The 102,191-nt window shown below is 45.6% G+C and overlaps 1 protein-coding gene and 1 long non-coding RNA gene across 2 annotated transcripts; one reads left to right on the top strand and one right to left on the bottom strand.

The window, feature by feature from the left end:
* Window positions 1-24,610: 24,610 nt before the first annotated feature.
* Window positions 24,611-47,989, bottom strand: LOC115473513. Its single transcript, XR_003942676.1, has 3 exons — window positions 47,978-47,989; window positions 34,228-34,230; window positions 24,611-24,707 (listed from the first exon to the last, which is right to left on the bottom strand). It is a non-coding gene; the product is annotated as an uncharacterized LOC115473513 (long non-coding RNA).
* Window positions 43,975-77,892, top strand: PRDX6 (peroxiredoxin 6). The gene is made up of 5 exons (XM_030208538.1): window positions 43,975-44,110; window positions 59,128-59,284; window positions 64,156-64,302; window positions 67,361-67,507; window positions 77,522-77,892. The coding sequence occupies exons 1-5, from the start codon at window positions 44,019-44,021 to the stop codon at window positions 77,657-77,659; spliced, it is 681 nt and encodes a 226-aa protein (XP_030064398.1). The 5' UTR covers window positions 43,975-44,018; the 3' UTR covers window positions 77,660-77,892.
* Window positions 77,893-102,191: the final 24,299 nt, after the last annotated feature.

The raw sequence follows: 102,191 nt of genomic DNA, 5'->3' as shown, positions 1-102,191 counted from the left end.
CTTATATTTTCAAATATACGGATGTACAGAGGAAGTATAATAACGGAATAACTTTTGGTAGGTACAGTAGTAATCTGTTATAAATCATAACCAGTGTGTGGAGAGACTGGTTACGGGGACACCCTCCTAGCATATGTTATATTCATGCAGAGATTTATTTATTTTTCCTCCAGGTAAAGAGCCACTGAAACATACATCATGTTATTAGAATCAGACGCTTAACATTCAGAGTTTCTATATTTATTTATTTATTTACTTATTTATGGCAGTTATATCCCACATTAAACGGAACATTTAAAATATTTTTTCCTGTGTCTAGATCAAAATAGAAAGATGGTTTATGGGAACTTGCTCCTTTTGTTTTGTGGAATGCAGTGGGTATATTATAAAAATGCACTTAATATTTTTATTACTACTATTTAAAAAAATATATATTAAATAATGAGGGACAGAACTACCTACATGCAGAAGTCCAGTCAGTCTAATGTGCCAACATTTTCTAGTTCTGTGATATATATTTATTCTTCATGTCAGTTTTCAACAGCATTTTCTCAGTTATTACCCAATGCGAGCACAATTGTAATGCTAATCAATAAGTTTTGGATGTTACCGAATTCTGTTATTCTGTCTCGTATTTCCAGTTTCCAACTGATGATTGGATGATGAATGAAAGGAGCAATTCAAACCCTGAACAATCTCCATGTAAAGTTAGAAGCTATTTCACATCTGATGGTGTTTGAGATCAAGATAACAGCGGAACATCTGTTTCTTCATTTTTTGCACATCGATTTTGTCATTTTTGAATGTTGTGTTTTTCATCTTTTGAACTTTTACTGACTGGACAGTGGATTATGTACCTGGGATACAAGTAAGGAGTGACCGTTGTACGGCACTTATAGTTGACCATCTGGGACTAATTATATCCTGGGATAATTTTATGTAATTGAGTTTAGATGATTTGTTGTTTAAGATTTGAATGAATAGATATGTGAGATTTGATGTGTTTGAACGAGGATATGATATTCAATAAATATTAAAATAATAATATAATGTGATATGTTTAGAGTACATATAATTAGTTGGTTTAATGTGTAGATGATACAGTGTGACTAATTAAAGCCAATTATAACCCTTGTATTAATAATAAATAATGTATTTCCAGTTTTGGCGCAGTATAAGTCATCACAAGGACAAAATATAAGAAAACCAACGGACTGCATTAGGGGCTTATAGGCCATTTAGTTATGTTTAAACAAATGAGAGATCTGAATGAAAGAAAATATTTATTTTTATTATTTCACTTATGAAAACCACAAGTCCCTGAAACATGCTCAGAACAGAATAATCCATTTCTACAAAAGAGATGAGGTGAAGATGTGATTCCATGTGCCCCAATGAAAGGATAGTTTAATTTTACTTCCAATCTTGATAACACCAGGCTTCCTAAGTCAGATTACAATAGTAAGATGAACCCATCAGTAAACAGGATATCCTCACTGAAATTTGGCTATGTATTACTGTGTTGTATAGAACAGTGTAGAAAAATGAGGAAAAAATGCAGCCTTTATTAGTGCTGTTTCTACCAGCTACAATAATTTTTGAAGCTGTTTTAGTGATATTCAGTTTTTATTTCATGGTATTTATATCTACATATGGGAAACTTTCAAATAAATTAAAAAGCTGTCAAATAAGTACAAAAAAAATCTTTTGTCCTCCTTTTAAGGCAAACAGCTTTTGACATTTTACAGATGGACCAGGCGTAGGCAGTCCATTATTTCTAATAATTTTTACTATTCCTTGGGTGAACCAGTGACTCCGCCTACTGCCAGCAAACTCTGCATATTGGCTTCAACCCATATAATGGGCTAGATCGCCTCGTACCATCTCCTGTTCGCAATCTAACCTCCTTTGTTGTAAGCGTGAAAGCTTCATCTTTCTGTTTCTATGGTAACATGTAAACTACACTATCATGGAGGTGGCCAGTGTCAGTTGTTCTGAAAATCTGTTGTTAACCCGTTTTGTATGTTTTGCGTGTGCTTTTTTTTATTTTAACATTTTCAAAACTTTTTTTAATTTTTTTTCATTATATTTTGATTTTAAAATAAGACAGCCCTTTAACTAAGCGGTGGTAAATACTAACACGTGCTTACTGCACACTAACCCCCCCCCCCCCCCCCCCATTTACAAAGCCATGCTTGCAGCTGCCAAAGTGAATGGGCTGTGTCAGCATTACCACATGGCAGCCGTAAGCACGGCTTTGTAAAAGGGAGGGTAAAAGACCCTACTGTGGGACACGCTCAGGTGTCCCAGGTAGTTCTGGGATCAATGTGCACCAATTCTGTGCTAAAAAATATATAATATTTTTAACAGTGGGTATGATTGAAGGCAGAGTGTATGCATGCCCTGCGTTAATTGGCAAATCACCGCATACTGCCAATTAGGCTAGGTTTAGCATGGGAGCACTTACCAACTAGTAAATAGGTGGTGTTAAAGGCTCCCACACTAATAGCTGTGCACTAATTGGGAAATTAGCATGTAGCATTAATGGAAAAAATGAAATTGCGGCCATTTTACTGCTGCGCTAAATGTGGCCTCAGTGCATGGGAAATCCACATGCTTTGTAGCATGGCTTAAAGGGCCCCCAATATTTTTTATTTGCTGGCCACTGTTCCAGACATACCAAGTCACACGCATCTGGTGTGTGACACACGTATCAAGCCCCATTCTCCAGCTCACATGCTAAAGCCCCCTCCTCTCACACATTGGGGGAAAGCCCCGAGTCCCCAGACCTACCCGATCAGGTAGGTCCAGGGATGGGGCTTTCCCCAATTCATGAGGTGGGAGTTTTGGTGTGTGGTCGGGCTGCAGCAATCCCCCAATTGCTGCTTTCTGTACCAGCTCCACAGTTCTAAATGGTGGCCATGAACTCGTGAGACTACCGCGAAAGGGCACAGCTGCCATTTTGAGCCTCGGAGCCAGCACGAGCAGTAAAGACTGGGGATCGCTAGTCTTGTACACTAGATCATCAGGACTTCATGAGGAGGGGGTAGCGAAGGTGGAGAGAGGTGCTGCATTGGGGGGGGGGCAAGAGGGAGAGAGGTGCTACAGCAGGTGGTAAGGAGGGAGAGAGGTGCTGCATCGGAGGGGCAAGGAGGGAGAGAGGTGCTGGACAGGTAGAGAAGAGAGACCAATGATGGGAGTGAGGCAGAAGAGAGTGCAGAGAGGGAAAGAGGTGCTGTACTTGGGGGGGGGGGGGAAGAGAAGGACAAGGAAAGAGAGAGGTGCCAGGACCTGCAGGGAAAGAAGGAAGATCGAGAGGTGCTGGTCCTGCAAAGGGTAGACAGGAGTGAGGGAAGAGAAAGGAATACTTGCTTGACCACTGGGGGACAGAGCAAGGGAAAAGAGAGGAGAGAGACAGAAAAGCAGAAAGAGAGAGAGAGAGGAATAGGGACACAGAGATGGGAGATGGCAGGAAGACAGGGGCAATACTGGGTCAGATAGATAAGGACGCAGAGGGAAGATGGATGGTGGACATCAAGGAGTTTAGACTGAGAACAAGAGATGACATGAGCCTATCTAGCCCATTATGGGAGCTGAAGCCAGTAAGGCAAAGCTTGCCACCATTCTAGTTCACCCAAATCAATGGCAAACGCTATTGAAAACAATAGCAAAAGCTTATTAAAACATAACAGACTGCTAATGCGTCTGTAAAAAGTCTAAAGCTGTTCCAGTTAGATAGGCAGTGCCTTAAAAAGTGTAGGATAAGGGATTTTATTTTTTTTTTTTTATTTGACAGCTTTTTTATTTATTTGAAAGCTTCCCATATCTAGATTATAAATATGAAATAAAATTAAATATCACTAAAACAGCTTTATTACTGCTGCTTCTACCAGCTACAATAATTTTTTAACAGCTTAAAAAAATATTGTAGCTGGTAGAAGCAGCATTAATAAACTGTATGTTGTGCTCATTTTTCTACACTGTTCCATATATACAGTAAGCAATGATAGCAGGAGATAAATATTCAATTGTCCATTGAAAGAAGGAAAAGCCTCAAGGCACTCAAGACCCGCAGGTCTGATGAGCCAAAGCTATCAAAACTGACCTAAATATTGGTCAAATGATCTGTTCCTCATCATTGGCAAAAACCTTCTATTTTAAGGACACATTACTAATCGGTGCATGCTACACACTTTAAATGCCCCTCTTCAGTTCAGATTAACATTCACATATAGCCAGTGAGTCATAGAATCATACAATCCAATTCTTAATGTACTTAGCTGAATCTGGTCATATCAACCGCTCTTTTCTTTCAGAACTGCGTAATTCCAAATCTCTGCAGTCGAATGCTCCTCCCCGAAATAAACCAACAGTGATCAGCATTTCGCTAAAGCTGACTTTAAGCCAAGCTGCTTCAGGGTTCTCTCGATCGGGGTCGTCGTCGGAGTGAAGCGGGGAGTTTAAGTGTTGCCAGACCCCTGATCAAAAGAACTCTGAAGCAGCTTGGCTTAAAGTCAGCTTTAGCTGCACCAGGGAACAGGTGTAAGAGATTTGAGTTTATTAATGGACCTGTTTACAAATTAATTACCAAGTGTAGTTGTGTCTCCAGATTACCCAGGGCTGACTGACCTCTCACCTACCCTTGGAAAGGACGTGTGGTGACAGCATGTAAGCTCTGGACAAATGAATTAAAACAACCAAAGTTTAAAGCAAATGCCCATAATATGTAATACTTTGTAGCAATAATGAAACAGTGATGGAATATTCACATAGCAGGCAGCAAACAGATTTATTTTCTACTGAACATAATTAACTTTGTATGACCTTAGTGGCTAATAGTGTGCTGCTTGCTACTGTATTTTGGTGGTGTATTGTTTATCATCATAATAAAATCACACTCATCTACACAACACACAGCCGGGAGACAAAGATTTTTTTTAATGCCTTTTATAACCATACAGACTTGAAAAAGAAGTAAATATATACAACAGAATTGGACAATGTTGGCACATTTAGGGCTATGTTTACTAATCCGCGCAAACTTTTTAGCGTGCACTAAAAAGTTTGTGTGCCTACAGCGTGGCCCTTAGACTGACTCTGGACAGAACTTCTACATGAAGGATGGTCTTCCCTCATTATTCAATACCTGTCTTTGAAATAGTAGTAACTAAAAAAAAAAAAATAAGTGCATTTTTATAATATATCACTGCATTCCACGAAACAAAAGGAATAAGTTCCCACATACCATCTTTCTCTTTTGATGTACGCACAGGGAAAAAAATATGTTAAATGCTCCCAGGTTTCAACCTAATTAAGGTTTAAAAAAAACCTTTGTATTTATAAATAGAAACTCGAATGTTGAGCACCTGATTTTCATAACAATGTCTGTTTTGGTGGCCCTTTACTAGGTGAAAACATTTCTAGTACTTTATCCAATGAAACTGATACTTCCTCTGTGAACATCCATATACTGCATAAGCCAGCATGTTTGAAAATATAAGTGAGATCAAATAAAAATTCTACCAACAATAAAGAATGACAACATGGATGCAGCAGCAGATAGGTTTGTTTGCTTTGTTTTGGGTGTATGGGTATGACTGCTGAGCAGAGGAGGCAGGGTTGGATATGGTGCCCATGTTCTGTAGAGTGACAGTTCTTGGAGGAGTTTAGGAGGAAATAACAAGGCTGCCTGTAAACCCCTGCCTAGTGACCTCAAATGGAGGAAATGGGATCCTGAAGTGCCATTTAAAGCTAGGGCTGGAATTAAGGAGCAGTTATTGTTCAATTTGCAGTAACTGGTGAGGGGAGCTTTAGGTGGATTGAAGAGTCTGTCCTGTAAGTAATGGTTTTGGGTAGGAGAAGGTCTGCCCAAGGCCGGGGTGTAGCCTAGTGAGGTGCATTCATGGAAGGAGGACAGCCATAAGGGGCTGTATCTGGTGGAATTGGAATGACTTGGTGGAGGAAAACAGCCTTGAGGGTTACAACTGGCTAGCAGGATAGGCATGGACAGGAGTGCTTGTGCATATGTAAATAGTCCTAACAAGAAAAATTCCCCTGTAAATACACCTGGGAGGAAAGCAGTGAAGGTTCCCCCCCCCCCCCCCCCCCCACATATACCCCCCCCCCCCCCCCCCCCCCCCCCCCACAGAGCAACAAAAGTCATAGGTCAATGTAAATAAAGAAGTATTGAAGATACAGTCTGCCTGTTGTGGAAGTTAAAATAAAGTTGAGTTTGTTATTAAATATGTTGAGGTGTCGCATGGTTCCTGGACTGAAGAACAGAGTGGAACCTAGACATGGAAATAGTGTCTCCCAAACCCCAGGATCACTATTCTGGACCATTGACCCACCCCGGCTCGACTGCAAGTGGACTAGAAGTGAGGTGTAGGGTAAGAGCTGCCTGATAGTGAGTTTGTTTTGTGCGGCCCAGGACCGGAGCTGGCGCACAGGTGAGACCCGGGTGACATTTGTATTGCATTTAGCAACCGCAATTATTTTGAAAAGTTCAATCCCATGAGTGCTACCATGTGTGTTCACCAATAATAAGTAGTTCCTGTTCCTTGGCATTTACAGTCTAGTTAAAACAAATGACATATAGAGAAAAAAAAAGAAAAAAACAAACAAGCAAGAAGCTTAGAGTTAAAGGAAACTTGTTTAGTTTTCTGCCCAAATCAGTGCAGAGATGCCAAGCCTCGGTTATCAGGAGTGTGTCACGCTTATTTGAAGACTTTCTTGCTCTCACATGCTTCAAGCTCCTCTTTCACTCAGAGTTCCAATGCCAGTGCACTGATCCCGAGAGGGCTGGTGTTAAATATTCAGAAGCCCAGGGCAGCAACTAGAAGACTGATTGCAGGCTATACTTCCTTCAGCTAGAGGCAAGTTAGGGCTCTGTCCGGCATGGGGACCCAAGGCAATTGCCCTGTTTGCTACCCCCTAAAGCTGACCCTGTACCCTGATCACTACTTTCTTTAGAGGCAAACTTAAGAGAAGAAAAGCCAAGTAGCCTAACCAGTAGGAAGAAATCTGAGCACACTCCTGGCCATTCCTTTTTTTTTTTTTTTTTTTTTTTAACAGGAGGGCCACAAAACAGAAAACCAGCCAATGTAAATGCCGGTTTTCTGTCAAACAATCTAGAGCTGGTTCTGTCAATGAACCTTGTCGCTGTTGCTGTTTTCATTTCAAATTACCTTCCCCCACTCAAGTCCAGCAGCTGCCTTCTGAGACCACACCTGGGTCCAGACCTTGTAGTAACCATTGTAAAATGGGAAATTGACCTTAAACTCCAGGGCCAGCAGGAGGGGAACTGAACTTCAGGTGACCTCAACATGTGTCTTATCAATGTAAAGAGTAGAATGAGAAAATTATTGTAGCCTGTCCAAGAATGAGAAGAATGGTAAAAAAAGAACTTAGAGGAGTGAAGGATAGGGTAAAAAAAACCTACAACAGGCGTGGATGCTATTCAAAAACACCATCCTGGAGGCCCAGGCCAAATATATTCCATGTATCAGTAAAGGAGGGCAGAAGACCAAACGACAACCGGTGTGGTTAAAAAGAGAGGTGAAGGAGGCTATTGGAACAAAAAGAGAATCCTTTAGAAAATGGAAGAAAGAACCGACTGAAGATAATAAAAAGTGGCATAAGGAATGTCAAATCAGATGCAAAGTGCTGATAAGAAAGATAGCGGTAGAGGCAAAAACACATAGCAAAAAATTTTTCAGGTATATTAAAAGCAGGAAACTGGCAAAAGAATCGGTTGGGCCACTGGATGACCAGGGAGTAAAAGGGGCACTCAGGGGAAGATAAAGAAATAGTGGAAAGATTAAATGAGTTCTTTGGTTAGGATACCGGTGCCAGACAGGGTATTCGAGGCTGACGAGTCGGAGAAACTTAATGAAATCTCTGTAAACCTGGAGGATGTAATGGGGCAGTTCTGCAAACTAATGAGTAGCAAATCTCCTGGGCCAGATGGCATTCATCCCAGGGTACTGATGGAACTAAAAAATTAGCTTGCGGAGCTACTGTTGTTGATATGTAATTTATCCTTAAAATCGAGCCTGGTACTGGAAGATTGGAGGGTCGCTAATTTAACGCCAATTTTTAATAAAGGTTCCAGGGGAGATCCGGGGAATTATAGACCGGTGAGTCTGACATCAGTGCCGGGCAAAATGGTAGAGACTATCATTAAGAACAAAATAACAGAGCACATTTTAAAGCTTGGACTGATGAGACAAAGTCAGTATGGATTTAGTGAAGGGAAGTCTTGCCTCACCAATCTACTGCATTTCTTTGAAGGAGTAAATAAACATGTCGACAAAGGTGAGCCAGTGGATATTGTGTATCTGGATTTTCAGAAAACGTTTGACAAAGTCCCTCATGAAAGGCTCCAGAGGAAATTAGAGAGTCATGGGATCGGAGGTAATGTATTGTTATGGATTAAAAACTGGTTGAAAGATAGGAAACAGAGAGTAGGGTTAAATGGTCACTATTCGCAATGGAGAAGGGTAGTTAGTGGGGTCCCTCAGGGATCTGTGCTGGGACCGTTGCTTTTTAACATTTTCATAAATGACCAGGAGGTGGGGGTAACTAGCGAGGTTATCAAATTTGCTGATGACACAAAGTTGTTCAAGGTCATCAAATCACGGGAAGATTGTGAAAAATTGCAGGAAGATCTTGCAAGACTAGGAGATTGGGTGTCTAAATGGCAGATGACATTTAATGTGAGCAAGTGCAAAGTGATGCATGTGGGAAAGAGCAGGGCCGGTCCTAGGGTCTCTAGCGCCCCCTGCAGACTATGAGTTGGCGCCCGCGCACCCCCCCTCCGGCATCCGCGCCCCCCTGCCCCCCCCCCAGCATCTCCTTTCTCTCTTCTCCCACCCTGCCCCTGTCCAGCGATTCTCCTTTGCCCCATCCCCCGCCACCCTTGGTGCTTTAAATCTTTAATTTAACTCCCTTCGTGAGTTCGTTCTGCAGTCCCGCCCTTGAGGAAATGACGTCAGAAGGCGGGACTGCGGAATGAACTCACGAAGGGAGAGAAGGCTAGAGATGGGGCAGGGCTTTCAAATGATGTGGCTGCTGGAACGGAGGTAAATTAAAGATTTAAAGCACCAAGGGCGGCGCGGTATGGCGCAGCAGCGGCGCCCTTGAAGGCAGGCACCCCCCTGCGGCACTTACCCCACTTACTGGGTTTGACCGGCCCTGGGAAAGAGGAACCCAAACTATAGCTACGTCATGAAAGGTTCAGCGTTAGGAGTCACGGAACGAGAAAGGGACCTGGGAGTCATCATTGATGATAAGTTGAAATCTTCTGCTCAGTGTGCTGCTGCGGCTAAGAAAGCAAATAGAATGTTAGGTATTATTAGGAAAGGGATGAAAAACAAAAATGAGGATATTATAATGCCACTGTATCGGTCCATGTTGCGACCGCACCTAGAGTATTGTGTTCAATTCTGGTCATCGCACCTCAAAAAAGATATAGTGGAATTAGAAAAGGTGCAGAGAAGGGCGACAAAGATGATTAAGGGGATGGGACGACTTTCCTATGAGGAAAGGCTAAAGCAGCTGGGGCTCTTCAGCTTGGAGAAAAGGCGGCTGAGGGGTGATATGATAGAGGTATATAAAATAATGAGTGGAGTGGAACAGATAGATGTGGAGTGTCTGTTTACGCTTTCCAAAAATACTAGGACAAGGGGGCATGCGATGAAGCTGGAGTGCAGCAAGTTTAAAACAAATAAGAGAAAATTTTTCTTTACTCAGCGCGTAATTCGACTCTGGAATTCGCTGCCGGAGAATGTGGTTAAGGCGGTTAGCTTAGCAGAGTTTAAGAAAGGTTTGGACGGCTTTCTGAAGGAAAAGGCAACAGAATGTTATTAAATGAACGTAGGGAAAAATCCACTATTCCTGGGACAAGCAGTACAAAATGCTTTGCTCCATGGATCTTGTCAGGTGATTGTGACCTGGATGGGCCACTGTCGGAGACAGAGTGCAGGGCTAGATGGACCTTTGGTCTGTCCCAGTGTGGCGATGCTTATGTCTTATGACATATACTTAACTACAAACGGTATTGTTAGAAAGATTATGTAAACCAAATCACCAAGGGGCCCTTTTACTAAGCAATGCTAAAAAGTGGCCTGTGCTATCCCCAGTGCAGCCACCACGGGCAGACTGACAGTGATCTGGCCCCCTCCCACCCACCCACTCTTTCATGACTACTACTGCTATTTTGCCCGGCGCCAACATGTTTTCAGAATGGATGCCAAGACTTCCCACAGTAGTTTCATGGATCTCAACAGTCTCGCAAAGCTGCCGCAGGGAGTCTTGCCAGCCATTTTTAAAACATGGTGGCTCTGGGCAAAATAGCAGCAGTGGGCAGGAAAGAGTGTTGTTCTTACCTGTCACTGCAAAAGCCACTAGACCATCAAGGCCCTCCAAGGTGGGTCCAGGGAGGGCCCACTGAGGCTCGGGGGGGCTGTAGTGTGCAGCAGCAGCAGGGAGGACAGCCTCTGGGCCCCCAGGCACTGCCCGTTTGCCTGAATGGTCAGTCCGCCCCTGAGGGTCAATTTTAGCACTGCCGGGAAAGGGCCTAATTTTTGTATGTCAGCAATAATGGCCACACATTAATTTTCCCATTACTGCATGGCCACTAGCATGTGAGCACTTACCGACACCTATTTTGTAGGCAATACGGGCTCATGTGGTTATATGCTAATCAGCATGCAGCGATGTAGCCGCACTAACCAATTAGCACAGAATACGCCTACTCTCTGTCCCCAGAACTAAAAAATAGAAACTATATTTTAGTACATGGGTAGCACGTGCACATGCAAAAACTATCATGGCACACTTGATAGGGTTACCATATGGCTCCAGAAAAAGGAGGACGGATTGAGCCAGCCGGGTTTTACTTCCATTGCTTTCCAAGCAATGGAAGTAAAACCCGGCTGGCTCAATTACTTCCATTGAAAGCAATGGAAGTAAAACCCGGCTGGCTCAATCCGTCCTCCTTTTTCTGGAGCCATATGGTAACCCTAACACTTGAGCGCACCCCACGGTAGTGCATTTTAACCTGCAGTAAGCACGTGTTAGTGCACACTGCAGCTTAGTAAAAGGACCCCTGAGACTGAAAGAGACCAAATTGTTGCTTCTAACTTCAAACAGAGAAAGTGTATAAAAATACCAGCTTCAGCTTGCCTAGCAGCACATTTTAGAAAAACCTCCTGAAGTGCCTCACTTTGTTAAGATCTGTGATTTTAACCTGTGTTTCTTCATCGTGATAAACTAAAAGGAACTAAGGATCCCGCTTCTAACACATGCCCATCAAGGTGAAAGTGTGGACTGCAAGAAAGCCTTGGCCTTCTATCTGGAGTGGACTAAAGCCCATAGAGAGTCCACCCAGCCTTTTGTCTCTTTTGACCCCAACAAGATAGGGACTGCCATCAGTAAATGCACTCTAATGAGCTTGCAAACTATCTTTCCTTTACTTATGCCCAGGCTGAGCTGACTTTGGAGGGTCATGACGTGGCTCATAATGTCAGAGAAATGGCTGCGTCGGTAGCCCACTTGAGGTCAGCTTCATAGAAGAATTTGCAGAGATGCCAACTGGATCCAGATTTCAGGACAGGGTTGATCCAGTCTTGGGTTTACCCCAGTGCATGCTGGGATGTGTAGTCTTGCATTTCTTAGGTAATGCAATGGGGAAATCAGAGCTACAAGTCCCTGCATACAGTGGGGTAAACCCAGGCCTGGATCAACCCTGTCCTGCAAATTTGGATCCAGTAAGCAGCTTTTGGCTTCAGTCCACACATTCACCTCTCACTATAGTCTAGGAAAGAGGTTCCCAAACCTGTCCTGGGAGAACTCCAGCCAGTCAAGTTTTGAGGATCTCCACAATAAATATGTATGAGATGGATTTGCATACCAAGGAGACAGTGTATGCAACTCAAGCTCATGAATATTCATTGTGAATATTCTGAAAACCTGACGTCCCCCAGCACAGGTTTGGGAATAATGATCTAGTACAAGATTCCCAAAGCAACAGCTGGTTTAGTCAGACAGTCCTTCAGAATTTATTTGGGATCTAGAATCCAAATCCACCCCCCCACACACACACACCACCCAGGCCCATTTGTTTCTGTTCTAGGCTCTTCAAAAATAAAAGAAAAAACAAGATAAAGTTAATTGTTTAGTTGTTGCAGGCCTATTCTTTTCCCCTTTTATTTAGAACAGCCTGGTAGGGGTTTCCATCAGTGTGGAGATATCATCCTGCTTGTCTTTGGAGAAAGTGAAGTAACTCATCTGTAGTAGATGTTCTCCAAGGACAGCAAGATGAATATCTACACTGTCCTGCTTAACTCACCTTGGAGTTGTATTCTATCAGCTATTACACTAGATTGAGCTGATCTCACACAGCGACAGTGGGCAAAAAGACACACACATGCACAGTGGGCTGCTGCTAAAAGCTTCCAGTCTGATAATCAGATATAAACTGCAACTATTCATGAAGGTGCAGAAGGAGAAGTAGATACTGGATGTCTGCGGGAAGAAAAACAGGCTGGATCTGAATATCGATGTACAAATTTTGGTACTGGTGGCCAGCGTTTAAAAAAGTGCTGACCGTTGCTAGCTGATTATTGACCTGTAAACTATTAGATACTGGATGTATTAGTGGACACTGTTAACTGATATAGTGCCCAGCTGTACCCAACACTCTAATAATATTATATGGTTCAGAGAAAGGATATCTGCAAAGACTTGGCTGGCCAAGACAACCAGGATTGTCATCCAGCGGGAACACTGAAGCAGAAGTGCTGTGCCAGGGCAGGCTTGGAGGAGGAAACAAGGAACTGAGCTGAAGAGCTGGGTGTAGATCAGCAGGAAGGCCTGAGGAACAGTGGTTCCAGTAGGTGTACCCTAGGTACACCCACTGGAACCAGCCTCAAGGTACACTCTGTGCTGGGCCAATGAGGTCTTCCAGAGGCATGTCTCTGACCTTGACAATTAGAAACTAAGCAATCCCTAATTTTTCCTCAGGTCTTAACACTTCTGCAATATCATATATGAAAATATTGAACAGAACTGATCCCAGGTCTGATCCTTAAGGTACTCCACTGATAACCTCTCTTTCCTCAGAGTGAATTGTATTTACCACTATCCATACAATCAGTTGATATTGCCTTTCATCTTAAAATATAAATAACTTATGATAGTATTCAAGGCAGTGATTTCTTTTAATACAGTCTTGACTTGTGCTTTGCATTCTTCACATCATCAGGGTCTATTGAAGGTTCGTTCTTTCAAAGGTATGACGAAAAGACATTTGTCCTTTCTCACATCTTTTCTGTTTTTGGACCAAGTAGCTGGAATACCTTTCCTAGAGATTTATAATTTAATGATGATGATATTCCAAAAGAAATTAAAGACGCTCAAGGGGAGGGGTGAAGTTGGTTTCAGAATTGATAAGTGGGCGCTGATGAGATGTTATGTTGTTATGAGATATGCTGTTACTTAAAAGTTGAATAGAAATTTAAATTAGAAAGAGAGACATTTCAGACATTAGGAGTTGTTTTCCTTTGCAGTTGGTTTCAGAGGATTATTGAAACCCGTGATAAGAGCCAGCTGAAGGGGAAGACCATCTCTGTAGGCGACCCAGGCTTTTGAAGTTTCCTTTATTTAAACATTTATGTTATATATGATGTTCTGGGTTAAAGTAATAGTTTAAAGCAATTTGCTTTTTGATAGGCTTCATGTTATTTTTGCTCTTCAGCATATAGTTTTTGATTTATAAATAAATGCCATAAAGTAAATGTATAGGCCTCCTATGTAGGACAAAATGTTAAAAACTTTGCTAAAATCCATGTATACTGCATCCAGTGTTTTAGCCTGACAGATGCATCACTAACTATGAATACAAAAGTCCCATGCCCCAAATCTACTCACCAGTTCCCCAGATCTCAAGCCTAGCACCCCTGTAACTTCTGCCTTTGGCCTGGCATGACTTCCACTCCTTCACTGAACAGAAAAGAAGCACATGATGTGACATATCTTGGCTTTTCTCTGTACACCCCAAGTTGCTCTGTCCCATCTTCCTTGTTAATCTCTGACCCCCCCCCCCCCACCCACCACCACCACCACCACCACCACCACCACCACCAGCAGCAGCAGCAGAGGAAGCTGTATTTAATGGTACATCAGCTTCCTCTGCTGTGTGGGGGCAAGCTGTGAGCTCACACATTTAATAGCTCACACCCAAGACTGGCCCTGCATGACAAAGGACGCTGATACTCTTAAGTGTGGTTTCTCTAGCTGTGTGGTGTGCCTGCCCTGAACCATTGTGCACACATGGGTTTTTGGCTCAATGAGAAAGTTGAAAGTGGAAAAGGGATGTCTGATAAAGAGGGATGGCGTCTTGCATGGAAAAGAGGGTAGTACTAGTAGAGGGAAAGGAAGTGCATGATTGGGAAGGAGGCTCCTGATGTGAGAAGGGGTGGGGGCTCTGAATGGTGGAAAGGAGGCCTAATGGGGGCACTGGTGCAGCAGCCTTTTTGGTAGGAGGGGCCAAACAAACCAGGCTCTTGTTCTGCCCTCCAGCTCTCTAACTGCTGATCCTATGTTGGGCAAAATATTGGTAGGGACATGGCCCCAGTGGCCCACTGCTTTCTAATGCCTTTAGGAGGAGGGTTTGATGTGCAGAGGAAGGAAAGAGGAAAAAGGGGTGCATGGTGTAGACCTGATGGAGAAGAGAAGAGGAGCAGGTGCCCTGATAGAAAAGGAGAGGTGCCTTGTGAGAAGTGGGTATCGTAATATGAAGGGGTGAGGAATCTTTAGCCATTCAGCTTCTAGTAATTGAATTCAGCACCAGGATAAGGACAGGGCATGAACCTGCCTCTTACAAACCCCAGGAGCAGATTAGAAGCACCAGCACCCCAAATCTTTTAAGTAACCAGCAACACCTCTGCCCTAAGCCTAAGAAAGAGATTAAGGATAATGAAGAAAGAGAGAGAGAAAGAATAATATTACAAAGGGGAACTTGACAGGACCTGTATATGTTTGCAATACTTCTTACACAATCATTCTCCTTTGCTTCTTTTCTAAACTGGCAGTTTTGAAATTGGCAGGAGAATCTGAAAATTAAAGGCATACGTACTACATAAGCACCAATCCCTGAGGTGCTCGTAAGTTTGGTCCTGCAAAATTTTGGATGGCTTAAATTTTCAGACTAGAAGCCCTGTTTACTAAGGTGCACTAGCATTTTTAGCACACGCTAAATGCTAGAGACACCCATATATTCCTATGGGTGTCTCTAGCATTACCACGTGCTAAGTTTTAGCACACGCTAAAAACGCTAGTGTGCCTAAAGCACGGTTTAGTAAACAGGGCCATAGTTTTGCACATTTTTTTAGGGTCCTGTAGATGCCCATAATAGTCCTGTGGGTATCTACATGGTTAGCGTGCACTAATTCTTTGCACACGTTAAAAACGCTAGCGCACCTTAGTAAACAGGGTCCTAAGTGTTCTAGGAGGACTTATACTAAACTGTTGTATTTTTTAAAGACTAGAGTATTTATTCAGAGAAAACATTTCCATGTTATCTGAGTATTGAAGAAAAAAAATCCCAGATGTATCATTCCTGGAGCTTTAACCTAGTTCAGTATTGTATATCTCAACATATGTGCTACCCCTAAAAAAGGCAATATGTCACATACATGACAATTTTCTTGGTTCAGACACCACTGGGCATGTGATGACTTTCTTAGACCCAATCCTATCAATGCTGATAGTTCTTTCAGTTTCTGTAGCCATCAGGACCTACTGGTTTACTTGTAGCTGCTCTTGCCACTTCCCCCCCCCCCCCTCCCCTGCAAAGAAGCTTCTGTCCTAAGTGACCACCTAGTCTGCGTAATGATTAAACCATTCCTGCCTTCTCCACTCTCTGTTCAGATACAGAAAATCTTGGAGAGATTCAGGGGCAATTAAGCAACCCTCAATCCCCAGGGTTTTACTGGTAGAGGGGATGGTAAAATCATACTATACATAACTTTGAGTTTATTCCAAAAATGAAAGTTCATTGAAGTACTTGATACAGATGAATAATTTAAATAGTAAATATTTCATCTGATGCAATTCATAAAGAAAAATCAAGTCAACACTGTTCAAAAATATACACAAGAACTCACTTGAAAATTTGAATGCTTACAGCTTTTCTTCACCAGCTATTCTCTAGCAGAGGCACTCTTTGGAGAACAGAAGAAAGTGCCAGGGCAGCTGCAGGCATAGCCGCTGAGAGGGGGCAGGGGGGACAAAATTCCCCGGGCTCGGGCCTCCAAGGGGGGCCCGGCACTGCAGTCCCACCCACCCTCCGTCGCCGACCATCTGCCACCGGGCCAGGCCCCCTGCATTGAAATCACAGCGCCTCTCACCTCCGTGTGAAAGCGCTGCAGGCAGCAGGACAGCAGATTGCCTCCCTTCGGGCCTCCTTACCTCCCTGTGTCCCGCCCTCGTCTGACGTAACTTCCGCGAGGGCGGGACACAAGGAGGGAAGGAGGGCCGAAGGGAGGCGATCTGCTGCCCTGCTGCCTGCAGCGCTTTCACATGGAGTTAAGAGGTGCTGTAATTTCAATGCAGGGGGCTCGGCCCGGTGGCAGACGGAGGGGGGCGGGTGGGGGGAGCAGCGGTGACATCGGGGGGGGGGTGGAGGGGGAGCGGGGAGCGACCTTGGAGGGGGGCTAGGGTCGGCCCAGTCTCTTGACGGCCCTGGCTGCAGGCAGCATATCAGAATCACTGCCATACCAGTGACCCGCTGTGAATAGAAATGTTGTGCCCGGGAACAGAGGGGAGGGAAAGAAAGAGATGGTGGACAATGGAATGGAGGGAAGGAAGAGAGGGAGAGATGTTGGACCAAGGCATGGTGGGAAGAGTAAGAGAGATGCTTCATGGGCAGGCAGTCACCAAGAATGAGAGATATGTTGGACTCGGGGATGGAAGGGAGGGAGGGAGGGAGAAAGGTACTGAGCAATGGGAGGTAGGTAGAGAGATTCTATCCCATTGCACATGAGGCAGCAACAGCAGGGAAGAGAGGGAGTAATGTTGGACCATGGTGGAGAGAGAGAGAGGAGGGCAGATTATGAACCATGGGGGGTGGGGCAGGAGGGAAGAGAGATGGGACAGGAAGATGAAGTAGAATAGAGGAAAAAGGACAAGGAGGTATCAGGCCATGAGGGAGAGGGAGAGGAGATACTGGGCTACAAGAGTACAGGGGAAATACTGGTACCATGTGGGAGAGGCCAAGAGGGGGTAGCAAAATGAAGAGTGAAAGGAAGACAGTGAACATAGATGTAGAAAGGTGGTAATGGAAAGTAGATGAAAGATGGAAGGGAATAGCAGGCTGGGGAAAGAGTGAGATAGGAAATGGGACAGCTAGGGCATGAGAGAAGACTGAAAATTGATAGGAAGTTGAAAAGTTAAAAGAAGGAGAAGGGTGAGAAAGAAGGTAAAATTTTAGTGGACTAAGAGGCAGAAAATAAAGGGAAGAAAGTGCTGAAAGGGAAATATCAATGTGGCAGAGATAGGTGTAGTGTGGGAATAGGACAAAACAGGAGAAAGGAGAAAAGACAAATGGACAGCAACCACTGGAGAGTGAATTAGCAGAAGACAAGAAAGCGGAGAAGAGAAACTGGGACACACATGACAGAAAAATAAAATGTCTAGACAACCAAGGTTAAAAAAAAGTGTTTTATTATGAATTTATTACTGGAATATATTAACCTTTGGATATACACATCACAGATGTCTTTGTATTGTGTTCAGTGGCATAGCCAGTTGGTTGATTTGAAGGGGGAGGGGCAGAGCTGAACTCAAAAGTGGGTGGGCAACCAAATCTTCTCCCTGCCCCCCATCCGAATGCAAAATATAAATACCTGAGTTGGCAGGGATCTCCAGATCCCTGCAAGTGAAGACTTCCTCATCCTTTGCCTCTCCAGCAGCCAAGCTCTCCACTCTCCAAGCTCTGTAGCTGGCAGCAGTGTGCCCGAGCTGCTGCTGCCACTGCCAGCCCATGTGCATGCTTTGGTTTTGCACATGTGTGAAAACTGAGCATGCATGGGAGGCAGGGCAACAGTAGCGGCAACAGCTTGAGGACACAGTTGGCAGCTCCAGAGCTTGGATAGCTCTGGCTACTGGATGAGACTAGTGCAGCTTGGGGGACCCCTGTCAGCCACAATAAGGGTGATGGCTAATTTTGGAGGGCCTGAGCCCAAAGTGGGGGGGGCAGGCCCCCTCCTCCCCCTCCACTCCGCCGATTGTTTTCAGTACAAAAGAAAGTGCATTTCTGTTTTTATTTCTTAAGTGTAGCAGTACTTGCCAAGTTTATTTCTAATTTCTGATCCCTTGTTCTATATTTGGTAAAGGTTTGTCTGTGTTTTCTATATGAAGAAGTAATTTACAGTTGTTTTATTTGTGGTATTAATAGTGAATGGGGAGATTGGGGGGGGGAGGAGACACGGAAGAGAGGGGATTTGGAGGGCCCCTCCTTAATTTCTGCCCTGGGCCCCATCATGTCTAAAACTGGCCCTGCCTTCTGGCACTTATCCAGGAACATACACATGCACATGTTAGTCCTATTACTAGGCAGTTTATAAATCCCAATAAAAAATGCCTTGCATCAACTGGATTTTCCTACTGCTACTGAATGGCTATATCGCTAGAAAAACCATATGCTTGTCATTCTGGAGAAAATATAAGGATCTGTCTCTAGAGGTTATTTATAAAACAAAAGAGACAACAGTGAATTGCAGAGCTGCCATGTTACCCATTCCAGGAGGGAGACGTTTTGGTTGGTCCTGGTTTTAAATGTACATCCCAAAGCAGTGTAGTAGTTGTCCATGATCCTATTCACACTATATAGAATTAGGGGGTAAGTGCCCAAAAATAGTACCTAGATTCATGCTATGGGGTTTTGAAGGCTTGTGAAGGATGAGCAAGGCATGTGAGAGGGTGGGGGTGGGGTGAACTAGTGCAGCATGGGCATGTACATCGAAAGGAAGGAGACAAGTTGGGTGTGACTAACAGTCCAGTGAAGAACTTGCCCACATTCACTAAAGCTATGGAGATGTCAATGACAAAGGGTTTAGAAAGAAGACATCACTCTGGCCCAGATGCACTAAGATCCCCATTAAGAATCCATTCCTGTTTTCAAATCGGTACAAATTACCGATTTTGAAATACAGATGGATTCACAAAGAGAAACACATGCAAATGAGCTGCTTGTTGCTTTTGCAGTTCATTTGCATGCGATATGGGGGAAGCTAGTCAGCCAGCTGAGCATGTGCAGAGCAGCCCATCGCTAAACGTGGCTGCTCTGCACATGCTACAGACGGCTCTGAAACACGCAGACAAGCTGCGTGTATGAGAGCCGGCGTAGTTTTCTTTTTTTTTTTCTTCAAACATTACACGAAAAACATGGATGTCTCCAGTATCACTGTGCCAAAATGCTGTTCAAATGGATGTATGACACACCCTGGGATCAATACTGATTTCTGTTTCTATATCAGCTCCATAGAACAAAATCATGTGTCACCAGTAGAGGGACAGCGCAAACCTACAATTAGCCTTTTAGTAAGTGGTCTCATCTTCCACTGTTCTGTTACATGGAAACAAAAGTATGGCCAATATGCAGTTCAGATATGCGCATGCTACAGACGGCTCTCATACACGGAGCCAGCATAGCTTTTTTTTCTTCTTCTTCTTCAAAATCAAAAATTAAACTAAGGTAGAAAAACATGGATGCCTCTGATGTCACTGGCAAGGGTGCAAGACAGCAGGCAGCTGCCATTGCAGGAGGAGCTGCAACAGCATCCCCCCTACCAAAAAACCCAGAATAAAACTGCCCGTTTCTCCATTCACTGGCAGAGGTATTTACTGGATATAAGCAGATGTATCTGTTTAACCCCACACAAAGCAACGTGACCCACAGCTCAACTGCCAATACTGCCCACGGAGGTACCTCTCTGGAGCACAGATCCTTGCCTTTAATGGATTCCTGTGCATATTGCGTTGTAAGCAGAAAGCATTGGATGAAACAAGAAGCTGAGCGGAGCTTCTTAACATCAGGGAGGGAATTTGACATGGTCGCATTAATGTCACTGCACCTGTTCCTTCTTTATACTGAAATGATAATGTCCATGGCTCCTGATGGTTGCAGTGTTGGAATTAAAATTTAAGGCTGCAGATGATGGTGTTGTCTTTATCTAATTTAACAGGAGGTATGGAGCTGTCAGGACCGACAGCTCCAGACCTCCCGTTAACTCTTCCATGGTAAAGCTGGGGATTGCTTCTATGCATCGGGTCAGAAAATGGCTATGCATTGCCTTGCATGCACATTATAATACTAATTAGCTCATAATACGTTTGCATTCTGTTTTCGTTATCTGCTACCATGACAGGAAAATGGCTCGGAGAACCATTTTGTGTATGTGTCACGGTTGTGGCCATGCCCTTACGTTAAGACCTACTGTTTCTCTGTATCTAGCTCTTTGACCTCTCCAGTCTGCCTTTTCCCTATTGTTATTCTTCCTGTAAGCCAAGCCTCGCTTTGGTCTCCCTGCTTCTGCTTCATTATCTGTTGCTCTTCCTGTAAGCCAAGCCTCGCTTTGGTTTCTCTGCTTCTGCTTCATTTCCTGTTGTTGTTCTTCCTGTAAGCTAAGCCTCGCTTTGGTCTCCCTGCTTCTGCTTCATTTCCTGTTGCTCTTCCTGTAAGCCAAGCCTCGCTTTGGTCTCCCTGCTTCTGCTTCATTTCCTACTTGTGACATCATCAGCCTACTCCTTTATAAGGACCCAGGGAGCTTTCCTACGTGGCCTTTGCAAGAGGTCTCTTAATCTTGTGTTACCTGTTTAGATTATTTCCCTACTTGGCTTTGTTCCGGAAGGTCTGTTCTGTGTTTCTTTGAGTCTTGTGTTTCAATGCTTTGCTTTATTTCTGTGTGTTTGCTTTTGTACCTTGATCCTGAAAGCCTGGCTGTAGAGCCACACCCTGCCCTTGGTGTCTGTATCTGTTTGACTTCCCTTGGCATCTGCTTTTAGTCTAGCCCTGCTTTTGACTCTTGCTACAGTTAAGCTCTGTGTTAAAGCCAATCTCTGTGTTTAGCCAAGCTCTGTTTCTGTATTCCCTGTTCTGTTTCCTGTGTGTGTGGTTCTTGTCTGTTTAGTCTAAGTCTGTAGAAGCCAGCATCATACCTGATTATTTCACTGCTATCCAGCTGTGGATGCTGGTAAGCACATTGCTTCTTTGTTTGTTTGTTTGTTTGTTTGTTTGTTTGTCTTTCTTCACTTAGTCTGCTTAATCCTTTGTCTGCTATGTTTGCTTCCTAGCTCTTGAGCTCTGTTTCTGCTAAGTTCTGTTCCTGTTGTGTGTTGAAGCCAGGTTCTGCTCCCGCTCTATGTTTGAGCTAGTTCTGTCCCAGTTCCCTGCTAAGCCAAGTCCCTTTCAGTATCCAGTTCCAGTCAAGCCAAGCCAAGTCCCTTCCAGAATACAGTTCCAGTCAAGCTAAGTCAAGTCCGTTCCAGAAACTGGTTCCAGCCAAGCCAAGCCCATTCCAGAATCCTGTTTGAGAATCCTGAATCCTGCTCCAGCCAAGCCTGTTTGAGAATCCTGAATCCTGTTTGAGAATCCTGAATCCTGTTCCTGCCTTGTTTATTGTCTTGCTTCTGTTATTCTTGTTGCCTAGCTCCTACCCTGTCTTGCCTGTCTATGTGTGCTTTGTCTTGTCTCTTTCAGTCTAGTCCTGTCTGGATCCAGTCCTTGCCTTGTCCTTGTCTTGCCCTTTTCTGGACCAAGTTTTAATCTACTACCGTGTTTTGCCTTGTCTTGCATTTCTGGGTCCCAGTCCATTTTAATTCAGTTCCGAGTCTTGCCTTGTCCTGTCTGGGTTCCAGTTCTGGCCCTTGCCTTCTTTCCCTTGCCTCGTCTGGATCCGGTTCTTGTGTTGTCCATTGTGTTTAGTTACCTCTGTCCTGCCTTGTTGAGTCTGTTAGTTAATCCTAGTCCAGTCTGTTCTGATTCCTGCCTGTGCCAGCCCAGGTGATTTGTCTGCCAAAACTCCGGCTTTGGTCTAAGGGCTCACTATTCTTGACAGTTGTGACAGAATGTCTCATTTTACTGCTTGCTCGCTAAACTGGCTAGAACTAGTTTAAAAAACACTTTGCTATCTCATTGGGTTTAGTGCATCTGGGTCTCAGGCAGTTATCAGTGCCAGAGGGACCAGGGAAGTACTCAGTGGTGTGCTGGAACGGGCTCTCACGGGCTCGCGAGAGCCGTTTGTTAAGTTTTTAAGAATTTTGGGAGCCGGTTGTTAAAGTAGGCTTCCCCATGGCTACTTTAACAACTGATTCCCAAAATGTGGGCTTGGGCCCCCTCCTGAATTCTCTTTTACTTTGCTGGCAGTGATGCTGGCCCCACCAGCCAAGTAAATAGACTGCTGCTGCTGCTCCCTGCTCCTTGTTTCTGACTCTGAGCATCAGGCTGGAACTTTTCATGCAAGCGCAAGAAGGTTCCATCATGCTGCTCAGAGCCAGAAACAAGCAGCAGAGAATGGTGGCAGTCCATTTATTGGCTGGTGGGGCTTGGCAAAGGTATGCCTAGCGTGCCTGCACAAGGGAGAGAGGCGTGTATCCCTCCCCAAATTTCAGGGCCGGTTATGCCCGGAGAGAGAGCCCGTTGTTAAAATTTTACCAGCACACCCCTGGAAGTACTGCTCTTCTTTCCCCTGATTTTGAGCATCTCAAATGTCTCTAGATTTAATGTAAGCTTCTGTTCCAACAACCAATTAGTAATTGCATCCAAATCAATATCCATAGATGTAACCAGCTGAAGGCTGCAGAAAAATAGAAGACTGATGTCGTAACATTGAATAATGGTTGTCAAAGCAAAGGGGATAAAACAAAGCCCTGTGGGACCCAACCACCAATGGGATGCTAGGTAATTTTGTAATCTCTGCTCCCCTTCCTTATTACCCCACCTTTCCTTTCTTTTCTCCTTTCTTTCTGCTCCTTACTGTTAATAGTTGTTTTATAAACAACTTTGTTTGTATTAAGAAGAAAGGTGGCATAACAAGAATTCAAAATAAAAATCCTATTGTTTAGAAAGGATCAGTGTACAAATGGCCCAGAAAGTTCAGGACAGGGACAAACTGTTCACTCAAATCACTGGGTGCAGCAGTGGTGCTCTGAGGCAAACTGTACCCAGCTGACTACTCCAATTAACAATTAAAACAAGTGGCTAACTGCGTGTGATAGGGGTAGATTTCACCATGTGGTTTTCATTTTTGATTAACACAGTGGTTCCCAAACCTGGTCCTAGAGGCACACCAGCAAGTCTGGTTTTCAGGATACTCACAATGAATATTCATGAGAGATATTTGCGTGCGCTGCCTCCACTGCATGCAAATCTCTCTCATGAATATTCATTGTGGATATACTGAAAACCTGCCTGGTTGGGGGGGGGGGGGGGGGGAACCACTGTACTAACATGTTCTTTCCAGTTTATATCTATGAAAAAATCTGTTGTGCATATGGCCCCAAAATGTCTGCAGGTTGAAAAGCTTTGTTCACAAAGGGCTAGATGCACTAAACTTAACGAGCCAGCAACGTGGGTTTTAAACTGTTCTAGCCAGTTTAACACGCAAGTAGTAAACCAGGACATGCACAAAAGGGCATTGTCCTGTCACGGTAGCAGCTAACGAAAACGGAATGCAGATGAGCAAATTAGTATTATAATGTGAATGCGATGCACTATCGTTTTCCGATCCCCTTACCGTGGAAAACCTAACGGGAGGTCTGCACCTCTTGTTGGGGCTGCTGTGAGGGAATAGGAAGGAAAACAAAAACGTACATACCTTACAGCTGTCTTTTTTTTTTTTGGCTATTTTCCTGCTCAAACCTCCCCAGAAAATTCTTGCAGAGCTGAAGAACACCTATAGCGAGCTCCAAAAACATCTGAGAAGGACAACAATCTGGGGAAAAAAATGTCTCGTCAGGGTCATCCTTCTAAACTGCCTAACATGGACGACCTTCACTCACAAAAGCAAAAAAGGATGTCCCTGACGAGCACTTGGACGTTTGCAGCTTTCTCCAAGTGAAGAGCTACTACTTATTTTAATCATTGCTTTAAAAGTTGAACGAAGGAGCTTAGATTTGTCCCCCTTCCTCATCGCCAGGTGAAGCTCCTTGAGAGGGCTAATGGACGATTGTGAGGGCCCCCCCCCCCCCCCCCACAGCCTCTCAGTCGATCACAGCACGTTTAGCTGAGTGACAGCTAAATGCACTGTGATTGGCTGAGAGAGACCTGGAGGCGGGGCATAATCGAAAGGGACATCCAAATAGTCCTCACACATCCCGATTCTCTCCGGCGGTGGTCATAAGAAAAACACGTCCAAGAAGGACGCCTATCAAAAAATCTGTAGGGGAAAAAAAAGTCCCGTCAGGGACGACCTTTTTTTTTTTTTACGTGAAGCCGTCTTTGGCATGCGCAGAGCAGCCAGTATAACGATTGGCTGCTCTGTGCATGTCCAGCTGGCCGACTGGCTTCCAAGGAAATTGCGTGCAAATGAGCTAACAGCGAGCAGCTGATTTGCATGCGATTTCCTTCATGCATGCCCTTTCCTTACCGATTCGCTAAGGGATCGGTAAGGAAAGGGCTCTTTACGTGGGGTTAGTGCATCTAGCTCAAAGTGCCATGTGAATAAACAATAAAAATAATAGAGTCTACATAGGATATCATGGATGTTATGGACATGTGTGCATTGATAAAGATATTCTGTCCATGGTCATGTTGCAGCCTCCGTGGCTCTACTTTCTCTTTTATGGGCCTCAGTGAAAGGGAAGATAATAACTCTGAGGGCCAGATGCACTAAACAAAACGAGCCTTTAACGGCCCTTTAACGAACACATTTTTAACCGTGGCATGCATTAAAGGCCATTGACGACGCTAGCAGCTAACGAAAACGGAATGCAGATGAGCAAATTGTGCAGAAACCCTATTGTAATGAGATGCACTAACCTTTTCCGTTTGCCTTAATGGTGGAAATCGCCGGAAATTTTAACGAGAGGTTATACCTCTCATTGGGGCTGCCCGGCTAAAAGGTTAAATGTCTGCAGCGTCCTTTATTGACGCCCGAGGTCGCCGCTGCTCCCCACTCCCCCTGCATTAAAATGAAAGGAAAAAAAAGGATTGGGAGGGGGCAAAGGCGCTCGTCAGGAGCGTCCTGTATAGACGGCCTTGCCCCCCCTGCCCCGCCAGAAGTTGCCGCTGCTCCCCGCTTCCCAAAAATCAAAACTTTAAGCTGCCCCGGCCCCCCTCCCTTCCTCTCTTCTCCCCAGCTCCGCCTCCCGCCATCCTCCACCCCCGTGCCCCGCCCCCGCCGCCCCCCCTGAGGTCATCACCGCCACTTCCCCCCCTCCACTGGGCCCCCCTCCCTCTTACCGGGCCCGTACAGCGCCTCTCAGCTCTGTGTGAAGGCACTGCATGGGCAAGAACAGCTGATGCCTCTTTGCAGAGTCTTCGGGCGTCCCTCCTTTCCTCCTGGGCCCGCCCCCTCTTACGTAAACTACTTATGTCAGACGGGGCAGGCCCAGGAGGAAAGGAGGGCGCCCGAAGACTCCGCGAAGAGGCATCGGCTGTTCTTCTTGCCCGTGCAGCGCCTTCACACAGAGGTGAAAGGCGTTGTGCGGGCCCGGTAAAAGGGAGGGGGGCCCGGTGGAGGGGGGGAGCGACGGCGACGACCTCAGGGGGGCGGAGGATGGCGGGAAGGGGAGCTGGGGAGAAGAGAGGAAGGGAGGGGGGCCGGGGCAGCTTAAAGTTTTGATTTTTGGGAAGCGGGGAGCAGTGGCAACCTCGAGCAGGGCGGGGGGGGGGGGGCAAGGCCGTCCATAAAGGACGCTCCTGATAAGCACCTTTGCCTCCTCCCAATCCTTTTTTTTTTACATTGTGGATTAATGCCGATAGCGTGTGCTTTCTGTGCGCATGCGTTTCCTACTCCGCTATGGGGGATTGCACCAGATTAGCGAAACTTTCATGCATCCGACTTTCGAATACTGTACCGAACATTTCTGAGGTGTGTTTTTAGTGCATTCTTCGTTTTTTCAAATTCGGTAAGCACTTTTACATTTTAGATTCTTTTATGTTTGGTTGATACATCTTGCCCTGAAAGTTACTAGAGTTCTGGACACCGGCTCCCACTAACTCAGGCCCTGATGCACAAAGCTTATTGTGCTGAGAATATTTGTTTTAGACTGGTTCTAGCCAGTCTAAAGCAAATGTTATTCAGCTTGTAATGCACAAAGGGGTTTTCTTTAGCTCTAACATATGCCATTAGCAGCTACCGAAAACCCCATGCAAATGTATTACAATGAGCTCATTAATATTCTAATTAGCATTCAGGACAATGCACAGCTCCAGGGCCCTTAGCTCTAACGAGCTAATTTTACAGCTGCTCTGGAGCTGTTGAAAGAGGAAGAAAACACAAACAGGCAGCCTGCTTGTGCTCCCTACCTATCCCCTCCCGACCTTCCCCCCCCGAATCATTAAAATTCCCTGGTGGTCTAGCGGACAGTGACCTGACACCCCAGCTGGCATGGCTTGAGCATCCCTGCCAGGGGGGGGGGGGGAGTTTGTGGTGACAGCAGCAGCACAGGGGAGGACTAAGAGGAAAAGCTTCCCTCCCCCCCCCCCCCCCATCCACCTCTAGGCCCCCTCAAAAAAATCTAGTTCTGGCTACACCTATGGTCTACTATAAAGGTTATCACACTCTTGGCTGGATTAGGATTATTAACACATGAAACCACCACTTTGGGACGCTATCTCTAAAGCTAGTCATCTAGAAAATTAAGCAGTAATATAGTATAGTAATAGTATAGTAATATACAATATTATACAATATTACAATAGTAATATACAAGTGGACACATACCTGACATCAAAATCCCTTTTAGGAAGTATGAACTCCCCCTCAAATCACAAGTCAGGAACCTTGGAATACAGTTAGATTCAACACATACTCTGATTTCCCAAATCCAAGCAACCTTCCAGAGCTGCTTCTACTATTAGCGACAGCTACGCTGCCTCTCTCCTTACATCGAGAAGGTAAATCTTTTCCCAGTTGTGCATGCCATGGTAACATCAAGACTGGATTACTGCAATGCACTATACAATGGTCTGATTACAAAGGGCCTGCACCAGCTCCAGTTGATTCAGAATGCAGCAGCAAGATTCATAGAAGGTTGCAAGCAATGTGACCCATTTTTGCAAAAACTTCATTGGCTACCAGTACAATACAGGGCTAAATTTAAAACTCTATGTCTGATCTTCAAGGCCCTGAAAGGAAATGGCCCCGAGTATCTGAAGAATAGGATGATCCTCCACACACCGCCAAGGACACTAAGGTCCTCCCAAGGACTTTCACTAACTACACCCTCTCCAAAAGACATTACATGATGTGATACCCGCAAGTGAGCCTTCTCCGGAGTAGCCCCCAAACTCTGGAATGCATTGCCTGAAAGGCTCCGCTTAACACAAGACTACCTCTACTTCAGGAAGCAGGTGAAAGCTTGGTTCTTCAACCAAGCCTTTAACGGAAGAAGTAACTAACTTGTTAGTCTCACTCACACACACAAGGATTGACTCAGGCTGCACATACTGCAGCGGGACATGTTTATCCACTCCTACCGTAGCTGAGATAATATTTAACCATCTCTCTGACCTCACGTGCAACTTTCTTCAAATCAATCACCTTACTTTTTAATTCTTCTTACTTTCTTACTCATCTATATGTTACAACTTTGCCTTACCCTTTACTACCAATTATAATGTTCTAGTACATTTAGAGGGGCATAATCGAACGCAAACGCCTATCTCCATGGGCATCTATGTCCGAAAACGGGTACGTGAAGAGGCGGGACAGACTGTATTTTCGAAAAAATGGACGTTTTTCAGCTGGGCGTTTGTTTTTTTTTAGCGATAATGGAAACTAAAAACGCCCAGCTCAAAAACGTCCTAATCCATTGGTCATCTGGTCAGTTGGGGCACTTTTTTGGGACCTGTTCGTGAAAAAAAAAGGGTCCAAAATCGCGGTAAAAACGCCTTTTTTCGATTATCAGCTAAAGACGCCCATCTCTCCTCGGCCGATAACCACACCCCAGTTCCGCCTTCACCACGCCTCCAACACGCCCCCGTCAACTTTACCCATTTCCGCGATGGATTGCAGTTGGAAACGCCCAAAACTGGCTTTCGATTATACCGATTTGGGCGCCCACGGGAGAAAGACGCCCATCTCCCGATTTGGGTCGCAATATAGGCATTTTTCTCTTTCGATTATAAGCTGGTTAGTCTGTATTTGACATTTGTGTTCTCTGTGTGTGACTTAGGTATTCTGTTAGCATGAGGTTTCTATGTAGTATTCTGTAGTAATTTGGCTTATTTTGGCTTATTCAGCTTTCCTGATAAATGTATTTGTATTTTAGGGCCCCACTATAATATTTAAGGCACTTCCTTTTCATAGGTAGAGAGGTGTGGTAGCCGTGTTAGTCCACTTTTAAAGGTAATCAATAGAAATAAAACATGGAAAAGAAAATAAGATGATACCTTTTTTTATTGGATATAACTTAATACATTTCTTGATTAGCTTTCGAAGGTGATCTGACGAAGAAGGGCAACCTTCGAAAGCTAATCAAGAAATGTATTAAGTTATATCCAATAAAAAAGGTATCATCTTATTTTCTTTTCCATGTTTTATTTTGTTTTATTTCTATTGATTTTCATAGGTAGAATCCTTGTTTTTGGAAGTTAGTGTTGGCATGGTAGATTTACTGTGGGTTCTGAGTGACTTTTGTTTTATAGATTTTTTTAATTGATTTATAATATGTCTGTTATTGAGATTACACTAGAAACCAAAATTTCTTTGTATGATGAGTTTTATGGGGAAACTAGTAAAAGAGGCCCATTTCAGAGCAAATGAAACGGGCGCTAGCAAGGTTTTCGTCGCCAACACCCCCCCTCCCTCCCTCCCTAGCCAACCCCTTCGTTGTTCTGCCATTGCTCCGCCCCCAACGTCATGACATTTGATGCGAGGGCGGGGCCCGGAGCGATTTCCCCCCCCCCCCCGCCTCCCTGCCTCCCTCCCTGCCAACCCCTTTGTTGTTCTGCAATTGCTCCACCCTCGAAGGCGGGGCTCGGAGCGATTTTGGTGGCTTCACCACCACGAACCTTCGAACCTTTTTGAAGGAAGTCAGGGCTTGGCTTCACTGACGTCAGTGTCCTCAGAACGTTGAGGATGAGTTTTATTATAGTAGATGTCCTTGCTGTGCTCTGTATCCATTGTTGGTGGAGGGCCAGGAGGTTCTCTGGATGCAGAATGTGTTTGGCTTCAATACCATATGTGTGTTGGAGGACCATGGCTCAATGGGGCTGTCATGCAGTCTATTGTACTTCCCTTAGTTCTCAATTGGGCAACCACTGAAGCCTGCACTGCAACCCTCATTGAAGTTTTGGGGAGTGAGGTAGAAGTCGAGCATGAAGTAGGGTAGGGACAGAGCATCGGTGCATCAGGTTGCTGTTTTTTTTCTCTTTCAAAAAACGTTGTAGTGCACACCCATCCAACCTGTTGGCCCACCCAAAAATTGCCTTCTGAGGTGGCGATAAGGGCTCCCGTGCTAACCCAGTAGTAACTGCGCAGCAGGCGGCGATGCCTTATTACTGCTGGGTTACCACTGTGCAAATAATTTCCAGGGGTTTTCTTTTTCCCCTGGAAATGGTGTGCGCTTAGGGCAGGACTATTGCCAGCGGCTGTGTTGGGCCGGCAGTAGTCTTGGAAGAGCAAGCAGTAAGCTGAGCTTTCCGCCACTCTTTAAAAGGGACCCTTAGTGACTCCTAAATAGGAGTAAAAGTTAGCCCTTGGTGTCTAGCATTTTACGTAAAACTCAACTTCAAGTAGAGCTTTTAAAGATTTTTTTAGCAAACAGAAAGTTCATGTTAGGTTCACTTAAGACAAATGCCATAAATATGAATCATTGATTCCAAAAACAACACCTTGTGACCTATCTCAAACAGATGCTATAACCATCTATCAGAACTGGTGTTTTGAGTCATGTCAAAGCTAAAGATATTTTTGCAATCTCTGTTGACTTTAAATTCACATGATGTCTTGATCTCACGATATCCAAAAAGACTACAAACACATCAAATTATAGGACTGCTATTTTCAAAATTGTCTTAAAGTTTGCAGAAATTAAAAGTTAATCTTCAGTACATTGTTGCAAGCAATCTTAAAGAAAACACATATAAAATGCTCAAATACAAACACTCCTCTCCACCATTTAAATAAGCATTAAAATTAAAGTAAACCTTATCACCCTTTAATAAATAAGATTTGCAATATTACTGATGAATTTTCAATATTTTGTTTAACTTTGGGGCCTGTTTATTAAAATGTGATAAGCAGTTAATGCAGGTATTAGCATGTGGTAGCAGTTAGCAAGATCTTGTGCTACACTGTCAGGCTTATTTTCGAAAGAGAAGGGCGCCCATCTTTTGACACAAATTGGGAGATGGGCATCTTTCTCTCAGGGTCCCCAACTGCTTCCCGTCATGGGGATGACCAAAGTTCCCATGGGCATGTCAGAGGCGTAGCGAAGGCGGGACGGGCGTGCCTAACAGATAGGCGTCCTCGAGCGATAATGGAAAAAAGAAGGGCGTCCCTGATGAGCACTTGGCTGACTTTGCTTGGTCCATTTTTTGTTACGACCAAGCCTCAAAAAGGTGCCCGAACTGACCAGATGACCACCGGAGGGAATCGGGGATGATCTCCCCTGACTCCCCCAGTGGTCACTAACCCCCTCCCACCCTGAAAAAAACAACTTTAAAAACTTTTTTTCCCAGCCTCAAATATCATACTCAGGTCCATCGCAGCAGGATGCAGGTCCCTGGGGGGGGAGGTGTGTGTGTGTCAGCGGAGGCATAGTGAAGGCGTGGACATCTTTCTTTCAAACATTTTTGACAGCCTGAACTGTCTCCCCCCCCCCCCCCCAGGGACGGCCAAATTTCAAGGGAGTGGAGTGGAGGAGTGGCCTAGTGGTTAGAGCACTAGCCTTGCAATCCAGAGATGGCCAGTTCAAATCCCACTGCTGCTACTTGTGATCCAAAATCCAAATAAATAAATAAAGGGGGTGTCAGAGGCATAGCAAAAGCATTGACATCCTTTTCACAGAAACATTCACATTTTGGAAGGCATAGCCAAGGTGCCTAACACTTGGACGTCCTTCACCCATACTAAAAAAAAAAAAAAAAAGACATCCCTGACGACCACTTGGACATTTTCACCTGGACTTGTGTTTTTTTTTTAAGTTTGTAGATGGCTATTATACACAGAGCTTGTCTGCATGTATGAAGCCGTCTTTGGCATGCACAGAGCAGCCACGCATAACGTTTGGCTGCTCTGCACTGGCTTCCCCTCCTTAGGAAGGAAATCGTGTGCAAATGAGCTAACAGCGAGCAGCTCATTTGCATGCGATTTCCTTCATGCATGCCCGTTCCTTTCCAAATCGCTAAGGGAAGGGCTTTTTCCATTCAGTTAGTGCATCAGTTAGTCCACTGCAGTGCCCCCTAGGGTGCCCGGTTGATGTCCTGGCATGTCAGGGGGACCAGTGCACTATGAATACTGGCTCCTCCCATGACCAAATGAGTTGGATTTGGTCGTTTTTGAGATGGGCGTCCTCGGTTTCCATTATCGCCAAAAACCATGGATGACCATCTCTAAGTCGACCTAAATGTTAAGATTTGGGTGTCCTCGACTGTATTATCGAAACGAAAGATGGACGCCCATCTTGTTTCTATAATACGAGTCTCCCCGCCCCTTTGCGGGGATGTCCTGCGAGGACGACCTCAGGAAAACTTGGTGCCCCGTTCGATTATACCCCTCTATGTCACACTTACACCAGCCAGTGTGCAGGTACAGGCGGGATCAGAATGGGTTATGGGCAGAAATGGGACATGGACAGCATACTGTCATGCCTCGGGGTCAGCCAGTGGCGTAGGAAGGGGGGGAGTGGGGGCGGTCCGCCCCGGGTGCACGCCACTAGGGGGTGTTGTCTCCGCTGGTTCCCTGCTCCCTCTGCCCCGGAACAGGTTACTTCCTGTTCCGGGGCAGAGAGAGCAGGGAACCAGCGGAGCCGACGCAGCTCCCAGCGACATGCACTCGGGGGGGGGGTTCGGCCCTCCCGCCCATCCCTCGCCGCTTTCCCTCGTAAGTACGTGCTCCAGGGGTGCACTCTGGAGCGGGGTGCGCAGCGGCGACCCGCCCCGGGTGTCAGCTGCCCTCGCTACGGCACTGGGGTCAGCCCTTAGGTCGCAGACAAGTTGACGCTACTTAGCCAACTCAAGGGCTGGCTAGGTCCCGAATGGCAAAAGGCGAGACACCTGGGCAAGACTGGACTGAAGACAAGGCTGAAGCAGGGCAGGAACAAGACTGGAACACAGCAGGCGCAGGGCTAGAACAAGACACATGTAGGAACAGCAGACAAACTGGAACAAGGCTGCAACACACACTAAACAACTCTAGGAAACCTGTTGCAAAGGCACTGGGTGGGAGTCAGGAACTTCCTTAAATACTTCCAAACAGGAAGTGATGATATCAGCCAGTGCCCTCTCTTGCAGAGCTATAAAGGAAGTGCTGGGTTTCCAGGAAGTAAACAGATCCTTCTTGGCATGGAATGCTGATGGAAACCACAGAGAACTGGTGAGGAGCATGACCAGGGCTTAATTTGTGCTGGAATGGGGTAGAATGGCATTCTGGCACTTTTTTGTAGCTGGAAGTGATGTCACCACCCAATTCTCTATGCCCACCCCATGGTCTGATTTTTCTCCTGCCTGTCCTTTCCCCAGCTGGCAACCCAGCATCTTTCTTTGCCTCTTAACACCCCGGGTATACCTTTTTAAAAAGTAGGTTTTGTTGCTGGAAGCAGCCTGTAGTGAACAGCAATTCAGATGCGCTGCTCATGCCAACCTCAGAGCTTTCTCTGATGCACTTAGAGTAGGCTCTGTGGTGAACAAGAACAGCGCATCTGAATCGCTGTTCACAGCTGGCTGCCTCCAGCAGCGAAGACCACCTTTTACAAGGTATGCAGGGGAGGGCTGAGAGGCAAGACGAAATGCTGGATCGTGCCGGCAGGCAAGGGGGAAAGAAAAATTGCTGGTCCATGTAGGAGGAGGGATGAGAAAAAAATTCTGATCCACAGAGGAGAGGGACGGAAAAAATGCAGGTCAGAGGGGGAGAGAGAAAAAAATAAATGTTGGTCCATGGCGGGCGGAGGAAGAAAAAATGCTGTCCATGGAGGGAAGGGGGAGGGAAGAAAAAAATGCTGGTCCATGGAGGGAGGAAGGGGGAGAGAAGAAAACAAATGCTAGTCCATGGAGGGGGTGAGGAGGTAAGAAAGAAATGCTGGTCCATGGAGGGAGGAAGAGGGAGAGAAGAAAACAAATACTAGTCCATGGAGGGGTGGGGAGGGAACAAAAAGATGCTGGTCCATGGAGCTGGGGGGGGGGGGGAGGGAAGAAAGAAATGCTGGACCATTTGGGGGAGAGAGGAGAAAGAAATCCTAGGCCATGTGGGGGAAACAAGGAGAAATGCTGGACATGGAGAAGAGGGAAAATGGGAGACATGTGAAGGGAAGAGACAGTGGGATTCTAGATATGAAGTGAGAAAGAGTGAGGAGTTGCTGAATATAGTGGGAAAGAGAATTATGGGAGAGGGGTGAGTGTGACTGGGAGGGGAGGAGAAAGGGACAGAGGATGATTATGGGGATGAAAGGGGAGAAGCTGCACTGTTGGGAAGGGAGGGCACTGGAAATGCTAGGCTACAAATGTGGTGGCAGAGAGGGAAGGTATTTGGCTACAAGAGTGGAGAGAAAGGGACAATGTTAGGCTATAAGGGTGGGGTAGAGATAGGGAGACAAGATGCTGGGCAAAGAAGAGATGCTGAGCTACTAAAGTGGAAGAAAGGGAGATGCCAACCATGATGGAACTGTGGTTGAAGCCATAGGCGGTTGTCAAGGAGATTAGGATGGGAGAGCTAGAGACTGAGAAATGGAGATGGAAAGTTGATAAGTAGGTGACAAGTAAAAAGGAAGTGGTGAACTGGAGGGTGAGAGGGTGAAATTTGAGTGGACAAAGGGCCAGATGCACTAAACCTTAATGACCCTCTAACAACCCTTTAACGAAGGAAATTCCTAACCGTTGCATGCATTAAAGGCCTTTTTCCAACGAAGCAAGCAGCTAACGAAAACGGAATACAAAAGAGTAACTAGCATTGTAATGTGGGCGATTCGGGATGCACTAACACTACCGACGATCACACTGAATCATTTACCGCGACATATTAAACGTATGGTCAGAGTAGTCGTAAAGGCCTGAGCTGTCATCTCCCTGCTGCCCCCTGCACCATAAAAATCAAAGCTGGCATGTTTAAACAGAAAAGTGAGATAAAAAAAACAAAAACACCACAAACACTGGCTCCCCGCTTTCCCCTGCATAAAATATAAAAGCTTTACAAACATCAAAAAAGGATCGGGAGGGGGCAAAAGCGCTCATCAGGAGCATCCTGTATGGACGGCCTTGCCCCCCCCCCCCCCCCCCGAGATTGCCGCTGTTCCCCGCTTCTGCCCTTTACTAAATTAAAAACTGAAAATAAAAATCTAAACTTTTGCAGCGCCGGGCCCCCCTCCCTTCCTGTCTCAATCTTCTTTTCCCAACACTGCTCCACCTCCCGCCATCCTCCGCCCCTTGCCCCGCCCCCTGAGTTCGTCGCCGCCGTTCTCCCCCTCCAACGGACCCCCCTCCGCTTTACCGGCCGTGCAGCGCCTCTCACCTGTGTGTGAAGGCGCTGCATGGGATGAAACAACGGATCGTCGATCGCTTCTGCCTCCACCGACATCTATCTCCTTCTTTCTGTGCCCGCCCTCCTCTGACGTAAGTTTCCTACATAGGTAACTTACGTCAGAGGAGGGCGGGCCCAGGAAGAACGGAGGGACGGAGGAGGCATCACTGATCGCCGATCAGCTGTTCTTGCCCGTGCAGCGCCTTCACACACAGGTGAGAGGCGCTGCACGGCCGGGAAGGAACGGTGGCGACGAGCTCAGGGGGCGGTGCAAGGGGCGGAGGATGGTGGGAGGCGGAGCAGTGTTGGGAAAAGAAGATCGAGACAGGAAGGGAGGGGGGGCCCGGTGCTGCAAAAGTTTAGATTTTTATTTTCAGTTTTTAATTTAGTAAAGGGCAGAAGCGGGGAACAGCGGCGATCTCGGGGGGGGAGGGCAAGGCCATCCATAAAGGACGCTTGACAAGCGCCTTTGCCCCCTCCCAATCCTTTTTTGAGGTATGTTTACTTTTGTAGTGATGCAGGGGGAAGCGGGGAGCCACGTGTTTGTGGGGGGGGGGTTGTTGTTGTTGTTCTGATGTTTGTGGCATGCGCAGAGCAGCCAGCATAACGCTTGGCTGCTCTGCGCATGATTTAGGGGCCGATTACCGACAGGGATTACGAATCTTTTGATACATTGTACTTTTCAATACCGCACCGAACATGTGCGACTTGTTTTTTTGGTGCATTCTTCGTTTTTTCAAATTCGTTAGGGAGTTTAACGTTTTAGAATTTTTTACGTTTGGTTGATGCATCTAGCCCAAAGTCTGAAAAGGAAGGGAGGAAAGAGCTATTTGGGGAAAAGATCAATATGTTAGATACAGATGTGAGGGAATAGAAGAAGACAGACAGGAAAGTGGAAGAGAGAAACTCACTGGGACCAACATGATTAGAAAAAATAAAATGCCCAGACAACAACAAGGTAGGGAAAAAAGTTTTTATTCTGAATTTATGAACTGGAATATGTTTGTTTTGGGAAATGTGCATTGTGCATGTCTTTTTTTTTTTTTTGTATTGCATTAAAAACGAGAGTAAATGAATTTGTTTGTCTTTCTCCAGTATTGTGGTGCATGCCGAGTTTGACTTATTGGGGTTACTGATTAAATTTTTGTTTTCATATTCCTATTTCTGCTTTGTATTCTGTATTTGGTGAGGGTCTATCTGTGCAGAAGTGCTGGTGTTTCAAACCGATTGGGGGTGCCAGCCAAATAGTCCCTCCCTGGACAAAATGAAGGAGCTTCCTCAGTACTGGGGGTGCTCAGCACCCACTGGATCCTCAGAGCTGGCTCCTACCATCCAGTGTAACTATGTTTTCGCTGTGACCAAGATGTGATATTCTGTTTGCATGTAACTTGTGTAGCAGTCCCACTTGTTTTGTTTGACCGGTAGTAAGCGTATTGGTGTTCTAGGGTAGAGTAATGCTGCCTATTCATTGGTAAGGTTCTTGCTGTTTGAATCTTAGTAATTAGTGCTACTGTTGTATGACAGGTTTTTTTGTTACATATTATTGGGAATTTTTTTTTTTTTTTTTTGCATGTTTTGTATTTCCTAGTATGCCTGGTAGTGGAGAGATTTATATTGTGATTGCTCAGATGACACAAGAGTCAGAATATTTTTTGTATGGTAACTTTCAAGGAGAATTCTTGTTGCTTTAGGGGGGGTTGATTTTTGAGAATGATGAGAATGTTTACCTTTGCTCATAAGAACTGCTATACTGTGTCAGACCAAAGTGAAGTGGAGCTACTGTAGCAGCATTAATTTTTGACAGAGCAACTACAATAAAACAAAGAAAATGGTTAAAAAGAAGCTATAAGGATCAGCCACAAAGGTTAGGAAGGTGTTTAAAAATACCATCACAAAAGCCCAGACCAGATGTATTCCACGTATTAACAAAGGTGGAAAGAAGAAAAAACAACAGCCAGCATGGTTAAAAGTTGAAGTGAAAGAGGTTATTAGAGTCAAAAGAACATGCTTCAAAGAATGGTAAAAGGATCCAAATGAAGAAAATAAGAAGTAACATAAGCACTGACAACCTAGATGCAAAGCATTGATAAAGAAGGCTAAAAGAAAATATGAAAAAATAACTTGCTGCAGAGACAAAAACTCACAATAGCAACTTTTTCGGATACATCAGAAGCAGAAAGACTGTGAAGGAATCCATGGGCCCGTTAGATCATGAAGAAGCAAAAGGGACACTCAGGGAAGATAAGGCCATAGTGCAGAGATTGAATTAATTCTTTGCTTCGGTCGTTACGGAAGAAGAGATCTACCTGTACCAGAAATGTTTTTCAAAGGTGATGATGTGAAGGAACGGAAAGGAATCTCGGTGAGCTTGGAAGACGTGGAGGGGCATAATCGAACGGAAACACCTATCTCCATGGGCGTTTATCTCCAAGAACGGGCGGGGCGAACCGTATTTTCGAAAAAATGGACGTTTTTGAGCTGGGCATTTGTTTTTTTTAGCGATAATGGAAACTAAAAACGCCCAGCTCAAAAAGTCCTAATCCGAGCCATTTGGTCGTGGGAGGGCCCACGATTCGTAGTACACTCGCCCCCCTGATATGCCAGGACACCAACTGGGCACCCTAAGTCAGTGCGGTGGACTTCAGAAAAAGCTCCCACATGCATAGCTCCCTTACCACGGGTGCTGAGCTCCCAACCCCCCTCCCCCAAAACCCACTACCCACAAATGTACATTACCATAGCTCTTAGGGGTGAAGGGGGCACCTACATGTGGGTACAGTGGGTTTTGGAGGCCTCCCATTTACCAGCACAAGTGTTACAGGTGGGGGGGATGGGCCTGGGGCCATCTGGCTGAAGTGCACTGCGGTACCCACTAAAAGTGCTCCAGGGACCTGCATACACGCCTCTAGGACTTGTTGCTGCTGTATAACATTGGCACACCAGTTGACACCTGAAGACTAATCTCTCTGAAAACGTCCTTTATTGGAATAACTGCGTTTACTCACAGTTAACTGCAGATCAGAGGTTGTGCCCCACTGGCAACGAGTCTCCCTGATACTGAGATGAGCAGTAGGTCAGAGCTGGCAAAATGCTGTACAATGCCCTCTTTCAGCCACATTCAAGGTAAGAACTAAGTTCTCTAACGTGGCTAACACAGGAAAGGGAACTAAAACTGGCTTACAAAAATGGCCACTACCACATGGACTACAACAGGAAACACAACAGGACACACTCTGACCCAATAGGCAGGGGGAAAAGCACCATGGGAGAAGAGCCTACCAACTACCAACATCGTGAGACTGTAACACAAGCTAATGAAATCACGGAGCCCAATACCCTACACCCACCACAATGCAATGCTGATGTGACCCTGTACTGCACCCGAGAGCCACATCTGACCCAGGAAAAGGCTGTGACAGGATCGAACACATTCTGCTGTCATGGAGGTGGGTACGGCATTTGAGGCTGGCATACAGGCTGGGAAAAAAGTTTTTAAAGTGGGTTTTTTTTGGTGGGAGGGGGTTAGTGACCACTGGGGGAGTCCGGGGAGGTCATCCCCGATTCCCTCCAGTGGTCATCTGGGCAGTTGGGGCACTTTTTTGGGACTTGTTCTTGAAAAAAAAGGGTCCAAAAAAAGTCACCCAAAATTGCAGTAAAAACGCCTTTTTTTTTTTTTCGATTATCAGCTAAAGACGCCCATCTCTCCTCGGCTGATAACCACGCCCCAGTTCCGCCTCCACCACGCCTCTGACACGCCCCGTCAACTTTATTCATTTCCGCGACGGAGTGCAGTTGGAAACGCCCAAAATCGGCTTTCGATTATACCGATTTGGGCACCTTTGCGAGATAAACGTCTATCTCCCGATTTAGGTTGCACTATAGGCGTTTTTCTCTTTCAAAAATAAGCAGGATACTGAGCCAAATCATCAAGTTAAAGAGTGATAAATCACCTGGACTGCATGGCATACATTCAAGGGTACTAAAAGAACTCAAATATGAAATTGCTGATCTGCTGTTAGTGATTTGTACCCTATCATTAAAATCGTCTGTAGTATCTAAAGATTGGAGGGTAGCCAATTTTTAAAAAGGATTTCAGGGGTGATCCAGGAAATTACAGACCAGTATGCATGACTTCAGTGCTGGGCAAAATAGTGGAAACTATTATAAAGAATAAAATTACAGAACATGTACACAAAAATGGCTTAATAGGACAGAATCAGTATGGGTTCAGCCAAGGGAAGTCTTGCCTCATAAATTAGCTTCATTTCTTTGAAGGCGTGAATAAACATGTGGATAAGGTGAGAAGGTTGATGTAGTGTATCTAGATTTTCAGAAAGCTTTTGACAAAGTCTCTCAAGAGAGAGACCTGAGAAAATTAAAGTCATGGGATAGAAGACAATTTCCATTTGTGCATTAGGAATTGGTTATTGGATAGAAAACAGAAGGTTGAGTTAAATGGCCAATTCTCTCAGGCCCACACTCTTTCCACTGCCATGCCCCCTTTTTGGCTATGCGAATTGGAATTTACACGCGCTTCTTTTTAAAGTACGCCTAAAAAGATGTACATGTAAATTCTAATTATTGCCAATTAGTGGCAATTATCAGTCAATTATCAACACTAATAGGCTTGTTAACGAAGGGCCCCTCTTACAAAGTGGTGGTAAACACAACGCGTACTCGCTAAAAGGGAAGTACTGTTGGGCTACCACAGCAGCCATCGGTAGTTCCCATCCCCAGCACGCGCCATTTCCGGTGCTACAAATATATTTGTATTTTTGTAGCACCAGTGTGTACTTGGCGGTAATTGGGCTGTGCTGTGTGCTGCCCAGTTACCACCAGCACTGGGGTAGCGCAGGAGCCCTTACCGCCTTTTCAATGGGTGGTGGTAAATGGTCCCACCCGAAAAAAACCCCTGCCTTTTACCCACTGCAGTAAAAGGGGGCCTCGGCGCATGTCAAAAACATGCAACGATGCCAGCACAGGGCCCTCTTGTGCCGCAGCTTCATAAAAGGACCCCTAATTGAGTAGCATGCGTAAACTGGCCATGCACAAAATTTAATGCGCACTATATGGTGTGCCTTATATAGAATCTGGGGGGTAATGTGTACAACAATGCATACATCTAGTACAGCGGTTCTCAACCTTTTCTCAGTCGGGACACACCTGATGGACGATGCTCACATATGTGAGACACTGCTTCCATATCCCTCACAGACATTTGATCCAATACAGTTTCGTATGAATTAAATGCAAACATGTTCTTCAGCCACAAATATCCTATCTCCCCCCAACAACAGATGCAAATCAAAACTAGCATATTTTCTCCATGGACGTTACCATACAGAAAAAAACAAAATTCTGTATCTCATGCCATTTGAGTAAACTGCTACAGAAACTACATGCAAACAGAATACCACACCTCAGTCACATGCAAACACAGACAAACCCTCACCAAATACAGAACAATGGAAATTAGAAATAGAAATGTAAAGACAAAAATTGAGCTGGGGACCCTGAGATGGTATACTAGGCTTGTACCACAACATAGGAGAAAAAAACCCCAAAAATGCATTTCCTCTTGTACTGAACAAAATACAAAGACATCTGTGATGCACATTTCCCAAAGCTAACATATTCCATCTACTAAATTCTCCCTGGGAATTCCTTGAAATCTATATAAATAATTCTCACCTCCAACGTTCAGTGAAGCACTAAATCTACTATTCCTAGGGTAGTCTGTCAGGACCACTCACCCTCCTAGGCTGTCACCACCACTCACCCTCAATCATAGACCCACCCTCAGCCACGCCCTTCCGCACATAATTCTCAACCCCAACGTTCTAATGAAGCAACATCTCAAAACTTCAACTTCCGTCATGGTGTAGATTGGAGCTGCACCATGACTCTGTGCCCCGCCGTTGCGTAAAACATCATCACGTCGAGGGCTGAGCCTCGGAGAACCAATCTAACACCACTAACAATGCTAACCAACCGCACGACACGGACCACGAATGACCAATCTTCTCTTGCTGTCTAGCTGTCCCCTGGCACTTGCTAACTCCTCCGGTATCACTGCCAGCCGCCTCTCACGCTGCAGGTGCAGGGGTGAGTATGAGACACGGCTAAGGTGCTGGGTCCGGCGTCCTGACCTCACTGCGCTACCATCACCCTTTCCCCTGCTTTGGCCAATCCGCGAGCCTTTTTTACTTCCTCCTACCTCAGCTGCACATCTCTGTTTCTAACACTAAGCCGCCACCTCCCAGAACACGCCTGCGCTGCCAGCCTCTTACCGGATTTATCCGCTTACACGAAAGTCACTGTGAAGGCCCCCATGCAGCCCCGGAGTCTCCTGTTCACTGCCCCAGTGCTCCTTAATGGTGCAAATCTTCGCCGGTAAGCCTGAGGCTCCCAGCTCACCCCAAAGCTGCCACCAAACCTCCTACTGTTCCTCTAGCCCAAAACCTTTGGCAGCAGTTCCACCGCTTGAAGGGGAGGCCGGCGACACCCCCCCCCCCCAACATCGCTCAAACAACAAAACCTTGCTAGCGCCCGTTTCATTGCTCTCAGAAACGGGCCTCTTTTACTAGTATTAATATAAAATACCTTATTCAAAGGAGGAATAATTTCAGAGGAAAATTGTACAGCTTCCATAAGGTACTTCTTAAACATATCCAAAGGAAAAATCCCTGCCTATTAAAGTTCTCCATTTGCTCAGTTTTTCTATGTATAAGCAAATTGTCCTTAACAACATTTTTAAACTCTTGGAGAGATTTAATGTCACCTTGAATCTGCTGGAACTGGCCAGAGCAATCATCCCCCATTTTAGCCAAACTATCAACTTTCAATATCACCAAGTTTACCTCCTCTGAAGACTTCTTCACGGTGGCCGTCAAATCTTGTAAAGGTTTCCAAATAGAATCCAAAGTTACTGCCATGGAGGAGACAGCAGTGCCTGTATCTCCAACATTCTTAATCCTTTGGCAGTTCCCTAACGGCATGTCACCCCCCCCCCCCCCCCGCCTTGAACCTCCTGCGCTGATCCCATTGATACTTGCAACTTAGTAAAAATCACCGTTGTAGGACATGGCAGGGGACTAGATTCCGGAGGAGAAAGAGTGACATAATGCCCCAAAGAAGCAGATGCTCTTCCACTCTGACTCAACGCAGAGCTCTGAACCCTAGATTTTGCTGCTGCAGTCCTGGTGACGTTGTGATCCATTTTCTGCTGTACTGGGGATGGTCTAAGCCAGTGAGGGAGCAGATCTCACCACCCCTTTCCTCTTTGTGTGGGGCACAGTATTAAGAATAAACTCATGCAGCAGAAAACTTGAGGAGCAGAAGATAAGGACCACTAAACTCTCACCAAGTATGATTCGCCATCTTGGTCACTATATAGCGTGACTTAAGTTGAATGTGCAAATCTGGTGATATTCTGGATTTGTGTGTGCAACGTAATTAGCTAACAAGCCAATTAATACTGATAGTTGCCAATTAACAAGCAATTAATTAGATGTGCACAGCTAAGCATATTCTGTAAAATGATACGCATAAATTCTAAGACACATAGCTGAAAGGGGGGCGTGGAATGAGTGGGTGGTGGGTGGTTATAAAATCTATGCGCTTTGTTATAGAATAAACCCGGTCTATATCTAATTTAAGCGTCAGCATTTATACCAAGTTTTACAGTGCTGCGTACGTCTAGTAGCACTATAGAAATTATAAGTAGTAGTAGTAGTTATTGCCCGTAACTAAATTTAGTCGCGCAGAGGGGCACTCAATGTATTCTATAAAGTATGCCTAAATTTAGGAATATGCCTAGGACTATTTGTTTTTGTGTGCCAAATTTATATAGAATAGAATCTAGCCCTAAAGGGTTTATAAAAAGTCTATGACTTTCCCTTGGGTAACTGAGGCTTCAATTTTTGATAAAACTTAAGTATATGTTTTAATAATAACATGACATTTTCCCAAATGGTTTGAAGCAAAAATCATTATTGATTTTGGATATTAGATGTTTTGCTTTCCAATAAGAAGTATCATATATACATATGTGTGTGTGTATAGTAGATCTGTGTTGTTTGTGAGTTGGCTGTGGATGGTATGTCAGTGTATACATATATGTGTGAGGGGGTATGTCAGTGTGTACACATATTTGTTATCTATATTTCCTCTATGTATGTGTCTGACTTGGAAAAAATGAAACCAAGTGTGGTAATATATCTAGCAATTAGTTGTCAATGTGAACAGATGAATAAAGAGGGGTATTATGTAGTTCAAGTACAGAGAGTACCACTGTCCAATAGCAACAGGTACTGGTAGTACACATATAGCAACCAGAGCAGGAGTGGGCAACCTTTATGTTGAAATATATTTTATTATCAGCACCACATAAGACAGAAAGCCACAAACAATACAACTGGTAAATATTCATCAACTAAAAGTATACACTACAACAGTGACAATAATTTTTTTTTCTGTACCCATCCTTATCCTGCCCGTAATTCCAAACAAACCCCCCTCCTGGCACCTACCCCATCCTGAGGGAACCTTTATTTTTTTGTTACATTTGTACCCTGTGCTTTCCCACTCATGGCAGGCTCAATGTGGCTTACATGGGGCAATGGAGGGTTAAGTGACTTGCCCAGAGGCACAAGGAGCTGCCTGTGCCTGGAGTGGGAATCGAACTCACCCAGAACGAAAGTCCACCACCCTAACCACTAGGCCACTTTACTTCTCTGTAATTCGAGTTCAAACTCGCTCATTTTTTAGTTCAATTTGTTTTTTCACCTCTTCCCCCTTCCACCAAATTTGATCATGTTTCGTTAAGTCTTCGGAGAATTAATTTTTGCCTCTACACAGTCCTGAAGAACCTCCTCAACCCCTAATGTACAGTTTGTTTGTTTGTTTGTTTTTTTACCTACACCCATTTGATTCGAAACAACTTCAAAAAAAGGAAAGAAAAAAAAACCGTGGGGCCACGTCAGACGTCACCTTCTCCAACACCACCCCATATGCCGTGAGGCTCCGCCCCTACAGCTCCGTCGGGTTTTTAAGGCGTAGGGCACCGCGCCCCCCGCACCGTCTTCTTCTCTTCGTGTTGCTGCTGCTGTCGCCATGCCGGGCCTTCTGCTGGGAGACATTGCCCCCAACTTCGAGGCGGAGACCACCTGTGGCCGGATTAAGTTCCACGAATTTCTGGGTGACTCGTACGTAGCGCTGGAGACTGGAGTGAGGGCGGCGGGGGATGCTGCTGGGTCCTAAAATCTTGCGCCTGCGTAGTCTTGCGCCCCACTTTCTGTTCGGGCTTGAGGGTCGCGTGAGTTCTATGCAGGCTGCGGCTGTGCTCGCGGTCTGTCAGCGCCGCCAGTTCTTGACTTCTTTTAAGTCGCAGTTGCTCAGTGGAGGATTGTGAAATGGGCGAGCGTGGGCAGAAGGCAAACGATAGTCCTAAACTAGCTATGGGTAGTGTAAGCAGCGGGTGTCTTAACAAACTCCATGCTTTTGCGCAGACACCTGTCTCCTTTTTTTAATGATTATTAGCATTTGTATAGCGCTACCAGACGCACACAGCGCTGAACACCTGACATAAAGAGACAGTCCCTACTCGAAAGAGTTTACAATCTAAATAATACAGACAAGACTGTTACGGTGAGGGAAGTACTACTACTACTACTACTAACAAACATTTCTAAAGCGCTACTAGGGTTACGCAGCGCTGTACAATTCAAACATAGGACAGTCCCTGCTCAGAGAGCTTACAGTCTAAAAGACAAGAGAACAATCTAAAGACAAGTGAACAATCTAGAGGACGAGTGAACAGTTAATCTGATAGGGTGGATGGATTGGGGCATTTTATATCTCTCGAGCGGTTAGGCACCGAAGGCAGCATTGAAGAGGTGAGTTTTAAGCAGAGATTTGAAGATGGGTAGGGAGGGGGCATGGTGTATGGGTAAAGGAAGATTGTTCCAGGCATAGGGTGAGGCAAGGCAGAATGCGTGGAGCCTGGAGTTGGCAGTGGTGGAGAAGGGTACTGAGAGAAGGGCTTTGTCCTGTGAGCGGAGGTTGCGGGCGGGAACATAGGGGGAGATGAGGGTGGAGAGGTAGTGAGGAGCCGCAGACTGAGTGCATTTGTAGGCAAGGAGGAGGAGCTTGAATTGTATGCAATATCTGATCGGAAGCCAATGAAGTGATTTAAGGAGAGGGGTGATATGAGTATATCGGTTTTGGTGGAATATAAGACGTGCAGCAGCGTTCTGAACGGATTGAAGGGGGGATAGATGGCCGAGTGGGAGGCCGGTGAGGAGTAAGTTGCAGTAATCAAGGCGAGAGGTAATGAGAGCATGGACGAGAGTTCTGGTGGTATGTTCAGAGAGGAAAGGGCGAATTTTGCTGATGTTGAAGAGGAAGAAGCGACAGGTCTTGGCAGTCTGTTGGATATGCGCAGAGAAGGAAAGGGAGGAGTTGAAGATGACTCCGAGGTTGCGGGCAGATGGGACGGGGAGGATGAGGGTGTTATCAACAGAGATAGAGAGTGGAGGAAGAGAAGTGGGTTCAGGAGGAAAGACAAGGAGCTCGGTCTTGGACATGTTCAGCTTCAGGTGGCGGTTGGACATCTATGCCGCAATGTCGGATAAACAGGCCGATACCTTGGCCTGAGTCTCCGCGGTGATGTCAGGTGTGGAGAGGTATAGCTGGGTGTCATTAGCATAAAGATGATACTGAAAACCATGAGACGAGATCAGCGAGCCCAGGGAAGAGGTGTAGATTAAGAAGAGAAGGGGTCCAAGGACAGATCCCTGGGGAACTCCAACAGATAGTGGGATGGGAGTGGAGGAAGATCCATGGGAGTGTACCCTGAAGGTGCGGTGGGAGAGATAAGAGGAGAACTAGGAGAGGACAGGGCCTTGGAACCCAAAAGAGGACAGCGTGGCAAGAAGTAAATCATGATTAACAGTGTCAAACGCGGCGGAAAGATCGAGGAGGATGAGGCTGGAGTAGTGACCTCTGGATTTGGCCAGGAGCAGGTCATTGCAAACTTTAGAGAGTGCCATTTCAGTCGAGTGCAGAGGGCGAAAACCGGATTGAAGTGGATCGAGGATGGCATGAGAGGAGAGAAAATCAAGGCAGCGGCTATGAACAGCACGCTCAAGTATTTTGGAAAGGAAGGGTAAAAGAGAGATGGGGCGGTAGTTGGAGGGGCAGGTAGGGTCAAGTGAAGGTTTTTTGAGGAGAGGTGTGACAACGGCGTGCTTGAAGGTGTCAGGGACAGTTGCAGTGGAGAGAGAGAGGTTGAGGATGCGACAGATGGCGGGGGTGACAGTATGGGAGATGGTGTTGAGTAGGTTGGTGGGGATGGGATCAGAGGAACAGGTGGTGCATTTCGAGGAGGAAAGAAGGCGGGAAGTTTCATCCTCGGTGATCTCAGGAAAAGAGGAGAAAGAGACCTGGGTAGGTTGGATGAGGGAGAGGGTTAAAGGGTGAAGAGGAGGTGGTGGCTTGGTCGTGAACTCAAGGTTGATCTTTTGCACTTTGTCGCGGAAATAGTCGGCTAGTGATTGAGGAGAGAGAGAAGGGGGAGTAGGAGCGGGGGGGGGCACTTTTAGGAGGGAGTTAAGGGTGGTGAAGAGACGACGAGGGTTGGAGCTGAGAGAATTGGTCAATTGGGTGTAATAGTCCTGTTTTGCACGGAATAGGGAGGAGTGGAGGGAGGATAGCATGAATTTGTAGTGGAGGAAGTCTGAAAGGGTACGAGATTTCCTCCAGAGGCGCTCAGCGGATCGGGTGCAGGAGCGAAGGTAACGGATGCAAGGAGTCAGCCAGGGCTGGGGATTGGTGCGTTTTGTGGGACGGGAGATTGATGGTGCGAGGGTATCCAAAGCAGAGGAGAGAGCGGTATTGTAAGCGGAGACCGCTTTGTCGACAGTTGCGGAGGACGTGATGGAGGGGAGGAGATTAGAGATAGTAGATGATAAGGTGGAGGGGTCAATAGCCTGGAGGTTCCTGGAGGTGGTGGTTAAAGTTGGACGGGGTGGAGGGGGGGTGAAGAAGTGTGAATGTGATCAGGTGATGGTCGGAGAGAGGAAGAGCTGAGACGTGGAAATTGGAGGGTGAGCCGGAGGAGGAGAGGACGAGGTCAAGACAATTGCCGTCACGGCGAGTAGGGGTGGTGGAGCACAGCTGGAGGTTGAAGGAGGATGTTAGGGTGAGGAACTTAGAAGCATGGGGGTCGGATAGGTCATCAGCATGTACGTTAAAGTCTCCGAGAATGAGGGACGGAGATGATGGGTCAAGAAAGACAGAGAGCCAAGCATCAAAGTCTGTAAGGAAGGAAGGGAAGGATTTATCAGGGGGGCGTTAAATGACTGCCACTCTGAGTGGTAGTGGGTAGAATAGCCGGATGGAATGGGCTTCAAAGGATGAGAAGAAGTGAGACTGCGGAAGGTGGAGGGGTTGGAAACTACAGGAGGGTGAGAGTAGTAGCCCAATGCCTCCGCCGCGGCCAATTGGGCGGGGCGTGTGGGAGAAGAGAGAGCCTCCATGGCAGAGGGCTGCAACTGAGGCAGAGTCTTCCGGGGAGATCCAAGTAATAGGTGAGAAGGAAGGAAGAGACAAGGGGATGGGAAATTGAGTAGTGGCTAGGAGCTAAAAGCAGTAGTGAAAAGGTGGGTTTTCAGCATTGATTTGAAAACAGGTAGAGATGGAGCTAGATGTATAGGTCCAGGAAGTCTATTCCAGGCATAAGGTGCCGTGAGAGAAAAGGAACGAAGCCTGGAGTTAGCAATGGAGGAGAAGGGGGACGACCGTACTGATCACAAGACCTAAGATGACAGGAAAAATTTGGCACGTTCTTGCATGGCCTGCTTTCCTATCTTTCCTGTTGCTGCTGCTTCTTACACCTATATCTACTTTCTTGGATACCGAGTTCACAGGTTTGTAGCGGATGCATGCAGATAGATTTACCATGCTTCATCTAGAAGTGGAGGAGTAGCCTAAAGATCAAAGCAGCAGGTTAGGAACCACAAAAGTGGGTCAGGGTAGAACGCTGATCCTCTAGATCGGGCAAGTCCCTTAACTCTGTTGCCTCAGGGAAAAACTTACTTTTGAGTCTTCCGGAAACAGAGAAATACTTGCTGTAACGGAATATAATTCACTTGAGTAACAAGGTTTGGACAAGTTCCTGGAGGAAAAGTCCATAGTCTGCTATTTAAGACAAACTTGGGAAAGCAACTGCTTGCCCTGGTATTTGTAGCATGAAGTGTTGCCACGGTTTGGGTTTCTGCCAGGTACTTGTGACCTGCCTTGGCCACTGTTGGAAATAGGATACTGGGCTAGATGGTCAATTGGTGTGACCCATTATGTCTAGCCTAAGTAACTGAAAAAGGTGTAAGCTAAATCCAAAATATCTTATTCTTCTGTAGTTCTGGCCAGGAAGGTTGTTTGAGTCAAATCAATTATTGCATACCTCTAATATCCCCTTTCCAGGTTTAAGTGCGGTTTATATTCTAGTTGAGACAAAAAAGTGTTCTTAAGGAAAGAAAGAGACAGAAATGGACACCAAGGTTCAGATCTTCTGCCATCAACACCAGCCTGTTGATGGCTGCCAGAGGCAGTATTCGTATTTGGCGTCTAGCATTCCTCACCCACCCATGGTCTCCAGTATCCCTCCTCCTTCCTTACCCTCTTAAGATATTCAGCTGCTTACTTCCCTTCTGCTAGGGAGGCAGCATGGTCAGCATCTATAGAAGATACATTGTGGCCAGCCCAGGGCTGCCTCAGATTTGAAATAAAAAGCTAAATAGCTGGAACTGTTGTCACAACAAAGACTTAAAGCTGTGCAGTTTAGATCTGTGAGATCCATGGGGACTATAGGCTCAATATTTTACCTGAGCCCCCTTTGAAACAGGAAGTTGAAAAGGGGCAGGAGCCTGTAGAGGCCCTGAGGATGTATGAATGCTCAAGGACCTGCAGTGGCCATAATACATCTTCTATAAATATTGATTGTGGTGGCACCACCCCAGAAAAATGGAGGTGGTATGAGCAACTCATGAGGCAGGTGGGGAGGTGGAGGGAGAGAGGGAAGGAAGGTAGGAACAAGAGATACTGGACACCATCGTGGGGGGGGGGGGGGGAGGAGGAGAGAAATGTTAGACCAAGAGGGAGATGAGAAACAGATGAAGGATTACTGTGGGAGGAGGCCTTGAACTGTGAACCACCCTTGGGTGTGGAGATACCCTAGATCAGGGGTAGGCAACTCTGGTCCTCCTGAGCCGCAGGCAGGTCAGGTTTTCAGAATATCCACAATGAATATGCAGGAGATAGATTTGCAAGCACTGCCTCCATGGTATGCAAATCTATCTCCTGCATATTCATTGTGGATATTCTGAAAACCTGACCTGCCTGCGGCTCTCGAGGACCGGAGTTGCCTACCCTTGCCCTAGGTGAACTTTCAACTGTGGATCAGATACCCTTTGCCAGCACGGTCTGCCTTTGACACACCTTTTGACCTTGGGCTGGTAACATTCCTTGTTACCAATTTAAATTGTATGATCTTTAGAGCAGGGACTTGTGTGATTATCATCACTGTGTATATTGTAGTAATATTGAGGAGTTGGCATGAAGGAGCTTTGCTGTGGTATGGTGCCCTTTGATTGTATTAATCATATTAAAACTCTTCTGCCTTTGAGAGGAGCTGATGTTTGGGACTAGAAAGGCCTGCATTGCTTCCCTTGCCCAGTGGGATGGTATCAATAAAAAGCAGGATGGACTGTTAGAGAACTAAACTGCTAAAGAATGAAAGTGTAGGTGGATTGACATTTGGTCTGTAAACTGCAACCTGAGGGAGTTACATGTCCAGTATATTTGCTGCTAAACTCTAGTAATCTGAAGAAATCTGAATTTACTGCAAATTTGATAGTTTGTTGGGCCAATTTATGCTCACACATCTGCATAATTCATAAGGTCCTCTTCTTTTAGGTGTTTATATGTATTCTCAGACATGTAAGTGTTTGTGATGGGTACTAAGTTGACAGCATTGAAAATGGAGGTTCTTCAGTTATCCACAGGCAGTGTGACATTGCAAATTTCTCCATGCCCTGCCAGTTGCCCTCTGGTGTACACTATGGGACAATCTCTGGAGGGGAGAGGCTAAATTGATTTCTATGCTTTTAGCAATTGTAATCCTAACTGCTGAGCCTGCCAACAATCTGCACTTGAATGGGCTGGAATTAGCTCTCAACAGTAAGTAAACTTAAATTGAGGTGGAGACAGGCCTGCTTATCAGAAGTAAGGAGGTTCTAGTTGATAATGGGTGGGAGGAAGCAGTTGTCTGATGGTGATATGGTTTATAAAGTAGACTAATATAGGGCTGGCCCAACCCAAGTATTAGGCAAGACTCCCTGGTTGTCAGGGGCAGCACACAGCAGTTGAAGTGAAAGCAAAAAGATCCTGACAGCCACACAAATTCATAGAACCATCAATGACCCCCCCCCCCCCCCCCAAAGCATGCTCTTGTGTGGGAAAGGGGGCAGGTTGGTGTGGGTTTGGAGTTTTAAGGACCGAGATTCTAGACGGAATGGTTTCTGGTTAATATGGACCACCTATTGTACTGTTTACTGGCGGGGGGGGGGGGGGGGGGACTGGGAAGGGGAATTGTTGGGGTTTGTTTTATGCTTACTGTTGTATTGTTAAAACTCAATAAACAGCTTTGAAAATAAATACCTCTGTGGCATAAATGCAGGGGAAGCAAGTCTTTTTAATAATTAAAAAAAAAAAAAAAAAGCTTTGGAATAAGAGTAAGGTGAATGTGAAAGGGAACACACTCAGGAGTATTTTAAGAAAATATTTAATTCTGGGTAAAGGTTCTCTGGTTGATGGCCTCCTTTTGTTAGGTGTCCATACCTGGGTTGATCTGGGGACCCCCCCCCCCCCCTTCACCCTTCTCTGAGGCCCAGTGGACCAGTAGGGATTTTTGTGGGGTGAGCTGAGGGGGTGGAGTCATGGAATGTTGGTGGGCTTATTTTTTTAGCGCTCCTTGGTGAATGAGCCAAGTCACTGACAGACAGTGTAGCAAACTATATTAGATTACTGTGGTGTGCACTGTTCTTAGTGCTTTAGTAATTTGCATACCATAGGAGAGTTAACTCATTTAATTTAAGACAGCAGTCAGGTAGTAACTTTTCATGACTGTGGAGTTAGTAAAAAAAATACCGATTCCAGCTTCAAAATTTAAAAAAATATCTAATATAATAATTTGCTCCTTCAACGTTCGAATGTATCTCACTGAGATTGTAATCATCTCCTGATGTCACTGGCCCGCACTAGAACCCTGCTTGCCTGACGACAGGAGATGTTACTACAGAGACGCTGTCGAGGAGCCGCTTCAGATGTTTAATGCCAGAGACAGGGTCCCCCCTCCCTCCAGTTCCACGGTCGTCGTCCCTCCCTCCCTTCCAGTTCCAGGCCCCCTTCCTCTGATTTTTTAAAACTCATCTTCACTCACCACGTCGGTGTTACGGCAGCAGCGGTAAAATGCACCCAGGCTTGGCCCGTCTCTCTGTCTTAGCTCTGGTCCTGCCCTCGGAAACAGGAAATGAGGGCGGGACCAGAGCTAAGACAGAGAGACAGGCCGAGCCTGCGTGCATTGTACCGCTGCTGCCATAACACCGACATGGTGAGTGAAGAAGAGTTAAAAATCGGAGGGAGGGGGCCTGGAACTGGAAGGGACGGAGGGAGGAAGGGAGGGACTACAACCATGGAACTGGAAGGGAGGGACCCTGGAACTCGGAGGGGGGAGGGAGAGGGAGGGAGGGGGGCCTGGAACTGGGAGAGAATGGAAATGGGAGGGAGGGGGGCCTGGAACTTGGAGTGGGGCGGTGTGATGCACATGTGGGGGGGGGGGGAGGGCAAGGGACAGAGGAGAATTGCTGCACCACGATGAATGGAGGTGGCAGGGGAGAGATCCTGCATATGGATGAATGCAGGGGAGAGAGCATAATTGGTGCACACGGGACACACTACACTCTCTCTCACTCACACAGACACACACATTCTGTCTCTCAATCACACACTCTTTGTCTGACACATACTCATTCATTCTCTCACACACATACTGTCTCCTAACAGTTCCCTTAAAAACATAATTGCCATTAGAGGACAACCTTGCTAGCGCCCATTTCATTTCTTTCAGAAACGGGCCTTTTTTACTAGTATATATATATAACGACAAACTTACTATATATTACTACTACTAATCATTTCTGTAGCACTACTAGATGTACGCAGCGCTGTACACTTGAACATGAAGAGACAGTCCCTGCTTGACAGAGCTTACAATCTAATTAGGACAGACAAACGAGATAAGGGAATATTAAAGTGAGGGTGATAAAATAAGGGTTCTAAACAAGTGACTAAAGCAGCATCATAAAGGAGTGGCCTAGTGGTTAGGGTGGTGGACTTTGGTCCTGTGGAACTGAGTTCAATTCCCACTTCAGGCACAGGCAGCTCCTTGTGACTCTGGGCAAGTCACTTAACCCTCCATTGCCCCATGTAAGCCGCATTGAGCCTGCCATGAGTGGGAAAGTGCGGGGTACAAAAATAAAAAAAAAATAAAGGTGGGCTTTTAGCTTAGATTTGAAGACGGCCAGAGATGGCGCTTGACTTACCGGCTCAGGAAGTCTATCCCAGGCATATGGTGCAACAAGATAAAAGGAACGGAGTCTGGAGTTAGCAGTGGAGGAGAAGGGTGCAAATAAGAGATTTACCCAGTGAACGGAGTTCCCGGGGAGGAATGTAGGGAGAGAAGAGTGGAGAGGTACTGAGGAGCTGCAGAGTGAATGCACTTATAGGTCAATAAGAGGAGTTAGAACTGTATGCGGAAACGGATAGGAAGCCAGTGAAGTGACTTGAGGAGAGGGTTAATATGAGCATAACGACACTGGCGGAATATTAGTCATACAGCAGAATTTTGAACAGACTGAAGAGGAGAGAGATGGCTAAGTGGGAGACCTGTGAGAAGCAAGTTGCAATAGTCTAAGTGAGAGGTGATGAGTGTGAATGAGGGTTCTGATAGTGTGCTCAGAAAGGGTGAATTTTGGTGATATTATAGAGAAAGAAATGACAGGTTTTAGCAGTCTGCTGAATATGTGCAGAGAAGGAGAGGAAGGAGTCGAAGGTGACCCCCAAGGTTATGAGCTGATGAGACAGGAAGGATGAGTGTTATCCACAGAAATAGAGAATGGATATAAAGTATTGGTCAATAAGTTATATTTACCCAGTGGCGTAACAAGGGTGGGGGCGGTCCGCCCTGGGTGCACGCTGCTGGAGGGTGCAGAGAGCAGCCGCGCGCCTGTTGGCTCCGTTGGTTCCCTGCTCCCTCTGTCCTGGGACAGGTTACTTCCTGTTCCGGGGCAGAGGGAGCCAGTGGAGCCAACAGGTGCACGGCTGCTCTCTGCACCCTCCAGCAGTCAAGAATGTCTCCGGGGGAGGGGGTGTCATGCTGCACCCTGGGGGGATGGATGCCACTGCACCCGGCGGGGGGGGGGGGGGGTGCGCACAGCGGTGATCTGCCCTGGGTGGCAGCTGACCTAGGATTGCCACTGTATTTACCAGTACTTTAGATCGAGAACAAAAAATGTAGGAGTCCTTTTTACTAAGCGGTGGTAAGCTCTAACGTGTGCTTACTGTGTGGGGAAAATTCACTACCGCAGGGCATGCTCAGGTGTCAAACAGCTAAAAAAAAATACTTTGCATTTTTTTATCACTGGGGATGGAAAGTAGGCGTGCCCAGCACTAATCGGTTAATGAAGCTACATTTCCATACACCAACCGATTGGAGCATGGTTAGTGTGGGTCGGGAGCTCTTACTAACTAGTAAATAGTTGTCTGCATGGGCTTCCATGCTAATGGCCGTGTGCTAATTGGGAAATTAGCACATGGCCATTGAAGAGATGAAAAATCATCCATTTTACAGACACGCTAAAAGTGGCCTCAGTGTGTGCTAGTCATAGCACAGGCCACCTTTTAGTGCAGCTTTGTAAAAGGGCCCCTTAAAACCTAAAATCAGTCAGAGTTGGAGGTTTAGTGTGCTGACTCCACAGCCCTGATAACTTCTGGTGAGCGCTGATCTGAACCATTCACCTGAGATGTATATTGTAAACATGTGCCATTTCTTTGTCTATCTTATGATGAAAGAAACAGTATGGGCTGTTGATCCTAATCAGGTAATCTAATACTCCAGAGAACTGAAAAACAGCCAAACACAATCCAGAGGGTTGTGTAAAATGAATGTAAAGAGATGAGTAAAGTGGGAAATACCCTCAGAAACCAAGGCTCCCGCCAAGGTCTGGTCAACGAAACACTATTATCTATAAAAGACTTTGTGCCCGTGATCTAGTTTCTTTCATGGGGTAAATATTCCCTGCTTCACTCCTTCGTAAGAAAAGTTTAGTTAGCTTGAGACCAATACCCCTGACAGTATGATCCAACTGAGTGGTTCCTGATGAAGCCCTGTTATGGTGAAACAAATTGGGTCCCGTTGAAAATCAGCAGTTGAAATGTGGGGTTGTCAAGCCAGCATTTATTAAGCTAAGTTGATGCATGCTATGCTGTAGCTTGAGCAGTTTTTGTTACTCGGTTACTCTTCAAATTTGTGCTCTTATGGGCAATTTTGTATGATGCTCCTATATGGGCAATTTTGAATGATTGAAGCAGGGAATATTTACCCCATGAAAGAAACTAGATCACAGGCACAAAGTCTTTTATAGATAATAGTGTTTCGTTGACCAGACCTTGGTGGGAGCCTTCGTTGACCAGACCTTGGCGGGAGCCTTGGTTTCTGAGGGTATTTCCCACTTTACTCATCTCTTTACATTCATTTTACACAACCCTCTGGATTGTGTTTGGTGTTTTCCATTTCTTTGTCTGCCAGTTCCCCCTCATTATTGGTAATTTAGTCTGTTGACAGAACAATTTACAAAGAACCGTCTTCATCCATTGCCAGTTTATAATATTTAGATTTCCTGTAGTTAAATATGGGAGTTGTTGTAGCTTAATGTGAACAAGTGCAAAGTGATGCATGTGGGAAAGGAACCCAAATTATAGCTGTCATGCAAGGTTCCACGTTAGGAGTCACAGTACAAGAAAGGGATCTATCTAGGTGTCGTCGTTGATACGTTGAAACCTTCTGCTCAGTGTGCTGCTGCGGCTAAGAAAGCAAATAGAATATTAGGTATTAGGAAAGGAATGGAAAACAAAAATGAGGATGTTAAAATGCCTTTGTATCGCTCCATGGTTCGACCGCACCTTGAATATTGTGTTCAATTCTGGTCACTGCATCTCAAAAGATATAGTGGAATTAGAGAAGGGCGACAAATGATAAAGGGGATGGGACGACTTCCATATGAGGAAAGGCTAAAGCGGCTAGGGCTCTTCAGCTTGGAGAAAAGGCGGCTGAGAGGAGATATAGAGGTCTATAAAATGAGTGGAGTTGAAAGGGTAGATGTGAAGCATCTGTTTTACGCTTTCCAAAAATACTAGGACTGGGGGGCATGCAATGAAGCTACAATGTAGTAAATTTTAAAACTAATCAGAAAATGTCTTCACTCAACGTGTAATTAAACTCTGGAATTTGTTGCCAGAGAATGTGGTAAAGGCGGTTAGCTTAGTGGAGTTTAAAAAAGGTTTGGATGGCTTCCTAAAGGAAAAGTCCATAGACCATTATTAAATGGACTTGGGGAAAATACACTATTTCTGGGATAAGCAGTATAAAATGTTTTGTACTTTTCTGGGATCTTGGCAGGTATTTGTGACCTGGATTGGCCACTGTTGGAAACAGGATGCTGGGCTTGATGGACCTTTGGTCTTTCCTAGTATGGCAGTACTTATGTACTATTGGACACAAGCAGCACTGCATACATAAGAAATGGCTCCTGCTTTGTGGAGCTTAGTTTATGCAAGACAAAACTTTAAGCCAGAACAAGTTCATACCAGTAAAACACATGGTAAGATAGAATACAACTTCTTAAAGTATCTGAAAAACCAGTCAGGCTCTCCTGTCATACTTGAATTTGAAAGTGACTAGGTTTAAAGCAGCATCCTGTATTTAACATAATGTGACACATAGAAGCTCAGTTAGGGTCTTAGCTGGGGCATAAGAACTGAAAATGTCTTTAAATCTATCCCAGTAAATTTCTAAAAGCAAGATAAGATTTGGCTAGAACACAGATCTCTGCTATGTGCAGAAAGGATCTTAAACATAACAACAAGTGTTATTGGCAAACAGTGGAACTTGAGTAGCAGAGTGAAGCACATTCCCTACTGGGAATTTGACTTTTTACCTTGGCTGTATTTGTTCTTGGTCAGTCCAATGGAGGCGGGCCATTTTAAATAATTTCTGCTTGTACCACTGATTTAAAGTGTGAAGGAGAGGGAGAAAAGGGTTCATCTAATCACAGTTTCCAAAGTGTTCTCTGGGCCACCGATGACATGCGAGCCTACTGCTGTATGGCATGATAACTTGGTCAGGCACTTGTCACTAACACTATGCTGTAGAGCAGTAGCTCTCAGACCAGTTTCTAGGATTCACCCAGACAGTCTGGGTGAGTGTTTAAATACTTGCATGACTAGTCTTACAGCTCCTTTTTCTGAAATAGTTGTGGCCTATGACCTAAAATCTCACATCTGCTGTTCTCACCTTGCATAAGCTTTCCACCTAGGGGAGGGAGGGAAGAGGTTTAGGACTTAGCTCCTGTCTTATTTATTTAGATTTTGCTCACACCTTTTTTTAAATTAGGAGCTTACAGTGAGTTACATTCAGGTGCACTGGATATTTTGCTGTCCCTGGAGGGCTCACAATCTTAATTTTGTACCTGAGGCAATGAAGGGTTAAATGACTTGCCCAAGATCACGAGAAGCAGCATGGGGATATGAACCGGGCACTTCTGGATGTCAAGGCTGGTGCTCTAACCACTAGGCTACTCCTTCACTGGTTGTAGCTCAAGGTACATTATATTCAGGTATAATAGGTATCTTCCTGTCCCTTGAGGACTCCCAATCTAATGGGCCGATGATCAGAAGCAAATGCAGGCGCTAGAGGCTATTAGCACCATACTAGCGCCTGCATTTGCTACCACCCCATGATGAGAGCCCCCGATCGTGTGAAGCATGCTCACAGGCTCTTACGCAAGTACCATGCAAATGCATGCTAAACCTATTCATCCCCAATGATCAGCGAGCAGCGCACCAAAGATTGGCGCGCTGGCTGCGGCAAACCCTACACCATAGGGTTTGCAGACCATTGGGGAGGAATGGTGAGCCCTGTCCAGCATGCATTTGCATGCTAGCAGGCCCCCATTCCCCCCTAATGCCTCAGCCCCCCACAGGAACCTCAACCTGATCAACTACCCCAACCCCTCTCAGCATTCCTGAGATGTCCCTGGTGGCTCAGTGGGCCGTGGTCAATCCCCCACCCCACCTTAGGTTGGAGGAGGGAGGTGGCCTCCCTCTTTCATCAGCGCCGCCTGCAAAATGGTGGCACCCAGCCCTGCCCACTGTATCCATATAAGGTGTGAAGACCTGCCCAGCGCATCCCAGGATACACTGGGCAGGGCTGGGCGCCACCAGTTTGCAGGCGATGCTGAAGGAAGTGGGGAGATTTACCACGGCCCACTGGGCCACCAGGGACTTCTTACGAATGGTGGTGGAGGTTAGTGGGGGCTGGAGACCCACTGGATCTCCAGCCCTGTCTGAACCTGTGTCCAGCCCCCGTTCAGCCTTTTTCAGAGCAGGGGTAGTTGGGGTCTCATGGATCTCCAGCCCCTGTGTTTGACAGCCCAGACTTGTCACCAAGTGCATGCTGAGGCGCACTTCTACCGCATGGTCAGAGAGAATTGCATGCAGTTATCTCTGATCATAGGTGCGGTAAAGCCCTGTGGTGTTCCAGCACTGTTTTTTAGAGTGCTGTTTGGAACAGCATGGGGCTTTTGATCTGCCCTTAAGTTTGTAACTGAGGCAGTGGAGGGTTAAAGTGAGTTCCCTGAGATCACAAGAACTTAAATACTTTGTTCTTGCTTAGGTTACAATAGCCAGAGCTCGCACTTGGGCCACAAGACATTCTGGCTACCTTGGTCAAAACTAGTTCTTTGTTCCTAGTACACGTCTCTGTTCTGATATTAACCTTTCCCAGTTTTCCCCATGCAAACCATTTCGGACATCAGGTCCTTGGATTTTTTTTTTTTCCAGCCCTGTTCAGCATGCTACAGAGCTGGTGCTTCATGCTGGCTCTGGACATATCTGATCCTGCCTAAAAATACAGCTTTTTGAGCAGTGATTCCCAAACCTTCCCTGGGCAAACCCCAGCCCAGTCAGGTTTTCAGGATGTCTACAATGACTATTCATGAGATCAATTTGCATACACTGCCTCCTTGGTTTGCAGATCTTTCATATGCATATTCATTGTGGATAGCTTGAAAACCTGACTGGAGTTCCACCAGGACAGGTTTGGGAACCCTGTTTTTGAGGCTGCTTTTACATTTTTAAGCCCTGGTTTTACTTTGGTTGCTCTATATATTTTATTCATCATATCTGTGCCTTGTCTAAACTGGAAGCTCCATGCAGTAGTTCTCGCTTGTTTCTGTGTACCATGACTAGCAGTAGGAAAGTTGTGTGCGTTACACTAAGTAATAGCAATGTTTCTGAAGTTTTCTGCTGACAACTATATTTGATTTTGGGGTTGTTGGGGTTTTTTTTTTCCTGACCTAGCAATTTCTTCCTCTTTTATAGTTCATAACCTAGTTTGTAGAACCTTTTTACAACTAAGATTTTTTTTCTACTCTCTACTCAGTGTAATTATATTGCAGGGCTGTTTCTGGAGCCCTGCAATGATTCATGTAGCACTTTGTTTTGTTAGTCTACTCTTGACTAGATTAAGACAAAAAAATGAGGCTCTTGAGTATGTATACAGCACTGCCACTGAGCCAATCCAGCTACTCTTGTTTTTCCAGTTTAGGTTGGGGCAATGGGTGTGAATGGGTTACAAATAAGCCTCTGTTCATACCTAGTAATATCCCTTCTCTAGAGGTTGTAGGAAAGGTAAGTTGAGTGAATACATGGCCCTGAACAATCCCTTATTTAACAGACAGAATATTTGGTTACTTCATGTATCCACCTTCTTGCAGATGGTGTCAGGTGAGCTTGGCCTTCTCTTACATGAGTTTTCTTGTCTCTTCAGATGGGGAATCCTCTTTTCCCATCCTAGGGACTACACCCCAGTGTGTACGACGGAGCTTGGCCGAGCAGCACAGCTGTACCCAGAATTTGAGAAGCGTGGTGTTCGGATGATTGCCCTTTCAATTGATAGTGTCAGGGATCATCACGGATGGAACAAGGTACTGTCAAGGAAGCAAAAGTGGGGTAGGCCTCGTACTTTGCAGCCTGGAGTTGTGCAGTGTGTCTGCTTGAGATGGGTCTCCAGAGCCTGAACAAACGTGTGTAACTGGCTATAGCGATAACTAGGAAACTGAGATACTTATCCCCTGTGCCTAAGACTAGAAATACTGTAAATATAATTGGAAATCTTGTGGAAATGTAAGATGGTGTATGCAAGTTTTGTTTCTAAATTGGCTTCTCACTGACTGCCCTTGTTGAGTTGCTTATGTGGAGGCGGGGTTCATGCTCGTGGTTTTTTTTTTTCCTCTTTGATTTGTAGAGGTTTCTTTACAGACGCAAGCAGTGAACAGCGAAACAATTCACAAATATGAAATGTGAGAATTTTCTAGTATATGTAAACCAAATTGTATAATACACAACTATTTGTTAGCTCAGTCTCTCAATGAGATAAACATAAACAGTCTCATCTTCCAATCAGTACCCATTAATCACCCCCCCCCCCCCCCCCCACAAGCTCCCATATGTATTCTGGTAAGCTTGTGCTTCGGAGCCCCAATGCCCAGAAGCAAATGTGGGCGCTAAAGGCCATTAGTTCTGGACTAGCGCCCGCATTTGCAAGTGCACCATGCTTGGAGGCAAAACGCTGGAAACACACACTGAGGAACAACACAAATTAAATTTATATGCAGTTGAGAGAATTTCCTATTTTTTCCCATGCACAGCTAGTAAGGGTGCCGATACTGCTGCAGAACCTACGCCAGCTCTGAGCTGTTGGGTGTTTATACAGGCTCACATAAGTTATTGTTAAATCGTGAATTTTCCCCGTGGAACCTCCTGGTATCATTTTTCGGTTCCTTTGATAAAGTGTATGTAATCACCCTTTCTCAGCCAGATACCTGGAAAAGCCCCTTTAAAAATACCTTATGACACCTTTGTATTGAACTATCATGAAAGTTCTTTGTTGGTACTAAAACCTTTAATTACAGCAGAAAATTCTAAGACTCTATATTCTCGGTGGTAAATCTGGGTCACTAGAAAGTACCATGCATCCGGTACTAAAGTTTTAATTATTGGAAAATTCCAAGCCTCGATATACTTATAGTGGTAAATCTGGGTCACTAGAAAATACCATGCAGAAGGCTGACCCAACCGGCAGCTCTTTCTCCTCCTTCCTTCCCTCCTCTTCCTCTGGCATTATGGGCATGCACTTAAGAGCTGTGCTTGACACACATGCACCAGGCACCATCCTCACTTTACTTCCTAATGCTAGAAGCTAATAACATGCATATCATTTGCATACTATTGGGGAGCATTAGGAAGTAATTTTTTGAAAGGAACAGCACCAGAGTTTTTAGTGTCAGGGCCCAGGTTAGTAATTCTGAAAAAGGGGCTGAAGTAGAATCTATTACTTCTAGCCTCCACTTTATTGTTTGTTTATTTGCTAGTAAAAAAGGCCCGTTTCTTAACGCAATGAAACTGGCGCTAGCAATTTAATGAGTTCCTGCCATTAATGTTTCCACGGTTGTATTCTGAATATTTGTTTACATGTGTAAGATTTCTTTATATACAATGTTTTTTGTGTAAACTGTTACAATGTGGTAAAAGTTTTCCTTGTTCAGGCCCTTCAATCAGTTTAACAATCGCATCAGAAGAGCTCCTTACTCGTGAGAATGCAGCATACAGTTGCCCATGTGAGAGACTGAGAGTGACAGTGTGTTTTACAGACAGTGTAAGAGAGAGATACACAGAGTGATTGAGTGTGTGTATGTGTTTCAGTGACAAGTGATTAAATGTTTGTCTTCCCTTCTGTTCTGTGCACTTGCCTCCACTGATGTTCATACCTCCCTGTATATGATTGTTAGAGATTCAATCCACTCCACTTCCCTCCTCCAAGTTCCGTTCTGTCTGGTGAGGACGGGGACAGTGAGAGCCAATGAAATGCTGAACTACAGGCTTACGAACACTACAGTGCCACAGAGTCAGTTTCATCAAATAAGGTAATTTTTAAAGAAGAGTTTCACTAAGCCCACATTAAGGGGATCCAAGATGTTCAAAAGGGAGTTGGTATCTCAAGAAATAATTGTGTCCACAATATATAGGCTTACTCATTTACTTTAATCCCTCTAATGGCTTTGGTCTTGCCCTTTATCCTTCCCGGTCTTAAGGAAATCACTCAATTGTTTATCATAAAAAAACATATTTCTTATCTTTAAGTATTACTAAGCATTTACATGGGAACCGTAGTTGAAAACGAGCCTGTAAAGAGAGTACTTGTTTCATTTCTAAAAAATTGTTCCTCCACTGTTGTCCATTTAGATAATATCTGGAAAAATAGAAATGTTTCCTCCCAAAAAGTCCACCTTGGCTTTTTGAAAATAAACTTTCAACAGCGCATCTTTATCTTGAAGGAAGACAAAAGTCACAAGAAGTGTTGATCTATTTTTAATTTCTTCTCTAGATTGCTCTAGGAAAGCTGATAAGTCCAAACCTTCTAGAGCTTCTCTTGTTAGAATCTGGTCTTCCTGATCCTGTTGAGTGTTACTTTTTACGGGTAAATAAAACAGTTTCTGAACAGGTGGAAGCATTTTTTCTGAGTATTTAAATTGTTCCTTCAAAAATCTGAAGAACATCTCTCTTGGCGAAATCAAATCACTCAGGGAAATTTAGAATTCTAAGGTTTAGATTTCTCATATTATTTTCTAACTTTTCAATTTCTCTACTAATTAACAGTTTATCACCTGCCATTTGAGCTTGAACTTCCTGTAATTTTTGTAGTTCCATTTCTGTTTTCACTTGTTTAGCTGATAAAGTTTCCATGTCGCTTTTCATATCTGTTTGAGTAGAATTATTCAAAGATACAGTAATAAATGATACACAGACCTTGTGAAGGTTCTCTAGGGCAGTCCATATAGCCTCCAGCGATATTTTGGCCGGTCTCAACAGCAGTTGAGTCGCCACAGCACACAAAGTGTCTGCTTGAATCACATTCGGGGTAATATTCTTCTATTCCACATCAACCGCCGGGGCTCAAGATAGCTGGTCTCCTTCCATTTTCTCCCCCACAATCGCTTTCTTCAGGAGCCTGCCTCCCCTTCGGAGATAAGTCCACTATGCTCTCCGGAACTGCCGGGCTAAGCGAATAATCGCTCTCCCTCGCACTGGAAGCGGATACGCCCATTGGAGTAGAAGCCAAGAAAGCTGAAATCGATGTTTGCCGAGGTCCAGGGGTATCTACTGTAAGGAGAGGAGGTCCCTTAGGTTTCCCCTTTCTTTTTGGCATGCTCTTCTAAGAATTCAAGGCAAAAGGTACTCGGTAATTCAACAATGCAAGCTTTCCCTAGAGAGCAAGCGTCTCTCCTTACTATACGTCCGCCATCTTGGATCTGCCTCCCCTTTATTGTTAACCACAAAAAGTGATGAATGCCAAATTCTTTCCCATTTGCTAATCAAACCTTTGTGCTGAGTGCTCAGCCTCTCCCATTTCTCTCCCATATTTTGTGATTCGGTTAAAATGGCTAAAGTGGAGATCTAGGTAATGGTGCTGACATGTCTCTTACCCCACTGTTCTGTTGCAATGGACACCTCAGCCAGTAACTGTAAATGTCAGTACAGAGGTGTGTTTACAGCTATTTCTTTGAGTACCATATAGATTCTCATTATTAATTTTCTATAACTCAGAATTCAGTCAAAACATGATTAATAATTAAGGAGCAGATAGTTGGTTTACCCCAGAGAGACTTCACTGATTAGACAAATTTTGAACAGGGAATGTGGCTTGGGCAAAGGTTTGGCACTATAGCATTTTCACCTTCCAGTTCAGGCCAGCAACTGCATATTGGGGAAAACTTAGGAGACTTTGGCATAGCTGGTGGACCTTGACCTTGGTTTAAAAAAAATAAAAGCCTAAGCTGTTTGCATGAAATTATCGTTTGAATCCTCAGGTGACTCTAGACCTCTGCCAAACCCTCAATCTTGTATAATCTTCTGAACCATGTACTTTGTGCATCAGTATTGTGCAATGTATGCCAGGCAAGCCAAGATGAGCATCTGTGATTGGCCTCATTTCACTAGGGAATTTTCCCCAGATAATCCACCTCTTTGTTGTCTTAATCCCCACTGTGTGGGAGTTGTAAGGTGAAAGGGAGGGGAAGAGAGAAATTATAATAGTTTGTGTCGGAATATTTTGGGGGAAAATTGCTTACTCAGGTCTCCATTCTTTCATAGATGGAGACTTGCAGTTCAGACTGTCAGTACAGCTCTTATCCACCTTTTCACACCGCATGCTAACTTTTGCTCGTACTTCAGACATAGTAATATAAACTGGGTTTATGCCAGGTACTTGTGACCTAGATTGGCCACTGCTGGAAGCAGGACACTAGGTTTTTTATTCCTTGCACTTAAGTGGATCAGTTTAAGTTTACCTTGGTTGAATTACAGTGAAGTTGGCTCACAATATATTCTGTTCTGGTCTCTTATCTCAAATTGGATCTACATACATATGGGAATAATTTAAATTTTATGGCCTCTGGTTTCATCTGAAGTCTTAAAACTTGAACAGGTTTTTAAAATGTTTCCACATTCTTTTTTTGTTTCAATAAACCAGTTACACTGAATACTGTATACCAAAGGGACAGGCTTTATTTAACTTTGCGTGAGTACAAGGCTTCAAAATATTTGAGACTTCTGGAGTGTGCAACATGGTACAAGAATTTCAGTAGAAAAGTGCTCTTGTTCTAAGACATTTTACAGTAGGAGATAAGTGACTTGTTTGAGTCTACTTGGAGACATGAAGAGGGATCACACTACAGTTCTTGTGCTCAAATCAATAGTCCATTTTCAGTAATCCTGAACCTGTGTGTGTTCTGTGCAGGACATCAATGCATATAATGGAGATGAGCCTGTTGACACGCTCCCTTTTCCAATGATCGCAGATGACAAGCGTGATCTGGCTATTGCACTGGGTATGCTGGATCCCGATGAGAGAGACAGCTCTGGCATGCCCCTGACTGCTCGTGCTGTAAGTTTATCTGGAAATTTTCATGTAACATGTTAAAGGATATTTAGTGGTGTGCCTGGAGTAAATCCAGTTCAAATATAGGATTCTTCACGCTGGTTATTTTTATAAGACCTATTTGTTCTCGGGCAGTGTGTTCTGCAGTTTTTTGCCCAGTCCTTGGAACACACCTAACTAGTCGTGTTTTTGTTTTGTTTGTTTTTTTTTTTTTTTATATCCACAATGAATATGCATCAGAGATGTGCATGCAGTGTCTCCATTTATGGAAGTCTCTCATATGCATATTCATTGTGGAATCCTGAAAATCTGACATGCTGGGTTTACCTGAACCATTGGTCCACAGTATAGGGGAGGGGTGTGGGGGGGGGGGTGGAAATCAGACTAGTAGCAGGGAGGGTAAACTTCTACTTCCCTTATAGATTAGCATGGCTTACCTTTTTTTTTTTGTTTGTTTTTTTTGTTACATTTGTACCCCGCGCTTTCCCACTCATAGCAGGCTCAATGTGGCTTACACGGGGCAATGGAGGGTTAAGTGACTTGCCCAGAGTCACAAGGAGCTGCCTGTGCCTGAAGTGGGAATCGAACTCAGTTCCCCAGGACCAAGTCCACCACCCTAACCACTAGGCCACTCCTCCACTCCACTTTCTATCCCCTCCCCCTTAAGATGTAGCTGCAGCAGCATGATGCAACGAAAAATTTTGAAACCTATTTTCTTGATCATCTGTTGACATTTTGTTTCCTGGCTTTTCATTCTTTATTCATTTTCCTTTTTTCCATTTTTTCCTCTCCTGATTTCTCCTTGTTACCCATTTTATATTCTCAGCATTTCTTCTTTCACCTTCTTCTTTTTGTTTGCGTTGTCCATCCTAGGTTCCATTTTTTTTAAATCTTCATAGCTATACTCTTAACATGCTCTTCTCCTCTCCACCCCTCCTGCAAAAGCAATTCCTCAAATTGCTTTGCAAAAAAAGTATTTCCAAAGTTATGTAATACTACTTAAACATCCAAAAGCAGGGGAGTGCATTAGCCTTTGTGTGTTAAACGCACGGTCAAAGATTACATGCTTTGTGGGGCTGTCCCCTGATACAGCGGCTTTGGGGTGAGCTGGTGGCCTGTTTTTCATCAGTATTAGGCCTGGGTGTCAAGGTTCTGTTGAACAGCTGCTCTTACGGGGATCTTTTTGAGGCTGTTCTGGGATGGCCACTCAGCTTCTTAGGAAATTGTGCCTGGTGGTAATATTGGACTTCCTATGAACCGCCCAATTTCTGGCACTGGAAAAATCAAGTTTACCTTCTGGCTGTGTGGGAAGCATAGAACACTAGAGGATTGCACTTATTGAGGGTTGTACTGGAACGCGATGGTGGTGGAAGTGAAGGATTTGAGAATAAACCCGAAGGTATCATTACCAGTAACAGAACCTAAAAAGAAAATGGGCTTAGTAGCAGCAAGATGTGAAATTGGGCACTGGGCAAGGGTAGAGGCCCCCCTCTGCCCTGGAACAGTGGTGAGGTGGATTGGGGTAAACAGGAAAGTAGTAAAAACTCAATGCCTGATGTGGAATGAAAAAATTATAGAAGCTGAGAAATGGGAAAGACTGACAGCTTATCTTGGGTGGCAAAAGTGATCTAGGAAGAGAGGCCTAGCTAAGAAGTTGGTGGTAGGCTGTGGGTATTAGGTGTTAAGATTAAGGGGCAGTGCAAGGAAGGGACATAGAAGGGGCTGGAGGAAAGATAGGTGGGGTACTGGGTAAGTGGTTCAAAAGGATATAAATATTTTGTGGAAACACTTTTCTTGTGGAGAACTGGAAAGAGGAAAAGCAAGTTAAACATGAATGCTTTAGAGCTATGTTTTCTGAAGCTGGTCTTGAATCCACCCCTCCCTAAGCTAATCTGGTTTTCGGGATTTCCACAATTTTTCATGTAGCCATTCATATATGACCATTTTGAGTCAAACTTACCTTGTGTTCAGTAATAAGGCCAGTTCTTGGTGGCAATGTTTTTTTTTTTTTTCATTCAGTCTTCTCCCAAAACTTTTAGTTCTTATTCAGTTAAGGCATTTCACAACAAATTTTAGCTGTAGCTTTTTTTCATTGAGAGCAGAACAGACTAATCAAACAGCCTTCAAAATATCACATGAACATAAAGCTGTTTGAATTTAGTATTTAGTTTCAGAAGCACTCATTTCCAGGAACCTTAAAACCTATACATGCAATCTGTAGCCTTAACCAATAGCACATGGCTTAGAGCTTTTTCAGTAAGAAGCAAAACTGCACAAATGGAGAAAAGCGTATTGACATCCATTATATAACTGTTTTGAGTTTAGCAAGCAAGACGGCAGATTGGGTGAGCCAGCAGGAGCTCCATTTGCAACTACACACATGCTCGGTTAAGTGTCGTTGCAGGTCAGGGAGAGACAGAAGACTACAGAACAAAAAGAGCAGTGTGTTTGTTTGTTTGGCGTTAGCAGCAGTCACACAGACCTGGCTTGGGTAGGAGGACCTCATAACGAGGGGAAGGCACTATGAGCAGCATTATGCACTGATTTTTGTTCTATTGTAAAGAATTTTCATTAAGGGGAATTAATAATTTTTTTAGTTTTCTACTTGGGTCTCTAAATTTTATATTATCTAGTTTTTGTTCTTAAAAAAATGATTTTTGTTCAAGTTCTCCAGAACTAATGACCTAAAAGTTTCATTGTTCTTACTGTCATTAACAAAAAAATATCCCTGAAGAAGGCATATGTTCTGGCTCCACTGCATATCGCTCCTCCATGTTCATTGTGAATATCCTAAAAATCAGGTTGGTTAAAAAGAGTTAAAGATGTGATTTGCAGATGTTAGAACCTTATCTTGTTAACTCATATATTGAGACTTCCATTCCATTAGTTTTTTTGTATTAATGTTTTAATTTTTGTATTATAAAAGTGAGCTAAAAAATGCAAGTGCCTTAATACCAGCTTTAAAACCATCTGAATTTGTAATGGTGTTTCTCAAGTATACGTTTGAATAGAGAAGTCTGTTGCCTCCCCCTTCCTCATAAAGTAATGCTTCTTGAATTTGCAGGTATTCATCTTTGGCCCAGACAAGAGGCTGAAGTTATCTATACTGTACCCAGCCACTACAGGCAGGAACTTTGATGAGATCCTGAGAGTGGTGGATTCCCTCCAGTTGACTTCAAAACATAAGGTTGCGACTCCGGTGGACTGGCAGGTAAGGAGCTTGTTCAGGAGGTAGCCAGAACAAGATTGTTGTAGATTCTCAGTTGATTTATTTGATTCTAATTTGTCTGCTGTGTTTTGTTTTTAATAAAACATACTTTTCATCTTAAACTTGATTGCTCAGTAGGAATAACTTAAGCACAAATCTGCTTGTTATTAAAAACATTTAAATAACTAGTCTGATTGCAGTAGGGACCTCAAAGACATTTTCTATCTTGATTTTTGTTTTACCTCTGGGTCATGCTTTTGTCAAAGGACTTAGTGTACAGTTCTGTAAAGGGGTCTTTTACTAAGCCGCAGTAGCATCTTTAGCAAAAATCAGCTAGCAGTAAATATCAAGGCGCCCAGAATATAATGGGCGTCTTGGCGGTTACAGTCAACTGATTTCTACTGCCAGCTAAAAACACTACCATGGCTTAGTAGAAGATACCCTAAGCTATGCATAAGTCCCCAGTACACTGGCATAGTATGCAGCATTTGGACAGGTGTGGACATCACTGGCAAAATGACATTGGTTATGTATTTTATGTAATCTGTCCTAAAGTCCAGGGTGGCCTTCAAATCAATGCTAAAAATATTTCATAGCATTTAATAAAGCATTAAAGCACACCGAATCACCAAAGCACATTTTTCTCCACAATTAGATCCCTCCCTCAACCATTTCCCCACTGTTAGCATCCCTCATATCAAGACGATAAGTCCTCACCAGTTCTGCATACTAGAATGAGATCAATATATAACTTCTTCCACAAGGTTGAGAAATCCTTTACCAGCTGCACTTTCTGTGGCATTTTCCAAAAAATGAACAGTGCGCACATCTGCTGCCATGCTGATAGATTCAGCACTGCAGCTTCAAAAGGTTTTCCCATTGTGAACTCGGTGACCTTGAAGAACAGTACATTGCCAGTGATATCCTCACATAATCAAGAGCAAGGTTATATAAGGCCTTAACATGTCAGGGACCATCTTAAGTTTTAATGTAATGTCAATGGCTTATATGCCTCCATTTCTTGTTTAGTACAGTTCAAGGTGGGTTACAATACATGATAGCCAGACATTCCTGAGAAAATACAATTAAGCAATTTTCCAAAATAAAATTAATTCTTCAATGATCACATACAAGTTTCATGATATGTATAATTAGCATATGATCTTAAAGGTAAACATTCCATTCATGAACAGCAACTGTGAATGATTTTTCTAAAATTCTAGTAAAATGTGTTTTTCCTTCTTGGAAAAAATAGTAATAGTCTTATGATTTGGTTTTCTGCTTTCCATCAGTAATAGGAACATACAACCTGGAGCAAATCTATTTTTTTTTAACAATATAAACAAGGCTTTCTAAATGTTTCCTGGTCATCAAGCAGATGCAGCCCTTTCCCTGCCTTTCCCACTCACCTTTCTCCAGGACTCTGCTGCAGTATCTGCGAGTTACTCTTTCAGGACCTCTGATCATCTGTTTGTTTTGCTATCAGGTCCTCGCAGAGAGTCTCCAGCGTCTAAAGCCACTATTGCCCGCTGGGTTAATCTATCTTTTCAGCTTATTTGTTTGCCGGCCGGCCTCCGCCTGATGCCTTTAAGGCGCATTCCACTAGAGGAATTTCCTCTTTGTGGGCTGAAACTGGAGCACTCTCTCTCTTCAAGAGATTTGTAGTGCAGCAACATGGGCTTCTAAGCTCTCTTTTGCCCGACATTACAGGCTGGATGTGGCTGCCAGGAGGGATGCACATTTTGGAGTGCAAGTGCTGGCGTGTGGTGTGGCTTGTTCCCACCCTATGTAGGGATTGCTTTGATACATCCCATCTGTAATGGCTGCATCTGCTTGATGAGAAGGAAGGGAAAATTAGGTTCTTACCGTGATAATTTTAGCAGATGCAGCCATGATCCCTCCCTGTCTGATGCTATCTGCTGTAAATCTATTTCAGGTTCTGTTCGTGTTTCCTGGAGATTCCATCCTTGGGAGAAAGTCGGAAAATAGTCTTCAGGATTCTTGTTCAATTAAAGGAGGATGACTTAATTCCCTCCAGTTTCATGTTTTGGAGGATGTTTATTCCCTCCAGTTATGTCTCAGTGGAGGATGAGTTTATGCCCTCCGGGAGGATGTTTCATTCCCTCCATTCTGAGTTAATGCCCTTTGTTGTAGGGCCATCGTTCGCTGTGAGGAAAGCTTATATTATTCCCATTGCGGTTTGCCATACTGCTTTGGAAGCTTCAAATACTGAAGAGAGGCAGTGGAGCAAGCTGGTATGAGGCACTGAAAAAAGTGTGCTCTCTATCTCCCTCTGCTGGTTGATGGACACAACCCATCTGTAATGGCTGCATCTGCTATGACTAAAGGAAAGAAAATTATCACGGTAAGAACCTAATTTTCCCTTAAATCCAGTGCTGAACCAATAACCTGAAAATGTTCTTTATAAAGATATGACGGTGAAACTGAGAAGTTCACCAAAACAATTAAACTGGTCCAAGTTGGCACTGTAATATCCCACAGCTAACCCTGAACATCCACCTTGGTTGTCACATTCTATACCCTCTAATACTTCACACACAAGGTCTGTATCAGGGTTTCTTAACAGTGGTGCTCGCACCTCCAAGGGGTTTGAAGAGGTGAAGCGGGGTGAGAGGGGTCTTGAAGTCTTAGACAACTTAGTGGAAACTTTCTAGACCGAGTGAAGGCAGTTAGTAGTTGTATAACCTTGCACTACTGTAATTTTAGTGACATACATGAAAAATGAGTAGACTTGAGTAAGGCACAGATAACATGCTCTTATTAACCCTGGCAGATGTTCAGATTACCAAGTTGGAATTTCAATCTGTCCCCAAACTTTTTCACAGGGTCATCAATTAACTTTCCCATGAGATTCCAGTGGCGTGTTGCTATAGTATTCCAGTAGTAGGCGTGCTTAGCTTAAGCAAAGTCCTGGCAAAACCTCAGTACTAACTGATTTTTTTTTTTTTTTTTTAATTATGTAAGTTGGAAGGAAGAGGGACACCCTTGACTTTCTTACATGGTTAGATTAAGCCTCCAGTGAATGCTACTTTCTCCGAGGACAAGCAGGCTGCTTGTTCTCACTGATGGGGGTGACGTCCACGGCAGCCCCTCCAATCGGAATCTTCACTAGCAAAGTCCTTTGCTAGCCCTCGCGCGCCCGCGCGCACCGCGCATGCGCGGCCGTCTTCCCGCCCGAAACCGGCTCAAGCCGGCCAGTCTTCTTTTGTCCGCACTCGGTACGGTCGTATTTTTCGCCGTGTCGAGCCCCGGAGAGTCGACCTCGCGCGTCCATATTGTTGAACGTGTTTTTTCTTCGGAAAAGCTTTTCTTCTACCCGGGAAGTGCTCCGGAACCCCTCCACCGGGTTCCGTTTCAATCCTCCCCGTATTTCCAGCTTTTGGCCCCGATAAGTTTTCTTTCGTCGTCGGGGTAGGCCTCTTTTCGGCCTCGGTCGAGATTTTCTCCCTCTAAAGTTTTTGGTGCTCTTTTTCCGTCATTTCGGACTTTGATTTCGCCGGCGTGATTTTTCCGCCCATGACATCGAAGCCTTCCAGCGGCTTCAAGAAGTGCACCCAGTGCGCCCGGGTTATCTCGGTCACTGATCGACACTCTTCGTGTCTTCAGTGTCTGGGGGCCGAGCACCGCCCTCAGAACTGTAGTCTGTGTTCCCTGCTTCAAAGGCGGACTCAGGTAGCGAGACTAGCCCAGTGGAACGTTTTGTTCTCGGGCTCTTCGTCGGCATCGGCAACCGGGATCTTCGAGTGCATCGACGTCGTCAGCGTCCAGACCATCTTCCTCGGCCGCCCTTGCATCGAGTGCATCGAGGCATCGGCGCCGAGACATCGGATAGCTGCATCGACGCCGGTGGTACCGGGACCTCGTCTGCTGATGTCGTCGGACGGTGGTGCATCGTCAGGAGTGCAGGTGAGGGCTGTCCATTCCCCTGCTGGTGGCGGTGAGCCTTCGGGTGGGTCTCCTCCCACCCTGAGGGCTCCTGCGGTACAGCCCCCCCGAGACCGACCTTCTTCGGCCTCGGCCCCGAGGAAGCGACGGATGGATTCTACGTCCTCCTCGTCGGTGCCGGGGAGCTCCGGTGACATGCTTCGGAAGAAGTCGAAGAAGCATCGACACCGGTCTCCTCCCCGCGTCGGCACCGAGAGCTCTGGGTCGCCGAGGGATTCGGCACCCAGCAGGCATCGGCACCGAGAGGACCGCTCACCCTCTGTCCAAGAGGTGTCGATGCGCTCCACTCTGGACAGCCCGGAACAGCCTCCTCGCCCGGAACAGGTCCTGACGTCGACGCCTGCATCGACCTCACAGCCTTTCTCTGCAGCCGCTCTAAACGAGAGCCTCCGGGCCGTTCTCCCAGAGATTCTGGGAGAGCTGTTGCGCCCTACCCCTCCGGTACCGGCGGTGCTTGCGCCTCCGGTACCGTCGAGCGTGGCGCCGGCTGGCCCATCGCCCAGGTTGAGGTCCCCGACGTCGGTACCGCGTGCGGTGCCGGCAGCGGCCACCTCCCAGGAAGGCTCCCCGACTACGTCGGCGGAGGGAGCTTCGCCGATGCGGGCGAGGGAGTCTACCTCTCGACGCCCCCATCGTGGACGTGGCTCCACTGAGTCGAGCAGGGCGAGGTTGCAGACACAGGTTCGTGAACTTGTGTCTGACACCGAGGGTGAGGCCTCGTGGGAGGAAGAGGAAGATCCTAGATATTTCTCTGACGAGGAGTCTGAGGGTCTTCCTTCTGATCCCACTCCCTCTCCTGAAAGACAGCTTTCTCCTCCCGAGAGTCTGTCTTTTGCTTCCTTTGTCCGGGAGATGTCTACGGCCATCCCCTTCCCGGTGGTTGTGGAGGACGAGCCCAGGGCTGAAATGTTTGAGCTCCTGGACTATCCTTCTCCACCTAAGGAAGCGTCCACCGTTCCCTTGCACCATGTCCTAAAAAAGACATTGCTTGCGAACTGGACGAAACCCTTAACTAATCCCCACATTCCCAAGAAGATCGAGTCCCAGTACCGGATCCATGGGGACCCAGAGCTGATGCGCACTCAGTTGCCTCACGACTCTGGAGTTGTGGATTTGGCCCTAAAGAAGGCTAAGAGTTCTAGGGAACATGCTTCGGCGCCCCCGGGCAAAGACGCTAGAACCTTAGACTCCTTTGGGAGGAAGGCCTACCATTCCTCTATGCTCGTGTCCAAGATCCAGTCTTACCAGCTCTACACGAGCATACACATGCGGAACAATGTGCGGCAGTTGGCGGGCTTGGTTGATGCTCTTCCCCCTGAGCAAGCCAAGCCTTTTCAGGAGGTGGTCAGGCAGCTGAAGGCGTGCAGAAAATTCCTGGCCAGAGGAGTTTATGACACTTTTGATGTTGCGTCCAGGGCCGCTGCTCAAGGTGTGGTGATGCGCAGGCTCTCATGGCTGCGTGCCGCCGACCTGGAGAATAGAATCCAGCAGCGGATTGCGGACTCGCCTTGCCGTGCGGACAACATTTTTGGCGAAAAAGTCGAACAGGTGGTAGAGTCTCTCCACCAGCGGGACACCGCATTCGACAAATTCGCTCGCCGGCAGCCTTCAGCTTCTACCTCTACAGGTAGACGATTTTTCGGGGGAAGGAAGACTGTTCCCTACTCTTCTGGCAAGCGTAGGTACAATCCTCCTTCCCGACAGCCTGCGGCCCAGGCTAAGCCCCAGCGCGCTCGCTCTCGTCAGCAGCGTGCGACTCAGCAAGGCCCCGCGGCTCCCCAGCAAAAGCAAGGGGCGAGCTTTTGACTGGCTCCAGCAGAGCATAGCCGACATCCAAGTGTCCGTGCCGGGCGACCTGCCAGTCGGGGGAGGTTGAAAGCTTTTCACCAAAGGTGGCCTCTCATAACCTCCGATCAGTGGGTTCTGCAAATAGTCCGGCAGGGATACACCCTCAATTTGACATCAAAACCTCCAAATTGTCCACCGGGAGCTCAGTCTTACAGCTTCCAACACAAGAAGGTACTTGCAGAGGAACTCTCCGCCCTTCTCAGCGCCAATGCGGTCGAGCCCGTGCCATCCGGGCAAGAAGGGCTGGGATTCTATTCCAGGTACTTCCTTGTGGAAAAGAAAACAGGGGGGATGCGTCCCATCCTAGACCTAAGGGCCCTGAACAAATATCTCGTAAAAGAAAAGTTCAGGATGCTTTCCCTGGGCACCCTTCTCCCCATGATTCAGCAAAACGATTGGCTATGCTCTCTGGACTTGAAGGATGCCTACACACATATCCCGATACTGCCAGCTCACAGACAGTATCTGCGATTTCAGTTGGGCACACGCCACTTCCAGTACTGTGTGCTACCCTTTGGGCTCGCCTCTGCGCCCAGGGTGTTCACAAAGTGCCTAGCTGTGGTAGCAGCGGCACTTCGCAGGCTGGGAGTACACGTGTTCCCATATCTCGACGATTGGCTGGTAAAGAGCACGTCCGAGGCAGGAGCCCTGCAGTCCATGCAGATGACTATTCGCCTTCTGGAGCTACTGGGGTTTGTGATAAATTACCCAAAGTCCCATCTTCTTCCAGTGCAGAACCTCGAATTCATAGGAGCTCTGCTGGATTCTCGGACGGCTCGCGCCTATCTCCCAGAGACGAGAGCCAACAACTTGTTGTCCCTCGTCTCCCGGGTGCGAGCGTCCCAGCAGATCACAGCTCGGCAGATGTTGAGATTGCTGGGCCACATGGCCTCCACAGTTCATGTGACTCCCATGGCCCGCCTTCACATGAGATCTGCTCAATGGACCCTAGCCTCCCAGTGGTATCAGGCCGCTGGGGGTCTAGAGGACGTGATCCACCTGTCCACGAGTTTTCTCGAATCCCTGTATTGGTGGACGATTTGGACCAATTTGACTCTGGGACGTCCCTTCCAAATTCCTCAGCCACAAAAAGTGCTGACCACGGATGCGTCTCTCCTGGGATGGGGAGCTCATGTCGATGGGCTCCACACTCAAGGAAGCTGGTCCCTCCAGGAACGCGATCTACAGATCAATCTTCTGGAGTTACGAGCGATCTGGAACGCTCTGAAGGCTTTCAGAGATCGGCTGTCCCACCAAATTATTCAAATTCAGACAGACAACCAGGTTGCCATGTATTATGTAAACAAGCAGGGGGGCACCGGATCTCGCCCCCTGTGTCAGGAAGCCGTCAGCATGTGGACCTGGGCTCGCCGGAACGGCATGGTGCTCCAAGCCACATATCTGGCAGGCGTAAACAACAGTCTGGCCGACAGGTTGAGCAGGATTATGCAACCTCACGAGTGGTCGCTCAACTCCCGAGTGGTGCGCCAGATCTTCCAAGCGTGGGGCACCCCCTTGGTGGATCTCTTCGCATCTCGAGCAAACCACAAAGTCCCTCAGTTCTGTTCCAGGCTTCAGGCCACCGGCAGACTGGCATCGGATGCCTTCCTCCTCGATTGGGGGGAGGGCCTGCTGTATGCTTATCCTCCCATTCCTCTGGTGGGGAAGACTTTGTTGAAACTCAAGCAAGACCGAGGCACCATGATCCTGATTGCTTCTTTTTGGCCGCGTCAGATCTGGTTCCCTCTTCTTCTGGAGTTATCCTCCGAAGAACCGTGGAGATTGGAGTGTTTTCCGACCCTCATCACGCAGGACGAAGGGGCTCTTCTGCATCCCAACCTCCGGTCCCTGGCTCTCACGGCCTGGATGTTGAGGGCGTAGACTTTGCCTCTTTGGGTCTGCCAGAGGGTGTCTCCCGCATCTTGCTTGCTTCCAGGAAAGACTCCACTAAGAGAAGTTACTTCTTTCATTGGAGGAGGTTTGCCGTCTGGTGTGACAGCAAGGCCCTAGATCCTCGCTCTTGTCCTACACAGACCCTGCTTGAATACCTTCTGCACTTGTCTGAGTCTGGTCTCAAGACCAACTCTGTAAGAGTTCACCTTAGTGCAATCAGTGCATACCATTACCATGTGGAAGGTAAGCCGATCTCAGGACAGCCTTTAGTTGTTCGCTTCATGAGAGGTTTGCTTTTGTCAAAGCCCCCTGTCAAGCCTCCTACAGTGTCATGGGATCTCAATGTCGTTCTCACCCAGCTGATGAAACCTCCTTTTGAGCCACTGAATTCCTGCCATCTGAAGTACTTGACCTGGAAGGTCATTTTCTTGGTGGCAGTTACTTCAGCTCGTAGTCAGTGAGCTTCAGGCCCTGGTAGCCCAGGCCCCTTACACCAAATTTCATCACAACAGAGTAGTCCTCCGTACTCACCCTAAGTTTCTGCCAAAGGTCGTGTCGGAGTTCCATCTGAACCAGTCAATTGTCTTGCCAACATTCTTTCCCCGTCCTCATTCCTGCCCTGCTGAACGTCAGCTGCACACTTTGGACTGCAAGAGAGCATTGGCCTTCTACTTGGAGCGGACACAGCCCCACAGACAGTCCGCCCAATTGTTTGTTTCTTTTGACCCCAATAGGAGGGGAGTGGCTGTAGGGAAACGCACCATATCCAATTGGCTAGCAGATTGCATTTCCTTCACTTACGCCCAGGCGGGGCTGGCTCTTGAGGGTCATGTCACGGCTCATAATGTTAGAGCCATGGCTGCGTCGGTAGCCCACTTGAAGTCAGCCTCCATTGAAGAAATTTGCAAAGCTGCGACGTGGGCTTCTGTCCACACATTCACATCCCATTACTGCCTGCAGCAGGATACCCGACGCGACAGTCGGTTCGGGCAGTCAGTTCTTCAGAACCTGTTTGGGCTTTAGGATCCAACTCCACCCCCCGAGGGCCCTGTTTGTTCTGTTCCAGGCTGCACTCTCAGTTAGTTGGTAAATTTTTTAGGTCAATCTCAGTTATGTCCTCGCCGTTGCGAGGCCCATTGACCTTGGTTGTTGTTTTGAGTGAGCCTGGGGGCTAGGGATACCCCATCAGTGAGAACAAGCAGCCTGCTTGTCCTCGGAGAAAGCGAATGCTACATACCTGTAGAAGGTATTCTCCGAGGACAGCAGGCTGATTGTTCTCACAAACCCGCCCGCCTCCCCTTTGGAGTTGTGTCTTCCCTTCAGAGTTTTGTCTTGCTACATACTGGACTGGCCGGCTCGAGCCGGTTTCGGGCGGGAAGATGGCCGCGCATGCGCGGTGCGCGCGGGCGCGCGAGGGCTAGCAAAGGACTTTGCTAGTGAAGATTCCGATTGGAGGGGCTGCCGTGGACGTCACCCCCATCAGTGAGAACAATCAGCCTGCTGTCCTCGGAGAATACCTTCTACAGGTATGTAGCATTCGCTTTATCGGTTCTTGGCTAATGAGGGAAACTAGAGTTTGGCTGAAAATGCTGGTGCATTTTCAGCTGAAACCAAAACTGTTGTGCAGCCCCAACCTACAATATTGTTGCTGGTTTAGTGGCTAGTCTGGGCAGAAGTGATCCCTAGTTGCTTTCTGCCCTTGCCGGAAGCCATTTGTCAGCACAACCAGCATGGGCAGGAGTGATTTGGGCTAGCTCCTGCCCTGACTAGTCACTAGATCACCAGAAATATGATAGGTCTGAGGGGAGGGGCTCCTGTTCGAGGTAGGGAGGAGAGAATGGGGGCTGGTCCTGTTTGGGTTTTGGCTGCACAGCAAATTTTGCCCAGACCGTTTCAGGCAAAACTGGATTTGGTTGCCCTCTAGAGCAGGAGTTCTCAACCCAGTCTTCGGGATACACCTAGCCAGTCAGGATTTCAAGATACCCACAATGAATATGCATGAGTTAAATTTGCATACACTACCTCCATTGTATATAAATCTATCTCATACATAGTCATTGTGGGTGTCTTGAAAACCTGACTGGCTAGGTGTGTTTTGAGGACTGGGTTGAGAACTTTGGAGGGACAAAATATCAGGAGTGTAGCATATGAAGGATCAGGGAGGGAGGGGCTATTAGACAAAATATGAGCAATACTTAGTAAAAGAGGTCCTAAAGAAGAAATCTGAAGTAAAAAAAAAAATGGTACTGCTGAGCTGTATTGCTCATCTGTTTTTATGCTGAACTGCTGACCTGTCTTTTCTCTTCACAGCAAGGAGATAGGGTGATGGTCCTCCCTAATATTCCCGAAGAAGAGGCCAGTAAGCTGTTTCCTCGTGGAGTTTACACCAAAAGCCTGCCTTCTGGCAAGAGCTACCTTCGATACACTCCTCAGCCTAAGGATTGCTAGGATGGATAGGGGAGGCTGGATTCCAGCATTATCTTCCTGATCTGTTATACCAAAAAGTTGTCTTATGTATGAACTGATTTGATGCTTGATTCAGTAGGGCAGGAGAGAATGTATACTTTCTTTCATTTCTGGAAGTGTGTGTACAAACTGACTGTGCTACAGATGAGGCATGGAACTTCCATTTCTACCATAGTATAAATAGCAAATTATAAAGTTGAATTTTATAATGCAGACCTTGTATTTGTTTTTGTTTTAGCAGGCACATGGACTGAAAAATCTCTGTCCATAATTGCAATCACAAATACCGCCTCTGATCTCTTTATTCTTCCTTAGGTGGGTTTTAGCAGATTAATATGTATGAAAGTTGAAGATGGTGGATGAAAACTGGAATTTTCCTAACAGCCCCTAGCTCCCTCCCCCCCCCCCCCCCCCCCAAAAAAAAAAAAAAAAAATTCATGGTGTGGCTTTGGGAAAAAAAAAGCCTCAGATTATGAGCAATATTTGTTGGGGGAGGGTTTTCCTTTTTTCTGAGAAGAGCTTTTTCATCCATTTATATTTTTGTAGGATATAAAATTTACCATTTTGGGGGATACATGCATCTTATGTGATGTGGATGATGATTGTCCCCATTCTTGTCACAGCAGCTTTTGGTGACCATGGTCCATAATACCAGCAGACTCTTGTGAAATATTACTCCTGGAAATGCATGCAACCTAATTTTTAAACAAGATTAAATCTTCCTGAAAAACATAAGTGTAAAATGGTTGACTAGGCAGTGTCTGTAAATGGGTTATTTTCCATACCATGATAGTAGTGAACCTTATTCCTAAACCAGGGTAAATGGTGCTTTGTGCCTTCAGTGGTGTCTGTATAATTGCAGCAAGGACCACCACAGGAACAAATTCTTTGCAACAAGCACTTGGCATAGCAAATCATAGGTGAGAGGGAACAGCTCTGGGTTAGTAATAGCTTTCTGCATTAAGGGAAGAAAGTCTGGTTGTGGCATCTTTCAGTGCTTTACCAAAACTTCCAATGCTGAAAATCTGTGTAAACATATTTTAAATATAAAAACTATATAAAATGTCTAAAATTTTGCAGCTGCTTTATCATAGGAGACAACGCCCTTATTTGTGCTTCTGTTAAATCTCTTAAAAGCTGGGAGTTGAATAAATTCAGCATCATTTAGACATTTTGTATTTTTTCTGTGCTGCTTTCTTGTGAAAGTCTACAAATGCAGAAACTTTCATGAATGAATTTTGTTTCATTTGTGCTGTTAAGCTATGAAGGAGTGTAATTCACACTAAGCTTACTACAGGCAGGGAGTACTTAAGAGTTTTATAGCAATAATTCCATCCATCATTTTGAGCCTGTATGGGGTTTGTTTGGGTTTTTTATTTATTTTTTTTTTTTTTGGGGGGGGGGGGGGGGGGGGGGGGGGAGTGTGTATCTTGCATGGCAAAGTGGCCCTGCCTGTAGTAGCCCAGGATCCAGAGCACTGCATTTTTTTCCAAGATGTTGGTGCTGGAGCCAGAAGTGAGTAGCACTAGCCTACCCATTCTTGGCTCAGGCTCATCCTGTCTAAGCCCCCCCCCCCCCCCCCCCCCCCCCAAGACAACTGCAGTTGCCTCACTTCCCTCCCTCCCTTCTGCAGCAGGCAATTCCCCCCCCCCCTCGGTCTAGCAACTCCATGTGTCTCTAAATCCTTCCCCCCCCCCCCCCCCCCCAAGACAACTGCAGTTGCCTCACTTCCCTCCCTTCTGGATCAGGCAATTCCCCCCCCCCCCCCCTCTCGGTCTAGCAACTCCACGTGTCTCTAAATTCTCCTCCCCCCCCCCCCCCTCCCTAGTGTACAGCAATGCACACCCAGAGTGTGTGTGGGTAATCTCTCCAGAATTTTAAAATGACACTAATACATTTCATCTTGTAATACCAGAGGATTATAAATGCACTATGCCTGGTACATTCCAGGTAAGCAACAGCTGGTGGGGGGAGATCTAGGTGATGAGATCATTAAGTGATCTATACAGAATATGATAGAACATAAGATGCAACTGCTGACACCAAGTAACTAGGTATTCCCTCATGGAACACCTTCAAAGCTAATATAAGAATCTTAAATTGAAAATAGAATGAAAGAGGAAGCCAATGCAAATTTGATGGAATTTTGACTGCTAAAGTTTTAGTAAACACATAGTTACTCCCAGCTTTACATGAATCGGAGGAGGCACAATAAACCTCTCAACAGCCCTACTTTCAGATGTTCCACATCTAAATAAGTCTCCTACATGTGTGCTACCTACCTGAGTTTTCAGCCTTGTCAAGTTCTGGAGGAAATTGTATCTCCTGGAATATCTGTGGTAATGGCACTCCTGTCCAGAGATATGTAATAATACCCCAAGCTCCTAAAAGAAAAGTTGATCAGCACATTCAGAAATTTGTTAGTGTGTAATCAGGTTCCCTAAATTTTGTCCTGTACATCTTCAATCACTATGTAGCTACTGCATGGTTTAGGTTAATAGGAAATGCTAGTCTCCCATTACCCAAGATGAGGGACTTCTACGCAATTCCACCCAGCTTCCAGGTGCAGTAGTGTTATTTATCCAAAACAGTTAAGACTACTCACTTCTACAGATGCTCCTTAGCAGGTCAAGAGAACCTGAGACTTCTTCCAGCTACTTGCTCCATTGAGGATGTATTGGCCTGAGGGGTTACAGAAACAATTTTAGCCTCTTGCACAGATTTGAGAATTGTAGGCACATCATGGTGAAGTAATTACAGGGTTGCTAGGAACTGGGTGTGTAAATCCAAATTTTTTTAGTTTAAAATCTACTGCAAATGCTGGAAAATTCTTTGGCAGCCATCTTCACCAATTAATCATGGACCAAGTTCAGTTTGTCTGCATAGAGATTGATTATTGACAGTTCCAAGATGGCCAGTAGAAGAAGAGCTCTGATTATGCCAGCATAGAACAATTATTGTTCATGTTCCAATCTAGTGACTTTCTTTGGTTTGTGGACCCTTTCCTCTGAAGCAGCTGATACAGTGAAACAGGGACCCCCTGTTGAGATTTTGGTTTAACTTTAAAGATAAGTACTGTTTTGATTACACAGACTGGGATATTCACGTTTGTCTTTTCTTCTATAATATTTATATTCTGTATCGTTTGGACATTGGTTGAACAATTATGAATGTGGGGACTTTGACCATATTATGTATATTTGGAGTTTTTTTAATGACTGATTGTTAGATCTTTTTTATTATTAAAGACATATAGAAGCAATACAAAACATCACAAATCAGAATTGTTTAACATTACCAATACCCAACTCCTCCCCCCCCCCCCCCTCAAACTCTGCCATGTCCATAGCACAGGCTCAAATCCACCTATTCATCTTCTTTGATTGTGCTCTCACACCCTGCCCAGAGCAGGGAGCTCAAGCTCCCCTTCTAGCGAGCCTGTACGGCCTGGGTTCTTATGACCTCCCAGAGCCACCAGAGGAGAAATGACACTAAAGTACTTCCCTACCCTCTTCCCACCCATGTACCTCTTGTGAAACAAATATTCAGTTACACAAGTCATTGCTTGAAAAATCAAGCCAAGAAGATAGTGCAATCATAACACATTAAGAACCAGACTTCTATCCCTAGGGGGACAAAGAGGACAGGTATGGGTCCCAGAGCTTCAAAAAAATTGGGTTTTGCATTTGTAAGATCCCCTTGCCTCCCATGTTAACAACACATGCACCTGATTTTGCCAGTACCAATATGCTGGCGGGGTATCTGAAATATAGGACTGTAAGATACATTTTCATGCCAATAGGCATGCCTTCTGAAACAACAAGGTTACCTCTGCTATGGCTCTTCCACAGGCCCAGGACAGTCCAATACCACTTGGGTCGGGATGCCTTCTATCCAACAGTGAAGGAGTGAGGCCAGGTAAACAGTAAGCTGATCCCAAAAGTGTTGGACAGCCTCACAGGCCAAAAAGTATGATGGAAAGTATTACCTGACAATTTATATTTAGGACAAAGGGATGAGATCAGGCCTCCTGCCTAGACTACCTGAACTTGGCTTAGCTATGCTTTAAGCAAGACATGAAAGTAACACTCCCTAGAGGCTGCATTACTTGTAAGCCACAGTATGCCCTGAATAGAAGATAGCAAGATACATGATTCCAAGTTCAGCATCATATCCTGCTTCCATCTATGCTGAATCTCCAGTACCCCATTGAATACTTTCCTGATCCTTCGCCGAGTCCAAAACAGCTCCCAATGCATAAAAGTCTTATTGTCTAAACCGGGTTGGAAAGAAGGGTTACTTCGCAAAGAAAGTAAATCAGTGACTTGTGGATCCCCTCCTAGACCCATCACCAATAGTCAGCCTTCCGTAAAGGACTCAAGAGTATATTAGCCCTAAGTTGAGTAGGAAGCAACTGCCGATCAACATGTAATAGTGAAAGTAAATTATAAGGGGCAAAATAAACTCAAGACTCAAGGGGGTAAAACAGCTTTGAGAGTAGAGCTGATCCCTTACATGTTGCAGTAAGCAAGCGATATAATACAACTCTAAATTAGGTAGGCCCAAACCCCCCCCCCCCCCCCCCCATGCCCAGTTAACCAACGGAAGCTGATAGCGCAGTTAGGTTTCTTGGCCCAACAAACCGCTGTATGTCCTTTAACAATTGTAAAGGTAGAGTTTATAAGTAATGCCACACTGGGAAAAGACCAAGGGTCCATTGAGCCTAGCATCCTGTCCACGACAGCAGCCAATCCAGGCCAAGGGCACCTGGCGAGCCTCCCAAACGTACAAACATTCTATACATGTTATTCCTGGAATTGTGGATTTTTCCCAAGTCCATTTAGTACTGGTTTATGGACTTGTCCTTTAGGAAACCGTCTAACCCCTTTTTAAACTCTGCTAAGCTAACCGCCTTCACCACGTTCTCCGGCAACGAATTCCAGAGTTTAATTATGTGTTGGGTGAAGAAAAATTTTCTCTGATTTGTTTTAAATTTACTACACTGTAGTTTCATTGCATGCCCCCTAGTCCTAGTATCTTTGGAAAGCGTGAACACCTGTTCCACTCCACTCATTATTTTATATACCTCTATCATGTCTCCCCTCAGCCGTCTCTTCTCCAAGCTGAAAAGCCCTAGCCTCCTTAGTCTTTCTTCATAGGGCAGTCGTCCCATCCCTGCTATCATTTTAGTCGCCCTTCGCTGCACCTTTTCCATGTATAACCATCTAGGCAGGATCACCATACGCATAAGACTTATTCTCCATTAGAGGTAGAGATAACCTGCCAGCTAGCTAACTGCTGTTCTGTTTTACATATCATCCAGTTCACATTAAGATTGTAAAGTTCTTTCACATGTGGAGAGAGAAGAATACCTAAATACTAAAGGACTTGTTTGCACTAAGAGATCATCAGCAAAGGCCACCAATTTAAAATTATCTGCACCAAGAACAATTAATATTGAGATTAGAATGGATATCTTGTATAAGCGGATCCAAAGATAAGGTGAAGAGAAGAGGTGATAGTGGGCTGCCCTGCTGAGTCCCACAGCGATTCACAAAATCACTAGTTATCTGCCTATTCAGGCAAGGATCTCGCTTCTACTTAGGCATTGAATAGTCAGGGGTGGGACAATGGTATCACCCAATAATTTGTAAAATTCAGCTCGAAGGCCGACCGGATTGGGAGCCTTTCCTAATACATTAATAGAAATCGCCCAGTGGACTTCATCCAAGTGAATTGGTGATTTAAAAGTTTGCGGTTCAACTGTGAAAGAGGAGGCAAAGTTAATCCTTCCAAGTAAAGATGTCCCGGTAACCCGTCAGTTGCAGACAGAGTATATAAAGTTTGATAAAAGGTTTAAAAGTATTACAAATGTCTTTATCAGTATGGAATCCACGAACGTGGAGAACTCAACGAAATCCCACGGATAGTCACAATATAACAAAACAGTGGGTAAAAAACCAGGAGTTCCAGAGTGAAGATGAACCAAACTTTATTAATCAGTATATTGACTCGACACAACGTTGTGTTTCGGCCAAAGGGCCTACATCAGGAGTCTAAATACTTGAGAACGATAATGATGATCCAGAATTAGCAATGTTGTAAAATACAGTCTGTATTGTAGTGGTCTTAAAAAAGACCTTTGTTCTGAAGCATGAGCCAGATCTCTGGCATGAGCGTCTGGGCTGTGCAGCCTAAGAAACAGCTGTTTTGTTATATTTTATCAGTATGGGCCAATAATTCCGAGGTATTTTGTATAGTAACAATGGACCTGGTGGCCTGTTTTTTTTGGCAATCAATTTAGCTAATAGTTTCCCACACTTATTGCTATGCTTCTACAACTGGAATTTGTAAAAGGTTTGTGTTTTAGCTGAGTGCTCTTGGATTAACGTGTTTAGAGCCGTCTGCACCGATAATAGTTCCTGTTTAAGAGCAGCTGGTAATCTTTTTTTTTTTTTTTCACATGCTCTCACAAAGTTCCTGTTTCAGAGGATATTTAACTACATCTGCATTGAGTTGGGAAGTTAGATGTGACAGCGAAAGTAGCATTTTGTATTTAGGGGCCTTTACTAAGCAGTGCTAAAAAATGACCTGTGCTATCCCCAGGGCGGGTCCTTCCTGTGCTCTGAGGCCTCTTTTAGCGTGGCAGTAAAATGGCCCCATTTTCCATTTTTCCTATTTTCTTTCTGCTGTGGCGCCTTTCCACATCGTAACTGACGTCTGTAGCTGTTTTTGACCAGACTGGTGCTAAATTGTCATATACATATATAGAGATATAAAATGGCTGATTTAAACTAAGATAACTGGTATTAAAGTTGAGGAACTGGGATTGGTTTTCCTTTCAGCAGATGGATATTTTTGGATTGTATAGCCTATTGGCTTCTTTATTTTTGTACTTGTTATTTTCATTGGGAACTTTATTAACTTGCTTTAAATACATAATTCTTTTTAAAGAAGATTAAAACAACAACAAAAGCGATTGAAGCATATTTTTTCAGGGAGTCTAATGATGTATAGAGCATTTAAGTGAGCTGCACTGAGAATGGGTTTGGCTGTTGGATACAGCCTATACTGAATTCTCCCTTTTTTCCTTCAACAATTTTCATTGGGTGGCATTTTTTGAGTGGTAATCATTACGAGGCCACGTCATGTTAAAATATTTGGAACAGTGTTGGGTTCTTACTTTGTTTTTTTAAGGGCAAGGTCCCTATTTTTTGTCCCCAGCTGTGAAGCTAGGTAGGTTTACATTGGATTTTTTAAATATCTAACAACCCCTGACGCAGGTGCTGTATGCCAAAACACGGTCCATGTTGTGTCAATCATGTACAAGATTGGGTCATTGATGTGCAAATTGATCTATGCTGTGGAATAAAAGGGCTTGTCCTATTTTTGAAGGCTCTTAGTATTTTGTTTGCATATTGCATTGTGTTTTGTGCTTTGAGCCCTCTCTGTGTTCTAATTTCTTTTGTAAGCACATTCCTTTTAAATTGCTACTACTACTTATCATTTCTATAGCGCTACTAGATGTACGCAGTGCTGTACACTTGAACATGACGAGACAGTCCCTGCTCGACAGAGCTTACAATCTAATTAGGACAGACAAACAGGACAAACAAGAGATAAGGGAATATTAAAGTGAGGATGATAAAATAAGGGTTCTGAACAAGGGTTAGGAGTTAAAAGCAGCATCAAAAAAGTGGGCTTTTAGCTTAGATTTGAAGACGGTCAGAGATGGAGCTTCACGTACCGGCTCAGGAAGTCTATTCCAGGCATATGGTGCAGCAAGATAAAAGGAACGGAGTCTGAAGTTAGCAGTGGAGGAGAAGGGTGCAGATAAGAGAGATTTTCCCAATGAACGGAGTTCCATGGGAGGAATGTAGGGAGAGATGAGAGTGGAGAGGTACTGAGGAGCTGCAGAGTGAATGCACTTATAGGTCAATAAGAGGAGTCTGAACTGTATGCAGAAACGGATAGGAAGCCAGTGAAGTGACTTGAGGAGAGGGCTAATATGAGTGTAATGACCCTGGGGGAATATTAGTCGTGCAGCAGAATTTTGAACAGATTGAAGAGGAGAGAGATGGCTAAGTGGGAGACCTGTGAGAAGCAAGTTGCAATAGTCTAAGAGAGAGGTGATAAGAGCGTGGATGAAGGTTCTGGTAGTGTGCTCAGAAAGGAAAGGGCGAATTTTGCTGATATTATAGAGAAAGAAACAACAGGTTTTAGCAGTCTGTTGAATATGTGTAGAGAAGGAGAGGGAGGAGTCGAAGATGACCCCAAGGTTACAAGCTGATGAGACAGGAAGGATGGGAGTGTTATCCACACAAATAGAGAATGGGGGAGGAGGAGAGGTTGGTTTAGGGGGAAAGATAAGAAGCTCAGTCTTGGTCATGTTTAGTTTCAGATGGCACTGAGACATCCAGACAGCAATGTCAGACAGGTAGGCTGATACTTTGGCCTGGATTTCGGCTGAGATTTCTGGTGTGGAGAGGTAGATCTGGGAGTCATCAGCGTAAAGATGATACTGAAAACCATGGGATGAGATCAGAGTACCAAGGGAAGAAGTATAGATGGAGAAGAGAAGAGGTCCCAGGACAGATCCCTGAGGTACACCAACTGACAGTGGGATAGAAGTAGAAGAGGATCCACTAGAGTATACACTAAAGGTAAGCTGGGAGAGATAAGAAGAAAACCAGGAAAGAACAGAGCCCTGAAATCCAAGTGAGGACAGCGTATCAAGGAGTAGGCTGTGATCAACAGTGTCAAAAGCAGCATATAGATCGAGAAGGATGAGGATAGAATAGAGACCTTTGGATCTGGCTCTTGATATAGTCTGTGCCTTTGGCACGTGAGAGATAAGAGAGAAGTAAATGCCTGGCTCTATGGACATGGGGTTTCTACACAAGCTGCATTAAAACATTAATTATTGCTTCATGTTTTATATGGTACTCACAAAAAGGTATAAAACTGTCACAGCTGGTAACACAAGCATAATCTCCCTCCTTCCCCAAGAGCAGAAGAAGAGACACCAAGGTCCAAAGTTGTCATTCCCACCTTGCAACCAAATGATGGTGCTCTCAGGCCTAATGTCTCTACATTGAATGGAAACTCAATGTAGAACACAGGCCGTTGGGAGCAGGAGAGATCACCATTCACTCCTCTGCTCACTTCAAGGTGTCTAACAGTGCCAGCTGAACTGACATTCATGGAACACTGTACCCTACAACATTCAGATGCCCATTCAATTATCCACCTTTAATGCAAATCTTTTTATTGGTTGTAAAAGGACACAAAAGGTTAAAAAAAAAACATTCAAGTAAGCCTTTCATTAATTCTCCATGTCTCAATCCACCCCTTCTGGCACCAAAAGACTTGATTGCTGCTTCTGCCTGGCCCACAACCAACAGGAATTTCTGCCAAGATTCACATCTCTGGCACCAAATGTTGACATCACAGGCTGCTATCAGCTGCCCTACTGCAGTGTTCATGTTTATTATTTCCTTCCTGTGCTGAATCTGTAGCTGCTTGCTGTAATACTCCTGTTCTCTCCCTGGTCTGCAGAGTTGATTACTGCTTCTGCCTGGCTCACTACTATCTGCGATTTCTGCCAGGCTCTGCCCCCTCCAGTACCAAAAGGTAACATCACATGCTGTTGATAGCAGCAGCCCTACTGCAGTATTTGTATTTGGGCATGCACTGAAGGACCCAGCCTATGGAGCAGGACTCCTTAGGACAACTCCTGGGCTTCCTTTGTATCCGCCACATGGTTCCTACTATCCACTTTCCATTCACATCCAGTCTTATTGTAAAAACGCTATGAAGGGTAAGCTTGACACTTCAACTTCTACCAATTCTTTGAACTGAAGGCAGTTAGTTTGGGATGGGGGGGTGGGGGAGGAGGTATTCCCGAGGGGGCCAATCCAGATGCTATAAGAACCCAAGCCCTGGGTTGGATAATTCGGTGGGGGGGGGATAGGGCTGGTAGGGGGGTTAGGTGCTTTGTTTGTTTCCTGGTTTAGGCTAGCTTTACAGTTTTTTTTGGGGGGAGGGGTATTGGGGATGGGGGCATTGATGGGTCTTTATCAAACAGTAGTTGAAGGCCTAGTGTGCCCATTGTACTAGTTTTCTGTGCTCTCACCACATTGTTTAATGGTGCTGTTTTTGCATCTATGTTCTTGTCCCTTTTTGCATTGCCCTCAATAAAAAATGTTGAAACATAAAATAAAAATCCACCATGCTGAAAGAATATGGTGCAAGGCAGAACAGCAGTGACTCCTGCTGGTACCTTGTGAGTTTGTTTGTATTTTTGGATGACAAATGTGCATAGACTACATAAGACTAGCCATACTGGGGGCCAGATGCACTAAACAATTGTTAGAGCCCTTCCCTTACCGATTCCCTTAGCGAATCGGTAAGGAATGGGCATGCATTAAGGGAAGGAAATGCAAATGAGCTGCTCGTTGTAGCTCACTTGCATTCTCTATCCCATCGTTAAACAGTCAGCCAATCGGCCGGTCAAGCATGCGCAGAGCAGCCAAGCATTATGCTGGCCGCTCTGCGCATGCCAAATACGCCTCCCTGTGTTGCCCAAAGATGCCACGCTGCTCACCCCCTCCGATGTGGCTCGAGTGCAGTTGAGGATGGCCATCCAAAAAAAACGTCCATTTTGGCCGTCATTCCCCCCCCCCCCCCCCCCCCCCCGCAATAATAAACAACATCTTTTTTGGCAGTGCTTCACACAGCTGAGAGACCTGGAAGTCCCTGAGCCAATCACAACGCGTTTAGCCCTGTCCTCCCTGAATGCCCCTTTTACTTCTTGATGATCTAACAGTCCTATGGATTTCCTCACAGGCTTTTTGTTTCTGATATACCTGAAAAAGTTATTATTATCCAGCTTATTTTTGAAAGGAGATGGGCGCCCAAATTGGTATAATCGAAAGCCGATTTTGGGCGCTTTCAACTGCACTCCGTCGCAGAGACGAACAAAGTTCACGGGGGCATGTTGGCACAGTAGCAAAGGCGAGACAGGGGCGGGCATGGGAGTGGTTAACAGATGGCCGGCTTCAGGCCATAATGGAAAAAGAAGGGTGGCCGTAGCGAGAATTTAGGTTGCTTTTTTTGGACCCTTTTTTTTTAGGTCCAAGTCCCAAAAAGGTGCCCGAACTGCCCAGATGACCACCGGAGGGAATCAGGGATGACCTCCCCTGACTCCCCCAGTGGTCACTATCCCCCTCCCACCAAAAAAAAAGTACTTTAAAAACTTTTTTTTCCAGCCTTTAAGCCAGCCTCAAATGTCATACCCAGCTCCATGACAGCAGTATGCAGGTCCCTGGAGCAGTTTTTAGTGGGTGCAGTGCACTTCAGGCAGGTGGACCCAGGCCCATCCCCCCCTACCTGTTACACTTGTGGTGGTAAATGTGAGCCCTCCAACCCCCCCCCCCCCAAAACCCATTGTACCCATATGTAGATGCCCTCCTTCACCCATAAGGGCTATGGTAATGGTGTAGAGTTGTGGGGAGTGGGATTTGGGGGGGCTCAGCACCCAAGGTAAGGGAGCTATGCACCTGGGAGGTATTTTAATGTTTTTTTTTTTAATTTTTAAAAGTGCCCCCTAGGGTGCCTGGTTGGTGTCCTGGCATGTGAGGGGGACCAGTGCACTACGAATCCTGGCCCCTCCCACGACCAAATGCCTTGGAGTTGTTTGTTTTTGAGATGGCTGCCTTCGGCTTCCATTATCGCTGAAAACCGATGCCGACCATCTCAAACCCGACCATCTCTGACATTTGGCTGGGCCCAACCGTATTATCGAAACAAAGGATGGCTGCCCATCTTTTTCGATAATACGGTCGGGACCGCCCCTTCTCGGATCCGTCCACGGAGATGGCCGCCCTTAGAGATGGGCGGCCCCTTTCGATTATGCCCATGTATACTACAGTGAATTCCAACCTATCCTGGGGAACCCCAATATTCTTTGTGCATATCTTAAAACTGACTAGCTGGGGTTCCCCTAGGATAGGTTTGGGAATAATTGCTGGAGCAAGTGGTAAAAATAGTTAATGTAGCTGGGTTTAAAAATGTTTGGACAAATTCCTAGAGCCCATAAACCATTATTAAGGTAGACCTGGGAAAAGCTACTACTACTACTACTTAACATTTCTAGAGTGCTACTAGGGTTACGCAGCGCTGTACAGTTTAACAAAGAAGGACAGTCCCTGCTCAAAGCTACTGCTTATCCTTGGGGGTTAGTAGCATGGAAACTTGCTACATTTTGAGACTCTACCAGATACTTGTGACCTGGATTGACCAGTGTTGGAAACAGGATACTAGGCTAGATGGGACTTTGGTCTCACCCAGTAGGACAACACTTATGTTCTTATGTTCTAACATCCCTGTGTGTATTCTACCATATTATATTATGTTTCTCTATATCACTTGACTAATACAATCTATGCATTTTACCAACCTATTTAATCACATATACATTATACAATATACATTTTCATATTTATTCCAACCAACACAACTCTTTGAAATAAGTACAAATGATGTCCTGATTCTTGGTCATTCACATCCCCACTAGTGTGTAACTCAGTATCTTGCACTCCAAAATAACTTCTTATTTTACAAAAACTTTTTTGCAAGTATAAACGTGCTTCAAAAGCATCATAAAACGATGTTGGGACAAAAGATAAACCCGTAAATAGTACTGAAACAGGACCAGTCCTGAGTTAATGTCTTAGCTGATATATTTATAACCTCACTCATGTCTTTTTGCCCCTGAGTGTTCGAACTGCTAAAGGGGCCTCCAAAGCAGATTGCACATTAGTAATGGCCTTATTGGTGGATGTAGTGTCATTCCTTTGATCTCCCTCTTATTACTGGGATCATGTTTTATGTTCTGTATGAAGGATGTCAGCTGCTCCTCCCGGCCGCGGAATTGTCTCTCTCACTTATCCGTGCTGTCCGCTTCCGACTCCACACTCGTCCGTGCAGTTCGCTCTCACTGCCACACAGTTCCTCTAGCAAGGCGGTGCAACACAATTCAGCTTGCCAGTCTTTTAAACAAAGTTAAGCTAGTCAGACTTTAAACACAGTTCTGCTAGCCAGGCTTCAAACACAGTTCGGCAAGCCCGGCCTTCCAACAAAGTTCAGCTAGTCAGACTTTAAACACAGTTCTGCTAGCCAGGCTTCAAACACAGTTCGGCTAGTCAGGCTTTCCAACAACGCCCTCTTCAGCAAGGCCTCAAAACCGTTCAGCTTAGCAAGGCTTTAAACCCAGTTCTGCTAGCCAGGCTTCAAACACAGTTCGGCTAGTCAGGCTTTCCAACAACGCCCTCTTCAGCAAGGCCTCAAAACCGTTCAGCTTAGCTAGGCTTTTTTCCCCAGCACAGCTTAGCCAGGCTTTTAAAGATCCACCACCCTCACTTGTCAACACTTTACCTCTTGACAACCACCCGCCGGATCTCTCCTGACTATTATTCTTCTCTGATACTTTTGGGCTCCTCTAGAAGTCACTCTTCTTCCCCAGCCACTTCCTCTCCCACTCCATTTCCTCTTCCACAACTTCTCCTCCTACCTGCTCCAACTCCTCCCATTCCATCCCCTCATTCTCCACCCCCTCCCTCAGGTGTTCCACCCTCTCCTCAGCTGATTCCATCTCCCAATCAGCCCCCTCTCCTTTCCTCTCCTGTGGCTCAGGTACTCGTTTGTCCTCCTCTCTCCTATTCTTCCAGGCAGTCTGAAATCTGTGTTCTCTACGCTCCTGCCTCCTCCCCTCCCGCAATGCATTCTGGGATCTGTAGTTTTTCCACTCTGGCTTTTCTCTCTTCCCCCCTACATTCTGGGCTCTGTGGCTTCTCTGATTCTCACAAGGAGTAGATGTGCAATTGTGTATACTGTTTGCTGTATAAGGTCTCCTGATGAAGTGATAAGGAAACACGGCCAGTGTTGGGACCAAAGACAGATTGAATATTTGTTTGTTGGAGTGTGTGAAAATATTATCCAGATGATGTCCAAATCAAGATTGTTGAATGAAGTGGTGATATTTCTCAGCTGTGGGACACATTACTGCTGGATGCAGAGAGTTTGGGATACGTCAAGATATACTTGAGGTTTACAAGACTTGTGCTGTTTATAAATACACGTTGTTTGGTGTGTATAATCATTGCAGCTCTGATTGGAACTTTCTTAGGGGAAAGAGAAAATGTTGGACATCATTTGTACTGATTTCAAAGAGTTGTGTTGGTTGGAATAAATATGAAAATGTATATTGTATAATGTATATGTGATTAAATAGGTTGATTAAATTGGTTGGTAAAATGCATAGATTGTATTAGTCAAGTGATATGGAGAATCAATGTTAAAAGGACTAATTATTGTAGGTTTACCCCATAAGTTTGTACTAAGAATGTTATATTATGTGAATAAGTAAGATTTTCAAATTTGCCAAAAACAGAGGTAAAGTTCAATCGAACAATCTGTGGCAAAGAGTTCCAACGCTTTAGAGAGTAATAGTGAAACAAATTTCATGAACAGATTTAAAGCGCAATCCCTTTACAGATGGCAATGCTAATATTAGATGGTCCTTGTTCCATCTAATATTAGCATTTCCAAGTGACTTTAATGCTTGATGTAGAGTTTTATTTAGGGGAAGAGAGGTATGGGAATGGAGCTGAAGTAGTTTATGATGCAGAAGCCATTAAAGCTCTGCAATGGAATAGATTTCCATGTGTACCTGGTAACAGATTTCTACTCCGAGTATTGCAGACTGTAGGTGAAAATAATACATCCACCCAGCTCTGTTGAACTCCTTGCACAAAATATGAATGCTTATAATCTGAATTCCCTCATTGTCTGCCTTATGGAGCAGATTCTATAGATGGTGCGGAACTAAGCTTATTCTATAAGATTTAAGCACGGTGTATAGAATACGCTTAGTTGATAGTGTAGCACCCAAATCTACGTGCACCCAATTATGCCAATAAAAACCTGGTTTAAATCCCTGTGAGTAGATTTAGGCGCACTGACCCGTATTCTGTAATTATGCATGGAAATTTTGGAATGCCCACGAAATGCCCATAAATACGCCCATAAACTTGCCCCTTTTAAGCTACGTGTGTTTATTTTGAACTGCATACTTTACAATTTAGGTGCAGTTCTGTATAGAATATGTTTAGTGATTTCCATGCATAAACTGTAATTATTGCCAGTTAGTGCTCGTTATTGCTTGTTAAGTACTGTTAAAAACGCAGATTACCTTGTTACACCAATTAGGTTATGTGCATAGTTCCGTGCAGAATCTAGGCGCCATATATAGAATCTGGGGTATGTGTTTACCAGTACTTCTGAATTAAGAATTTCCTCTGTCCTCTTTCCAGATGGGGAATCCTTTATTCTCACCCTGGAGACTATACCCCAGTGTGCACATATGAGCCTGGACAAGCAGCAAAACTGCAGCCAGAATTTGCGAAGCGTGGCATTCGGATGATCTCTCTCTCAGTTAATAGAATTGCAGATCATTTGGAATGGATAAAGGTAGTTTAGAGGAGTAAAAGGGTGGCTGTTTTCCTCATTAGCTGGCTTCCTCTGAGGCTGACACATTTCTTTGAGATTTACGTTTGGTGTTTAGAGTGATCAGAGGGCATGGACCATGCTATAAATTAATTGGTATTCCCCAGCTCACTCACTTCATTCCAGCTAATAAAGTCTGTTGACCAGAGCTTTCCAAACTGTGTATTGGGACCCCAAATGGGGTCACAAAACCCACATCTGGGGTTACAACCTGAGTGAGCTCTCCATGGGTGCATCATTATTCTGCACCACTAGGAGAAGGGGCTCACACAATTTTATTTGGCTGTGATCATGGAGTCACAGCTGCAAAAAGATGGTAAGAACTGCTCTTGATTGTTCCCTCAGTTATGACTATCAAGGTGAGTAAAAAAAAAAAGTATTTTATAGGGATGTGCTTTTGTATAATTTTGCTTCACTTTACGTAACTGGGGGATACTGGTTGCTTTGCACTCAGTTCTTACTTTCATTAAGTCGATTCTTCCACCCTAAACTTAATATGTTAATGGACAAGTCCACTTCTATCTACTTTCAGTCCAGCAAGTACTGGGGCTAGAAATACTTCTGCTAACAGGAATATCCCACTGGAAATTGATTAATTGGTCCATGAAAATGTCTAGAGGGGCATTTGTTGGTCTATAGCCACAAAAATGACAGAGGCAGGTGACATTTTATAGGGGAAGTAGACTCGTCTTCAATAGATCATGGCCAAATAAGCTGACGAGTCTTTAAGGTGCCACCAGCCCATAACATCCCATGCAATAATTGGGATGTTATGAGCTACTCTGGCCCCTACTAATCAGTCAAATTTAGTATTGTCACAATATGGATATAACTTTCCTGGAGAGGTAAGGGGAGCTGTTGTGCATTAAAACAAAGTACAATCTTCAGCCTCATGTAGGGTGAGTACAACAAAGCTGTTTATTCACTGTAGAGTTTGGTTATTTTTACTGGTGACTCTCTAGAAATATTTGTCAATAACTGCTTTGTTTGGCAGCTTCACCATGAGATTTTTACTAAGGGGCTGAGGCCACCATTTTTGATTCAGGGTGTCGCCATGGCAGGAGTGCCTGGGGATCACCCTTGTTGTCCCTTTCCTCATTACCCACTAGGGAGACCCCCAGTACATGCCAGCAGGGGTTATGAGTCCAAGGTAAGTATTTTGAAATGAGATTGGGGAGGGGGTACAGGTTTGAGGGCTAGTATATTTGAAAATGGATAGTGGATGGGGTTTGGGGGTTATATATTTTAGTAAGTGCTGGCTCATTCGGTATTATTTTCCATGACTAATGCAGCTTCTGAGGTGTAAGGCAAGTTGTATTAGTTCATTTTGCATGATAATGAGCTGCTTTGCATACATTTGCATGCTTTGCAGCTCATAAATATTGAATTTGCACTGCGGTAAAATAATCCTGCACTAAGCTGTTATTTTGACAAATAACGCACAATATTGCCTTAACACAGCTTGCTCAATAGGCTTTTTACCTTGTTATGTTAGTCATATAAAGTGAACAGGGTTGGTTTCTCATAGAAACTCTCATCTGTTCTCATTTTTCCTAAGATTAGGTTCAGTTAACAATTACTTGGAACCCTTTAAAGATCAGTATGCACCGCTTTAACTGGTGTTGATGGACCAGTAGGCAGCACTATATTTTTTGATTCAGTTTGATATTCATTCCACAGTCTAGTACTATTAGCCTTAATACAGGTTTACAGTTGGACATAAATTCTCCTTTATAAAATGTATCAGAATTCAGAAAAATCTTTACTTTCAAAGGCCACACTGGAGATGTAATAGTCCTAATAAAGAGATTCTATTTTTTTTGTACAAAAATCCATCAATCTGTTTAGGAAAGCAGTGGCATAGACTGGCCCTTAAATATCGTATGCCAGAGAGCAACAATAGAATGTATAATTATTTAGGGAATAAGTGCCAATAAGCAAAATCTGCTGGGATTGCTTGCAGTAGAGCAGGAGTCAATTACACCTGTGAAATGTTGCCAAGTCTCTCTCTCTCTCGCTCTCTCACACACGCACACACATACTTCTGTGATGCCTTTTCCAGCAGCTTCTCCTTACATCTTAAGTCAATAACGAATTATGTTACGGTGCAAATTTACAAACCCATTTGAAGTAAGAATGGCTTCAAATTTGATATGCATAATATACACTTCTAAATTTTATTTTTCTTTCCTTACAAATCTAATCTTGTGATAGAACCAGATAATCTGTAAAACTAAATTTGGAATTAAGTCCAGTAAAGTCACTCCTCACTATATGGGACAAAGGGATTAGTAGATAAACTGTTGTATTCCCCACTGGACAAACACGCACATACACTGCAAATTTCTGACATTCTTGCCTGGGTATATGTATTTTAAGTGGCTATGGGATTGTTGTTGTTTGGTAGTATCCTTAGGATGGATCCAGGTCACTGCCATATCTGCCCCTGTGAGTCAATATTTCTACCCAGTGAGTTCTTTTAAAGCACCTGTGAATATAGGCACCATCAAAGGCAGCACTACATGGGGAGACAAGGCATTGGAAAAGTCCACAACCTTCATACTTCAACATTTTTTTTTTTTGTCAGAGATATTCACTTGCTGTAAGTGTGGAATGGCTGCCACATAGTGGTGGAACTCTAAAATGCCACCTCCAGCCTCCAATATTCTGTGGAGTTGATGCATTCTGCAGAGGTCAGAGGCCAATGCAGAAAACTTTCCATGCAATTACTGCAGGGTTAGCCAGGGGCTTAGCCACAGGTGGGCCTGGGTGGGCCCAGGCCACCCAGTTTTGGTTCAGGCCCACCCAGCAGTGGAGGCAGCGGAGCGGAGGGAGCAGGCTGAGCTCCGTTCCCGCATCTGCCTCCCTCACTCTCACGGCAGCGCTTCCCAAATGCTGCCCACCGCCGCCATGATCGCGGGATTTACCTCCCTCCGTCTCAGCACTCAGCAGCAGCGAATCATACACGTTGCCTCCTTCTAACCCGGAAGCGGCAGAGGAGACGCTTCCGGGTTAGAAGGAGGCAGCATGTATGATTCGCTACCGCTGCTGCTGAGTGCTGAGACTGAGGGAGGTAAATCCCGCGATCGTGGTGGCGGTGGGCAGCGTTTGGGAAGCGCTGCCATGAGAGTAAGGGAGGCAGATGCGGGAACGGAGCTCAGCCTGCACTGTAAATTTTTTTGGGGGGGAGAAGAGGGCTCCGGGCGGGCAGGTGGAATTGCAGGACATGGATGGGAGCGGGAGGGGCGAGAGGAGAATTGCTGATGGCTGGAGGGAGGGGACAGGGGAGAAAAGAGAATTGCTGGTATAGATGGATAGAGGGGGGGCAGGGGCAAGAACAGAATTGCTGGGTATGGCTGGATAGGGGCAGGGCAGAGAGGAGAATTGCTGGGGATGGATGAATGGAGGGGGGCAGGGGAGGGAAGAGAATTGCTGGGGATGGATGGATGGAGGGGACAAGGGGAGAGCAAAGAGAATTGCTGGGGATGGATGGATAGAGGGAGGCAGGGGAGAGAAAAGAATTGCTAGGTATGGATGGCTGGAGGGGAGAGGAGAGTTGCTGGACATGCGTGGATGGAGGGGAGGAAAGAGGAGATAGGAAGGTTGCTGGACATGGGTGTATGAAGGGGAGGGCAGGGGAGAGGAGGGTTGCTGGACATGGATGGAGGGAAGGACAGGGGAGAGGAGGGTTGCTGGACATGGATAGAAGAGAGGGAAGGGAGAGAGAAGAAATGCTGGACATGGATGGAGGGAATGGAAGAGTGAGGAAGGAGTTGAGGGAAAAGGAAGAGAGGAGAAAAACTGCACATGGATGAAGAAAATAGGCAGAAGCTGGATCCACTGTACAGTCAAGTCTGCGGAGGACCCAGCTTTTACTTATGGATATAGAGCAAGAAATGAAGAAGAAAGGAGGAAAGTAAAGAAATAAATGGAAAGGAAGCCCTGGAAATGGAGTTAAGAGGACAGATAGCAGCAGAATCGGATACTGGGCCAGCATGATCAGAAAAACAGTCACCAGACAACAAAGGTAGAAAAAAATCATTTTATTTTCATTATAGTGTTTGGAATATGTCCACTTTGAGAATCAGGTGCTCAACATTAAAAGTTTATATTTATTTACTTATTTATGGCATTTTATCCTACATTAAACATGAATTAAATTGGAACCTGGGATCATTTAATTTTTTTTTCCTGGAGAGAGTAATGCATTGCCCCCCCCCCCCCCCCCCAGGCTCTCTCCCCGGTTATAGCCAGCTCTGCAATTTTGAGGGGAGGTGCACAGGTGGACGGGGGGGGGGGGGGGGTGCAGAGGAGGACCGGGGAGAGAGCCTGTTGTTAAACATTTACTAGCACACCACTGTCTAGTGCCCACCCATCCAACCTGTTGGCCCACCCAAAAATTGACTTCTGGCTACGCCACTGGGGTTAGCACACTTTTTCCATAGGTTTGCAATGCAGAAAGGTTTTAACTCATGCAGAAACCATGATTGCACACTGCATTATAATGAGGGCAACTGCAGCTTCCCTATCATCAAGCCGATCAATCCATAGACTGGTGGGTTGTGTCCATCTACCAGCAGGTGGAGATAGAGAGCAATCTTTTGCCTCCCTATATGTGGTCATGTGCTGCCGGAAACTCCTCAGTATGATCTCTATCTCAGCAGGTGTGTGGTCACACAGCAGCAGCTCTGGCTAGGTCTCCAAGCCTAATTGTTTAGGTTTTGTTGAGTACCTGGGGTTGAGGGCAAAAAAATAAGAGTTGCACGTTTGGCTATCGCAGGAAATTTTTTGCCAGGGTCCAAGGCAGTGTAGAAGGGTTGGTTGAGAGGTGTCTCTCCAGGGCCGCCGAGAGGGGGGGACAGGGGGGACAAAATTCCCGGGGCCCGGGCCTCCAGGGAGGCCCAGCGCCGCAGTCCTACCCGCCACCGGGCTCCTTCCACCCGAACCCCCGCCAGCAGAAGTGCTGTCTTCTGTTCTGACTCCGGCGTGCGTGGCCCACACAGACGCTCTCCTCTCAGCTGATCTTTGCTGTATTTTGCACGGCTTCTGTGTGTCTGTGCGTCTGACGTGCAGGACATCAGACACACAGAAGCCCTGCAGAGTACAGTGAAGATCAGCTGAGAGGAGCGCGTCTGTGTGGGCCGCGCACGCCGAAGTCAGGTCAGAAGACTGCACTTCTGCTGGAGGGGGTTTGGGTGGAAGGGGCCCGGCCCGGTGGCGGAGGAGGGTGGGACTGTGGCGCCGGGCCCCCCTCAGGGGGGGCGACGATGACAACCTGGGGCGGGGCCCAGGGGGCGGGGGCGGCCTTGTCCCGGGCCCGGCCCAGTCTCTCGGCGGCCTTGTGTCTCTCCCCAAAAGCTGAACACCCTGCCCTGGATGCCCGGCATCAACCCTTTCCCTCCTTCCTTGAACTGAAAAACCTCCACTTGGTGGTCTAATGGGCCCTCTCCTTCCCTCCCAATCCAACCCCCACCCATTCTTTAAAGTATATACCCCCCATCCTCAACATACCCACCCACCCTCTCTTCAAATATTTTCCCTGATAGTCTAGTGGCCCACCCTCCCCCATCCCTGAGTAAAAAAAATTAAATCCCTGGTGTCTAATGGCACCTCTGACCCTCCCCATAAATCTCCACACCCCTTCCCAGTTGTACCTGTTGTCACCTCTCACTCTCTGCTGGCCGGAACATGCAGCCTTATAGCATCCTCTCCAGGGGCTGATTCTGACAATCTTCCACTTTACAGCTCCCTTCCGAAGTACAGTACAAACAACTTCTCAGGTTAACTCCAGCAGTGCTTCACCATTCACCTCAGGAGAGCAATCCCTCCCCCAGATGCACTCTAGAGAGCAGTCAGCTTCTCAGCTGCACTTCAGTATAGCTTTACAGCTCACCTCTTGAATAGGTCCAAACCCTAACTCCTCCCCAAAATCACCCCAGGGATCAGAGCAGTGCTCCTCCCTCACTGCCAGTCAACATCTCCCTGGCATCCACCCCATACAACAAAGATTGGCCGCTTCAAGATTGTTGCTGCACACAGAGAAATATGACCTCTGCTGTGGATACAGGGCTTACCCCCTTCTCCAGCCCAGACTCAGGGCTGTGAACCTCCAGTAGTAACACTCCCTTCACAGGCTAAATTCCCTCCCTTCTTATCACAGGATTTTAGCTCCAATTCAAAAGGACTCCAGCTTCTGAGCAAGAGCAGAAACTTCCATTAGTTCCTCCACCCCCCTCTCACCGATTCCTCCCTCCCCTTTTTGAGCACCTTCCTCCCAATCCATGGAGTCCACCTCCACCCCACCCTCCAGGTGTTCCTCATTCTCTTGATAATCCTCCATTTCCCAATCCGTCCCCTTCATCTCTACCTCCTGGGAATTGTAGTTCTCTCTCCTTTGTTTCCCCCCTTCCCTGCAAGTACTTCTGGGATCTGTATTTCCTTCCTTGTCTTCGTAGTGTAGTAACTTCTTCCTCCACTAGAGGGTGACCCCCTTCCTGGGGAATTCTGGGTTTTGTAGTTCAATGTTCCTGCTGGACCAACCCCTTCTCTGCTGGATTTCTGGGGTTTTTCCTGCCTCTGCCTAGTAGACTACTTACACTGTACAAGAGGCAGGAGTAATGCCCACTCACTCCTGCTTCTGGCACTGCTAACTTGAAAAATGGCAGCTCCCTGCCTGCTCCACACAGTACATCCTTTCCATCTTTCTATCACTCCAGCTCTTATATTCCCCTTCCTCTTATTTCCCAGTCTTTTACTAAATATATCATCTTCCCCTTCCATCCAGTATCTCCCATCTTGCCTCCAGCAGCTCCCCTTTCCATCCAGTATTTCTTCTCCTTCTCTGCCCCTTCCAGTCAACATTCCTTCTCTCTTCCCCCCAGCATCCCTCCTCTTTCCCCATTTCAATGCAGCACCTCCCCCTCTCTCTCCATCTTGTCCATGCAGCATCTCTTTCCCTTCCTCACACACACACACTTTCTAGCCAGTGTCTCTCTCTCTCTCTCTCTCTCTCTCTCTCTCTCTTTCCCCTCTCTTCCCTCTTTCATCCAGCAGTTCCCCTCTAGCTCCCCTTTCCATGCAGTTCTCCCCATACTTTGCATTCAGGCCCAGATGATCCAAAGCCCTGCGCTTTTCCGAACAGCGCTCTAAAAATAGCGCTGGGACAGCGCAGGGCTTTTCTGCATCGATGATCAAAGATAATGCATGCAAATCTAAGCAGCGCTATTATCTTTGATTATCATGTAGAAGTGCGGGAGAATTGCGCCTGAGCATGCGCCCAGCACAATCCTCTCGCACTTATTTGATAGGTCTGTTCTGTCAAAAGCCCAAGCCTGTCAAACAGCCTGCCGAGGCCCGAACAACGAAGGCTGGAGCTCCGGTGTGTCTCCAGCCCCCCTCCCCCCAAACTCCCAGAAAACGTTGTGGCCAAACCTTCTCCCACCCACCCACCCACCCACCCAGCGACGGGGGGGGGGCTGGAGGACCTCCGGTCCCCCCGACGATCCCGCCCCCTCCATGTTCAGGGAGGGCTGGAGATCCGGTGGGTCTCCAGCCCCCCCAAACCCCCAGAAATCGTCGCTCTCACACCCTCCCACCCAGCAATGGGGGGGGCTGGAGGTCCGGTAGGTCTCCAGCCCCCCAAACCCCCAGAAATCGTTGAGTGGCCGCCTCCAGCCAAAGGCTCTCCCACCCTCCCATCCATCGACGGGGGGGGGGGGGGGCTGGAGGTCCAGTGGACCTCCAGCCCACCCCAACTCCTCCCCCCCCAGCATTCTCCTTTGAATACCTGGTGGTCCGTGGTGACAACCCCCCCCGGCCCCCCTACCTTTCGTTGGAGGAGGGACGCAGCCTGCCTGCCTCCCTCCTCTTCCAGTTGACGCCATTGCAAAATGGAGGCGTCCAGCCCCGCCCATTGCATCCTGGGTTGCGCTGGGCGGGGCTACAGACCATGTAAGGGAGCGTTTCTTTCATCTTTCTTCTCCCTCCTCTTTCATCCAGTGCCTCCCTCCTTTTGGTATTCCCTTGCAGCCAGCCTCTTCTTTATTCAATGCCCACTCCCACAAGCATCTCCCACCTCTTTTCCCCCTTGCAGTCAGCATCTCCCTTCCCGCTCTCAGCTACTTTTTCCCTCCTTCCAACCACTGCTGCTTCTCCTCAAAATAACTGCAGCAATTTTTTGTAAAAAGTGTGGAACCTGTGCTTTCATAGGCATGGCTGTCACTCTACCGGTCTTTCCCCCTTTGGCACAGGAAATTGAGGCTAGAGGAAGTGTGACCAGCAGAGCCGGCAGCTGTACTTAATGAAAGCAGAGGTACTTCCCTCCCTCCTGTCCTGTTGCCATTTCTGCTGTACTAATTATACAGCAAAGCTCAACGGGACCATGGGTCTCTGCATGCTGCAGCTCCTTCTTCTGGACTGACCCCACTTCCTCTGATATAACTTCCTCTTTTGGAAGAGGCTGGTAAGCACAGAGCTTATATAGCAGCTTTGCTATATAAGTTGTACCGTGAGCATGGCAGAGACGGCAACAGGAAGGAGGGAATGAAAAGTGCTACAGCTGGGAGGTTGGCTTGAGGGGCAGAGAGAAAGAAAGGGGCAATACTGGGAAGATAGCAGGCAGAGAAGGTGAAGAATAGATCCTGATTGGAATAGTTGGCATATGCCTCCTTCAAGCTGATATATTGCACTGTTTGCATTATCACATTTCCGGGAAACTTTTGACCCTTTGTATGCAAAAAAAGAGAAAAGTGCAGAAATTGTCCTCAGCTGTTCAGTGTGAAGCTTAATTATCATTGTCAGAATTTTGTTGTCAGATGTGTTTTAACTTGTTCTGCTAATAAAAAAAAATTGAACTAACTCTTTCTGTGTGCTGCCCCATTTATTACAGATTTTGTACGTCTTGGCATTATTTACCCACCACAAAAGGGTGAATAATGGTTAGAGGACT

This window comes from Microcaecilia unicolor, chromosome 6 (genome assembly GCF_901765095.1).
Source record: "Microcaecilia unicolor chromosome 6, aMicUni1.1, whole genome shotgun sequence".
NCBI classification, from domain to species: domain Eukaryota; kingdom Metazoa; phylum Chordata; class Amphibia; order Gymnophiona; family Siphonopidae; genus Microcaecilia; species Microcaecilia unicolor.
Note: the sequence above shows the minus strand (reverse complement) of the source record. Positions and strands in the feature narration are given on the sequence as shown.

Excerpts from the sequence above, each read along its gene's own strand:
- PRDX6 (XM_030208538.1), top strand. The coding sequence starts at position 44,019 with ATGCCGGGCCTTCTGCTGGGAGACATTGCCCCCAACTTCGAGGCGGAG. Across the intron at positions 44,111-59,127 it reads CACGAATTTCTGGGTGACTC|ATGGGGAATCCTCTTTTCCC; the intron begins GTACGTAGCGCT and ends TTGTCTCTTCAG. Across the intron at positions 64,303-67,360 it reads TGCCCCTGACTGCTCGTGCT|GTATTCATCTTTGGCCCAGA; the intron begins GTAAGTTTATCT and ends TTGAATTTGCAG.